General features: G+C 35.4%; 2 protein-coding genes and 3 pseudogenes across 5 annotated transcripts; 3 read left to right on the forward strand and 2 right to left on the reverse strand.

The window, feature by feature from the left end:
* Positions 1-10455: 10455 nt before the first annotated feature.
* Positions 10456-12264, reverse strand: LOC117928432 (annotated as a pseudogene).
* Positions 12265-15277: 3013 nt separating this feature from the next.
* Positions 15278-17499, forward strand: LOC117928433 (annotated as a pseudogene).
* An 8421-nt stretch (positions 17500-25920) lies between these two features.
* Positions 25921-90515, reverse strand: LOC117927831 (SNARE-interacting protein KEULE-like). 3 transcript variants are annotated; one of them, XR_004653409.1, is made up of 22 exons: positions 90179-90515; positions 84452-84510; positions 65775-65856; positions 55639-55717; positions 53629-53679; positions 53419-53515; positions 53207-53239; positions 52589-52714; positions 52318-52509; positions 52145-52228; positions 51958-52056; positions 51778-51854; positions 47491-47587; positions 42228-42353; positions 42047-42142; positions 33843-33968; positions 33674-33751; positions 31629-31822; positions 31086-31176; positions 30918-31007; positions 26224-26333; positions 25921-26123 (listed from the first exon to the last, which is right to left on the reverse strand). XR_004653409.1 is itself a non-coding variant. In XM_034847521.1 (21 exons), the coding sequence occupies exons 1-21, from the start codon at positions 90249-90251 to the stop codon at positions 26280-26282; spliced, it is 2004 nt and encodes a 667-aa protein (XP_034703412.1). In that variant the 5' UTR covers positions 90252-90515; the 3' UTR covers positions 25921-26279. The 3 variants fall into 3 exon arrangements, 2 of the variants coding, with proteins under 2 accessions (XP_034703412.1, XP_034703413.1); XM_034847521.1 differs by having other exon boundaries at positions 25921-26333; XM_034847522.1 differs by having other exon boundaries at positions 25921-26333; positions 33849-33968; positions 90179-90513.
* Positions 90516-105378: 14863 nt separating this feature from the next.
* LOC117929066 lies at positions 105379-108380 on the forward strand. 2 transcript variants are annotated; one of them, XM_034849255.1, is made up of 2 exons: positions 105379-105858; positions 106401-108380. In XM_034849255.1, the coding sequence occupies exon 2, from the start codon at positions 106405-106407 to the stop codon at positions 108166-108168; it is 1764 nt and encodes a 587-aa protein (XP_034705146.1). In that variant the 5' UTR covers positions 105379-105858; positions 106401-106404; the 3' UTR covers positions 108169-108380. The 2 variants fall into 2 exon arrangements, with proteins under 2 accessions (XP_034705146.1, XP_034705148.1); XM_034849257.1 differs by having other exon boundaries at positions 105380-105858; positions 106427-108380.
* An 8273-nt stretch (positions 108381-116653) lies between these two features.
* LOC117928434 lies at positions 116654-118420 on the forward strand (annotated as a pseudogene).
* The last annotated feature ends 3788 nt before the right edge of the window (positions 118421-122208 follow it).

Raw genomic sequence — 122208 nt, forward strand, 5'->3', positions numbered from 1 at the left:
GGGCAATTTTGAAGTTATGGGTGGTGTGGTCTAGGTAAGTCTAGTTTGATTTGTATGACATTTGGAGAGTCCATTACCTGATCTTAACCAGCTTTCTTCCTTTTTGGCACAAAATTTGATGCTTGATTCTGAATACATGTTGCGTGGCTGACTCACCCTCTGCTGTAGCACATGGCTAGGGACCACAAGTATGCATCGTTGGTTTTGATTTTTGAATCATATGCATGCATGGTGCTTAATCCTGAATGTTTGTTACATGTTTATCTGTGTTTAGCTGACCTTTTATGCAGCGCATGGCTGGGGACCACAGGTACGCACCATTGTTTGGGTTGGTTGAATTCATATGCATGCCAAATACCAATTAGGATTATGTGATTCATGACATCTATTTAGCCTAGGGTTTCATCTGTGACCCATATGCTCCCACATACCCAATTCATTTATAGAGACCGAGTTCCGGGCCTAGAGGGGTGCTACCTCGCATGAGGTACCTTCCCAATGGGTAACCTGATCCCCAGACCCAGAATCTAGTTTTGCAGACCGTTTTTTCCATACTGGGGTCATTAGGGTTTTTGTTCTTACTTAATTTTCCCCATTTTTAAAAATAAAAATAAAAAGTAAGTGGCGACTCCATACAACACCATTCCTCACCGGGGCGGGTTTTTCAAAACTGGAAAACTCAACTTTTTCATTCCTTCTTTTCTTTTAATAGCGAGTCGCGTCGGTCCGGTGGATCGATCGGTGAGGGTCACAAGATCTTATTTTGTTTTCACTTATTTGAGATTGTCTAGGATCTAATGCACCTGTTTTTTTGTACATGTTCGGCATGTCTTTAAGGTGACCTATGCCACCACTAGCTTGCAACTATATGTTTTTTTTTTTTTACAATACTTACATTCTGCTACATTTTCTACCTCTCCTATTGTATTTTGTCTATTATTATAGTGAAATGATTCCATACTACAAATGTGCGTCTACTAGCTCTAGGTCTTTTGCCTATGAGATTAGGTTGAGAAAGGTCAGAGGAAGGGACACTAGAGGAGGTGGGAATCTCGTCATCTTCAAATGGATTAAATTCATTACATGCATCAATACCAAAATCAAGGTTTTCTACATCTAGGTGATGATGATCCATTTTTAATTTTGGAGGAAAAAAATAAGATAAAAGAAAAAAACAATAAATTAAATATATAGAATCAAAATAAATAAATGAAATAACTAAATATAAATACCTCAACCTTATGGATAATGACCACTTGTGAGTTGGTAGATATCTTTAACACTTGTTGAGTTAATAGATATCTTTACCACTTGAGAGAATTTCAATGTAGAGAATTGTGAAAGAGAAAGTAGAGAGAATTGTAAACAAAATAAAGAGAGAGAATAGAGAATTGTGTGAGAAAAAATAAAATGAAGGGTATTTATAGAGAAGTATTGGTGAGTCATTTACTTATTTACCCCTAAAACTAGTCGTTATATAGTTGTTGAGAGGGGTGTTATAGATAATTAAATACTTAAACCAGTGATGTAATTGGCGGTCAAATCGTGGTTGAACCAGTGATGTAATAAATAATTAAATATATAATTTATATATTATATAAATTAAAAATAATCATAAAAATTAAAATATATAAAATTACAAATTTTAATAATGTGTTGATTTTTATATTTGGTATATTAAATTAAATGATAAAGTTTAATATTTTAAATTTTATTAAATAAAAATATGTAATATTTAAGAATGAAGATATATTTAAGATGAAAAAATTATAACATTTAATTTATCTTTTTGTCTTTGCATTTTATTGTTTTAAAATTATTTAATTAATTAATTTATATTATTATTTTTATAATTATTATTATAAAATAAACAAGAATTTAAATATTTACATTTCTTTAAAGATTTTATATGATAAAAATTTGAAATAAACATTAATCTTAGATTCTTATTTTATATATATATATATATATTAACATCATTTAATAAATATGGTTCAATGCTCAATGGTTCAAAGTTAAAGACTTCAAAGTTCAAACTTTAATTTTTAAAAGATTCGTGCGTCCAGCCTCCAAGAGGCAATGTTTTACCTCTAATCAGTTCATTCCCAGTCTCACATCAGAAGCACATGAATTCTAGGTGCTCTAAGTACTCTATAAATACCTTGCAACATGCCTTGTAAGCCAAACATGCCAACGAATTGGCTTGGAGGCATGACCCAAATATAAGTTTATAAACTTTCTTGTCATTGGATTGAGCCTAGTGGCTTGGACCAAATATGGGCTTATAATTAGTTTCAATTTTAAAAGTATTGGGTGTGGAATGGGCCTGATGGATAGTGGGTCTCTTAATAGTAAACAAATATTTGTAGGATTAAGGTTTGACTGATTTGTAAAAAACCAGAGGTTTGTCCAGTTCAACGGTTCAACCATCAGTTTGAATGGTTCAATACCGGTTTGATCATGAAACGATTCATTGAGATGAACCAAAGTGGAAAGTTTACTGGTCGACGGTTCGACCGGTCGAACCATTTGGTCCGGCCCGATTTTTAAAACAATTATGGAAACAAAAGTGCATTTACTTCCTATACCATTATAAAGGAAAGAGAGAAACAAGTGTTCATGGGTGATTCTAGATCTACTCCAGTGATTGGCAAAAGAAAGTTTTCCTTAAAGCTAACCTCTGGAAAAATGCTTGCCCTCAATGATGTTCTTCATGTGCCAGATATCCACTGGAACTTGGTGTTAGTATCTCTGCTTGGGAAAGCAGGAGTGAAGGTCTTGTTTGACTTTGATAAAATCGTTTTAACTAAGAATGATGCATTTGTGGGAAAGGGTTATTGTAACAAAGGTTTATTTATGTTGAATGTTTATGATATTATCAATAATAATGCATCTTCTTCTTTTGCTTACATAGTATATTCTTGTGATATTTTCCATGGTAACCTAGGACATGTGAACTTTTCATATATGAAGAAAATGGTTGAATTGAGTTCAATCCCTAAATGTCCTTAGAAAACCATGGAAAATGTGAATCTTGTGTATAATCTAAAACCACAAAGAAATCTTGCAAATAAGTTGAAAGAGAATTAAATCTACTAAGTTTAATACACAGTGACTTAGGAGATCTAAAAAAATACAATGACTAGAGGTGGTAAACAATTCTACATAACTTTCATAGATGACTACTCAAGGTATACAAGGGTATATCTTTTGAGAAACAAAGATGAAGCAAGAGATGTTTTCATCAAGTACAAAAATGAAGTGAAAAAGCAACTAAATAAGAAATTAAAAGACTTAGAACTGATAGGGGATGAGAGTATGAGTCCAACCCCTTTAATTCTTTTTGTGAAGATCATGGATCATTCATGAACTACTCCTCCTTATTCCCCTAAGTCTAATGAGTAGCAGAAGGAAAAATATGACCTTAAAAGAAATGATGAATGCAACGTTGGTAAGTTCAGGAACACCCTTGAACATCTGTGGAAGGAAGCTATCCTATCCACATGTCATATTCAAATAGAATACCTTACAAGAAAACTGGTAAAACTCCTTATGAGTTGTGGAAGGGTTATGCACTTAATATAGCATACCTAAAAGTGTGGGGGTGTTTAGCAAAGTTCTTTTCCTTGCCTAAAAAACAAAACTAGGTCCTAAACCTTTGGTGCAATGTTCATTGGCTATACTGAGATAGTGCGACTTATAGGTTTCTTGTTACTAAGTTAGAAAACAGTCTTATAGATGTCAATACTATAATAGAAACAAAGGATGCATATTTCTTTGAAAAACATCTTCCTATGAAACTAAATGGTGAACAACAAGTTTAGAAAACAAGTAGAGACAAGTCTATTGAACCTTCTGAATTTGAGCCTAGAAGGAATAAAAGAGATAGGAAAGAAACAAACCTTGGAGATGGTTTTTACACCTTCCTAATAGATGAGGACCCTAGATCCTACAAAGAAGCTATATCTTCTCCTGATGCACCATTCTGGAAGGATGCCATTAACAGTGAAATCGAATCAATCACATATAACCATACATGAGAGTTGGTAGATTTACCTCATGGTGCAAAGACTATTGGTTGTAAGTGGATCTTTAAAGAAAGTTAAAACAAGATAGGTCCATAGAAAATATAAAACTCATTTAGTTGCCAAAGGCTTTAAACAAAGGAAGGATGTAGATTACTTTGACACCTTTGCCCCTATTACTAGAATAGCATCAATTAGAGTATTGATCGCTTTAGTTTCCATTCATAATTTGGTGATACACCAAATGGATGTCAAGACTACATTCTTGAATGGTGATTTGGAAGAGGAAATTTATATGGATTAACCTGAGGGTTGTGTAGTTCTAGGGAAGGAGAAAAAGGTGTGTAAGTTGGTTAAATCACTATATAGGTTAAAATAAGCTCCCAAACAGTGGCACAACAAGTTTGATCATATGTTAGTAACTAATGGATATTCCATTAATGATGCTGATAAGTGTATCTACAACAAGAATGAAGATAACACATATGTAGTCATTTGCCTTTATGTTGATGACATGTTGATCTTTGGAACTAGCCTAGAGGCTGTGTTTGAGAGCGAGAAATTCCTAGGTTCTAAGTTTGGTATGAAAGACCTAGGAGAGGCAGATGTGATTTTAGGAATTAAAATAACTAGAACACCTAATGGGCTTAAAACTTTCTCAAGAGCACTATGTTGAAAAGATCCTAAGGAAGTTTTGAACACTTTGATTGTAAACCAGTGTCAACTTCTTATGATCCCAGCTCACAACTGAAAAAAATAGAGAACATAATGTGCCCAAATAGAGTATGCTCAGATCGTAGGGAGTCTAATGTACTTAATGAACTATACCATACTTGACATTGCTTATGCAGTAGGTAGATTGAGTTGGTACACCAAAGTCCTAATCAGGACCATTGAACTGTTATTCGTAGAGTCCTTAAGTATTTGAGAGGCACCATTAACTATGGTTTGTGCTTTAGTGTGATTTCCAAGTGTCCTAAAAGGATTTAGTGATGCAAATTGGATCTCGGATTCAGATGAGATGAAATCCACTAGTGGATATGTTTTCATCCTTAGTGGAAGTGCAGTTTCTTGGAAGTCTGCCAAGAAAACTTGTATTACTCGGTTTCTATGGAAGCTAAGTTTATTGCTTATAAAAAACAAGTTTTGAGGCTGAGTGACTTAGAAACCTCTTAGCAGACATCCCTTTATGGACGAGACCAGTCTCGTCTGTGTCTATGGATTGTGATAGCCAAGCTGCAATTGCTATGGCTAAGAATAAAATATTTAATGGGAAGAACAAACATATACGCCTAAGGCACAATATTGTGCGGCAACTTCTTGAAACAAGGGTTATATCCCTAGAATTTGTGAGATCAGAGTTGAATTTGACTGATCCTTTGACCAAACCACTAAATAAAAAACTAGTAGAAGAAACATCGAGGGGAATAAGGCTTTTACAGAAGTTAAGAGTCAACCTATTAAAATGGAAATTCCATGAAGTAGGTTCATATGGGTAATAACAAATCACTTGTTGACTTGAGGTGCTCTATCAACTCTAATTGTATGAGAGTCTATCCTTATGGTGTAGATAGAACGTATTCTGCATTGATTAAGGTTGAGTGTTTACTCTTAATGAATACCATATTCCTTATGGATGGTATGTTTAAATACAGAACATACTTGATGGATTCACTTATATGAGAGTGGAGGTGAGACCACTTCCTATGAGAACTTAGGCAGGTTATTTAGAGGTCTCATAAATATCCAGGCAGGGCGTATGACCTATTTGTGCGAACCCGTTTTGTACACTCGTAGTGTAGTTGAGAAAACCAATGTGGATAAAAGTCCTTGAGTTACATCAAGAAACACTGGTTCATAGAAATTTATTTTCACCGTGTTTTGTGATTCAATACTTATTTGTCTGAAGATTGGTTCATAGCCTTTAGGCACCAGTACTGATGCATTGGATTCTTTTTTTCCTAAAAAAAAAAATTAAAAAAATTACCTTTACACTATGTGGAGGATTGTAGGAAGGTGAAAATAATTTTTATTTTATTAGTCTTATATTTTTGGGAAGAGTCCTATTGAGATTGTGCTAGTGGAGTCCCATTCCACTTATAAGTAGATTCCCCTTCCACTTTGAGTCATGTTCTGATTACAAGTAGAGTCTCATTAGGACTGTGTTAGTGACCTATAAAACAGGTCACCCCTCACTTTCTATATATGAATACCAATTTTATAATTTTTCAAAGAGTATTTTCATACATCTATCTGGAGGAATTTTTTCAAAACCCGAGTTATACACATCTCTCTTATAGAGTACACCCAAGGCGAGATTTGGTTGTTGAATCCTAGAGGTAAACCACTGGTCCCTAGTGCACCAAGTTCTTTTTCAAGAAGGGTGAATATATTTCATGGACAGTATTTGTCACGCTTCAACCGATAAGTTTTTTTTCTTATTAATTTTGTTTTTTGCTTGTATTTTTTGGGTTAATCATTTGTTTCCATACCCTCAAAACATTTAGTACATTGAATTCGATGCCTTCAAAATTATCAACCTAATATATTTGGATATTTTTCTCAATAGCATTTAAGTATAATTTTTTTTTATCTTTTAAAAAATTTAAAATTAAATTTATGTTTTTGAGTGGGCAAAATTTGCATCTTCTATTTTTTTTTTTCTTAAGACATCTAATTGTATCTATAATTTGATGCATTGTGTTTAAATAATCTAATTTGACAAGAGGATAAGAAATCTCTATGCAAAGAAGGATAAACCAATCCTTATTTAAATAAATAAATAAAAAATTATTTTTTGTAAATTAAAAATCTGATCTTAATTAATTAAACATGAAAATCGGGTTGTTATTTTTCTATTTTTGTATAAATGAAGGTTATATCTCCAAACCACACCGGAGTTTTGTATCTATTCCAGAAATAAAGAGACATTTTTGGCTAAGTAAAAAATGTCAATTCATGGAGTGTGATTGATTGAGAGACCCTTAAAGAGGATAGGATCTTAGTCTCTAATTGGAGGCAAATACTTTACAACCTATGCCTCGGATTTTTCTCAATAGTACGGTAAATTAAAAAAGTTATGCTTAAATTACTGTAGTAGAAGAAGTTATTACAAATATACGGTAGTTTTTGCCACATAGGAAAGAGGATTTGCCACTTAGGAGAGAGGAGAGAGGGTGAACGGATAAATTTTTTTTAAAACCAAAATCATCTTTTCAAATTTCAAAAGTCAAAAAGGGAAATCGTCTATTCAAAAGACGAGTTCCATGAAAAAAAAAATTTAGTATTTAAAAAAATTTTCCATTTACAAGGGAACTCGTCTCTTGAAGAGACGAGTTCCATGAAAAAAAATATATTTTTTTTAAAAAATTCCCAAATTATTATTTAAAAAAAAAAAAAACAATTCCTCAAGGGAACTCGTCTCTTCAAGAGACGAGTTCCCATGGGAAAAAAAAAAAATTTAAATATTTTTTTTTTATAAAAAAATTCCCAATATAAAAAAAAAAAAAAAAAAAAAATTCTCATGGGAACTCGTCTCTTCAAGAGACGAGTTCCCTTGAGGAATTGTTTTTTTTTTTTTTTTTAAATTTGGGTATTTTAAAAAAAAAAAAAATTCCCATGGGAACTCGTTTCTTCTTCAGGAATTGTTTTTTTTTTTTTAATTTGGGTATTTTTTTTTTTAAAAAAATTCCCATAGGAACTCGTCTCTTCAAGAGACGAGTTCCCTTGTGGAATTGTTTTTTTTTTTTTTTTTTTTTTTTAATTTGGGAATTTTTTTATAAAAAAAATATTAAAAAAAAAAAAAGAATTCCTTAAGGAACTCGTCTCTTGAAGAGACGAGTTCCCATGGGAAATTGTTTTTTTTTTTTTTTTTTAATTTGGGTATTTTTTAAAAAAAAGAAAAAAAAAAAAAAAAAAATTTCCCCATAGGAACTCGTCTCTTCAAGAGACGAGTTCCCTTGTGGAATAATTTTTTTTTTATTTTTTTTTATTTGGGAATTTTTTATAAAAAAAATATTTAAAAAAAAAAAATTTCCCATGGGAACTCCTTAAGGAATTGTTTTTTTTTTTTTTTTTAAATTTGGGTATTTAAAAAAAAAAAAAAAAAATTTCCCATAGGAACTCGTCTCAGAAGAGACGAGTTCCCTTGTGGAATAAATTTTTTTTTTCTTTTTTTTTTTGGGAATCTTTTTATAAAAAAAAATATTTAAAATTTTTTTTTCTTTTTTTCCCATGGGAACTCGTCTCTCATTGAGGAATTGGTTTTTTTTTTTTTTAATTTGGGAAAAAGAACTCGTCTCTTCAAGAGACGAGTTCCCTTGAGGAATTGTTTTTTTTTTTTTTATTTTTAAATTTGGGAATTTTTTATAAAAAAATATTTAAAAAAAAAAATTTCCCATGGGAACTCGTCTCTTCTTCAAGAATTTTTTTTTTTTTTTTTTTTTTTTTAATTTGGGTATTTAAAAAAAAAAAAAAAAATTTCCCATAGGAACTTGTCTCTTCAAGAGACGAGTTCCCTTGTGGAATTGTTTTTTTTTTTTTTTTTTTAATTTGGGAATTTTTTTATAAAAAAAATATTTTAAAAAAAAAAAAAATTTCCCATGGGAACTCGTCTCTTCAAGAGACGAGTTCCCTTAAGGAATTGTTTTTTTTTTTTTTTTTTTTTAATTTGGGTATTTAAAAAAAATTTAATTTTTTTTTTTTTCCCATAGAAACTCGTCTCTTGAAGAGACGAGTTCCCTTGTGGAATAATTTTTTTTTTTTAATTTGGGAATTTTTTTATAAAAACAAATATTAAAAAAAAAAAAAAAAATTTCCCATGGGAACTCGTCTCTTGAAAGAGACGAGTTCCCATTGAGGAATTGGTTTTTTTTTTATTTATTTTTATTTAATTGGGAAAAAGAACTCGTCTCTTCAAGAGACGAGTTCCCTTGTGGAATTGTTTTTTTTTTTTTTTTTTTTTTTTGTATTTTGGAAATTTTATTTTTTAAAAAAATATTTTTTAAAAAAAATACTTTTTTTTTCCCATGGGAACTCGTCTCTTCAAGAGACGAGTTCCTTGAGGAATTGTTTTTTTTTTTTTTTAAATAATAATTTGGGAATTTTTAAAAAAATATATATTTATTTTTTCATGGAACTCATCTCTTCAAGAGACGAGTTCCCTTGTAAATGAGGAATTTTTTTAAATACTAATTTTTTTTTTTCATGGAACTCGTCTTTTGAAAAGACGATTTTCCTTTTGACTTTTGAAAATATGATTTTGGTTTTAAAAAAAATTTATCCGTTAACCCTCTCTCCTCTCTCCTCTCTCCTAAGTGGCAAATCCTCTCTCCTATGTGGCAAAAACTACCGTATATTTGTAATAACTTCTTCTATTATAGTAATTTAAGCATAACTTTTTTAATTTACCGTACTATTGAGAAAAATCCCTATGAGTACACCATCTTGGAAGTTGGAAGTTGGAACCAAAACCCAAAAATAAAAAATATTACAAAAAAAAAAATTAGAGTTTCAAATATTTTTGAGGAAAAATGGAAAGTGAAAAAGGAAAAAACCAAATTGATACTACAATAATAGTAATTATCATGTTTGTTTTCAAATAAAATTTAATTATTAATGATTTTTTTTTCTTTAGTCTATCTACAAAAACAAACTAATTTTTATTAATTGGTACATAAAAACATATCACTAATAAGGTGTTGTCACATATATAATTTGAAATTTTATGATTTGTAACCTAATTTATTTATTTGTATTTATATACTTTAATCTTATTTATTTATATTATCATTCAATGACCTAAATTTCATCGTACATATTTCACAATCCATATTTTTGATTTAATGGATCTCATCTTATTGCCTTAACATTTTCCTTATTATCAATAAAGTTCAAATTTCATTTAACCGCTGATGCCCTCTATTTGACCAGAAGAAGCCCCCTCCGTCCGGCAGACAAATCCTAACCCAACTTGTCCCAAGTGACCAGTCAGTCGGAGCCTAAATGTGAGAAGTCGACCCTAACTCCTCTCCTCCATGCAAATTCCACTTTGTTAATTGTTCGAATTTGGTTTCACATAAGAAGTAAGAAGAAAAAGGAAACCATTCCCATAGATATGCATATGGAATTTGGAACTATATAAAGTTGGGGAAAAGAACATCTTAACTACTTTCAGCTCAAGCCCCACATGATACTAAATTTTGCATTAGTCATTTCCAAGTCTATCAACCATAATATCCATTTCACCCAATGTAAAGTTATCAAATTTCATCTTCTCAAATTCAATGACATATAAAATGCAAAATAAAGGCATCTGTAAGATTTTATCTGACGGGGAGGGTTTAACATTACAATCCAAGGTGCCATGTCCTGTATCTCTTCTTTTTTGCCTTATCTTCCTCTACTGTCATTCTATTTTTTCTGAGTCTTTTTAACTTAACCATAATTGCTGCTGCGACAGCCTAACCTTTTGCCAGCGATGGGGCAGCCTCATTCCCGGCCGGGCCATCTCAGTCTCGGCTGCTTTGGCTTGTTCCCGGAACTTCTTGTAAATGTCACCCTTGTAGAACTTTCTGGCCGAAGCACTAGTATGAGCGATACAAGTGAACCGAAAAGTGTGGCCGCTGTGATTATAATGAAGGACAATTTGAAGCACTCTACGCCTGTGCAGTCCAAGTCCTCACCAGGCTTCCTTTCAATCCCAGGGCTGCCATTTGTCTTTTTCCCTCTTTATCATAGAGATATGGCCACCATCACATGAATAAATAGGAACCGATTGGGCTAGCACTGCGCCAAAATTGTACAACGTGGAGTAGTATTTGAGGCCAAAAATTCAGATATGACTGCGTAAAGTATTGGCCATTGAGCACCGAAGCAAAACCCGATAATTATTGATGCAAGTAGAGACCATTCTTGATGTTGAAGGCGATGAGGAGATGACCAACACATGAGAGGAGGAGGATGTGAGCATCAAAGGGCGGGGGAATTTGTACTTGTCTAAGACGATCTCCGATCCAAAGCCTGCAGTTACTCTTCCAAGATAGTTCCATATGCTAACCAGCATATGAAAGTGTTCAAGCTTTTATGGGGTACCCAGTGAACTCCCAATCTGTCCCAAGTTGTCTATGGCTGTTAAAGTCCCTCCAACACCACAAATTGTAGTGAAGAATAGAACAAACATGTCTATGCTGAAAAGGGCTTGAAGTATGGTGTAGTCCTCCTCTGTCCGGTGGCCTGAACACGTTGGAGAAGCAAAACTTCCTTCTGTGAGCTTAGTTGTTCGGGGAGAGAACTTGTTGCAGCTGCTGATTCAGGCGGTAGTGAAGATGAAGAAGTCTCAGTGTTCAAATTCTCGGCGATGATTTTCAACAGTGGAGGCTCACTCAGGGCCTGTTGCCTGATCTTCCAGAGCTTGAATTCCTCTTGAATAACAACAGCGAGCGGAGAAAGAGCAAGAGAAGAACTAGAGCGGCGCTTCCCCAGTACCCACTCTGAGAAAAAGTCATCTGTTTCTCAACTATAATTATAATCATGAGAAACCCGGCGAGGCCAAGAGAGATGTAAAGAAACTTGTAGAAAACTTTGCGCTCGTTCTCCTGTCGAATCACCTTCATGATTCGAATGGTCCGAAGAAATGCAAAAGATATAGCAGCAGGCAGCCAACCTATGAGCAAAATAAGAGCCTTGGTGTCATTGCCATAGAAGGCATGGTAGAGCTGTGTGATGATTGCACCACTCAGCCCAACATACCCCTTCAGTATCCCCAACACCACGCCTCGGCTCTCCGGGAAGTTCTTAACGCAGGTCACCAGAGATCCGGTGTTAGCGAAGGCCTGGGAATTTGCACCGATGCATATGTAGAGACACATGTGCCACACCTGGGGCTTGGCTATTTTGTGAGAGACGGCAAGCCATATCATGAAGTAGCCAAAAAAATTCATTGCTGCTCCTATTGATAGGACAACCCATGGGGGCGTGACCTCGTTGATGAGGCCTGAAAGGACCCCAACGTTTGCTCCCAAGTCCTTGAAAAAGCTGAGCAAATTCAGGGTGGTTTGATCATATCCCAGAACGGATTTGAGTGTGCTTGAGTAGAGACCGAACATGTAGGTTGCACCGGCGGCCGACATGATCAGAATGATGCAAACACCATGAACCACCGACCGGTGATGACATGGACGGATAGGCTCCTCGTATCAGCCCAACCACCCCCTCCGGCAGCATTTCCGGCAACCACCATTTTCTCTGGTGGAATACTACACTTGTAACAAGTTTGTGTTAGAATATATTGTCAATTTATATACACGATTTTGTGAGTAAGAGAGAGAAGAAGCTGTCGTCTTGTAATAGAAAAATGGTTGCATTTTGAGGCACACATGGAAAGCTGGTGTATCACATACGCAATAACTGTAGGCATGTTTACCGGAGATCAGCTCTTAAAAATCTTATCCATTTCAAATAATTTTTAGTCTAAATTTAACCCAAAGAAAATGGATAGAAAATATAAAAGGAAAGGAGTAAAAACTTACAAAAACTTCTTATCCATTTCCAATGAAAAAGGAGAGTTTGCTTTAAAAGATGAGACCAGAATTTCATAATTCTTAAACAAAATTTTCAAACTTTGATTTACTAATTCTTATAAAACTTCAGCTTTTTAATTTAATTTATTTTTAGATTTACAAGATGATTTTTAATCAAAGATGAAAAATACTTTACATTTGAAACTTTCACGTACTCCCAAACAAAATGCATGAAAAAATTTGTCAATTAATTTTTTTGTTCTGGAATTTAAACAATCATGAGCAAATTATTCCTACATAGCTTATAAACTGTGATGCAAATTATTCTTTTGTTTGAATTCTATGAAAAAGCTAAAAAAGAAAACAACATTAAAAAAAGAAAAAAGAAAAATGTTAAGAGACTTTTTTCTAACCATTTTCCTTAAAAAAGACGTGGATAAAATTTGGGGGAAATTATTATTATTATTTTTTGCTAATTTAATAGTTTTGTCCTTCAAATTTCCAATTTTTTCTTTATTTTTTTAAAAAAAATTATTTTCTTAAATCTTCCAAAAAGAAAATATAAGGAAAATTTTACTTTCTAAAAATCAAATAAAGAAAAAAGAGGGAAGAAAATATTAAATATCATTTTCTCAAAAAAGAAAGGCACAGAAAGTTTAAGGAAAGAACATTTTTCAATAATTTGTTTTGATTTTTTTCCTTTTACCTTTTTTAATACGATTTTGTTTTTGGTAACTTTTTCTTTTATTTTTTTGATCCATTTTCATTGGTTTAGAATGTGCCTTATCTGAAATGGATACGACTCAAATGAGTTTATCTTCTCTGTAATTGCCAACAATTATTGCAGGACCCATTAAAATCCTAACCTTCCATGTGTGCCTCAAATTTCAACCATCTACCCTATCTCTCTGATCCCTTCAACCCATTTTCCCTTATATGAACAGCTAAGTCAACAACCCATAAGGGAGAAATACCTAATAGAGTCGGCTGGATGAAATAATTATAAGAAGATTCACTCATCTCAAAGATCTTTAGTGGATAATTTTACCTTAAATATATTTTTTATATTATTTATAAATAAATTTGAGATTATCAATGATGTGACCCATATATAATAATAAGTATAAATAATCAATAATACATTTCTCAAGTCCGAAAAAGTTTCTATTCACTTGTGAACAATTAAGTGACTGTTAAAAAATTTGAAATTTTTTTTAAAAAAATTGAGATTTTTTAAAGAACCTTGTAATAATAATAATTTTTAATATCTCATAAATAAAAATCATATCCTAATGTTATTATATCGTTTTCTATATGAAAAATACAATTAAAAACTTTGTTACCATAATAGAATGAATAATGATTTTTTATGAGCATTCATCAATTGAATAATATATAAATATTCAATTGACGTTAACACAACTATTAAATGGAATAACTCACAATTATTCACTGGGTAATATAGCAAGTGAAAAAATTAAACAAAAATAAATTAAATTATGTTGTAATATATTATAATGATAATATATTTGTATTATAAGTACAATGCATTTATGTTGTACCTATATTTCATTACAAAAGTAATAATTCTAAAAATGTTTATTCATACCCTATTAGTATTAACATATCGTATCAATATATTAACAACATTCATCCAATGCAATGAAATTTAATAATAATTTTTGTATATATATATATATATAACTATAAGTCTCGTGAATTCAAATTAATATTTCATTTGGTTTCAGATATTATTATATATAAGTATGTTATGAGATATGATATGATCATACAAAATTATCATTTTTATAAATAAATAAAAAATTCAAAATTTTCCTAATTATAACATATTTTTGTTGTACCTATATTTTATGATAAAAATAATAATCTTAAAGATCATTCTTTATACCTCATTAATATTCAACATATCAAATGTATTAATATCATCCCCTCGATGCATTTAGAGAAAACAAATTATATATGAAATTTTTTTAAAAAAACATTATGCAAAGGAAAAAAAATCATATAAATTTATAAAAATTATTTTATTTTAAAAAAATAAAAAAATGATTAAACATTCTCCATTATTTTCTTATTCTTTTTAGATAATTTGAATAAAAAATTAAACATTTTATTTTCCTTGAATTTAACACAAAAACATAATTTATCAATTTAAAATTAATATATATATATATATATATATATGAAAAAATCATCATTTTTATTATATAATTATAAAACTTTTTTTCTTAATAAAATTAAAAATTAGAATAAAAATGTAAAAAAAAAAACAATAAATGATATTTTGGAAATATTTTTTAGAAGTATTTTTGTTTTATATATATAATAATTGTAAAGGTTTAACCTAAAATTTTAATTTAAAATTTGAATATCAATAATTATAATAAATATAGTGCCTACACATAATAAATGTTTTAATAAATCAAGTGAGGTGTTTTAAATTATTTGAATTTTAAAAGTTTAAGTTTTAGTTGAAGTACAATTTTGGTATTTAAATTTATTATTTTCCTCCCCCAAGAATGATGATGAAGAGACCACCTTGTTAAGATATGGACTCACACATTCTTAATCAATGATTCATGATTAAGCTATTCGAATTATAGACATTTGATTTAATGTTCGTTTTAAGAGTATGGGTCACCTTATGTGTAGAGTCCAATGCAATCACGGGCTTTAGATGATGGGCCTAAGGCCCGTGAGGCCCAATAACTAATGGGTATGGTCCCTAAGGCAGGAAGGTATAAAAGGGTTTCGGCTTGTGTCTTTTGGGACATCACATCCTTTTGAAAGAACATAACCACTCTCTCTCCCGCTCCCATTGCCTGAGAGAATCAGAGAAAGGTGGTGCCCTCCATCAGCCTTAGAAGATCCATACCGTCTTCATCAAAAGCTTCAGGTTGGTTCCTATCTAAAGACTCCTTGATGAATATATTCTGTATGTGTGTTTTGGTGTTAATGGAGAAGACATGAATAACTTACACACCTTTCCCGTGATTATTCCGGTGTCCTTCCGAGAATGATAAGAAGAGGCCACCTTTGGAGTAATTATTCCAGCTCACCCTATTGCGTAATTCTACCAATCTTAATTTGTTCTCTCTTGAATCAGTGTATATAAATTTAGTGTACTACCCGCAGTACGTACAAAATATATTGACACAAACATGTCAGAAGTGTAGTATTCCACCAGAGGGTGGTTGCTGGAATTGCTGCCGGAGGGGGTGGTTGGGCTGACACGAGGAGCCTATCCCTCCAAGTAATCACTGGCCGGTGGTCAGTGGTATTAGCATCATTTCTGATAATGTCGGCCGCCGGTACAACCTGCATGTTCGGTCTCTACTCAAGCACACTCAAATCCGTTCTAGGATATGATCAAACCACCCTGAATTTACTCAGCTTTTTCAAGGACTTGGGAGCAAACGATGGGATCCTTCAGGGCTCATAAACGAGATTACGCTCCCATGGGTTGTGCTATCAGTTGGCGCAGTCCTGAATTTTTTTTTTACTACTTTATGATATGGCTTGGCGTGACTCAGAGAATAGCCAAGCCCCAAGTATGGCACATGTGTCTCTACATATGCATCGGTGCAAATTCCCAGGCTTTTACCAACACCGGATCGCTGGTGACCTGAGTTAAGAACTTCCCGGAGAGCCGAGGCGTGGTGTTGGGGATATTGAAGGGTTATGTTGGGCTGAGTGGTGCAATCATCACACAGCTATATCATGCCTTCTATAGAGATGACACAAAGGTTCTTATTTTGCTCATAGGTTGGCTACCTGCCGCAATATCTTTTGCATTTATTCGGACCATCCGAGTCATGAAGGTGACTCGACAGGAGAACGAGCTCAAGGTCTTCTACAAGTTTCTCTACATCTCTGTTGGCCTTGCTGGGTTTCTCATGATTATAATTATAGTTGAGAAGCAACCCACTTTTTCTCAGAGTGAGTACGGCGGAAGAGCCGCTGTAGTCATTCTCTTTCTCTTTCTCTTTCTACCATTTGCGGTTGTTATACAAGAGGAATTGAAGCTTTGGAAGATCAAGCAACAGTCCCTGAGTGAGACTTCAGAGTTGACAACCATCACTGATAAGTTGAACACTGAGACTTCTTCATCTTCACTACCGCCTGAATCAGCAGCCTCAACAAGTTCGCTCACCGAACAACCAAGTTCACAGAAGGAAGTTTCTTGCTTCTCCAACGTGTTCAGGCCACCGGACAAAGGAGAGGACTACACCATACTTCAAGCCCTTTTCACCATAGACATGTTTATTCTATTCTTTGCCACAATTTGAGGTATTGGAGGGTCTTTAAGGGTCGTAGACAACTTGGGACAGGTTGGAGCTTCACTGGGGTACCCCCAGAAAAGCATGAGTACTTTGATATCGCTGGTTAGCACATGGAACTATCTTGGAAGAGTTACTGCAGGCTTTGGATCGGAGATCGTCTTAGACAAGTACAAGTTCCCCGCCCTTTGATACTCACACTCGTCCTCCTCCTCCTCTCATGTGTTGGTCATCTCCTCATCGCCTTCAACATCAAGGATGGTCTCTACGTAGCATCAATAATTATCGGCTTTTGCTTCGGTGCTCAATGGCCAATACTTTACGGCAATCATTTCTGAAATTTTTGGCCTTAAATTCTACTCCACATTGTACAATTTTGGCGCAGTGGCTAGCCCAGTGGGTTCCTATTTACACACTGTGCTGGTGGCCGGATGTCTATAAGATAAAGAGGCAGAAAAGAAAATGGCAGCTCGGGGGATCTGAACTGCTCAGCGGTAGAGTGCTTCAAATTGGCCTTAATTATAATCACAGGGACCACATTTTTAGGTTCACTTGTATCGCTCATACTAGTGATTCGGACTAGAAAGTTCTACAAGGGGACATTTACAAGAAGTTCCGGGAAGAATCAAAGCAGCCGACACTGAGATGGTTTAAGTTAAAGAGACCGAAAAAAATAGAATGAGAATAGAGGAAGATAAGGAAAAAGAGATTAAGGTTACGCATGGCGGCACCATGGATTGTAACGTGTCATATAGGGATGGCAACGGGGCGGGTTCGGGGCGGGGCGCCCCCCTCCCAACCCCGCCCCGTTTATTTAAAGGAATTCCCATCCCCATCCCATTTAAAAAATTAAACGGGCCGGGGCGGGGCGGGCGGGTATGCTACATTCCCATACCCCGCCCGTTTAACTTTTTATTTAATTTTAATTTTAATTTTTTTTAAATTACTTTAAAATTTTTAATTATATTAAAATAAATATATTTTATAAATAATTAAATTATTATATTTTTATAACTTATTTTATTAAAAATAATTTATTATTATCTATATATTAAAAATAATAAAATAAAATTAAATTAAATTAATTTTAAATTTTAAATTAACTTTTAATTTAATTTTAATTTTATATATAATCGGGATGGGGCGGGGCGGGTACCCGAAATGACCCGCCCCATTGCCATCCCTAGTGTCATACCCTGTCCCATCGTACAGATGTTTTTATTTTTTGTCTTATCTGTCATCGTAATTGGAGATGAGGATGAAATTTGAAGACTTAGGTCGGGTGAAATGGTATGATGGTTGATAGACTTGGAAATGAATAATGCAAATTAAATAGATATTAGCATGTGGGGCTTGAGCTAAGAGTAGTTAATGTCCTTTTCCTAATTGCCTGTGCTTATTTGTGGGAATGATTTCCCTTTTGTTCTTATTTCTTAGGTGAAACCCAATTCATTGAGAAAGGACAATGAAGTGGAATTTCCGAATTTGTAAGTACCGACTTCTCAAAAGATAGGTTCGAATTGGACATGTCACATGGGACAGGTTGGCGGAGATCATAATACTTTATTTTATTCTTGAATGTCAATCTCCGAGATAAATATTTACATTTCTTTTATTTTACTATCAAATAGGTTTATTTTATTTTTCTTTCTCTTACTCCTTTTTTTTCCTAAAAATATTTAAAGTTATATTTAGTTCCTAAAAAATATTTTTTTAAAAAATAGTTTTCTCATATTTAATTTCACTATAATTTTTTTAAAAAAAATATTAAATATAATTTAAATTAATTAAAAATTTATACATTTAAAAATTATTTTGTCTTAATTAAGTGAAATAAATTTTTAAAAACATATAAAAATAATTTATTAATTTAATTTCAATTTATTTTTTATTTTTATTCATTTTTTCTTTCCCTCCACTTTTCATTTTTATTTTTTGTTTGCCCCACATTTTCCGAGGAGAACCAAACATAGGCTAAAATTCTGAAACTTTTATTTGGTTTCAGTTCCAACATCCAAGGCTGTGTGATCTTATGTTGTTGAGCTTTTGCTTCTCAAGTCCCATCTTATCCTCTTTTTAAGTCTCTCTCGAATGCACTCCATCGTAGTACTTGCCAAAAATATCTCTTTCTTTGTGAAAAAAAATTGAAAAAGTATACGGACAATTATGTTAAGGTGTAGATAGGGCTAATAATGGGGCTTTTTTAACTTTTGCGGCAATTTTAAAAAATTATAATTAAAAAATGATAGTTTTGAAAATATTGATAGATTTACGGCAGTTTTGGCCACGTGGAAGGTGTCTTTTGAAGAGACACCTTCCACAATTTTCAAAATCATGAAAGAATTGAATTTAAATTAAAGGTGTCTCTTGAAGAAACACCTTCTACAATTTCAGAAAATTTGATTTATATTAAAGGTGTCTCTTGAAAAAACACTTTCCACGTGGCAAAAAATCCAATATACATTAAAGGTGTCTCTTGCAGAGACACTTTCGACGTGGCAAAAAATCCAATATGCATTAAAGGTGTCTCTTGAAGAGACACTTTCCACAATTTGACAAATTTAAATGTCTTATGAATTTGATTTTAAAGCTAAAGATGTCTCTTAAAGAGACACCTTCTAGAATTCCAAAAAATTAGATTTATATTAAATGTGTCTCTTGGAAAGACACTTTACACAATTCCACAAAATCCAATATGTATTTTATTTGTGGAAATGATTTTAAAGCTAAAGATGTCTTTCTTTAATGTATGAAAATTGTGGAAAGTGTCTCAGTATAAACCCATTTTTAAAAAAATAATAGAAGGTGTCTCTTCAAGAGACACCTTCAATATAATTCCATTTTTTGGGAATTGTGAAATGTGTCTCTTGATACCTTCCACAATTTTAAAAATATTGAGTTTATACTGAAAGTGCTTGTTCAAAAGACACTTTCCACAATTTCCATTCAAACAGTGGAAAATTTTGAATTTATACTGAAGGTGTCTCTTGAAGAGACACCTTCCATAATTAAAAAAAAATGGAATTATATTCGGACGCCTTTCATAATTTTTTTAAAAATGGGTTTATACTGAAAGTGTCTCTTCAAGAGACACTTTCAACAAATTTTCAGTGAAAATTTCGAATTTTGAAAAGGGAATTTCTTCAACTGATGTATGTGGATTGCCTATTAAAGATCAACATACCTTCTTGCAATAGTTGAGAGCAATGAAACAAATAAAAATATTTCTTATTTGTTTTTAATTTTAACAAAAAAAAAGGATAGTATTTTTTATTTTTTATTTTAACAAATAAAAAGTGAAGAATCTCCTTGAATTTAAATTTAAATTTCAATTTCAATTTCAATTATTGCAGGTACTAATCTAATCAGGTTATTATTTTTTTATTTTGTTGCAACCCCCATTTGATTCCCAAGTTTTTGCAATCCCCGTTTGATTCCCAAGAAAATCCATCCCCCATTTGCTTTCCGGGAAAATTCATCCTCCTTTGATTTCCGAGAAAGTCCATGCAAAACCCCCTAAAAAAACAAACAAAAAAAGGCTTTTTTTTTTTTGCTCCGTTCTTTCTGGATCTGTCCAGGGGTCTCTTTGCTTTTGTGCCATTGGATTTAAATTTCACAAACCCTAAATCCACGATTTTTGAGCCACGCTGAAAAACACAACCTTTTCCCTCAAATCATGATCACCTTTCCCCTCAAATCATGATCAGATTACCAAATAGCTTATGTTTTTTTATAAAAAAAAATTGGGCAGATACCCTGTGCGTAGGCTGGACTGGTAGGAAATATTGGGAATTTTTTTTTTCAACTTTCCCACACTTTCTTGACAACCAAACAGAATCACAACAAGCCGAACCACAAAAAAAATTAAAACTTTCTCCATTATTTTTAGTCTACTCAGTTTCATTGTAAAAAAAAACAAAAACTTTATTTTTTTTACAACTTTCCCACACTTTCTCGGTGACCAAACACAACCACACCACCAAATATAACCACAAAACTTACAGAAAACACCGGGGGCAATGGTTTCTCAGATCTACACTTCACTTCCTTCCTATTGGTGTTGAGGCAAGGATCTCCACCCCATGATCAGCGTGCGGGATAATGGGTTTTCGGGCAGAGGAGTTTTGATGCAGAGAAGAAAACGGGAAGGGAAATGAAAAGGGGGAATGGGTTTTCATATCTCATCCTACGTGTTATCCTACGTGTTCAAAAGTGCCGTAGATTTGGAATTATTTTCCAAACTATGGTATTTTAAATATTATTTTTTTTAATAACATTATATTTATCAAGAATCCGTGTCTTCTTGAAGACAACCTGGCAGGCTCATTCGGAAATCATCCAACAACCCTCTTGAGTAGAGAATAATAAGTAACCCCAACTATCTTGGGGATTCTTGATAAATATACTGCTTTTAAAAAAAATAATATTTAAAATACCATAGTTTGGAAAATAATTCCAATTCTACGGCACTTTTGAACACGTAGGATAACACGTCGGATGAGATATAAAAACTCATTCCCCCTTTTCATTTCCCTTCCCGTTTTTCTTCTCTTCCCTTCCCATTTTTCTTCTCTGCATCAAACCTCTTCTGCCCGAAAACCCACTATCCCGCACGTTGATCATGTGGTGGAGATCCTTGCCTCAACACCAATAGGAGGGAAGTGAAGTGCAGATCTGAGAAACCATTGCCCCCGGTGTTTTCTGTAAGTTTTGTGGTTATATTTGGTGGTGTGGTTGTGTTTGGTCACCGAGAAAGTGTGGGAAAGTTGTAAAAAAAATAAAGTTTTTGTTTTTTTTTACAATGAAACCGAGTAGACTAAAAATAATGGAGAAAGTTTTAATTTTTTTGTGGTTCGGCTTGTTGTGATTCTGTTTGGTTGCCAAGAAAGTGTGGGAAAGTTGAAAAAAAAAAAATTTCCCAATATTTCCTACCAGTCCAGCCCGCGCACAGGGTATCTGTCCAATTTTTTCAGCGTAATCTGATCATGATTTGAGGGAAAAGCTTTGTGATCATGATTTGAGGGGAAAGGTTGTGTTTTTCAGCGTGGCTCAAAAATCGTGGAGGGTTTGTGAAATTTAAATCCAATGGCACAAAAGCAAAGAGACCCCTGGACAGATCCAAAAAGCATGGAGCAAAAAAAAAACATTTTTTTGTTTGTTTTTTTAAGGGGTTTTGCATGGACTTTCCCGGAAAGCAAATGGGGGATGGATTTTCTTAGGAATCAAACGGGGATTGCAAAAACTTGGGAATGAAACGGGGGTTGCAACAAAATAAAAAAATAATAACCTGATTAGATTAGTACCTGCAATAATTAAAATTGAAATTGAAATTCAAATTTAAATTCAAGGAGATTCTTCACTTTTTATTTGTTAAAATAAAAAATAAAAAATACTATCTTTTTTTTCACTGAAAAATTGTTGAAAGTGTCTCTTGAAGAGACACTTTCGGTATAAACCCAATTTTTTAAAAATGATGAAAGGCGTCCGAATATAATTTCAGTTTTTTGTGATTATGGAAGGTGTCAGCATAAATTCAAAATTTTCCACTGTTTGAATGGAAATTGTGGAAAGTGTCTTTTGAACAAGCACTTTCAGTATAAACTCAATATTTTTAAAATTGCGGAAGGTATCAAGAGACACATTTCACAATTCCCAAAAAATGGAATTATATTGAAGGTGTCTCTTCAAGAGACACCTTCTATTATTTTAAAAAAATTGGGTTTATACTGAAAGTGTCTCTTCAAGAGACACTTTCCACAATTTTCATACATTAAAGAGAGACATCTTTAGCTTTAAAATCATTTCCACAAATAAAATACATATTGGATTTTGTGGAATTGTGTAAAGTGTCTTTCCAAGAGACATATTTAGTATAAATATAATTTTTTGGAATTCTAGAAGGTGTCTCTTCAAGAGACACTTTTGGTATAAATTAAAATTTTTAGGAATTGTAGAAGGTGTCTCTTCAAGAGACATCTTTAGCTTTAAAATCAAATTTATAAGACATTCAAAATTTTCAAATTGTGGAAAGTGTCTCTTCAAGAGACACCTTTAATGAATATTGAATTTTTTGCCACGTGGAAAGTGTCTCTTCAAAAGACACCTTTAATGCATATTGGATTTTTTGCCACGTCGAAAGTGTTTTTTCAAAAGACACCTTTAATATAAATCAAATTTTCTGGAATTGTAGAAGGTGTCTCTTCAAGAGACACCTTTAGCTTAAATTCAATTCTTTCATGATTTTGAAAATTGTGGAAGGTGTCTCTTCAAAAGACACCTTCCACGTGGCCAAAACTGTCGTAAATCTGTCAATATTTTCAAAACTACCATTTTTTAATTATAATTTTTTAAAATTGCCGCAAAAGTTAAAAAAGCCCGCTAATAATGGCCCTAACGTCTGCAAAATTTGCATAATTGCTTTGAAGGAGGAGAAAAAGTTTTTAAATTGTCTTAAAGATATGAACCTATTTTGTTTCTGTCAGAGAACCCAAAAACTCCTATAAGAGAATGATGCTGTTTTCTTTCTCTCCGGATTACTCACCCTTGATTTCTTTGTCTTGCATAAGCTTTTATAGATGAGCCTTCCTCATTTGAATTTTGAATTTAAAGTAGGAGCCTGAGTGGTGGTTATGCAACCTGCCATAACCACCCAACTGAAGACACCCATTCCCAACCGTGGTGTTACTTCACACTTGCATGCAACCAGAGCTATTTGATGTTCATGCCAAGCCAGATCATGCCTCCTTGTGCGAACAAGTGCCTTTGCAACCGCCTCATGCAACTTAGTCATCCATACCCTTCTCTGATCAATCGACCCAAGGTCATGTCCAATCCGATGTTGCAAGCCAAGCCCATGTCAGTTTGGTCTTTGGCCTTTGTATGTGAGTCTAGCTCTCATTAAACACCATGTGTGCATGCCTCGTAGCCTATGTCAATCATCTTATCTTTGGTCATGCTTTGTGTGTTTAGTTATCTCTATCTGATGTCTCAGTGTGCACCGACGCATTGATGCCCATCCCATCTTTGTGTCATGTCTAGGCACTCATGACACCAAGGTGTTGCTGTCCACACCTAATGAACCAGACGTTTGCAAGGCCCTCCCATGCCTTACTTGATTAAGCCATGCACCACCATGTCTATATCAGTCTGATCATTGTTGTGGCTTCCCATGCCATCCCCAAGTTTCTCTTGTTTGTAGTGATAAGCTATGGCATTACGCCCATAGCTTGCATCCGTGTGCACAGGGCATTGTGCCCCAGTGCTAGCATGCGTAGGAGACCTTCCGTGTTGCTGCAATAACCCATGCTCATGTTCAAGATCCTTCTTGGTGTAGCATCATGCCATAGCATTGCGCCCATGTGCAATGCATTAGCCATCCGGGGTAAGTCAATAATGTATCTTGCTGCCCCATCGGGCACGGGGCCAGGTGTGCCTGGGCACGGGGGGTGCGAGGCTATGTGCCCACGCAGGCATGGGATGCTGCACGCAGGAGCGTCGGGCCGTATATGGTAGTGGGCACAAGATACTACATGCAGGGGCATGAGGTCATATGTGCACAAGCTCGCGGGCGTGCACAGGATGGTGCCCGCAAGCGTGCGCTGCATGGCTTGTGCCAACCCCTAGTGTTGCCTTTTCTCAACACTCGTACCTTTTTAGTAATGTCCACCAAACCTCCAACACCTTGCTACTCTTCCAAGTGCCCTCATGGGTGCAATGTCCATACCCATGAGACCTTTTTTTCTTGAAAAAATTAGGGTCAAGGGTCCAAAAGGCTAACACTAGCTCTGAAAACTGAGGTGACAATTACTAAATGGGAAGGAAACCAAAATAATCCCCAAATATGAGAAATTGAAAGTCCCTAAAATCGCATAAACTCCCTAAAACTCGAGAGTCCGTAGTTTGCAAGCATAGAAATGATAGAAAATCCTCAAATCTCCATCACCTACACTTGTCGATCTACCATTTTAAATCTCTGTCTTCTGAAAATCCGAGCGCTGGCAGTAGAGGAGTAGAAGGGAGAGTAGATTTCATAGTCATCTTTGATGATGCATCGTGTAACATGTTTTCTTGTGTCATTTTTTTTAAGAACGAGATTTTATATTTTATATTTTATATTTTTTAAAATCAGCTTAGATATGCGATTTTCTCAATTTTAAAAGAATTTTATTTGATAGAAAATTGAAAAGTTCCTAAATTATATGAAAAATGAAGCATAATCAACCTGATGAGGTTTTCTAACATCAAGAAGCTATCAATTTAGTTTGAGTTATAAAAAACCAGAAGCAATGTAAGAATAGAGAAATCAAAAAGAAAAATATAAAATTCTGCTTTATTTAACAATTTGGGTTTAGGGTTTTGAGGAATTTGTTTTTTTTTTTTTTGGTGTTGAAATTAGGATTTGGGGTTTTGTAGGTTTGTTCCAATGCTGAGTGCTGGAGGGAAAATATTTTCTGAGATCGATAATGCATTGTGTAGCAATTAACCACACATGATTAGACTTTAAAAGCAACAACAATGAAACTGGAAATGAAAATGAAAGCCTAAGCTTAGGCTGCATCTCTAACCTTAGGTAGACCCGGCACTCCTACACTAATGGCGGATGGACTGTACATATCTTCATTCCACATATTCCAACTAGCGCGTTTTGACTCAATACTTTTAAGCTGTGTTTGATTCGAAGAAAACATGATGGAAAATACAAGAACCCAACCCAATGTTAATAAATTATTTTTATATACTAATACAGATTCTATTTCACTTATTTTACATTAGGTTCTCACTACTGTAGTCATTCTATAAATGCAGAACCCACATCAACGAGCTTTCATGTTTCCTTTTCCTATAAACCCTTGATTCCTTGGTAATAATCATAGAAATTACAGTTTCCAAAGATTTTTCCTTGTTTTAGAAAATCAGAATCGCTTAATGCAGAACATTCCAAGGAATGGAAACAAAAAGAGAAATAATAAAGGAAAAGAAAATTCCCATTTTGGATTCATAGAAGAAATAGAACCCAACCCAATAAGCCTCACAAGGAAAGACACGGAATTTAGCATCCACACAAACACAAGCCAGGAGAAATTATGCAGGGCTTCCTTGTCAATGACTTCATTTGGTTTCTCGTATCAATTAATATTAATACTATACACACTGTTAATTTCTGGGGCGACAACACTTCAGCACATCAATTACAATATGAATCATCAATTACACTTCAGCACATCATCTATAGACAGAGCTGCTACTAAAGCCCCAACCCTGTCTTCTGCATAGTTGTTCTGAACAAAGCCCAATACAATTTATGGTATCTATAATGAACATTTTACATCAAATGTTAAAAAATGGAAACATTCTAAGGAAATGGGGACCTATGCTTACATGTTGGTATGCAAACTGGAGAATAAGCGGTTTCCAGCTTCCAGATCCATCCAAATTTAAATCTGAAGATCATCCAATGAAAATTCTTGTGAACTCAGCAGCTTCAGTTTCTGCATTTGACATCAACAAAGACACAATTAGACATGGCATTTGGCTGGCCACTGTAACTGGTACAATACTACTGTTCTTTTACTACACGGAACCGCTACATCACTGGCAACATTACAATGATTATGTATTTACTTATTTATTTGTTGATTAATTTAATGATATATATATTCAAGGAAATTCCAGTCCAGAGGAAGGAGAGGAAGCAGAGGGGGCGGGATTGGAGGTTGGGCAACTTAAGAAACTAAACAAAACCAGTTGGCAATAGGTTGAGGAAACAGGATCAGGATCGATCTCCAAGGCTCCTTACATATGCACCTGAAATCAGTAGATGGGAAACCAGCATTAAAGAAGCTTCCACTGATTGGGTAAATGTGGCTTAGTCAGTAGCATATCTTGCACATGTCCAAGCAGTCCAGTGATCTGGCATTTAAAGGTCTCAAATGAAAACTGAAATTAATATGCTTGCAGCATTGCCATCACAGGGATCCACCATCATCAATAGCCCTTATGTAGCAATTCGCATTTAGCTTCCATCACAGTCAAACAACTGAAGACCCGGTCATGCCCCTTCCAGCATGCGCCTCATAGTCTTTGAAAGTAATAGTATTTTTGCAGGCTTTTTTTTTTCATTTGTTTTTTTTTTTTTTTCCTCTTCTCTTGAATTTGGAACTCATGAATCATTCCCTAAGAAAATGTGGAAAACTTCAAGGTAATAGTACTATTGGCATAAGTTGAGTTGTAAAGATAATAACATTCCCAATTTCTGTCACACTGGCAGAGGTATTTGATAATACTTTAAGCTTTTCTCCTCTGGATTTTTACATATGGAAATTCAGAGAACTTTGAGCAGTGGAAAGGAATGAGAAGAGAGGACAAAGAAAGGAATAAAAAAATACTCTTGGAATAATAAAAAAACTTTATTGAATGAGTAATAAACGAAAAATTGTCTACAATCCTAGGAATTTATAGAGTCAATCCTAACCTAAATATAAGAGAAAAGCAATATTTCTGATAGCAAAACATAAACTAATAAAGCAGGAAATTTAATATAAGTAGAAAACTAAGGTTATGTTTGGTTCCCGGAAAGTACAAAGGAAAGAAAAAAAATGCTAAGGAAAATTATTTTCTCATGTTTGGTTGTCCTATAAAAAATATCAAAGGAAATCAAATATAATTAAATTAATTAAAAACTTATGTATTTTTAAATTATTTAATCTTTATATTGATGAGTTAAAATAAATAAAATGAGTTTGAAGTAACAAAAAAAAAATAATTTATTAACTTTTAATCTATTTTTTTATTTTCCTTCACTTTTTCTTTCCTTCTACTTTTCCTTTGTATTTTCTTTCCCTCGCATTTTCCCTCAAATTTTCCGGGAACCAAACATAGCCTAAAAGTCTAATCAGAATAAAGTAGAGAACTAATAAAAGACTAATCAAAATAGGCAAGTTATATATACAAGTATATTTTTATTTATCTAATCTAGGTTCAATTCCTAATGCAAAACAATTCTATATTTATAGCACTAGGGTGATTTGGCCTCAGCATTACCTTTTCCGTTTCTCGTGCATCAATTCCTCCCAATAAGGAAAAACCATGCCCTAAAATGAAAACTAGTCATTTCAGCACATATCACAGGACCAGTATTTCTCAATTCTACCTTGACAATCCAAGCTCTTTCATCTAGTATCTCCAATAAAATCTAATGGCCTTCTAGGAAGTTAATCTACTTGGACATTGTTGGAATGTCTTCTCCATCAAACCCTTTATATGAATATAAGTCAAAGACATTGAAGATTGGAGTGATTTGCAAATCTAGTGGCAAATCATGCGGCAACTCTTTCAAGTACACATTTTGGAACAACCTCCTATAGAACCTTGCATGGTCCAAACTTCTGTGACTTGAGCTTGTGATAAGTACTTCATCAAAACTCTTGCTTCAAATACACTAGTACCATGTCCCCATCTTTAAATTCTTAGGAAATTGCAGTAAATTCACCTACAATGCATATAATTCATTGCTAACCTTGATGGCAGCCCTAAATTCATGAATTGGTCTTATGTATTCAACAAAAGCCACCCCATCTTCATTTACACTGGCCTCTTGTGGTAGTGGTACTAAGACAAGCACAGGTGGAGGTTTAAGACCATAAGGCAGTTCAAATGGCATCTTCTTTGTAGACCTACCTATCAAATTATTATAGGCAAAGTCTGCTTGATGTATGATAGTCCCAAATCTTCATATGGTTTAGAACAAGACATCTTAATATGTTACCCAAGCTATGATTGACTACTTTAGTTCATCCATCAGTTTATCAACGACGTGCTAGAATATTTTAATTGAGTTCCAAGTTCTCCAAAATGTTTCATAAACTTTGCATCTCTATGAAAGAAACAATAGAAGTTGGAAGGTCATGTAACCCCACTTCTTCTCTAAAGAATAATTAAGCAATGTGTAGCATCTACAATTATAGAACAAGGAGTAAAATGCACCATTTTGGAGAAATCATCCACCGCAACAAAAATAGCCCCAAAACAAAATTCATGCTTACATGAAACAAGGAGCTTATGGAGTTGGTTATGGAGTACATAAACCAATAATATGTGAATTCCCTTTTCCAAGTTGGCAATCTATCCACATCTTTTGTACAATGTTGGCCATTAATAACAATCTGTCACCACTGCCATTGTTTTGCACTCACCAAAATGCCCACCTATATCATTACCAAGGAGCTCTAATTTATTTATTCAGACAAGGATCCCTCTGGAATGCATAACTGATTCCTTTTACATAACCATCATGTGCTACATATGACAGCCCTTTTGTGTGGATGCTCTATGAAATTCCATCATGATTCCACTGAAATATGGATCATTACCATATCGATTTTTCGGCTCTTCAAACCCTATAATTTAGCTGCTCATCACAGATAACAATAAAGCCTGTCTACTTGATGCATCCCCAACACAACACCTCTAAGACTGAAGCAGCTTGTTTAAAGAGCCTATCTACAATACATCAATATTATATCAAGGAGGAATGCATGTTTGTTTAATTGTAATACTTACACAGGTTTATTTTTTTTATAAGTTTATATTTCTTCCTCCCTATTTTCCTATTGATCATCCTACAAAATACTTTTGCCCTATTAACCATCTCAACCTCATTGTTCTGCTGTTCTTTACAAAATTGAACTTTAAAAGAAAATTTTTAAAACCTATTATCTAATACCCCATTGTATTTAGTTATTTCACTTCCCTTCTTTGTCAATTTCAGCTAAAATACCCATGACAACACAACAGGCCACGGGTGTGAGTATGAGATCCACGTCAAATACACTTATATTGATACAACAATGCTTTATCTTTGCTTTATCTCTTTCTTTCTTTTTTAAATTACATTTGTATTGCATCAAAGATGGCTATTCTGCTACTAAGCTCTTTATTTTTTTAATTATATCAGATAATAGTATAAAATTAATTATAATAACAAATAAGTAATTTGAACTAATTTCTAAATCTTGTAATTGAAGAGATACTTAATCTCTTTCTTAATTTTTTTTAATTATAATAGATAAAATGTAAAGATAAATGTAACAATTAATATCACATAGAATTCAAAGTTAAAAATAATTAAAAAAATATAAAGATAAATATCAAAATTAATATCTTAAAAAATCTAGACATAAATTAAAACAATTAACAGAAAAAATTCAAAATTTTCGCATGATAAGAAATTAAGTATGAATTGTATTTTATCAACATCTAGTGTATTAGAAGATTTTTATAACAAAATTAATCAATTTTAAATTTTTAAATCAATCAAAGCTAACTAATAATGTGGTATAATATTTTCTTAAGCACCTTATTAAAATAAACAACCTATTATAAGTAGATTCCTCATATGCGATTAGCAGTAACATCAAAGTAAAAATGATGCTGAGCATTTTATTAAAATAAAAAATATATAATAATATATTTTCTACCTACAATTAACCATGTAGTATTATAGATAACTTATGATATTGTGCTTATGTTTAGTGTTAATGTATTTTTCATTAATGTTGTATCCAACTGCTCAAACCTATAGTTGCGATCCTTTTCAGTCAAATCCCTACGTCCTCAGATTTTGGGAAGCAAAACATCTGACATGTACCCAAACCCCACTCCTGTACCCAAACTCAGGTAGCATAGTTCTTAGCCATAAGATCCTATTTTCCCTTCACCATTGAGGGATTGTTAATCATAAACCACAAGCTTCAACCTGTTCTAGTCAAATGAGTAAGCTACAGATTAGAATAATTCCATGTGATAATCATATGTTTAGTTACACAAAATAAAAATACAAAACAAGTATGGTTGAACTTAAATAGAAATCTCATCAACAACCCAAACCCCATCCCCCAAGCCAAAAAGAAAGAAAGAACCCAAAGGAGAAAAGAACGATTTCAGTTTCTTGACAGGATTATTATATATGAGGAAATCCACAGATAATAGATTAAACTATGCACTTCTAACATCTATGATAAAGTACACTTAAAGTTGAGCCGCCATAAAGATCACTCAAAACTAGAGTCTTTTACCGTAATGAACTGTGGAGGATCATCAAGACTAGTTGAGCCCAGAACAACCTCTCTCTTTAGTTTCTCTGTAAGCTTGTGGCATACCCGTAGCTGGGAATGAAAATTATTTTATGAGAACAATAGCCTAGGAGCAACCATCAATAAACAGATGAAAAAACTTTCCCATACCTCGGATCGAGTAGCTCCACCTACAATAAATACAAAAATGCGCTGGCCCATTTTCTTGAAATCACTGGATGCATGTCTCAGTATTGAATCACTAAAAAAAAAAAAAGCAGCAGGAAATGGGTAAGATCATAAAATAAGGCAATGGAATTTAAATAGTCACAGGAGGAAAACAAAACTAATTGTAGCTGTCAAAGTTAGCTGTCAATTCATATAGTTCAAATATACAGGGTATGGCCAACCATTTAGTAGGGTTTTACAAGCTCCTACAAGCAACAATGTACATCAACCAGGAGCTCAAATCCATGCAGAGCATGTTGTTGAAAAATAGGGAAAGGCCCCATCGAACTAGAGAAAGAACCATAATGAAAGGATTAAGTTCAAGTAGCAATTATGATGGTAGGCAGATACTATAGTTGGTTCCTCCAGCAGATCATCAAAAGCATTTTCACATGAGGCAGCATGTGGCTGGGAAGCTCAAATACATGCATAACCTCAATATGGTTGACTAAACATACCAATAAAAGAGAACAGCCACAAGAGTACCTTGAATAACCATCATCAGAGCCCCGAGGCCGAGCCCATGTGGACCGTCTTGCTCGCACTGAATGGGGTGCTTGACCTTGACTTCCTCGTACTGATGCAGCTTGCGAGGGCCCACCAAAAGATGCACTTGGGTCATTCATACATGGATAATCATTCTTTGGAAGTTCCCCTTTGCTAAGTTTTTCAATAAGTTCCTGAAAGATGACGTCGGTTTTGGTAATACACTCATCACATACAGGGTAGAAAAGATATGCAGAATAATAAGACAACTCATTCCATTATTATATAATTAGGCTTTTTTTTGGGATCTCGTGGCAGTACTAAAAATAGCTTGAGTGAGGAATCCAGTTTTAAATAATATCAAGCACTTTCTTTTCCCACACCCTTTATTCCCTACTCAGATCCACCGCTGCTGGTCAACTTGCTCCCAGTGTTCCAGCTTTAAGTAATCATTAAAAGATGAGCAAGATATGTTTTGAGAATCTAGTGTTCCAATTGTAAGAGATGCCAGAGATGAGCAAAACATGTTTAAGAACCATGAACTTCTCAAAGAAACTTTCTTTCCCCATATCTATATCATCAAAATAACGAGTTTTAACGTTATGCTCCCCTTCTCTAAGAAAAAGGAAAATAAACAATAATTTAGAATGCTGTGGAGAAGACAAACCTCAGACTGCTATGTGATTAGGGCTATGTTGCTTTTCTTTGAAAGCAAATACTAAGTATACTAAAGGACTAAGTACATAGGAAATATCCCCCAAACGAAGTGCCAAAGCAAATCAGGAAAAACAAAAGCCAATCAACCTGATTTATGGAATTCAAATGGAGCATCTCTACCCACTTCGTCTAGTGACCTCCAAGAGAGAGATTCTCAAGATAACAAAAGCTAAAGACACCATAAACTATATTTTTTTTTTGATAAGTAAAAGGATATGCATTAAAAGAGAGGCGGAACGCCACAGAGCATACATGGAGTATACAAGGCGGCTAGGGCCTCAAAAAACAAAGACAAAAAGAATCACCTCCCCTTAAGTGGATGCTACCCACTCCAGGAAGCCTATAAGGGAGAAACCCTCCTCACCTAAATACAATTTGGCCCAAATGTGAAAGTAATCTGCACTAGGGGTATGTTGAGGCACACTAGTGCAGAAAGATACTGAAACAAGCTGACTAGCAAACCATGGATTTAAAACTACAAACAGTGCCCTCAATGTTAGCAGTAATACAGACCTGTTTGGACACAACTATTTTCTTCACTCAGCAACGAGAAAGAAAACAAAAAGGAGTTTTCTGCTTCCTTAATAAAACAGCACAAACACGAGAATACAGCTTGGTGCTCTCGAATATTGAGAAAAGAAATAAACTAAAGAGCCAACAACACAAAAATCACAAAAGAAAAAAGAAAAAAAAATCTACAAACTTCAACAAAAAAAAGGCCACAAAAGTTCATCCAAAAGATATAAAAGAAAATTCCCTATCATCTGCCTTGCTTTCCATAGACAAGAAGCAGCAATCTGATTAAAAGTGCATCAAGCTTATGGCCTACTCAACGTATCAATATACACTAATCATTTCTGCCAATCTAAAATACTCATTAAAATGAAATTAAGCTTTTTTTAAAATAAAATAAAAAAAGAAAAAAAAAGGAAAGATGGCACAAATATTAGTAATTTGGAGTCCAAAATATCCATGGATACCAACACTAGAATACTGAATACATTACATTCAGGGAGCAATGTGCCCAATTTTGATGCTTTATGCATTTGTGCTTCCTGCATTTCTGTAATTAAATGATAAGCAAAAGACTAGGCAATTTAAGATACTGATAATGCATTTGATAAAAGTAGCTAAGGTGCACAACTCTATACGGAAGGGCTCTAAAAATGAGGAAGAAATCAACCGTGGGAAACTTTCACACATTAAATTACAGTGCACAAAGGAGGGCTAATAGAGAAAGAGACCCATTTCTTCTCAAATATGGACATTGGCGACAAATTTAAAAAGAAAGGAATATATCTTAGAGGTACAATATATCTTAAATTTACCTCTATCATTGGGTAAAATCGTGATAGCTGCCACGTTTCTTCTTCACCTTTACGCTCTTTTCTAGCTGCATGCTTCCTCTAATAATAGAAAAAGGGGGAAAAAGGAAGTGATTTTTCAAGACAGAAATTCATTAAACAGTCACTTTCAGCATTTCAATATAAGACGTACATTTACCTTAGGCACTTCAAATTTCAGAGAAAAGGCTCCGATTGTGCTTTTCTTGGCATCTGATGATCCCTCCAGCAATCTCATATTGTTGACAGCATTCATATCATCAGATAATAATCCTGCTAACTGAGATTTGGAGAAAAGAAATACACAGTGGAATTGGTGTACATAACTAAATGACATTCTTGGTAATTAAAGAGAACACATACATATACACACACAACAGAGGAGAAAAAGCAGATGCATCATAGACCAGGGGCCAGTTAAATTAAAAATGTTTGCTTCAGTAATCCAGAAAGGACCCTACAGGTTCAAGGGTTAAAAAGAATTGGCCATGGGAAAGGTGATGCTGGAATCTAAAAACGCCCGGGGGAGGGCAGACAGATTTTAGATGCTATTCTGATAGCAAGGCAATAGGTTCCACAGAGGAGCTCAAATGCAAGGTTGGTGTACAAATTAGATTTAAAAAAAGTGTGTGATCATGTGAGTTGGAAGTTTTTTCTTTTTGTTCTGGAACAAATGGGATTTGGGTAGAGCACTCTCTCTAGCCTGCAAATCTGTAATATCATTGTTTGTCATTCCAAAGACTGAAGCATCGACTGGAGAAACTTCAAAGAGACTTCCTTTGAGGTAAAAGTCCTTGGGCAATAAGATACATCTTGTGAAGTGGGGCATGGATAGTAAGGCAAAGAATCTGGGTCAGTTTGGTTTAAGAAGGCTTGAAACTCCCAACAAAGCCCTTCTTAGCAAATGGTTGTGGAGAAATGTTGTAAAGGTTGCATGTGGAAGAATATCATAGTTGTCAAACTTAGGGTGAGTGATGATGGGTGACGATCCAAAGAGAGGTTGGAGAGCCTTGTGGAGTAGGACTTTGGAATACTATACGGAGAGGATGGAGAGACTTTTGGCTTAGGACTGCCATCTCTATAGGTATTAGAATTGGTTCTAATATCAATGCCTGAGTAGGGGATTTTTGGTTAGAGCAAAGGAGAATGTGTGTGGCTTTGGGAAACCTATTTTCATAAGAGTTTTCATGATTTTTTATATTTTAACCTTCAGAGTGTGTTTTATATTTTAACCTTCAAAGAGTGTTTTATATTTTAACCAAAAGAAAAAGAAAAAAAAAAAAAAAAAAAGGAAATGTCTTGAGGCATTAGAAACTCCCACTATCACCACTCAATCTGAGGAAGTGATAACAAGTCACACCATAAGAGAATTGCAGAATATTCAAGCAACATGCCAAGTTAATGGGAAGAATTATTTGAAATGGTCACAACTTATTCATACCTTTCTAAAGGGAAAAGCGAAATTAAGTCATCTCCTGGGAACTTGACCAAAGAGAGGGGACCCTTAATTTGATGCTGGGACGAGCAAGACTCAATGATTATGGTATGGTTGTGGAACTTCATGATGCTTGAAATCGATGACATCTGTATGTTCCTAATCACTGCCAAAGACATCTAGGATGCAGTTCACTAGACATACTTAAAGGCACTAGATGCAAACCAAGTTTACAAAATAAAAGTCAAGACCGAAGCCGCAAAACAAGGAAATAAAATAGTCACAGAGTAGGCCAATATGCTGAAAAATCTATGGTAAGAACTCAATCACTTTCGATGCATTGAGACAAAATGTCCTAAGGATGCAGAAATCCTAAAGAATTGTATTGAAAAGGATCAAACCTATGATTTTTTTAGTTGGTCTCACTGTTGAGTTTGACTAAGTTAGAGTTCAAATACTTAGCAAAGAGCTTCTAACTTTAAATGAGACTATCTCCATTATTCGAGCAAAAGAAAGCAGGAGAAGATCATGCTCGAACCTCAGAATTTGAAAGGCTTAGATATTGTTGTTAACAAGGGAAATGATTAGAAGGCAGGCATTGTTGATCACAAGAGGGTTGATCGATCAAGGGTCACAAACCATCATAACAGGGATAGCTTATGGTGCACTTACAGTCAAAAGGCAACGCATACACAAGAGCAACGCTGGAAACTCCATGGTGAGCCATCAACATCTAACCATGATAAAGGGCAAGCACACTTGTATTTTATACAACCAATCAAAGAAAGATCCTTGGAACAAGGCGGATTTAACCAGGAGGCGATTGAAAAACTGCAAACTTTGTTGGGATCTTTTGAGAAACTTTTAGGTACCTATTCACTGGAACTTTTAGGTAAGTTTCTTACTTCCATTGAATTGAAAGTCTTAACTGAAACCTTTATCAATTCGTGGGTTATAGATTCAGATGGTACAGATCACATAACTCATTCCTCACACAAATTTAACAACTATAACCCTTGTCCAAATAATAGGAAAATAGTCATAGATGATGGTTCATTAACCACCATTATAGGTATAGGAGATGTCCAAATTAGTCTCCCACTCACACTTAGAAATGTGCTACATGTTCCAAAGTTGTTTACTAATCTTGTCTCTATACAAAAGCTTACACAAGATTTGGGTTGCAATGTGATTTTTTACCCTATTCACTGTATTTCAAGATCAAGATTTGAGGAAGATGATTGAATTTGCTAAGGAACAGAATAGGCTATACTACCTTGAGACACCAAGCAAGTCATCCTTATCTTTTCTTTCTGAGCACTATCACCTCAATAAAGAAAAATTTGGCTTCATCATCATAGACTTGGATATACATTGTTTAAAACTTTTAAGATCTTGAATCCTTCTCTATTTAGGATATTAGATGTTGAGAGTTTTCATTGTGATATATGTGAACTAGTCAAACACAAGTGTACAACCTTTCCACCCAGTAATAAAAGAAGTTTAGATCCTTTTCATCTAATTCATAGTGATATTTAGGGTTCTTTTACTATCCCTAATATATCTGGGGCACGCTGGTTTATGTCTTTTATTGATGATTGTACTAAAGTCTCTTGGATCTTCTTACTTAAACCAAAATTTTATGAGTTTTGTTTTCCTAAATTTCCATAACATGATCAAAAACCAATTTGGTGTCGAAATCAAGAGGTTTCGATTTGACAAGACCAGAGATTATTTCAATCAAGTCCTAACTATATACTTTCAACTTGAAGGAATAATTCATTAGTCATTGTATATAACCACCCCACAACAAAATGGAGTTACTAAGAGGAAAAATGGTCACCTACTTATGCAATATGAGTTTTTTTGTTCCAAAAACATGTGTCTAAATCTTATTGGAGGCGAAGTCGTTCTAACTACCATACATCTCATAAACCAATTACCTTTCAAAACCTTAGGTTTCAGAAGTCCCATGGAAATACTCTCAATGTTTTATCACATTATAAGAACCACCAACCATCTCATTCCTAAGATATTTGAGTGTGTGTCCTTTATTCATGTTCACAGTGATCAAAACAAGGGAAAATTGGATTCAAGAGCTGTCAAATATATTTTTGTGAGATATTCTTCAACTCAAAAGGGAAATATACCATCCACCCTCCAAAAAAACTTTTGTCTCAACTGATGTTACTTTTAACAAAACTGAGTCTTATTTTCCCATTCTTTATCTTCAAGGGAAGAATTCCATCAAGGAAGATAAGGATGAAGATAAGGATTTCGGTTCTTTTCTCATTGACCTTTCCAAAGTGACTGATCCAATATTCGTACCCTCTTTCTCTGAACCTGAGTCATTTGTATCATCCCTTAAATCCATTATTGAACAAACTGGTGAGACTATGGTTGCTCCTGAGGATCGAATAATAGGGACTAAAGGAGGAAAATTGCAGTCTCTAGACTTATACAAGTCCAAGAATTTGAATCAACTTCCAGAAATAAGGTAACGGTTTCTCATCCTCCCTTACAAACAGAGTCGGAACTTTAGTCTGGAAAAAACATAGATCAGAACCTCCTTATTGCTATCAAGAAGAGAATGAAGGAATGCACTAAATGTCCTTTGTATCCAATTTCCTATGTTGTGTAATTCAAAAGGTTGTCTTAGTCCTATAAAAGTTTTCATACAAGTTTGAACAATATTCACATTCCTACCACTCTATATGAGGCTTTATCTAATGAAAATTGAAAACAAGTCATGAATGTAGAAATGGAAGCCTTAGGGAAGAATAAAACTTGGGAGCTGTTAGATTTCATGCAGGAAAAAAGGCAATGGGATGTAAGTGGGTTTATACTATTAAATATAGAGTGGATGGGTCATTAGAGAGGTAAGATTGGTGGCTAAAAGGATATACTTAAGACATATTGATGGGGGAAAGCCTTTTAAAGTTTATTCAAGGAAGAAAGGGAAGACCTAAGTAAACTTTAAGTAGGATTAATATTAATTAGAATTGAATTGAGATTGGTATTTGTTGGAATCTAATTAGGATTAGCTAGTTGAGTTATAATATAATTAGAATTGGAGTCATGATAGGTTATTAGAGTCCTAATAAACTTTGGATGTTATAATTAAAATTAGAATCATAATAGGTTATTAAAGTCCTAGTAGACTTTGGATTTCTTAGAGAAGCCTATAAATAGGCTAATCAATGTAAATTAAAGAGATGAATTGATATGAATAATATTATATTTTCTTTCATTGCAAGGTTGCAACCCTCAATGGTGAGACTCCATTGATTTTCTTATAGGTGAGACTTCTAGAAGGCCTTAGTGAGACTCTAAGGTTTTCCATCTTTTCTTCATTGTTTCTTCTTTCTCTCTATTTCTTATCTTATAATTTTCTCTATCATAAAATTTATTCCTTGTTCCTCTCCTTACACCCTAAAAAATAAAACCCTAGTCCACCTACCCTTGAGTGTAGGCAACCATCCTAGGGTTGTCCTACATCACATATGGTGTCGATTATTTAGCGACATTTGCCCTAATTGCAAAAATGAACATCATTGGCAGCTCTTCTGGTATATGTAAACAACATCATCATGACGGGAAATGATGAAAAAGAGAGATAGACCTTAAGGTCTTGACCAAGGAATTTCAGATTAAAGAGTTAGGAAGGTTGGAGTACTTCCTAGGAATTGAGGTTGCACATTCTAAGCAAAAAAATTTTATTTCTCAACATAATATATAACAAACCTTCTCAAAGAAACAGAAAAGTTGTCATATAGGCCAGCAAGCACACCAATGGATCCTAATCATAAGCTTGGAAAGGTTGAGGAAGATGTTGTTATATATAGAAAGATGTATTAATGTCTAGTAAGGAGACTTATTTATCTCTCTCTCACAAGATCGGATATAACATATGTTGTGAGTGCAATTAGTCAGTTCATGCACATTCCAAAAGACGTTCATTTACAAGTTGTTAACCGAGTGCTACAATATCTTAAAGGGTCTCTAGGAAAGGACATCTTATTTAAATGAAGCTCAGGGCTAGTACTTGAAGCATACATGGATGCAGATTGATCTATACTCCTCATGTATCTACCGACCACTAATAGACAGATGTACTCACCAAAGGTTTAAGCAGTACAATATTTCAAGTAAATGTATCCAAGCTGGGAATGGAAAACATCTATTCACCAGCTTAAGAGGGAGTGTGGAAGAAGGAAAGTCATAGTTGTATAATTTGTATAATTCTGGAATTAAGGAGAGAATTAGAACAATCCCATAATCAAAGGGATTTGATATAATTAGGTTAGGAAGGTTCCTATTTTCAGTGCTAGGAATATTTGTATAAATATGTGGGCTTATACAGAATGACATCAAGGAAATTGTTATTCTCTTTGTTCCTTCCAATTCTTCAAATTCTTCAAAACAAAAGATGTTTCATAAATTTCATAGTTTTTCCTGCCTCATAGGAGCCAACAAAACAGTGGGATACGATATTTTCATAACATATTGCTTGGAATAAAATTTTAGGAAGTACTTTGACAAGCTTTGGTCTTTATAGAGAGATCACAACCTGCTAGCTTTAGATATAAGATAGATATAAAACGAAGTCCAATACCAGACACATCAAATGAAAATGCCATACATTTCCAAATCAATTCCACTATTGGAGGTGTGGAGATTCACAAAATGAGGATGTTTACAACCTATTACACCTGTTATTGAAAAAGACTACTAGGGGTATGATTGGAAAAATGAAAAAATGAGTTCGAGAGGCGGAAGGGTTGGTTTGTAGTAGATTCAAAGTCTTTTGATCTTTGTGTTGAGTTGGTGGAAGGGAAGATGAAGGGCATCATTGTGGAAAGAAGCAGAGGTTTCTCTTCTTGACTGGAAGGGGTGGAATCTTGTTGTAGAAATGAAGGAGCGGTGAGGTGGTGCAAAGTTTGGGAGGATGGAGGGAGGGATTTAGGTTGGAGCGCTGTGCGAATGGGGTGGGGAGATTCATTCTGTTATGTGCTTGCTGAGGAGGGTAAGAGGTTTTCCTTGGTCTTCCCTGATGGGAGAGGTTTCCTTAGGGGGTGGAATGTCTTGGTGGAGAAGCTTCACCTTCTAGAGGTCGTTCTTAAGGCAGAGACGAAGATTGTTGGCTCCACTACAGAGAAGTGGAGAAGTTCATTGGTGGATTCTAAGAAAGGCTCCTATGTGGAGGCAGTAAAAAAGGATCTGCGCATGGTGGGAGAGGCAGTTTGGGTGCAAATTGGGGAGTGGGAAGCAGACTGGACCAGTTGAATTGTTGTCCAGTTGGGAGGTTTGAAGAGGATCCTAAATCTAAGCCAGACTTGCTTTCGCTGAGAAATTGGGTGACTAACCTTTAGTCATTGAAAAAGGGTTTGAAGATTTCAGCACTAGGGGGTGGTCTGTTTCTTTTTGAGTTTGAGGATGGATCCGAGGCAGAGAGGGTTCTTGCAAGAGGGTCAAAGAGGCTTAAGGGGAAAATCGTGCACCTGGAAAGGTGGAACCCCAAAGTTGGGTGTTTTCTTAAGGGTGTGGTACCAAAGGAGTTGTGGGTGAGAGTCCTGGGACTCCCTCTGCATTTCTGGAGTCAGGAGGTGTTTAAGAAGCTCGGGGACTGTTGCGGAGGATTTCTAGCTGTGGACGAAGACACTGCTATGCTCTCACACTTGCAGTGGGCGAGGATTTTAGTTAAATCAGACGATAAAGGTTTGCCTGGTTCGTTACAGGTCCTAGTGGGGTTGTCCGGTTTCTCCATCCAACTATAGTGGGAAGCTACTCCTAGGTTTTCAGTTGTGGTCCCGAAGAGTAGTAGCAGTGGGGGCCTTGAGCTAAAGATTAGGGGAGATGAAGGGAGAGATCCACACGCTGCAATGGGAGTAAGGAAATAGTCGATATAGAGCAGTCTGCAGGTGGTAGCGTGTCGCTCTCTGGAGAGGGGAGGAAGAGGGTAGGTGTGGGTGCAGCCTTTGGCCCTGCTTTTCCTGCAGCTGAATTGTCAGAGAAATGTGGCGGTGATGGGGGTGCTGCAGAAGTTCAGAGGGGTTAGAAAAGACTGTGGGGATGGCAGCCTTTTAAGGGAGTTCCAAGTGTACTTTGTGCGCCTTTTTCTAGCGCTTTTAATATATTTGCTCTGTTTACCAATAAAAAAATAAAAAATAAAAAATAAAAAATCACCTGTAATTGACATAGTAACTTCCCTTAAATCTCAACATACAAAATTCCACTTTTGCAGCAATATAAATTTAAATAGGAAAGAGATTGGATGGATAAGGAGGCTCAGTTACAATTTATATCATGAAATTTGTACAGTGATTGATGATCTACTGAATGGTGAAAGAAGTTTCCAGTCATTAGCAACATGACAGCACATCTCTAGTACATGAATAATTCTCACCAAAATCATTGCCTCATGTATTAGACTATTGTATTCAAGTAGCTATTTTTGAAGTGCTACACATGTACACTTCAAATGGCTGGAGTAACTACATTGAATGCATATTTGTATCCAACACACGTGAATAATTATAAGATCTTTTCTCATTGACAATCATACAACAACAAATAGCTGTACCAGCGCCGAACTTTCTTAGAAATCTAAATAAGGACTAGTTTTTTGGGGCCTAGAACTGATAATTTATTCAATTTAAGGTTCATGGATTGAAATAATCTTATCATAAAAATATAATTCCACAAGACAACAATGCATGAACACTGTGACATTGGCAAGGAGAAAACTGAAAGGATGTGCATAGGCTGTTGGAAATGGAACTGTAAGCATATGTCCTCAGATAAATGGCTCCAGATTGAGCAAGTTGATGATTAAACATAAATTCACTGAAACTTCAAAACGGGGACAAGAGATTGCAATTATGTTGGAAAAAATAAAAAAGGAAATATTGACAGAAACATACCTTCATCAACTTGGAAGCTTTGTCACCCTCAAACTTCTCAGGATAAATGGCTGCATAAATCATCAATAAACGCAGCTTATTTTCACGGGTGGCATCCTGCATTTCAAAGGTATTTTTATTTAATAAGACAGAGTGGAAATGTGTAAGGTGCATCCACTTCTATTCACTATATGGTTCTCACCAGTTTTGTTCTCAGATAATTAATTACTTCTTTTGTTCCTGCATCTCCAAACACAAGGTCCTGCTCCAGTTGCCCAAGTTCTCGAAGCCCCATCTCCCCAATAATTCTGTTGATTTTTCCAGCAATCTGGATGAATACAACAATTTTAGCTTGAAGGCTTGTTCCTCCATATTATGTCACAACAAAATTGGGCTTCTTGGGAATTTTGCAATCACACACTACAGTGTGTTGATAACTTAGTCAAAATTATTATGTTTCATTCGTTGGCTAATGTAACATGCATAAGGAAAAGAAATTGAAACTTAAATATTGTCTTCATGTCTTTTCAGGGTCTATAAAAATGAAAATTCATCTCAACCAAACAAAACAGAATTGCCTCATCTGAGTGAAGATTTCTCAGATTGTGGCCAATTCCAACACCTTCTTTCTCTATTTATCCAATTCCTCACATGCCAATTCAACAGAAGATTTTTATTTGTCCCAAGAAGAACCTGCTGAAACCCAAAAATTGTGAGCAAAAGATTCCAACCCAGGTTTGCCACAATGAATAACAATATGGTAGGTTGTCTGCTCTAACATCTTTAGACTCCATCTGTTTCCCAAGGACCATCTTCTCCTCATAGTTGGTCTATAATAGGAATCTTCTCCAATGTGCCTGACTCCCACCATCACCAATACTTTCGGCATTATTGTATGCCTGACCATAGCAAGACTCTAAAGTGAAGGAAAAAGTTCTTCAAAGGAAAAACTTCACATTCAATAATTTCTTTTCTCTTCTCACAATTCCTAGAAGTAATCAAATGAAAGATTAGCAAAATCTAGCAATCTACTTGGCGAGAAATTTCAACAAGTTATATTTGTGCTTCTCATGGTTAAAGAAAATAAATGCAGTTTAACTTATTTGAAGTTTTGATTAACTGTTGAATGATATCTACATTTAGAGAACAAACCTAGAAGGGCTTCACACAAATAATAGAATTGCCACAATAATGTCTATCCCTAAAAAGTCCAGTTTTTAGCATATAAAAATATATTCCAATCCTAGTGGTAATCTTTAAAATAGATTTTGAAAAGGCCTATTATCATGTGGACGGGGGTTTTCTAGATCACATACTTGAGAGAAAAGCATTTAACACAAAATGGAGGTCTTAGATGAGAAGCTGCTTATCTTCAGCAAGTTTTGCAATACTAATAAATGGAAATACCAAAGGATAGGTTAAGGCAACCAAAGGTTTAAGACAAGGGGATCCTCTTTCCCTTTTTCTTTTCACCATTGCAGCTAATATCTTAAGTAGGATGATGCTCAAAGCAGAAGATAGTGATTTATTAAAGGGCTTTATAGTGGGCAAGGGTAAACTAGAGTATCTCTTTCGCAATTTGCAAATGACACCATTTTTTTTTTCTTCAGAGCCTTTATGGAAGACTTGCAAAACCTCAAGCTAATCCTATTGGTTTTTGGGCCAATTTCAAGACTTAGGATTACTATAGACAAGAGCACTATCTTTGGTATCAATACAAGTTGAGATTGGGTCTCTAGATGAGCTTCAATGCTTGACTATAAAGTTTCAAATTGACCTTTATCTTATCTAGGTCTTCCTTTAAGAGGGAATCTGTTCGCAAGCGGCTTCTAGGATCCAATGATGGATAAAATCTCAAGGAGACTAGATGGATGGACAAGAAAAAAGCTTTTTTGTCAATAGGGAGAAGAATGACTCTAATTCAATCTTGTCTGTCTCATACCCCAAGTTATTTCTTATCTTTGTTTAAGATTCCAACATTAGCTTCAAAGATTGAGAAATTGCAAAGGGATTTTCTTTGGATGGGGGCTAGGAAGGTAAAAAAAAATACATAGTGTGTAGGCTAAAGGAGTTTGGAAGATTGGGGTTTGGGAAGACTACTCTAAGGAATCGTGCTCTTTCAAAGAAGTGCCTACGGAGGTTCCCTAGGGAAAGTTACACCCTTTTTGCATAAGGTCATTTCAAGTATTTATGGGACACATCTTAATGGATAGAACGCCAACATTTTGGTTAGATGGTCACATCATTGTCCTTGGAAGGCCATTGTATAGGTTTTCCAAGATTTTTCTCCACATACCTGTTTTGTGTTGGGCGAAAGGGAAAGAATTTGTTCTTGGGAAGATTTGTGGTGTGGAAATCAACCCTTATGTTGACAATTTGCAGATCTTTATAGTGTTATCACTTTAAAAAATCTCCCCATTTCAGTGATCCTTAATAACTCTTCTTCTTCTTCTCTTTCTTGGAACCTAAACTCTTGTGCAACACGAATTTGGAAATTTAGAACCTTGAAAGACTTGTGTCTTCACTCACTCTAGAGCATTTGTCTCCTTCTATCCTAGACACAAGAGCTTGATCATTATCCACTTCAAGTTTATTCTTGATAAAATCTTTCTTTTTGGCCTTATCTAATTTATCAGTTCCAATTCCTTTGTTTCTAGTTAAATTTGTATGGAAATACAAAGTCCCATCTAAGGTTTAGATTTTTGCATGGTTAGTGGCAAACAAGAAGGTGAACACCAATGACATGCTACAATTGAGAAAAACTTGCAAATCCCTTAGTCCTAATTAGTGCATCTCATATATGGGGAGTGGAGAGTCAATTGACCATCTATTTCTGCATTGTCTGAGAAATCTGGGGCTATAGCACAAATTATTTAGTCTAGCCAAGATGGATTAGGTTCCGCCTAAGGGTACATGAGACATGATGACCATTTCTTTTAGAGGATTGGCATTAAAGGCAAGATTTTTTTGTATATCGCTTGCCTCACTTTGCCTTAGATCATGTGGCAAGAGAGAAATGCTATGATCTTTGAGGAAAAGTAGAGGATGGTAGAGACGTTGTGAGACTTACTTCACTTCTATTCCTCCTTATGGGCCTCTTGTACTAATATTTTTAAAGGCACTCCTCTTAATGTTATTCAACTTAATTGGTGTTTGGTCTATAATTCAAAAGGTTTAGACAACAATGAGAGGAGCTTTGTTCAGTATTAATATATAGCCATTAATTTTTGTATAGGTTTCCTTGTATGGCAAAGGAGCTTCAATCATATTATGATCAAATTCTTGTATTTTTTAGGGAGGATCCCTCATCCTTCTCTTGTATGTTAGATACATACATATATATATATATATATATATATATATATATATATATATATATCTTTGTCAATATCTATACTAGCAAAGTAATGGAATCGTTCAATTTTTGGAAGAATGATCAAGCTTCAATCAAACATGAAAATTTGACATGAAGATGAGGAATAGTTAGAACAAGCAATAATGCATCATTTGGAGTCAAAATATTATAAAAAGATTGCATATGTAACAAATTATGATATCTAGATTGAGAAGTGTATCCACCTTTAGTGGGCCCTATATAATTTAGTTTTGATGAGTGCTCCTCGGCTAATTAGGACAACTTGGGAATTGGAGGAGTGTTTAGAGACCATTATTGTATAGTACTTCCAAGCATTTCCTAAAGTAGTAGGAAAGGGTTTAGTTATTGAGGAAAAAGAGTCAAGCTCTTTTAGAGGGTATGATGCGGGCCAAAGCTTTGATTCTTTCATATTGTGGGTTGAGGATAATTCTAGTATTATCATCTCATAGATGTCCAAGAGAGAAAAGAGGCTAATGAAAGTATGATGCAGGAATCTATTTAATTACTAATGTTGCTACATACATAAGATGTTATTTTTCTTAGGTGCTAGGCATTGCCAACTACGAAGGGAGTATTTAGCCATGCAAGGGGCCAAATACTTGGTATCTTTTGTCAAGGACCATTAACCCCCTTGAGTTCTATAGCAGTCTTAGGTTGTTATTTGTTTTGATTTCCTTCAGTTGTGAAGTTTGTTTTGTGTCCCTTTAGTGTCAAATCAGCATACTTTTCCTTTTTCCCCCTAACAGGCATAAAAAATTATTATTGCTTTATGTACAAATGATTTACATCTAACACAAAAAAAAAGAAATTAAACCAAGCCAATGCATGTTAGTACCAGATAGAGGTTTATGGAGTTCAAACCATCATCTTTGCTTCCAAGAGGTGAGGAGTTACATTACTGCAATGACTTCCCACATGAGGTGAGAAAAAAATATCCAAGTAATTTCTAACATGCCACTCATATGTCTCCATATGTTATTGTTGTTAATATCCATATTTTATTTTATTATCATATCCATATGCGATGGGTTGCTCATATCCATGTGACATGTACTGCTCACACCCACTCTAGCTTTCTGGTAATTATTCACTCTGATTTTGAAATGGTGGGAGGCCACATTTCTGCGTGTAACCGCCTTGCATAGAGGACTTCCAAATTAAACTACTTCTTAGTCAAAGATAAAGTGTCTAGTCACTAGTGGAGCACCACCGTGGGACATTGTGCTCCCTCAGTTTGGTACCACCATGACTTTCACCTTACTAATCCTGGTTTCTCAGCAATATATAGCAATAATTTTTCCACTTTTTCCCAGAATTGCTATTGAGAATGACCTTACCAGAAAAAAGGGAGAAATATTCCCATGTATTTATTTAATTTTCTAATATAGGAAAAAACTAAATAGACTACATCAATTGAGCAGGGGCAGAACCAAGATGTGGGAGCTATTGAAGAACCGCCCTAGAACTGGGAAGAGGACTAGAAACACCATACACACATGCCCACACACTAACACATGCAGAAAGGGTTATGGAACACAAAATGCTTCTCTAACCAAGAGGATCCAAGAATTTTTAATATAGGAAAAATCTAAATAGATTACATCAATTGAGCAGGGGCAGAACCAAGACGTGGGAGGTACTGAAGAACCACCCTAGAACTGGTAAGAGAACTAAAAACACCGTACACACATGCCCACACTAACACATGCAGAAAGAGTTATGGAACACAAAATGCTTCTCTAACCAAGAGGATCCAAGTTGTTCAAAAAATCCAAGAAGGACCACTTCTAATGGCCTCAATGATCCACACATAAAGTGACCAGAAAAATTCCATCGATATTTCAGGAATTTCTCAAGATTGTTGTAGAAAAAGAAATGATAGTCTGCCACTGTGTCCCCCAACCCTTACCCCAATGTCAGATATTACCAGCAACACTTTGCCAACATTTATGGAATTTTGTCCTCGGTTCTGGTGACATTCTAAAACTAAAACCAAAATGTGGCATGCCAAGTCAAACGATTGAAACTAGAACTGTTTCAACACATTTAATTTGGAAAATACGATGCTAGTAAAAAAAAAGAAACTAACCTCAACATGGAGGGAAAGCTTCTCAATTTGCTCACTATATTGTGGCAAAGCTTGAACCATCTTTTGCAAGTCCCTTGTAGACAATTCACCACCACCTCTACATAACAGATAAATATTTAGGTTAACACATCCTGGATTACTGGTCTGAATACACTGGCATCAAGTAGAAAGATTAACCAGATATCACAAAGATACATGGCTAAAAGGGCCCAAATTCAAAATTGCCAGAAAAAGTATAACATTCAATGAAGTAAGCAATCTTATACAATCCTAGAAGAGATTCTAGACTTCTAAAAAGTAAACAAAAAGAGGACAGGCAAAATTTAAAAACCAATTATGAACAGATGTAGAAATTTTAAGTTATAGGCAAACATGAATTAAATCAACTCATGTAATTGGAAGAGATTTCTATATAAGGATAGTTTAGCCAAGTACAAAGAAGGTAGGTAGCATTAGACATGGTTAGAAACCAAGCAAGATGATAAACTATTGAGTTAATAAACTTACAGAAAAGAAGGAAAGGGGATAAATTGTGAAAGCTTCATATTATTTGTTACTTGAAAAGGCCTACGACAGCATCAACTGGAATTTCCTTATGAAGGTCTTAAAAAAGATGGGATTTGGGACTCGGTGGATGGAGTGGATTTGGTGGTGCATCTCCACTGCCAAATTTTCTATCCATGTTAATGTGGTACCAGCAGGTTTTTTCTCGAGTTCCAAGGGGTTGCGTCAGGGTGATCCCCTTTCTCCCTATCTCTTTGTCCTAGGTATGGAGGTGTTAAGTGCACTTTTAAGAAGGGTTGTTGGGGGGGGGGGGGGGGGGGGTTCGTCTCAGGGTGCAGCCTTAGGGGTAGAGGGAGGCTGGAGATGGAGGTCTCCCATTTACTCTTTGCGGATGACACAATCATATTTTGTGAAGCTAAGAAAGAGTACCTAACCTCTTTAAGCTGGATCTTGGCTTGGTTTGAGGCGGCGTCTGGGCTAAGAATAAACCTAGCCAAAAGCGAACTTATCCCTATTGGGGAGGTTGAAGAAATTGAGGAAATGGCGGTGGAGCTTAGGTGTAAAGTGGGAGCTCTTCCCTCAGTTTATTTGGGGCTGCCCCTTGGAGCCCATCACAAGGCTATATCTATGTGGGATGGGGTGGAAGAAAGAATGAGGAGAAGATTAGCTCTTTGGAAAAGACAATACATTTCTAAGGGCGGGAGAATCACCCTCATCAAGAGCACTTTGGCCAGCATTCCTATTTATCAATTGTCCCTTTTCCGAATGCCCAAGTCAGTAGCGAAAAGGCTTGAAAAATTGCAAAGAGACTTTCTTTGGGGAGGGGGGAGAATGGAAAGGAAAATACACCTAATCAATTGGGAGGTGGTGTGTACTCAAAAGGAGAATGGAGGGCTTGGTTTACGGAAGATTGATCTCCTCAACAAAGCCTTATTGAGTAAGTGGATTTGGAGGTTTGCCTTTGAAGAGGATGTTCTTTGGAAGAAAGTGATTGGGGTGAAATATGGTCAAGAGGGCCTTGGTTGGCGGACAAATGAAGCTCGCGGGGCGTTTGGGGTCGGGGTTTGGAAGGAGATTTTGAAGGAGGCAAATTGGTGTTGGGATAACATAAGTTTTAAGGTGGGCAAGGGGACTAAGGTAAAATTTTGGACTGATCACCGGTGTGGTGATGAGGTGCTGTCCAGAATTTTCCCTCAGTTATTTGCTTTGGCGGTGCATAAAAATGCAACAATCAACGAGGTTTGGGACTCTAGCCTTGGTCAAGGGGGTTGGAACATCAGATTTGCTAGGGACTCAAATGATTGGGAGCTGGATTTAATAGGTGCTTTGTTTAACATGCTGAGGGACGTCAAGATCTCCCAAGAAGAGGATTCGGTGGTTTGGAGAGGCGGAGGTAAAGGTATTTTTGGAGTCAGACATGCTTACAATCTGCTGGCTGCTCCTAATACCCTCGCCTTCCCGGTTAAATGCATTTGGGTGGACAAGGTCCCTACTAAAGCTGCCTTTTTTGCTTGGGAAGCTACTTGGGGGAAGATCCTCACTTTGGATAGGCTCCAAAGACGAGGGTGGCAGCTTCCTAATTGCTGTTTTTTGTGTGGTTGTGAAGAGGAAAATGTAAATCACATTCTTTTACATTGTATAGTGGCTAGGGTTCTTTGGGATATCATCCTTGCTTTGTTTGGGGTTCATTAGGTGTTCCCAGAGACGGTCTTAGAGGTATTACTTAGTTGGAGGGGCTCCTTTGTGGGGAAAAAGAGGAAAAAAATCTGGAATTCCATACCGGTGTGTATTTTTTGGACGGTTTGGAAGGAGAGAAATAGATTAGCCTTTAGGGAGGGCTCGTTAGACATACAAAAACTCAAAAATTATTTTGTTTGTAACTTGTGGAGTTGGGCTAGAGTGTACATGGGAGAGGAGTCCTCTTCGCTTTTAGTCTTTTTGGAGTGGCTAGCGGCCACTTAAGGGCCGGTTTGAGGCTGCTTGTTTCTTTTGTTTTTTGGGGTGTGGCTGCGTTTGTATACTCCCTGTATGCTTTATGGCGGTTTGCCCTTTAATACAATCTATGCTTACTTATCAAAAAAAAAAATTATTTGTTACTGGAATTGATAACTGCAATTATTGGTAGCTCATTTTTTATATTTTGTAATTTAAAAGCACTCAGCCATGCATTAGTCAATGTGATTGAACATAAAGTTGATATATAAATTATATAACACTACCTGTATATTAGAGAAAACTTAGCTTTCTTTTCTTTCAAACAGAATGATTCCATGTAATGCTATTGCACAGCAGATACCAACCATACGAAACAAAACCCCATAGATCTTTTTTTATATATAAGAAAAAGAATAATCTATTAAAAATGCCCCTCAAATAAGAGCAGAACCAAAGTACACAGAAAGCATATAAAAGTTTCCAAAGGGTGAGAAAAAGGAAATTACACGAGTGTGACCCTACCTAATCCACAAAATTATACACGGATGAGCATTCCACCTTGACACAAAATCTAAACCAAGAAAAAAATGTTCAAATAAAGAATCCTTTAACAGATGAATGGATTTCTCCAAATCTTCAAAAGTTCTTCAAGAACAAACATAATAGGGCTAGCCTCCAAGCTTTTCTGTGTTATTTCGCCAGAAAGTCCCCATGCCCTCCTAGCCAGACATCTTTCACCATGTAAGGCAACATCCATAACACATTAAAGAGCAAGAATAATAGGTTCCAAAGACCAAACAAGCTGCACCACAATGTATAAGTATACAATTAGTCGATTCCCCATCACTCTTTTACCTAAACAGTAGTTAGCTACAGCCCTTCTTCTCCTCCTTCATTGATATAATGCCATAATTGTTTTTCCCCAAACCACCTCCCAAACAAAGAAAGCCACCTTTGAAGGAGCCTGAGAACCCTAAACTTCTTTGACAGGCAAAGGATCTCCAAAGAAGTATGGTAGGATTTTACAGAGATGTTCCCTCCCTTATTTAATTTCCAAACCAGCTTGTTCAAACTCTCTTTAAACCACTGTGTCTTGGATCTACATGAGAAAAGCTTCAACCATATCATCCTCCCAATCTTGGAAATTTCTGAAAATCAAGGGCTTCAATGTCCAACACCTCCCACCTCCCAAACTTCTGCTACCCAAGCATCCTTAGAATTGGCAATGGTGTACAAAGCAGGAAACAAGGCGTAAACCACAGATCCTGTTAAAACCTAATCCTCCTACCATCCCCCTAAACTGAGACATCTCTTCTTTTATATTTTTTTGTCAACTATAAAAAGGAATCTCTAGCCATGTTACTGCAAAGATTAGTTTGTTTCCAGTCAAGAAATTAATTTGTTTCTGAACAAAAAATATTATTGCAAAGATTATGACACGTAGTTCCATAATCTCCATTTTAGCATTACAACACCCCACTGGACTGAACCTATCAGGAAAGAAAAAACTTTTTAGTTACTCTTTCTCAAATTCCCAAAAGCTATTATCCACTTAGGGCAGAAACTCAATCAAAGTAAAATAGTTGCTGCAGAGATTTTTTAGCTATAAGTTTTCATAAACATTGTCCTGTGTCTTGTCATATTTTCAATGGCTTAGGCATCAAGGAATTGACTAGAATGATATTCCAAAAGAGTAATGCAAATAAGGAAGGCCCGGAGCATTTCTTTAAAATTGGTGGACAATCAAAATGAACTAAATAACTTCAATGAGATATACAGCATTTCAAATGCCATCAAATCACTTGAATTGGATAATAACAGATCCTCAAAGAGCAAAGTTACACTGACCTTGAACCATGTTGGATTTGTGCAGCTTTATTTTTTGATATGAAGTTGGTCATCTTCTCATGCAACCTCTCACTAGCCTGACAAGGTGGTCAATGGCCAAAGAAAATTTACATGATTTATGTACAAATTGAACATGCATGTGCATTTACATGTATGGATGTCTAAAAACATAAGGCATACATCTGCTATATGTGCATGGCGGAGCTCAAGCCAGACAGGATCATGATCCTCCAAAAGGACTTCTTTTTTCTCTGGTGGACCACCTGTTTTACTTGGAACCTAAAAAAGAATAATTCCTCAACACACACAGCTAAAGGAAAAACAATATCAAATCCAAAAGCATAAATAAAATTTGGAAAAGACTTACTTCATGGACATATTTATTTCCTTCCATATTTAGTAAATCATGGCACATGGCATCATAGGTCCATTCATGTATGATAGGTGCAATCTAAAAATGTAAGTTGGTCATTGTCAGCCCATATAAAATAGACAATCCGTGAACCAAATCATAATCAGTGAATGTGAGAGAGGGAAAACCTGATCTACAGATCTGTCCAAAATGAGCAACTCGCATGTTTCGGTAGTAGGCAAGTTAGGAAAGGTTTCTTTATATTTTAAAAGACAGTTCCATACTGCAGCAGCAAGCTTTGTAGGAATTAGATCACGAAATGTTGTTGCTGTGGTTGGATCAAGGAACTTGGCGGCACGGTAGCGCACAAAAGGAAGCTCCTGAAATTCGAACACACATATGCTTCAGAAATATCTTAATACAATGTGAATCAACAATTAGAAATCTTGAAATACATACCCGCAATGAGGCAAAAACTGTAGCAATACGGGTGGCCATCACATTCAAACATGCATCACCTCTGCGAGAATTCTCCTCATCCCCAAAAAGTTCCTCTAAAGCCCTCTCATCATCAGTGACAAAACCCTTATGGAAAAGAAATTTAAAGATAAGATAAACTAAAGGAATTTTAGATATTTCCAGTTTACCACATGACTAATGTTCAATAGCCTTTTAAACCAAATACCGTTCTCATGTTAGAAAACAAACAGGAAATAAGCTCTTAAAAAGATTCATAATTGCCATGACTTTGCATCCAGTTGCAGAAGATGGAAAAGATTCCAATTATGAAACTGTGGAAGTTGATGAATGTTATTATTGATCATGTTGTGTGTGTCAAAGAACTCACTCCAAATTTCACTACTAGAACAAAAATCATTTTTAGCCATTAGCAACAAAGATATAGTGTTAAAGAAAATCCAATGTTTAAAGACCATCGTCATTTCTGTTTCCTTTTTCCTTTTTTTTAATGGAAACAAGAAAAAAAGACAAAAAATATGAAACCATAACCGGACTTATAGAGCACATTCCAAAAGAGTTGTGCATAGAATTCAACAAGTTCATGGAAGTAGCATGTACCTGGCTATCTATAGCGAAATACTCTAAATTCATCTGCAAGTTATCCAAATGAGAAAGTTATCAGTCTGTACTCATAAGTTTTCAACCAGCAAAAGAAGTAAGCTAATTTTAACCATATGCAATTTTTATCCTGGTAAAAATGACCATATGTAAACTACTCAACACAATTATCAATCCCAAAACAAGCCATAAGAAAACAAAAGAATTATAACCTCTCTAAGTGCACCTATGCGAGGTAACACAAGTGCATCCCTCTTGATGAGATTAACCAATTCTCTCGAAATTGGTGAACTGAAGAAAACAAAGGCTCTGAAATGAAAAATACAAAAAAAAAAAAAAACATAAGAAAATTAGTTGAAACTTCTAGGAGATGAAATCATAGGAATACCAAATTGGGGAAAAAATATGGATACTTAACATACTTCTTGTATAAGGGCGTCCTTCCAGACATGTCAGACAAGAACATGATAACACTGCAAATGAATGAAAAAGAGAAAAAGGAAAAAGAAAACAGCAGAGAGAAAGAGATACAGCATTAGTCAGAAAAAAAGGTCCTCATCACCGTGCACAAGCTCAAAAGAATACAAAACATATTTAACTTTCATAATAGCAATTCTATAAAATTATACTATATTACAATTACAAAGTTGGTGAAGAAGCATTTGAAAAATGAAACAAAAATGAACAATTCAGTGAAAAACAAAAATCAAATTCATGCAAAATCATAAACATCGTGTAAAGACATCAAAAAGTCAATCATCTTCATAGGCTGCAAATTGAAAACCTACTGGAAGATTTAGTGGAATTACATTAAAGTATGAGATTTGAGGGTCATGCAGAAAAGGGAAGTGAATATAATATTCTTTATAAGAAATTAATAATACCACATGAGTTCAGAATATAGGATCTTGTATATTGCACCAATTATAAAATTTGCACCATTTTATTTCTAAATTATAAGGTTTGATTTTCATATCAGTTAAATTCACTATTGGCAGGAAACAAAATGATTACAAGTATGGTCCATGGTTTGTAAACAAGACAGTCAACAAAAGAAAAATTGATTCATGGCTTACCAACAAAGAATTCCATGCAATTGAAGGAACAGAAGTAACCAAGACCTGGATATGAAATTTCAGTATCTACTAGACTTCATCTTTTATTTCTCATTGACCTAGGTGATTATATTGCACACAGTATGATATGAATACACCTCCTGTATCGAATATAATCAACCTTGAAATTAGGCATAAGGCCTTAGTGGTAAAGAGACTGGAGAATTCCTCTGGAACCTGACACTTGATCATCTAGCAAATATATACAACATCCAAACGTTCAGCAAGGTAAAAATCTCAACACTGTCCATGGAATTTAATTATGTTAAAAGAGTTCTCTTTGTACAACATCAGCTATGATGTGGGTCAATGAACATATGTCAAATTCTGGTATGGCCCATGGTGGGGGGATGATCCTCCATTTTTCCACATGTGTTTCTCTTTGTAGAAAATTCCTGTGTTGCAAACATGATAATGTCATATTATATGGGGAAACATTTTGGTTTCAGAAGGGACCTTCATGCTAAGAGGAAGACACATTAATTGACATTCTCCATTACTGAGCTACCTCTCCCATCCTTCTGTTATTCCAGAATCTGTAAGGTCCGACTGAAAGGCTAGTATTCAAAGAAAAATATATTTGAATTAAGAATGCTTGTTTTTACAGCCCTCACTCATTTCATTTTCCCCTTCAAATGTGTGTTACTTACAGAGGAAAACAATTGATCTGCACATCCATGCATAAGCATCAAGTGCAAGAGCTAACAGATGTTGGATTCCCTTTTCCTTTAACACGCCTTTGCTTATTCACTGTGGTCATATTTCCTCAGTACAATTCTGATAAAAAAGACTACTTCTTCAATATATTAGGGATTAGTTAAGTTGTCCATTTTATGGTGACAACATTCCTAAATAAATTAGCAATAGGCTTGGTAAAAGTTGTCAAGGCTCAAATAGTAGGAAAATATCTCATTCAAAAATTCGGGGAACTTCAGGAATCCACCTATTCTAGTATTTGTGACTTCTGTGAAGCAACTAGTCAAGGAACAAGTTGTAACTTATGTGCAAACATAATTCGCACTCTCTCAACTTGCTTCCAAATTTTATCACCAGAAACTATAAGTGATCTCAGGAGCTCCAGTTCTCTATGAGGTAAAGATCAAACAGAAGAACAAGGGGAAACTTTCAGAAGTTCAAATTTATGACAGAACCACAATCTGCTATAATGTAAAATAACTCAGAAAAGAATGAACTTTAGAAAAAATAAGACTCTTCACCAACAAAAAACACAGAGAGAGAAAGAGAGAGAGAGTTTTACTGAATTTGTATTAGAACTAAGAAAGTCGCTATTAACAGTGACAAAGAACACTATATTACTTCTCTTTGGTTGGCTGTATGAAGTATATTGCGTCCATTGAGGGCAATGGCTGCCTTCGCTTGTATATATCTTCCACCACTGCACAGAGAAATAGAAATTTGATACATTTGAAGATGAGAAAAGAAAAGCGAAAAAAGGTCTATATATATTAAAAAAAAAAACACACACACACACACTATTTAGAATTAAATATAATTTGATTATAATGATGTGCAAGGAATCCACATCTCAACACTCTCTCAATAAGCTTAGGCCACTAGAACTTCATCTTACAGCTTGCTACTATTGTGCTAATTTTTTAAGGAGTTATGTGAGACAGTGAGAGTCATGATATTTAAGGAGAAATGGTTAGGATTGTGAGACATTAGGAATAATCCATTGTTAAAATACTTGGGTTGCTGTTGCTCTTCCAATAATACCTTTTGATAATGAGCAGTTATTAGTTCTTTAGGAAACTATTTGAAACTCAGTTATTCACAGGTTTTTTAAAACTATATTGCTCTTCCAATATATGCCTTGTCAAGAGTTTCAAGTCCTTTAATGTTCCTTCCGACCAAGTTTTTATGGAGCTCAAAAGTCCCTTCAAAGGTTAAGGCTCTCGCTTGGTTAGTAGCTCATGGGAAGGTAAACACTAATGACAAGTTGCAATTGAGAAGACCCTACAAAGCCCTTTGTCCTCAATGGTGCATTCTTTGCAAAGGAAATGGAGAGTCGGTTGATCACCTTTTCCTTCATTGTCCCGTTACCATTGGACTTTGGCACAGGTTGTTCAATCTAGTAGGTATGATTTGGGTCCCTCCAAGGAGCCTTGAAGACATGTTGGTTATTTCTTTTAAAGGCTTGGGGAAATCATTAAGAGGCAAGACGCTTTGGCAAATTGCTTGCCTTACTTTGATTTGGATGGTGTGGCAAGAAAGAAACAACAGGATTTTTGAGGATAAAGGGAGAACGGAAGAGACGGTTTGGGATTTGATCCGGTTTTATTCTTCTCTTTGGGCTTCTTGTACTGAAGCTTTTAGAGGAGTTCCTCTAAGCATTCTACAACTCAATTGGATTGGGGTTTGCGTTTCAAGAGTTTGAAGATTGTTGGGGTTTCTTTTGTTTTAGAGTTCTATTGTTGGGTGTTTCTTTGGTATTTGTGTAGGAAGGACCTCTCATCCTTCCCTTGGTTTTTTTCTTTCTTTTGTCTCTTTTTCTCTCATGTATTTGTTCTTTTATTAATATAATCTTCTTTGTTTCTGATCAAAAAAAAAAAAATATAATAATTCCTAGCTTCAAAGACATCGCAATATACCAAGCTTCAAATATACACAGTAGACAACAAATCCGGTTGTTCTCCTTCCCCACACCAAAACACTCCCCCAACCCACACAAAAAAAAAAAAAAAAACTCTCTTTCTCAAACCTGTAATGTCCTGAGACATTCTTAATATTGAAAAATCTCTCTTTTCATACTGAAATCTACACATTGAAGAAGCTTTATCCAACTCTTTATGTTAACCCCCCCTCCCCCACACCATAAAAAAAACAAAGGACTTTCTTTCTCAGACTTCAATTCCCCTAAGGCACTCTTCATATTAAAAAAATATCTTTTCTATACTGAAATTACTTTCAAGAAAGCTTTGTTTTTTTTTTTTTTTGATAGGTAAAAGCAATTGTATTAAAAAGTAAAAAGTATACACACGTATACAAGTCAACCAATAAGCAAAACGGCGTGAGTGCGCATAAACTAGCAACCACACCCTATAAAGAACCTAACCAATCCACAAAATCTAGCATCAATAGAGAACCATCCCTTATGTACAATCTAACCCAATCCCAAAATAGACACAAGAAGGAGCACTTATTAGTTTGGTCTAAACTTTCACAATTTTCAAAGGTTCTCCTATTTCTTTCCCTCTAAATGGTCAAAAAAGGGCATAAAAGGGCATAAAAGGGCAACTTTCCAAGCCTTTTTTCTTTTTCTACCAACAAAAGAGTCTCCCCAACTCAAAAGCACTCTCACTGAAGAGTGCATCACCCACTATACATCAAATAAGCAAAAATCAGTTGCCACAAAATACAAGCTTTCAGACAATAAAGTAGAATATGATCACTCATTTTTTCTTCTTCTTTACACATGTAGAATCTATTAGGCATCTTCCAACCCCTCTTTTTGAGTTGATCTTGAGTCAAAATCTTTACCCAAGTTGCCTCCCTAGAAAAGAAGCTAACTCTAATAGGAGCCCAAGAATTTCAAACTGTACCATGAGGGAAAGGTTCTGCTCCCCTACTAGCCAAGGAGGAGTAGGACTTAACTGAAAAAACACCATTTTTTGTATCCACCCACACCAATATGTCCACAAAATCCAAAGAGAGAGATTGATCATGCAACATTCCAAAGAAGTTATCTACTTCCTCCAACTCCCAATCATTCAACTGTCCAAAAAACCTAGGATTCCAACTACAACCATCTCAAACATCAACCACCCAAGCATTTTTAGAGGAAGCTATAAAAAAAAAAGATCCAAGAAAGCATCCCTCAAAGATGAATTCCGACACCATCTATCCTTCTATAACTTCACCCTATTCCCAAAACCAACCTTGAAACGTGTTTTAACTTTGAAAGCCTCCCAACCATTTCCAATTGCCTTCCATACCCCCACTCCATACCTCTTTCTCACCCTTTTCGTGCACCAACCCCCATCTTCTTACCCATACTTGCCAACAATTACCCATTTCCAAAGAGGATCTATTTCAGTCGCAAATCCCCAAGACCACTTTCCCAAAAGGGCCTTATGGAAGGTCAAAAGGTTTCTAAAACTCAATCCCCCTTTCACTTTTTCCAAGCAAACAACCGACTAACTCAATAGATTGGGCTTATTAACCAAAACTCCCCCACCCTAAAGGAAATCCCTTTGTATCTTTTCCAGTCTAACCACTACCCTCTTAGGGATGACAAAAAGAGACATAGTAAATCGGTAAGCTAGATAAGGTGCTCTTAATCAGAGTATGTCTTCCACCTTTTGAGAGACACTATCGCTTCCACAAAGCAAGCCTTTTCTGAAACCTCTCCTCCACTCCTTCCCAAACCTTGGAAGACTTGTAAGGAAGCTTTATTACAAGACTAATTCTTTATGATACTTAAATACAGGATTTAATATTTATCAATATAAACTTTTTTTCATTAGTCACTTTTTTTTTTTTTTTAATCCTTGAGACTCAAGTTTTCCCCTCCCACATCACCAACCAAAACCATGCTACTTAAGCCAAGCCTCAAGTGCCTCATTTGTCAATATAACTTTAGAAATTGATGTGTTATTTCTCATAATATTATTAATGAGATTGTGTTATACAATCACTCTTGTTTACATGTCTTGTCCATCTTCTATCTTTGATACCATTACATTGTAAATTGATGTTTTATTTCTCATAATATTATTAATGAAATTGTGCTATACAATCACTCTTGTTTACATATTTTTTCCATCTTCTATATTCAATACCATTGCACCTGTTAATATAACTATGGAAATTGATGTGTTATTTCTCATTATATTATTAATGAAATTGTGTTATATAGCCAATCTTGTCTACATATTTTGTTTAACTTCCACATTTGATACTATTTCATCTTAACCCATCATATTACCAATGAAATTGTATTATACAATTACTCTTGCTTACTTATTTTAGTTATCTTTTGAAATTGATATTGATGAACAATAAGTTTTGTCTTTGTTGTAAGGTTATTTCCCTAAACCAATAGCTATTTCATTGAATTGCATGATTAGAATGTGACATAAGTTTGTGACCACTAAAGGAAATCTTTAGAATTAAAAAAGTTGATGCAAAGATAACCGAACATATATAGGTGAATTTGTTGTCTCCTTCAAGGCAACTTCCATCAGAGAAAAAAAAAGCCCATCAATAAGTTATTTTCCATTTTTTATTTCCATCCTCAATTTAATGCTTTTTTGGTCTCTCTAAAATAATCCTTTCCTTGTTTTTAATTTTTTTTTTTTCTTTCTTTCTTTTTGGATCAAAAACAAAAGATGCATTAATTATGTATAAAAAGTTCATGAGAAGGATGAAGAATCTTCTCCACAATTATACAAACTTGATCTAAACACTAAAAACCTTCGCTATACAAGGAGATATGTACAAAAAAGATATATCACAAAAGAATGTACAAGGAATTCATGTCGTGAAAAAATGGCTAGGCTCCTCTCATTGTTGACCCTACCCTAGTGGTGTACAAGGAATTTTTTCTTCTTCTTAATATGTTTAGGACGTGCCTAATACATTTGATGATAATATGGATTAATTCGACAATTCAATTATATCAATGTTTCTTTCATTCTTAGGATTTGTAAAAAGGAAATCAATAAATATAATTCAGGCACAAATTGCCCAAGGCTTCCATCTTTCCACTGTGAATCTTTATTGTTTGAAGGGAAAAATAAAAGACTTAGGGTTTTCATCTAGGTTAAGTAAGTTTCTTTTGTATTCTATGACAAAATATCATACTATATTAAAATGTAAACATTAATATATCCTTTTTGGAAAAAGATAGTTAAATATTAGTAACATCCCATGCATTCCACAGATTCACTTGTAGTTTAACCTATGAAAGGTATGCTTTTTTTATTATCTTGTAACCCATTCCTATCCAATTGTCATCTAAGTCATTTTTTTTTATTTGATCAAAAACAAACAATTGTATTAAAAGAGAAAAACATGAGAAGGATGAGAAGTCCTCCCCATGATTTACAAACCTGACCAAAAATCAAGTAAACCTCCACTAAACAAGGAGGACTATACAAAAAGGACAAAAGGCCTATACATGAATCTTCCTATTTGCAATTGTCATCTAAGTCATGAATCTTCCTATTTGCTAATTTCATGCTAAACTTCTCACAAACAAATAATTGCAAGGAAGATAATGGCACGGAACCAATGTGATAGTTAGGAGTAACTAAGATTGTCACTTTACCCAGCTGGACCACTCACTACCTGCTCTAGACCATAGGAAGGTGCCTCTTCCAGGAGAATTTGTGAGGATAGACAACATCTGGATATGATCTTAGTGGCTAATGAAGTGTTTAATGAGAAGAGACGCTCAAGAAAAGAAGGGCTTGTCATGTTTGTTGCTCAGACTTACAGGACTGACTGGGTCAAACTTCGAAGGGTGGACAAGATGTTGATCGATCCTTTAAGTGTCTAGGGAGACTTCCTCTAGGTAGGACTCTTTGGCACATCTCACTTTGATTTGAACTATTTGGCGGGAAAGGAATGCCAAGATTTCTTAGGATGGGTGGAGATCATTGGATGAAATTTGGGATGTTTTACCTCTTTTTTTTCTTTCCTTTGGACTTTTGCTAGTGAAACTTTTGCAAACACTGCCCTAGAAACCTTGTTTTTCTAGATTGGAACCTAGTGTGCAGAACCACAAGATTGACTAATGACACTTCTTGAACAATTACCACCTTTCATGAGTTTTGTTAAACTAAATATTGATAGGTGTTCTTGGGGTAACCCTATGTAACTAAAAATTGGATGATAACTTAGGACTACTTTGATATTATGATAACAACATATTCTAAATAAGCAGACCTGGGGGTTCAATAAAAGCTTTAGGCCCCTCCAATCTCCTAGTACAAGAAGATTTGCTATTGTTGTATCATGGGTGAATAGGAAAGGATAAGGGTTGTGGAAGTTTGATTGGTGGTTGTGCCAAAATATTGATATTTCTTGTTAGGATGTTCCTTATGTTGTTAGATTCCTCACTTAGACAATCATGCAGCAATTGCATTAGCAAAGTGTGGAGTAAGACATTGGGTTTCTTTCATTGGACATTTTTTAACTCCATGAATTATAGTGAGTGGTGTCCTAAATAGTTTGAACTATACAAATAGATTTTCCCTTTTGGACTAGCATCACCTATTTTCCATTTCTATGAGACTTTGTCAGTAAGTGTTTGTACTTGTCAAAAGGATTTCTCATCCTTATTTGTATTTAGCATTTCAATACAATGAAATGGTTGTTTTTATCCAAAAACCAAGAACAAAAAAAGATTGTTTTTTAGATTCATTTCAAAAACCTTCTGATGATGTAGAGTGAACTTTTATGTTGCATGATCTAGAACAAAAGGATCTCAGGAGAAGATGGATGTCTTGCATCTATGGGTACGTAACCTCAGTTTTGTTGTGCTAATGAACAGAGTGCACCAAAGGATCATTTAAGGCCTTTAGGGACCTAAAATTAGGTGATCCACTTTCTCCTTTTCTTTTTAGGATTGCAGTTAATATTCTGAGTATAATAACAGAGAGAAGAGGAGCTCAATATCCTGAAAGTACTGGCAGTTTGGGTGTATGTAGGATATCTCTGAAGAATAGAGCCCTCTTAAGGAAGCAACTATGGAGGTTTTCTATGGAGAGCAATGCTGATCATTTTGAATTTCTACAGTCACATCTAAGTGAATCAGGATGCAAATGTATTTTTGGGTAATTGCACCATTGTCCTTGCCATTGGAAGGCTATTCTTTTAATGTTTCTTTAATGTCTCTTGTTTTGCATGTTGTTTTGTGAGCAATGGAACAAAAGTCTGTTTTTAAGAAGATACATGGCATCATGATCCACTCTTTCATCTTCGATACCCAAATCTCTTTGAGGCAGTGAGGACAAGAGATTCCCCTGTTTTTGCAATTTTATTTTTCCTCTTCCTCGTACCCTTACTAGAAATTTCATTTATCACCACAACATTTTTTTTTATAGGAAACAACAATGAATTATATTGAATTAGAAAATAGGAAATACAAAAGAAGGATGAGGAATCCTCCCACAAATGAAAGCTAAACAAATTGAATACCAAAAGCAAAAAGCTATGTAGTAATTACAAAAAGCAACCTCTCCTTACTAACCCACACCCTTGGAGCTACACACCACTAGCCAATCTAGTTGAACCAAATTAAGAGGAATGCCCTTAAAAGTTGTGGTGCAAGAAGCCCAAAAAGAAGCAAGGAAGTGAATAGTGTCCCATAGAGCCTCTGAATTCCTTGCCTTGTCCTCGAATATCCTAGCATTTCTTTCTCGTCACACAACCCAAATTAAAGCAATACAGGCAGATTGCCACAATACTATTCCTCTCTTAGATCTTCCCAATCCCTTAAAATTAATGGTCATCATGTCAAAAATACTCCTTGGGGGGGACCCAATCCATCTTGGCTATACGAAATAACCTGTGCCACAACCCCATCGTCAAAGGACAATCTAAGAAGAGATTATTTGCTAATTCTCCATGCTCCATACACAACTTACAGATATCAGGACTGAGAGCTTTGTAGGGTCTTCTCAACTGTAGCAAGTCATTAGTATTTACCTTCTTGTGTGCCAATAACCAGACAAAGGACTTGACCTTAAAAGGGACTTGAGACTTCCAAACAAAATTTGCAGGGAAAGTTGGAGATGAATCAAAAATGTAGGATAAGACTAGAAAGAAAGATTTGACTGTAAATTATCACCACAACATTTTCAAACAAGAAATTTGGAAATCTAAAGTCCTTCCTAAAAAGTAAAGCATTTGTATGGCTTGTGGTGAAAAAAGTGTTGATTCCAGTGATATGATTCAATGAAAAGGATTTACAAAGCCCTCAATTAGAATGATGTGTTGTGTATGAGGACAGGAGAAACTATGGCTCACTCTTTCTGCATTGTCCACTAGCCTCATTTTGGGTCATAGATTGTTTGGACCCGTTATCTCACAAAGGTTAATTGGATTCCTCCCAAAAGTGTGGAGAAGATGTTTGATATTACATGAAGTTTTCTACAAAACATTTCTAGCCTTATTTTGATTTGGGACATCTCATGAGAATGGAATGCAAGGATTTTTTATAATAAGTGAAGAACAAAGAGGAAGTCTAGGATTTGTTTTATTTATCCTCTTCTCTACAAGCTTCAGGTAGTGAGGCCCATGTTAGGACTCTTTTAAGCCTTCTTTTGCTAGATTAAAACCTAGTGGCCAAGTTTAAGAGAATGGATAAGGAAATATTTCCTACTCTATTACCACCTCATGAGGGTTGTATCAAGCTAAATTTGACAAATGCTCTTTGGGGAACCTAGGGCAATTAAGGACTGGTGGATGCTCAGGGATCATCTTGGTGCAGTGCTAAAAGCCTTTTCAAAACCTACAAACAAGGGTCATGCTATTGAAACTAGGATTCTAGCTCTTATAGAGGCCTCTTGAGTCCTAACCTTGCACTGGAGAGAGATTCTTCGTCATTTCATTGGTATCCAAGAAGGAAAGAGGCTTGAAGAGTGGCTTCACCAAACTTTTTATACCTAAATAGAATTGGGATGTTCCTTTTCCTAGACTCCTTGCTTAGCTCATCAAGCAGTAGACTTATAACCAAATAAGGAGCAAAGCTTTTAGTATCTTTTGTAGAATTTTGTTTTTTTTTTTTTTTCAATTTCTTTAAGCTATTCTCAACTGTTCTTTTAGAAATCTCCCTCATAGTTGTGCACCTTATTTTGGTTTTCTTGTTTAGAGGTTTTCTTCATTTTTATATCATGGAAAGATGCCTCATCCTTCTTTGAAATGAAATGGTTGTTTGTGATTTTAAAAATAAAAAATAAAATAAAATAAAATAAAAATTAAAAAAAAAAACCGTATTGCATAAATGTGTTATTTTGATAGGATGAAAAAGTTATATGAAAGATAAATTTAAACCATCTATTTTGTCAAGCTTCTAAATTATTTCTTTCAAGCTTATTATTTATGTTTACTAATTTTCTTTTTAGTCTTGTCCAAGTCATCAAATCCAATCCTTTTCTTTCCAACTAATTTTGTTTGGAAATTAAAAGCCCCTTCAAAGGTCACGGCCTTTGTTTAGTTAGTGGTGCACAAGAAGGTAAATACCAATGACTTAGTACAAGTGAAAAGACCCTACAAATCCCTTAATCCACATTGGTACATTTTATGCAAAGAAAGTGGGCAATCAATCAACCATCTTTTTCTACATTGTCTATTAGCTTAGGGGGCTTTGGCATAAGCTCTTCAGTTTAGCCAATATGGTTTGGGTGTTGCTTAGGAGTATCGGAGATATGATGATCATCTCTTTAGAGGATCGGGGAATTCATTGAGAGGCAAGACTCTTTGGCAAATCGCTTGCCTCACTATTCTTCGGATTGTCTGGTAAGAGAGAAATACTAGGATTTTTAAGGAAAGATGGAGATCAGAAAAGACATTGTGGGATCTACTTCATTTCTACTCTTCCCTCTAGGTCTCTTGTTCCGTCACTTTAAAAGGAGTTCCATTTAATGTTATTCAACTAAGTTGGCTTTCGATTTGTAATTCATAGAGGGTGGATAACATTGAGAGGAGTTTTTAGTTTCTATGTTATTTTGTGTATGCCTATGTTTTAGTTTCTCCTTGTATAGTGGAGTATATTCGTACTTCAATCAGGTTTTGTATTTTGTGAGAAGGACCCCTCATCCTTCTCTCTTTCTTCTATCAATACTATTTATCCTTGTTTCTACATTATTTATGTTTACTTAAAATTTGGCACAACCTAGAATTTTTTTAATTCCTGTTTCTTTATAGTCATTTCATGTCCTACTTTCCATTTGAGTGGGTAAATTTAGATATACCCCAAGCACCTTGCTATTGGAATACCTTAGTCTCTTTAGCTCATAATCTTTTATAAGTATCAATTACTTGACTTTCAGTAAGTACAATGACCATGACCAGAAAACCAAGACCATAAGTTCAAAGCAACAAATGGCTTCCATTATGAAGCAGATGATCCCGATTCCAGGATTTTTTTTAATAAATAAATAAATAAATCACTTCAGAGATGTCTTAATGAATCCAAAAGTATTGACGATGTGTTGCTCATTGACAGAAATTAGTGAAAACAATATGATGCAACAGTTTATGCTAAAGATAGCTAGAATCATTATTTAAAAGAACAAAAAAAAAAAGCACATTTGAAAACAGGTGGCCATGAGAATATTGATCTATTGATGCACTGTTTGTTATATTGTACTGTTTCATCACAATGAACAAAGTGGAATTGTTCGGGCAAGAACACCAAACCCGCATTTATGGAGAAAAAGTGGAAATTTAAGCTTTTAGAGAATGGCCTTTGGTTTTCTTACATGAGACTCCTTCCTCTGTGATATCTGCCATCTTGCATGAGTAAGACATTACTTTAATCGTACGTTTGTCCATGATGAGAACCTACAGGTAAGAATGACGACAAGTGACTGAATAGAAAAAAATTAAATTTCAGAAAATAAATCAGCAATATAGAATCCTACTCAAGGAGATTTTAAGAGACAACACATGAGAATGTTAGAAGTCGAAGATTGTAACTGAAGTATATGCTTCAAACAGATTATGAGATTTCTATGTCCATATGGCTGACTAGGGTTGTGCATATCTACAAACATCTGTATTCGAATATATATATATATATATATCCACATTAAGTGCATATTTTTCTATGGAAAAGCCCACCAAATTCTTCAGGTCTTCTCCCTCCAATTTTTTGCTCTTCGGATCTGAACTCCAAACCATACACATCCTTCCAAAATAAAAGAAGATTGACTATTTGGGGTTCTGTTTGAAAAATGTAGTGTGAAAAATACTGAACACAACCCAAGGCTCCAACTTCATAGGCATATTCATCAAGCCTTTTTCTTTCTTGTTATGTCCCAAGATTTGTGAGGAAAAATTAAATAAAAAAATAAAAATAAACAACAGAAAATCAGTACACACTGTGGATAGGTTTATGTCAAAATGAATCATTAGCCAAGATTTGAGGGCAAATGATTCTGCTTGGGAACCCAGTCCTGAAAAAGAAAAGAAGAGGAACTTGTGTGAAATCCATAAAATATTATTGTTCTTACTCATCCATGCATAATGAGCAAATTTATGGTTTATAAGATCTATGGAAAAGGTTAGTCTTAGGAAAACAAGGATGTTGTAATAAAATACAAATAAAATGTACATAATCAAATTGTTAAACAACCAATTTTCTTAAAGTTTAAGTTTGCAGGATTTAGATTCACAATATATATCATGCACTCCAACACCCTTCCTTACATGCAACTTCATACTTGCACATGGAGAGACACATAAGCACACACCGCAAAATATACAAACCACAAACAGCCTCCTTTGGGCTTAATAAAGTGAGGAAATAAACATCCAGTGAGGTTCAAACATATAAACTCCTACCAAACAAGACTTTGATACCATATTAAACAACCAATTTTTCAAAAAGCTTAAGTTTGTAGGATTTGGGTTACCAATACAAATAATTCCAGAAAATAATTAGTTTGTATTGACATTATTATATAAATATATTTATATTGTCTATATTTCTTATTTTAAGTATAAGATCTTCATTTTTCTCAAATAAAAATGTTATCATAATTATTAAAAACTTGTGAGACGCAATATAATACTTTTTTTAATGTAAAATGATAGGCATGACCTGCATCTTAGATCTTAACATATCTTGAGACATATATATATATATATATATATATACACACACACACACATTATATAATTAGTGCCATTCATGATACAATAAGTTTTTTAATGAAAAACAAACATTTTATTATCATAGATTAAGTAAATATATAGAAAGATGAGAAATCTTTCCCCTAATCCCAACCACTACATAACTCTAATCAAAAGCAAGAAAAAACTATCTACTATAGATATTAATGGAAATACAAGTCCATAAGTGGTTACAAATACGAACTTAAAAGCTTAAGAGGATAAAAATCCCTTGAAAAAGAAATCAATTGATTGGCTCTTTGTATCACTAACATGTTAGCCACATGGTTAGCTGCTCGAGGAATCCAACTGAAAAAACACCCCAACTCTACAATAATATCAAAAAATTTGTGTCACGATCCATCAAACCTCCACATGCTTCTCTCCTTCCTATTTACCTAGGACTATTGTAGAATTCCACTCTACTAGAAAGCAGGATAAACCATTAATTTTTGCAAGCTTTAGGCTTTCCAGCATTCTTAGACCCACTCCAATATTCTTAGAGAGTGCTCTTACTAATGTTTCATGATCATCCATAAGTGTTCCTCCAATTTTAAGTTGTCCTAGGTTATGCAAGGTGCATCTATCAAATTCAACTTGATACTACCTGTTAGAGGAAGCATCCATGTAGGGAGTATCTCCTCAACTAACCTTAGTAGATCTACTTACTAGATTCTAGTCTAGAAGTATAATGCTGAAGAGGGTGTCCACAAATAGTGCACTAGAAAATGCTCAAAGAGCATAAATATATCAAATACCAAACTGTCTCCTGAGAACATTCATCCTAAAAAATCATCACATTCCTTTCCCTCCACATAGTCCAATCAGTGTTATCAAAAGCAAAAGGCGATGTCAAGGCGATAAGACTTTTTAGCCTAAAGCGAAAGACGAAAAACAAGGCGATAGCCTGATTATAATAAGGCAATAAAAAATATACATATATTTACCTCTTTGATACTTAACCAATATAAGCGTTGTCTTCAATAATTAATACTATTTATTTTTCATCCATCATGATGTCTTATAAAATTAATAAAATAGTAATAATTATTCAAAGTATTAAATATTATATCCCACATCATAAGAAACATCATATTGTTTAGAGATATTCATCCTGTCTAAATGGATATTCTAATTTTTCAGACATCTAAAAAGCAAATAAGAGAATGAACATTCTAGAAAAGCTTTGGGCATCATCATCATAGTCATCATTGAAATTAAAATTATCATCACTTCCATCAATACTAAATCGATAGTCCTCCATCTCATTATCTCTATGATCCATAATATAATATTTCATCTTATACTTTGTTTAATCCAATGTTAGATTGAATGAAATTATAATCTAAGTATGTTTAATCGTAACTCATGGTCAAAAGCAACCGCTTCTATGCCTTACACCTTATCCTAAGGCGATTGCCTAGGCGTTGCCTCTTTAAAGCTGCCTTGCCCAAGTCCTCAAGAGGCAACTTTTATCTGTCTCGCTTGGTCTGATGACCTAGGCAACCTAGACGATCGCCTCTAATAACACTGAGTCCAGTGTTGTCAAAAGCAAAAGGTAATGTCAAGGATATAGCACTCCTTTTAGCCTAAGGCAAATGGCGAAAAACAAGGCGATAGCTTGACTATAGAAAGACAATAAAACCTATACATGTATTTACCTATTCAATACTTAACCAATATAAGCGTCGTCTTCAACAATCAACATTTTTTATTGTTCACCCCTCATGGTATCTTATAAAATTAATAAAATAGTAAGAATTATTCAAAGTGTTAAATATTAGACCCCACGTTATAAGAAACATCAAATTGTTTAAAGAAATTCATCCAATCAAAATGCATATTCTAATTTTCTAGACATCGAAAAATCAAAATAAAAAACAAAATATGAGAATAAATGTCCTAAAGAAGCTTTGGACATTATCATAGTCATCACTGAAATTAAAATTGTCATCAATTCCATCAAAACTAGATTGATAGCCCTCCATCTCATTATCACTATGATTGATGATATAATATTTCATCTTATACTTTGTTTAATCTAATGTTAGATTGAATTAAATTACAATCTAAGTATGTTTAATCTTAACCAATGGTCAAAGGCAATCACCTCTACGCCTTACATCTTATCCCAGGGCGACCGCCACATGTCACTTCTTTGAAGTCATCTTGCCTAAGTCTTCAGGAGGCGACTTTCATCAGTCCCGTTTAGCCTGGTGGCCTAAGTGATCCAAGTGATCGCCTTTGATAACACTAATATAGTCTAACAATTAATGTGAGAGAAGCAATACCCCAAAGTTACTTCCCTCATGGAAGACCTCTAAAACCTTAGTGAGCAACAATCAATATCTCCACCACACCCCTAGTTGGAAACCAGTCAATCCCAACAAGTCCAAACAACCTAAGTCATAATGTCAGTACTACTTAAGTAATATAATTATGTACATACATACATACATACATACATATATATATATATATAGGTTTTGTGATATCTCCTCTTCTACAGCAAATCATTAGTATTAACCTTCATTTTTGCCAACAATCATGGGAAGGCCTTGACTTTGAGTGGGACTTCAAACTCCCAAATAAAATTTGTAGGAGGAAAGGATTTCAAATTGACAGAAACAAAGTGCACTTTAAAGAATGAATTGTTTAGAATAGACTAAAGATTTTTTTTCCTTAATAGGTAAATATTTATTGTATTAATAGTGCCTAACAAAAGAGCGCACTAAAGTATATACGATGTATAGAAAGGCAACACATAACCAAGTGGAGGGGTACACAAAAAACAACCCCCAACCACTACATTTTTTTTTTTTTTTCCTTTTAATCAGAAACAAGAAATGCATTAATCATGTATAAAGAGTTCATAATAAGGATGAGGAATCTTTCCCACAAATACACCCCTAATCACTACATAGAGCTTAGCCACTCAACAAAGTCTGACATAGACAAGGAATCAACTCCTATGAACACTCTAGCCTATTCCCAAAAATTATACAAAAATGATTGTTTGAGTGTTTTATCTACTTTTTCTCAAAATTCTCAAGCACTCACCTATTTTTCTCCTTCCATATGGTCCAAAAAAAGACATAAGGGGAGAGTCCATGAGGCTTTCTTCCCCTTACTCCCCACAAAAGTTCCATGCCAACTTAGAAGGGCCTTCCTTACTAAGGAGTGTAATACCCACTCTATTCCAAATAAAGCGAAAAGCAACTACCACAAGATTACTGCTTTTAAGCAATGAAAGAAGATACAACCCACTATTTCTTCTTCTTTTTCTTTTTTGCACATATAGAAACTATTCAAAATCATACGCCCCCTCCTTTTAAGGTGGTTCAAAGTCAATATCCTACCCAAGCAGCTTCCCAATGAAGAAACCGACTCTCTCCAAAGCCCAAGAAATCCAAACAATGTTGGAAGGGAAGGTCTTGATGTTTTGGATGGACAAAGAGGAATAAAGAAATTTAACTAGGAAAAAAAGCCTACCCTTCCAAATCCCTCGTACAATTTTATCCTAAATGTTCATGTCAATATATAATGATACAATTGTTTAAAAAAACCTCCACTTCCTAAAACTCCCCCACACATAGAGTTGCCTTGAGAATCGAGAGTTCCAACATCTTTCCCCTTCCTGATCCCACACCTCAACTACCCAGTCATCTTTTGCAATGACTGTAAAAATAAAAGGGAAAAGTCTCCCCAAGGGTCAAATCCCCATACCACTTATCCTTCAAAATTTTCACCCTCCACCCATTGCCTACCTTAAACACGATCCTACTCCTAAAGGTCTCTCACCCACTTCTAATTGTCTTCCACACTCCCATTCCATACCTTTCCCTCACAACTCTAGAGCATTATCCTCCCACTTCTTCACCAAATTTCCTTGTTATCACCTTCTTCCAAAAAAAATCCCTCTTTGTGGTGAACCTCTAATACTATTTACCTAGGAGCCCTTTATTGAGGATTGACAACCTTCTAATTCCCAATCCCCTCTTCCTCGTGTCCATGTCAATTGTCAACCACTTTACTAGATGAGGCTTTTTCTCTAAAGCACTACCCCCTACAAGATATCTCTTTGGATCTTTTCCAACCTTAAGTTAACCTTTCTCGGAATAGCAAAAGTGACAAAATAAATAGGAAGGTTAGATAAGATGCTTTTTGTCATTGAGACATGATGAAGTGCAAAGTTGAAGAGTTTGAAGTGGAAAAAAAGTCTTTTCAGGTAAAGTTTGAAGGATCGAATGGTGGAACTTGGGTATCAGTAACAGAAAGGAGCCGTGGTTTTGTTGTATCAGTAGGATTTGGAAGGGAGGAGATGGATTGGTTAACGGAGCATTTGAAGAAAGCTGTGGAGTTGGAGAATACCAGGGGATTTACACGAAAGTTCAGGGGCGAGAATAAGTTTCATTTGATGGAGATTTGCTTCAACAATAGAGGGCGATTCATGAAAATCACAGAGATTGCTACAAGAAGGAAACCTCTTCTTCTTGTCATCCCCGAGGGTGTTAAAGGTAATGGATGGGAAGTCCTTAGGAGGGCGATTCTTTCAGTGCAAGATTATTCAGATCAAGTCGGAGTAGAGTTGAAGAAGACGTTTGGCAATACTCAGATGAATAAAAGCATATATAGAGGTGGTCGGTCATACGCAGAGGTGGTTGCAGAGGATGGAAGTAGGAGTGGAGTTCCATTATCAGCTGGAAAATGGGCCAGAGCCGTAATATGTGAATGCAAAGAAAAAGTCCAAGACTGGACTCATGAAGGCAAGGCCATTGCGAGGATGATGGGTGTGAAAGGTATGGTGTCTATAAATCCCATTTCCGCCTTCAAGGGGTGTTTCTTTGTGAGTACAGCAGGAAGAGCAATATGGTTCCAGGAGCAGGAGAGACTTTTAGTGAAAGGAAGGCCTGTTCTCCTAAGAAGATGGGCGCCAAGTGAAAATATGATTATTCCTGGAAAATTCAGACGGGGCTGGTTAGAGTTGAAAGGTCTTCCTTTTCATTTGTGGGAGGAAGATCAGCTGAAATTCATCTTGAAGAAGTGGGGGAGGGTGACGGAGGTAGCTAGGGAAACCGTGAAGCTGGTGGACTTGACGAAGGTGAAGCTGTGGGTGGAGATGCATCCTAATGTCGTGCTTCCAGCGTTGCTTGAGGTGGAAGACGGGGCCTGGAAACATACAGTGGCAGTTTCAGTCATCGGAGAAGAGGGTGAAGACGACACGGTCAAGTCCGAGACATCCCACTGCAAGTACGAGTGGTTGAAAGAAGGGGGTTGCGTCTCTCAGACGACAAAATTTGCAGAGGGGCTACTAGGTAGCATCAGGGGTAATGAGTGCTACAGTAGGGAGCGTCTTCACTGGGCACACTATCGGTGCTCAAGTAAAAGCATGGCGGCCAAAAGGGAGAAAGGAAGGGAAGGGAGCAGATTGGGCTTAGTAGAAAAGAATTTTCTTGGGCCCATAGTGCCTGAGACTTCAATTAAAGCCCATCCAGCAAGGGCCCAAAGAGGGAGAAGGAGTCGTGGGCTGCAAGCTGGCCCAGACGCCCCTCAAGCCCATGACGCAGCGGCATCATCTTCTTCTCTCCAGCGAGTGGGATCCTCTGCAAAAGCGACCACGCAGCTATGTTCAGGCGATGAGAGGGCCGACGTCGAGGTAATACTTGGAGAGGATGGTCGGGCCGATGAGTTACAGGCCCAGACGTTATCCAACCCTAGCCCACCTTCAGAAACAGAAGACGATTGTTACGGGCGTCGGACTGTGGGCTATAAGTCAATAGGCCCGTCGGGGTTGGGCCAATTTCTAGGAGGACCGAAGTCCTCTGGCATGAAAGGTAGACCTCGAGAGGAAGAAAGCGCAGCGAGGAAGGGGAAAGCTCCACTGGTTCAGATGGAAGTCTTCACGCAAGGGGAAAAGACGACGGATTCAAGGAAGATGTGGTCCAAAACCTTCCTTCCAAGCGCGTCTCGCCGTCTTGGACAACGGAGTAGCAGCGAGCCTCTTCCCCTACGGAACGCAGCGCCTCGTCGCGAAGCTCGCAATCTGGGAGTGGACGGCGGGTTGGGATCTCAAGGTATCAGAGACAGTCCCATCTTCCGTTGTCTTCTGCCAAGGAAATGCAACAGCTGGTCAAAGGAAGAGAGCTCGACGTCAAGTGGAGAGATGGACCCGCGAAAATCCCAAATCGAAGACGACAAAGGAGGATTTACGGGCCGAGCGGGGTACGATCCTTGTGGTTCTTCAGTCACGGTATCACCTTCTATTCCAAGAACCAGAGGTAAGGAAATCATTTTGGGAGAAAATTGTGAAATTCCGGGAGTGGAAAACTTGGAGGAAAGTCTGCCTTTTTCTTCTCAGCCACCCGAGCCTTATTCATCTTCTTTCTGTAATCTGGAAAAGACTCTACCGGGTCCCTCTGGTCCTCATCTCCCAAATTCAGAATTTTTTTCCCAGTCTCCTTCGGTAAATCAAGGTAAATTTAAAATTTTTCCTGAAATAGGTGATGTTGGCCCTTTAAATTTTGATGGCATCCCTGTCCATGTTGAGGAGGAGAATCAGAGAGCTGTTTTTGACCAGATGTCCGAGAGATCTACCCCTGGGAAGTCTTCTAACCTGATGTCAGGCAGTCCGGGGGTTAATGTGGCATCCCCACCGGAAGACTTTCTTATCGATGGCCTGTCCCCTAGGAAAATGGCTAAAGTGCGAGAGGTTCTATGCTCTCTGGACATTAAGGTGTACTCTAGGAGGAAGAATAGAGGCCCATAGGCGTTTGAATCCAGGTGGATTTGGTTTGGAGGGTTAGGGCCTGAGTGTTTTTCCATGAAAATTATCAGTTGGAATGTTAGGGGTTTGGGTTCGAGTATTAAGCGTAGGGTGATTAAAGATTTCCTTAGGTCAGAGAATCCGGATGTTGTGATGATTCAGGAAACAAAAAAGGAGAAGTGTGACAGAAGGCTAGTGGGCAGTGTCTGGACGGTCAGAAATAAGGATTGGGTTATTCTCCCAGCGTGTGGGGCATCAGGAGGGATTTTGTTCATTTGGGACTCAAAAAAGTTGTGCAAGGAGGAAGTGGTTTTAGGCTCTTTCTCAATATCGGTCAAGTTTGCCTCGGAGGGCTGTGGATCTCTTTGGATTTCTGCAGTTTATGGTCCAAATAGTCCCTCACTTAGGAAGGATTTTTGGGTGGAACTTCATGACATTTATGGTCTAACTTTTCCGTTGTGGTGTGTGGGCGGTGATTTTAATGTCATAAGGAGAAGTACAGAAAAATTGGGGGGCTCTAGACTAACTTCAAGCATGAGGGACTTTGATAGTTTTATTAGAGAATGTGAAATGCTAGATCCACCTCTTCGAAACGCATCATTCACTTGGTCAAATATGCAAGAGTCTCCCGTGTGTAAGAGATTAGACCGTTTTCTTTACTCAAACGAGTGGGGGAAGCTCTTTCCCCAAGGCATTCAAGAAACCCTTATCAGAAGGACCTCGGATCATTGGCCAATTGCTTTGGATACCAACCCGTTCATGTGGGGCCCAACACCTTTTAGATTTGAGAACATGTGGTTGCAACATCCTAGTTTCAAGGAGAATTTTAGAATCTGGTGGAGGGGTTATCAAGGAAACGGATGGGAAGGCCACAAGTTCATGAGGAGATTACAATTTGTTAAAGCCAAATTGAAGGAATGGAATAAGAATTCTTTTGGAGAGCTTAATGAAAAGAAAAAAAGTATCCTCAAGGATTTAGCTAACTTTGACGCCATTGAGCAGGATGGGGGTCTCACCTCTGAATTGTTAGATCAAAGAGCCTTAAGAAAAGGGGAGCTAGAGGAATTAATTTTGAGGGAGGAAATCCATTGGAGACAAAAAGCTAGGGTGAAATGGGTTAAGGAAGGGGATTGCAACTCTAAGTTTTTTCATAAAGTGGCTAATGGCAGGCGAAATAGGAAATATATCAAGACTTTGGAAAATGAAAGGGGCTTAGTGTTGAATAATGCCGAGACAATCACAGAGGAGATCTTACTTTACTTTGAAAATCTCTACGCGAGTCCTATAGAAGAGTCTTGGAGTATTGAAGGATTAGATTGGTCCCCTATTTCGGAAGAGAGCGCGATAAGTTTGGATGCCCCTTTCACTGAAGAAGAGATTTCTAAAGCCATTTTTCAGATGGATAGGGACAAGGCTCCGGGGCCTGATGGCTTTACTATTGCAGTATTCCAAGACTGTTGGGATGTGATTAAGGAGGATTTAGTGAGAGTGTTTGCAGAATTTCATAGGAGCGGAGTTATCAATCAAAGCACTAATGCCTCTTTCATTGTTCTTTTGCCCAAAAAGAGTACGACAAAGAAAATCTCAGATTTTAGACCCATTAGTTTGATCACTAGTCTCTATAAGATAATAGCCAAAGTGCTCTCAGGGCGTCTTAGAGGGTTTTACATGAAACCATCCATTCTACTCAAGGCGCTTTTGTTCAAGGGAGACAAATAATGGATGCGGTTCTCATAGCAAATGAGATAGTAGATGAGAGAAGACGATCAGGGGAGGAAGGTGTCGTCTTTAAAATTGACTTTGAAAAGGCTTACGATCACGTAAGGTGGGATTTTTTAGATCAAGTGTTGGAGAAGAAGGGGTTCAGTCCTAAATGGAGAAAATGGATGAGTGGATGTTTGTCATCGGTATCTTATGCAGTATTGGTGAATGGTAGCGCTAAAGGTTGGGTTAAGGCATCGAGAGGATTAAGACAAGGCGACCCTTTATCCCCCTTTTTGTTTACTTTAGTAGCAGATGCATTGAGTAGGATGCTTTTGAGAGCAGAGGAGAGAAATATGTTGGAGGGTTTCAGGGTGGGTAGAAACAGAACTAGGGTTTCTCATTTGCAATTTGCCGATGACACCATCTTTTTTTTAACACTAGGGAGGAAGACTTGCAGACTCTTAAGAGTCTTTTGTTAGCATTTGGGCATATTTCTGGGCTTAAGGTCAATCTAGACAAGAGTAATATTTATGGTATCAATTTGGATCAAGCTCATATTTCAAGATTGGCTGAGACACTTGAATGCAAGGCTTCAGGCTGGCCTATACTCTATCTGGGTCTTCCTTTGGGAGGGAACCCCAGGGCAGGGGGATTTTGGGATCCTGTGATTGAGAGAATTTCAAGAAGATTAGATGGATGGCAAAAGGCATACCTATCATTCGGAGGGAGGATAACTCTCATCCAATCTTGCCTTACCCATATGCCATGTTACTTTCTATCTTTATTTAAGTTACCCGCTTCAGTCGCTGCAAAAATCGAGAGGTTGCAGAGGGATTTTTTATGGTCAGGGATTGGGGAAGGCAAAAAGGATCATTTAGTCAGGTGGGATGTCGTGTGTAAACCGAAGGAAATAGGGGGTTTGGGTTTTGGGAATATTTCTATGAGGAATCTCGCTCTTTTAGGGAAATGGCTGTGGAGGTACCCTAGAGAGGGTTCAGCTCTATGGCATCAGGTCATACTTAGCATTTATGGTTCACACTCCAATGGTTGGGATGCTAACACATTAGTCAGATGGTCACATCGCTGTCCTTGGAAGGCTATTACTCAAGTCTTTCAGGAGTTTTCCTCGTTTACTCGGTTTGTGGTAGGAAATGGGGAAAGAATTCGGTTTTGGGAAGATTTGTGGTGGGGGACCAACCTTTGGGTTCTCAATATCCAAGTCTATTTAGAGTAGTCTTGGATAAAAACATACCTATTTCTTCAGTTCTCGGTCCTACTCGTCCTTTCTCTTGGAATTTAAATTTCCGTCGTAACCTGTCAGATTCTGAGATAGAGGACTTAGAAGGCCTCATGCGATCTCTCGATGGATTGCATTTATCTCCTTTGGTTCCAGATGCCAGATTTTGGCCCTTATCTTCTTCAGGGCTTTTTCAGTTAAATCTTTCTTTCTAGCTTTATCCCAATTTTCTGGATCTCCTCAGGTTTTTCCTTCTAAGTTCGTTTGGAATTCTCAAGTTCCTTTCAAAGTGCAGTCCTTCATCTGGTTAGTGGCACACAAGAAGGTGAATACTAATGACATGCTATAAGTGAGAAGACCCTACAAAGCCCTTAGTCCGGGTATTTGTATTCTGTGCATGAAGCATGGGGAATCAGTTGATCATATTTTTCTTCATTGCTCCTTGACGATTGGGTTGTGGCACAGGCTATTTCAGTTAGCTAAGATGGATTGGGTCCCCCCGAGGAGCATCCTTGACATGATGCACATCAAATTTAATGGATTTGGTTCGTCTAAGAGGGGGATAGCCTTGTGGCAAGCGGCAAGCACCGCTCTTATTCGGATTGTGTGGTGGGAAAGAAATGCGAGGATTTTTGAGGATAAAGCAAGGAATTCAGAGTTTCTTTGGGACTCTATTGTTTTCCTTGCTTCTCTTTGGGCTTATTGTTCCAAGGTTTTTAAGGGGACCCCCCTTAATGTGATACAACTTGATTGGATAGCAGTGTGTACTCCTTAGGGAGAGGAATTTTTAGAGTGTTTGCTTGTGTTTCAGTGTATTTTTCTTTAGTTTAGCTTTCTTTGGCAGGAGGATTCCTCATCCTTCTTTTGTACTTATTTTTATCTATCAATAAATATTTGTGTCGTTTCCAATCAAAAAAAATAAAAATAAAAATAAAAAAATAAGATGCTTTTTGTCAGTGTTAGTCTTGCCCTTTTTGATAAGTATTGTCTCTTCCACAAAGCAAGATGCTTTTGAAATCTTTTTTCTACCGCATCCCACACTTATCTAAAAGGCACCTAAAGGCATTCAGAGATAACTTGTGGGAAGGGTGCCCACTTTACATCCTAGGACCTTAGCAAGGTTCTCTACATCGATGGTTAATTGCACTAGAATCAATTCACTCTCCTCTTCGTTGATTTTTAGTCCAAAGCTTACCTTAAACCACATAAGATTCAAACTCAAATGCTCCATTTTTAGTCCTACGATTACCTTAACTTCTACCTACTAAAAAACTGCTAAAAAGCTTCCTTCCTTAGCCCTATCCAGAATACAAGAAAGAGTCACTATGGCAATAATGAAAAGATATGGAAACAGTGGGTATCCCTATCACAAACCTCTATAACTCTTGAAAAAAACTGATGAAATCCTGTACTCTTAACATTGAGAAGCGAGCCATAGTTAAGCATCATTTAATTCACTTTATCAATTTTAGGTCAAAACCCATTTTCTCTAAAACTGCCAACATCAAGTCCTAATTAACATGATCGAAATCCTTCTTGATAGCCAACTTGAAAATGACCCCACTTATGGGACTCTTCAACCTCGAATCAAACTTCATTTGCTATGAAGACCACATCTAAAATTTGTCTACCTTCTACAAAAGCATGTTGAGGATATCAAAGACAAATCCTCATATCCAGTAAAATGGATGATACATATGTAAAGGCTAAAGTCGACATAATGAGAGTAAATTCCTCAAAGTCATGGTCAAAAAGGTTGCATCAAAAATTGAAATTTCAAGACAAAGGAGAAAAGATAAAATTGAAGACAGAAATGAATTTCTCAACCTCACCACTCCATAAAGATTTGGAAATTGAACACAAAAAGATTGGTCACTCCACCAAATATCTCCCAAACTGGATTTTTTTACCATCACTCATAAAATAACAAGTAAAACACGAGAAGACAAGGAAAAGTTATGTAATGGCCTTCCAAAGACACTGACATCTAACAATAATAATGGCATACCATGTGGTCAATCGATACTCAAAATGATAGGAAAAGTGGGTTTTGACTCATTAATTTGAAAAAATATAGAAAAAAAAACCTGAACTTTTATAAATCAATTTTATCTTCATCAATTTAAAAATATTTTAAAATATATGCATTTTTTCCTAAGTTAGATAATTATTTCCTGAAATACCCTTTACTTGATAATATTAAATAAAATTATCAACAAATTAATCTATCATTTTAATTTGATAAAAGTATCTGACAAATAAATATAATATACATTTTTTATTACATAATATGAGATACAAATCATTGTGGAAATTTTTCTCTAAGATGATAAACAAAATTTTTCTAATTCTCCAATCAATAATGATTTTATATTCTGTATTATATAAATTCACTATCTTCTCATCTTTTTTTAATAAATTTGAATAAAAATTCTGTTAGCTGACATCAACAATAAAATAAGAAATTTTAAAAATTAAAAATATAATTTTTTTTTGGATAAATGAGCGCATATATATAAAATTAGGCAAAAAGCCACAAAGCATACAGGAAGTATACATAGTAGCCTACGCAAAAACAAAAGCAACACTCACCATCCCTTAGGGAGTGGCAAGCCATTCCAAAAAACCTAAAAGCGAAGAGGACTCCTCTCCCATATACACCCTAGCCCAACTCCACAAATTACAAACAAACGAATTTTTTAGCTTCTGAATAGCTAGAGATCCCCCCCTAAAGGCTAATCTATTTCTCTCCTTCCAAACCGTCCAAAAAATACACAAAGGAATGGAAGTCCAAATCCTTTTCCTCTTTTTCCCCACAAAAGGGCCCCTCCAACTTTCTAACATCTCTTTGACTTTCTCTGGGAACACCCAATTAGCCCCAAACAAGGCCAAGACAATCTCCCAAAGAGCCTTTACAACTGTACAATGTAAAAGAATATGATTTACAGTTTCCTCTTCACAACCACACAAAAAACACCGGTTTGGAAGCTGCCAGCCCCGTCTTTGAAGATTATCCAAAGTTAGGACCTTCTCCCAAGAAGCCTCCCAAGCAAAAAAAACAACTTTGGTTGGGACCTTGTCCACCCAAATGCTCTTTTTCGGGAAGGTAATGGCATTAGACCCTGTCAACAACTTGTAAGCATCTCTAATCCGAAAGCGACTGTGTCCCTCTCCTTTCCATATCACTGCGTCCTCTTCAATAGAGATCCTCAAGTCCCTCAACATATGCAACAGCTCTCCCAAGGCGTCCAACTCCCAATCATTGGAGTTTCTAGAGAGTCTTACGTTCCAACCTCCTTGACCGAGGCTCGAGTCCCACATCTCATTTACCGATGCATACCTGTGAACCACCAAAGCAAACAACTGGGGAAAAGCTTAGGACAACGCCTCATTTCCGCACCACAGATCAGTCTAGAACCTTACCTTAGTCCCCTTGCCCACTTTGAATTCTATATTCTCCCAACACCAAGACGACTCCTTCAAAATATCCCTCTAAACCCCCACCCCAAACGTTCCGCGGGCCTCCTTAGTTCTCCACCCAAAACCCAACTGACCATACTTCACCCCAATCACCTTCCTCCAGAAGATATCTTCCTCAAAGGCAAACCGCCAAATCCATTTCCCCAACAGGGCCTTATTCAAGAGATCAATTCTCCGAATGCCTAGACCCCCACTCTCCTTTTGGGTGCACACCACCTCCCAATTGATTAGATGGATTTTTCTTTCCGTACTTCCCCCTCCCCAAAGAAAATCCCTCTGAATTTTTTCGAGTCTTTTTACAACTAGCTTAGGCATGCGAAAAAGAGACAATTGGTAAATAGGCATGCTAGCCAAAGTGCTTTTGATAAGGGTAATCCTCCCACCCTTTGACAAATATTGTCTTTTTCACAAGGCAAGCCTTCTTCTCATTCTTGCTTCAACCCCATCCCACATAGCCCTGGCCTTGTACTTGGCTCCCAAAGGCAGCCCCAAATAGACAGAAGGGAGGGTCCCCACTTTGCACCCTAACTCCACCGCCAACATCTCAACATCTTCCACCTCCCCAACCGGGATTACTTCACTTTTGGCAAGGTTTATTCTAAGACCAGAGGCTGCCTCAAACCACATCAAAATCCAGCTTAGGTGGGTCATGTGATTTTGTCTTGCTTCACAAAAAATGATCGTGTCATCAGCAAATAATAGATGGGATACATTTATCTCCATTCCCCCCCTCCCTTGAATGTTACAACCTGAAATGAAGCCCCCATCAACAGCCCTTCTTAACATAGCGCTTAGTACTTCCATTCCCAACACAAAGAGGTAGGGGGAGAGTGGATCTCCTTGGCGTAACCCCCTAGAATTGGGGAAATAACCAGCTGGAACCCCGTTCACCAAAATAGAGAAGCTTGCCGATGAAATGCACCACCAAATCCATTTCATCCAACGATCCCCAAAGCCCATCTTTCGCATGACCTTCATGAGGAAGCTCCAATTCATACTATCATAGGCTTTTTCAATATCCAGCTTACATATCAGCCCTTTCTCTTTGCGTTTAAGCCAATAGTCAATCACCTCATATAATTAAAACTAAAATATTTAAAAATTAAAAAAATAAAATATTGACTCTCATTATATTTCCAATTCTTTGTCCAAAACTATATTTTCTACTAGTGTGCTTTAGCGAAATGAAAATTAATGTTTTATTTTTATGTTTTTAGCTTTAAAGTTTTTTCAGTTTTAATTGTATTTTTAATTTTTAAAATTTCTTATTTTATTGATCTCAAATCAATTCTTATGGTCAATTAGTATTATTAATGTAGTAAGTAAAAAGGTCATTTTAGGAAATAATTATTTGACTTATGAAAAAATGCATGCATTTTAAAATATTTTTAAATGGATGAAGATAAATCTAATTATAAAATTAGTGAGTCCAAACCCACTTTTCCCTAAAATAATCTTATATCATAAAGTGTTGCTCTCCCTAAGGAACCTCTACAACCACTTACCTAAAAGGGCCATATTCCTAAAGACTATCTTCCCTATACCCCAAACCCCCCTCACTCTTTGGCTTACACACTTGATCCCAACCCAAAAAATGTTATCTTCCCTACCCTAAAGCTTGACCACAAAAGGTCTCTCAGTGATCTCTCAATCCAATTAGCCACTTTAGCTTGAGTTTTAAAAATAGATAAAAAATAAAAATAAAAGGCAATACAAAACAAGCATGAATGGACTAGGGTTATTCTTGACCTTTGATCTTTAGTATTGGCTAGCAAAGCAGTAGTGGCAGAGGTTGAGTTGGTAAGCTAGCTCATAGGGTTGGTAGTTGGATGTGCTAAGGCTGCTTTTTTTTTTTAAATGGATGAAGATAAATCTAATTATAAAATTAGTGAGTCCAAACCCACTTTTCCCTAAAATAATCTTATATCATAAAGTGTTGCTCTCCCTAAGGAACCTCTACAACCACTTACCTAAAAGGGCCATATTCCTAAAGACTATCTTCCCTATACCCCAAACCCCCCTCACTCTTTGGCTTACACACTTGATCCCAACCAAAAAATCTTATCTTCCCTACCCTAAAGCTTGACCACAAAAGGTCTCTCAGTAATCTCTCAATCCAATTAGCCACTTTAGCTTGAGTTTTAAAAATAGATAAAAAATAAAAATAAAAGGCAATACAAAACAAGCATGAATGGACAGGGTTATTCTTGATCTTTGATCTTAAGTATTGGCTAGCAAAGCAGTAGTGGCAGAGGTTGAGTTGGTAAGCTAGCTCATAGGGTTGGTAGTTGGATGTGCTAAGGCCGCTTATTATTTCGCGTTAGGAGCAATATGCAGCTAGGAATAAAAACCTAGGTGTTTTAATAAGCAGCATAAAAGGGATCACTTTACAAAAAAGTCCTAAGGGGCCACCAATGGTGAGATAGACAAATGGTAGTATCATGTCTCCCTCCACTCCACTTAGGGCAATTCCTGTTCTTCTCTTTCTTCCCAGGCAAGCACCACCTAAGGGCAAGTGAGCTTCCAACCATCTAACCACCAAGAAATTTTATCCATAACTAGATCCCAAAAAGAGATAGCTTTAAGGCTCCCCACCCCACCCCACCCAAAGGAAGGCCAAGATAAGATAAAGGCTAAGATAAGATAAAGGCTAATAAAAAACCGTACATTCTAAAGTGGCAACCAAATTAAGACATGGGCCTTAACTTACATTGATGCCTAATAAGGTACTCTTACCTAGATTTATCTTTAATCCTAAAATTTACCCAAACACCAACAAAATGGTCTTAAGACTTTGCAACTCGTTTGAACAAACTCTTAAGAAGAATATGGTGTCATTAGCAAACTCTAGATGAGTCACCCCCGTCTTACTTTCTACCTACTAAGAATCCCTCAAAGATATACCACATTGCTCTACTTTCAACATTAGTATACACAACACAACTACCACAATGATAAAGAGAAATAGAGAAAGCGGATCACCATGCCTTAAACCCCTACTACCATACACAATACAATACACCTTAGACAATTTGGAATCTTAAAACTAAACCCATGAGGCTACCACAAGGCTACAATTTGCAGACCTCCATAAGTGCTAGTTCCTCTATTACAAGTGCCATCAATGATACACCTAAATGAAAAAATGAAGTTGCAAACTACAAAAATATAGGGATTTATGCCTCTTATAAATTTAACCAATTTTGTATAAGTTGTAGCCACCGGATAGATATATAAAATAAGTTACCATCGTAAGACATGAAGTGCAAGGGTTGGGGATCACCAATGTCCATTCAATGTTCACCTCAAATCAACTTCAATTGAGCAAATCCATATACTTGATCACATTCATTTTTCACATGGTTTCTAAGAATGGGCAAAACCTAATATTAGCAATAGAACTATTCCATTCTCACAAATTTTTAGGAATTTAGCCACAACAAATAATCAATAGCCCTTACTTGTGTTCTATATAGCAGTGCCTGAAGTAGTTTGATTCAACAAACTTAGATTAAAAGGGTGAGTAAACCTAAGATTAGCATTCATTTCTTTAGCATTCACTTGTAGCATACCAATAATCAAGGGATTCACATAATTTTTTTATCTCCTGCACATTCGCATAATTTCCTTTTTTTTTTATTAGTGACAATACATTCATAGAATTGGAATGGTATATACAAAGATGGATAAGCGTGGAGACTTCTAAGAGAAACTGTCACTATATTCAATTCCCACAATGATGATGTTTTTGCAAAGTCAAACATGGATGTAGAAGATACATCATGGTGGAGATTCATTGTAGTGATCATTACCATTTTTTCCATGAGATAGTGATAATTATCATTAGTGAAAGGGACCACGTATAATTAGTGTTTTATCCTCTCATGCTAAAGCTTATGAAGCACTAATGAATAAATAAATTGCATGTACTAGAATCTGACTTCCAGGACAATTTAAAATTTTCTAAAAGTAAAGGAAAAAAAAGCGTAGGTTTTAAAATATTCAAGATAGGTATCAAGCAGCAAAGTACAATGGTAATCAAAACATCACAAACAACATTGCAATCAAGTTGTAGATACCTTCCAAGTTGATTTTGAATCCCCTGTTTTTGCTGATCGAAGCATTTCATGCAATAAGCCTGACCATATACATCCAAATCCAAAATAATGAAAAATATTAGGCACTGTCAAAAATCAATCAGTTTGCTATAGTGAAATGAAGTTGAAGCATCAGCAGTTCATTAAATAAAGAAATAAAAATAAAATGAAATGAAAAATATGCAGGAAACAAGACTGATGATCAATAATAAAGCATCCAAAGGAAAATTCACAAAGGAACCTGTTTTCCATCAAGGAAAGAAGGAAGAGATGTATCAACATAAATCTCAAATCACCTAAATTTCAAAGTACTCAAAAGATTTCAGATAAGCAAGCAACTCCATCAAAAAAGTAAATGCAGGATTTAAAGAAATTTTTTCCTTTCACGTGTCGTAAGGTGCTATTTGTATACTCCATGTGTACTTTGATGCACCTTTTTCAAGTTCTTTTAATAAAAACTCTTTTTACATATCAAAAAAAAAATATTTAAAGAAAATTTCAATAGGGGAGAGGGTCACATAGTTTGGACAGATAGGATGTGGCATGTTGAGGAGACTAGAGGAGGATTGGATGCTAGAAACCTTTTGGTACAAAATAAGGTGTTGCTCAACAAATGATCTTGGAGATTCATTCACTTGCAAGTGGAAGAGCATGGGAAGGACGGTTATTTCAAAAAAGTATGGAGAAATGTCGAAGGATTGATGTTCTAGGGTTGATAGGGGGTTTTTGACAGTTGCTCAATTTTTGCATCCTTGAGAAGGATTGAAGCAAGTTTTAAAATGAGAATTAAGTCATTAAATTGAGCATGAAATTGATTTAATAGCCTAAGTAGGCAAAAGCATTTTGTAAACGCATTCCCACTAACGTTGATTAGAAGTACGTTATCTAGCATGCAATGTACTTTATGTCTCCATTCCAGATATTGAGGATTGTGCATTTAAGGTTGGAAAAAATTCAAAAGAACTTTCTTTGGGGAGGTGGAACCTTAGAAAGTAAGCCTCATTTGGTGAAGTGGGCTACCATATGCTCTAACAGAAGGAAGGGGGGTCTAGGTGTTAGGCACCTTCATTCACTTAACAAGGCCATCCTTTGTAAGTGGAATTGGTGTTATGTTTCAAAAAGGAAGGCCTTTTGGAGACAAATTATTTGCAGTAAATATGGGGATATGGAAAGGGTTGGTGCTCTAAGGAAGCGAGAGGCAACTATAGCATTGGGTTATGGAAGGCCATAAGGAAGTTGTGGGATTTAGTTAGTTGTAGATTGTCCTTTTCGGTGAGCAATGGGAAAAGGATTAAGTTTTGAAAAGATAAATAGTATGGAGATAAGTCGTTAAATGTTTATTTTTCCCTCCTTATTTGCCTTAACTAGCTCCAAAGAGGCTTGGGTGGTGGACTTGTGGCAACATTCTAATGAAAGGGGTGTTTGGAATCCTAACTTCTTGAGGCCTCAACAATTGGGAGATTATTATTGTGGAGAGCTTTTTGGCAAGACTACAAGATAAGGTGATAGTTGAGGGTAGAGAGGATAAGGTATTGGGTGGAATCGAAGAGTGTAACGTTCTTTGTTAAATCCCTTTATGCTCGCCTTGAGATAGGAAGTTTTGTGCAGTTCCCAATTGGTGTTGTGTGAAACACATGGGTTCCACCTAAGGTGAGCTTTTTTGCGTGGGAGGCAACTTGGGGGAAAGCTTTGACTCTCAACCAGCTTCAAAGGAGGGGTTGGTCTTTGGCCTATCGATGCTTCCTATGTCAAGGTCATGAGGAGTCAATTGACCACATCCTTTTGCATTGTGGCAAGACAAAGGTGTTGTGGGAGCTATTGTTCTCTCTTTTCACGGTTTATTGGGTGATGCAGTCCACTGTTAGAGAGACTTTGTTAGGTTGGCATGACTCCTTTATTGGAAGAAAGCAAAAAAAGTTTGGATGGCAATATCTTTATGCCTTTTTTAGAAATATTTGGAAAGAGAGAAATAGAAGATCTTTTGAGAATATGGAGCTTTCTACCCAAAAGCTGAAATTTTTGTTTTTATGTAACTTGTTAAGCTAAACCAAACTACTTATAAGTAAAAGATCGATGTTCATAGTTGATTTGATTGATTAGTTGGGGTCAGTCTGAGGAATGGAGTAGTTTTTTGTTTTCTCTTCCTTTTTTTGGTGATCGTTGTATACATTGTGTGTACTTTGGTGCGCCTCTTTTTAGCGCTTTTCAATACTATTTTCATTTACTGATCAAAAAGAAAAAAGAAAATTGGTTTGGAGACATAGAAGGCTAGAAGCACATCAGTGGAGAATGAACAGGAAAAAACCAAATCCACTCCAACAGATTCCATTTTCACATGTGTGCATCATAACTGCAAAGACTGAGTGTAGGCATAGTTGCACACAATTCTGCTAGAGCAGACCCCACTTCTGCATGAGCAGAAAATCCACTGACCTGACTAAGCATATGAGAAACAAATTTGCTTAACAATATTTTCAAGTTGCACAAGCTTCTGTAGAATAATCAACAGGAGCAAAAATTATAAGTACACATTTGGATTCTCACCTGGGTGTAGCATCTCTCATGACCATTGATGATCTTGAAGCCTAATTTGGATCAAGCTCTATGCCATCCAAGTGTCCTAGTCTCAAGTTTTTAGATTTTTGAAAATAACAAATCAGGTGTGAAAAGAGAGGGAAATTTCATTTTTGCTTTTTCTTCTTCATCTTCTTCTCTATTTTCTTTGCTCTGATTTGCAGATTTCTTGGGTTAATTGTTCCCCTGAAGAATTAAACCTTCATAGCTAGGGCTTAGGGTGAGGTTATAGACCTTTAAGACAAGTGAGATTGTACTTGATTTTAAATAAAGAAAATCAAGGTTTCTATAATTATTCTCAATTAATTCTGGCGTAGTTGTGTGAGGCATCCTTTGTTTCAGTATTTTCTACATTGTTGATATATCGAATTCTTTGGTCATTGATATGAAGGATCAATTAAGCTAAAATTGAGATAGACTTGGAGAGTGGTTAGCTCCTAATTTGATTAAATGAGAGCCTCACCAAATTTGACTAGGCAAGTGGTTGTAGAGGCTTGATAGGAAAAGCAACACTTTATAGTATAGGATCATAATAAGCATCTATGGGTTTCACTCTAATGGTTGATATGCAAACATAACTAATGCCCTTGGAAAGCTATTGCTTAGGTTTTCTTTATTCTTCTAATTTTATTCGTTTCTTTGTGGGGGATGATACAAAAATTCATTTTTGAGAGGATTTATGATTAGGTGATCAACATCTCAAGCTTTAGTTTTCAAATCCTTTCAAGTTTTCAAGGACTAGGGACCTTTCTATTTCTTCTATTCCAGCTCCTTCCTCTACCTCTCCTCCTTGAAATGTCAATTTCCATTAAAATCATTCTCATCCAGAACTTAACAAGTTAACAATTCTCCTTTCCTCCTCATGACATTTGTACCTTTTACCTTCCTTTCTACATGTGAGGGTTTGGTCATGAGCATCTTTAGGCTTTTCTCAGTGAGCTTATTGTTTTTAAAATCTCTTTTGACTCTTCCATATCTACTCCTTTCACTCTTGCCTTGTCTAGGAAGTCAAAAGATCTACATAAGACTAAGACTTTTACTTAAATTGTGATTGATAAGAAGGTTAATACCAATGATATGTTTTATTATTCAGTGGTGAAACTATTTTGTTTACAACAAATAAATATATAAATATATATAAGTACACACACACGCGCGCATATATATATATATATATCCTCTAATTCAGCTCATTCATTAGCAGGACCTGAATCTTCTCCCTATTAATTTGTCATTAATAGTCCTAAAACCCTAGTTTTTCCCAATTGTTGATTTTCCCTTATTTTAGTTTAAATTTTATTTGCTTTCAATTGTTGCTTTCTTGTTTCTTATAGTCTTTGCCTTCTCCATCCCTTGTCCATATTCTTCTCTTCTTCATCCTAATTGTATTCTTCTTCCCAATCAAATCCCTATGAAGACGACATCCGGCTCATTAGAGTATTTCTAGAACACTCTTACACTTGGGAGTACAATTAGGGTTTGTGTTAGTTTTAGTTGTAACTTTTGGAAATTCATAAGCCAATAGTGGGAGAATTTTGCATGAGAACTAGCATTTCCATCATAATTGCTTGTGGAAAAAATTTTGGAGAAGTGTGTAGGGAAGATGCCTTTAAGGGATTATTTTCTGACCTTGTTCAATCTAATATGCCACGAAGATGCTCAAGTGGTGGACCATTGAGATATAAATGCTAGGACAAGGGCTTGTTAGAACCTTGGGTTCAAATAGAGTTTCTTCCATTAAGAGATGGGGATGATCGAGGAGTTTTTACAACTTTTGAATTCAATGACCTTCCATGTCAACTATAAATGATATGTTGGTGTGGAACACATGCAAGAAAAGTATTGTTTGGCTAAGGTCCTACTACAAGTCATGCACAAACATTGCCTAGATTTGGGCTTCTGAATCGTAGCCCAAGGGTAATTTGCTTGCTTTGGAGATGGTTATGAGGAAAATGTTTATAGTTGATCATCTGATGAGAAGAGGTTGGACTATGGTAAATAAGTTTTGTAAATAAAAGTAGAAGAGTTGGTCAACCATATTCCCATTTATTGCAAGTGGTCATCCAATTTATGGTCTCTGGTGTCCCTCATAAGGTCAAGATGTTCACATGGATGCATGACAATTTTGTGGGTCAAGGTAGAAAATGTTTAGGAAAGATTACATTTGTATGTTTATTCTAGAAAATTTAGAAAAAGATTAGTAGAGAATTTTTTAAGGTTCCACTGCTCAAGTCATACAGTTGGGAAAGAAAATTTAGAAAGAGATGAATCAAAGAACTTTTTAAGGTTCAAATCATACATTGTTGGCAATGAAAGACTTATTCTTGAAGTCCCTGCTTGCCTAGCCAAACAGCCCTAAGGGGAGCATTAACCGTCATTGCTAAGTTCAGTTGATAGTTTATATACAGAATAGCAAGGGATGAGTGTTTTCCTTTTGGCCTTGGTGCATGTTGTATGTTTCTTGTGTACCAGGGTTGTGCCACCCTTCTTATTAGGCATTTAGGAACTTTACTTGATGCATGCTAATCCAATTTGCCAATTGGGAAAAAGAATGGGAAAGAAAAATAAAGGCACAGCTTTAGAAGCAGTATTGTTCAGTCTGATGCATGGTGTCCTTCCTACTATTTCTTGTTCGACCATCAGTGATTTACTAATTTATTGAGGAAACGTCCCCCACCACATGAGTTTGGAAATATCACCGGTGTCTCATCTACGGTTTTAAAAAGCATTAGCATTACAGAAAATGACTCGGCCAAAATTCAGAATACTACCATCCAATTAGAACATGAAAACCAACCCTAGTGCGTCAAATTGTCAAAATGGGGTTAGAATTGGCCCGGTTCCTTTTTTCCTCGACCTTTTTTCTAACTCTTTTTAGGCTAAAGGTAGAAGTTCCAAGTAAAGCATCATCAGACAATCTCAAATTGCAGCAATCCGCCTAAACGCTCCAATACATCAAATTCATAACCCACATAAACTACCTAAATGCATCAAATTCAGCCATGCATAACAGAGAAAATGAGAATACTCCACGACTTAAATTCAGAAGAATTCACACAGAGCTTATTTGCTGAACTGAAAACATCAATCAAAACAAAACTGATCCGGCAATTCAAAGGAGGAGAGAGAACTCACGTTCACGGCTGATTTGCCTGAAGTTCCTGTAATCACCGCCCATAGACGACGAGTCGGAATCGGACAAAGACATGGTTGGAGGCTCCGATTCGAGCCCGAAAATGAAAATCTGGCGGATCGCAGTGGCCGAATACGAGTAAAGAGGGGAAATGGGGTTTCTCTCGAGAAAGCTAAATTGCAAGTAGAAAAAAAAAATGAAAATGAAAAAGGTGATGACGTGTTGACTGGCGAAGCTTCAACCGGTGCCGAACCGGGACCTGGGGGGCGAAACCGATCGGACGGTTCTGGGACCTTCTAAGAGCGTTTTGACGCCGCCGTCGATGGATTTGAAGTTACTGTCTTGGCCTTCGCCTTCGTCCACCTTTCAGCATTATACGCGTGGAGCCCACCGGATGTTGGCTGGGCTTAAGTGGAAAGGAAACTTCGTTTCTTGGTTGATTTAATAGAAATAATGCCACGTATGCAAAAGTTTGTGTTTGGAGTTGTGCATTTGACAAATACAAGGTCAAATTCCCACAATTTTTGGATTAGATGCTTTCGCTGCTGAATTTTTTTAATTTTTTTGTTGCGTCAAGAAACTCATTCTTTATCTGTCGGCTAATAATTTTATTCCAATATAAAATATAATATTCATGATGGGTGATTGAATAAGAAATAGTTGAAAATATCAGGAAAAATAAAATTATTTTAAATATATTTTTATTTATTTATTTATTGTAAAATTCATATACTCAATTATTATTATTTTATTTTTTATCATTCAATTTTTAATAGATTATAAATAAATGTTTAGTAAATCAACTTAATAACTTAAAGTGATTTAATAATTTAATTTAAATAATTAAATAAATCATATATATTTGATAAAATAATTTAATTGTATGATTTAAAGTAAAAGCAACTCTAAGTAATAAGTACAAATAATTAACTTATTTTTAAGTCCATATATTCATTTTATATTTTTACCCTCATGTATTTTAATTACTTCAATAATCTTTTTTTCTACTCCACTGGCTTTATTGTTATTCGATCTTTTTTGTGTTAATTATAATTTATGATAATAAATATGTAATTTAATGGTTTAGAATAAATTTTAGATTGATTTTATAAAACAACTACAATACTTAAAAGCAAGAATTAGGGTGCTATTTGTTTTTTATTTAATTCTAAATATAACTTAAAACTAAATAGTGTTCAAAAGTGTTAAATATAAAGTTGTTAGTTTTGGTAATATTTTATTTTTATTAAGTATTAAAAACTACGAAAATAATTAACATACTATTTTTTCTATTTAGAAAAATTCAAATAGGTTTTTTTTATTCAACTAAAAATTCATAATAAATCATAAAAAATAAGTAAAAAATAAGTAATTTAAAATCTGAAAATAAATTGTTCTTAGTAAAAAAACTAAAAGAACAAATATCTTTTAATTAAAAAATTGAAATATAATTTAATTAAAAGTGTCATTAAATAATATTATAAATTTGTAGATACGTGAAGGTAATGCGGCACTACATTGAGCCAAAATGCTTTGTTTCTGTTTCCAGTGCTGCATATATTCAAAAGCCAAATCATAAGAAGGAAACCAAGGAATGGAGTGGCAATTTGTCCGCAGTATGCACGATGGGTCGCCTCATGGAGTTCCCTGTATCATCCCTATGACTTGGAATCCACATCCCCACCACAAGCCTTCGCTGATGATGGAGTCCTGTGCATGAGTCTTCTCGAGCCAATTTCCCATGAATTGAAATTGATTCATTTTTGTCGATTTTAAGGCGAGGTCGTAGCGCCTTGCTCTCTACACAATGGATATTGTTGGTTTTAAACGTAATTACTTTTAAGGTTGACATGTGATTAACCAACATGTCGTATTATTTTTTATTTTTTATTTTTTTCTTTGTTATACCTAGAAAAAAATACACTTATTTTTTTAATTTAAATTTTGTTCATTCTTTCACTTTTTCATAATTATTGATTTTAATTATTTAAAAACACTTTAAACGTAAATGATGATAATAATTGTCTTCTTTACTTAAAAATATTAAATATTTTAGTCAAAAAAAAAATTATTTCCTAAATCTCAATTGTGATTTAGGTCGGTTAACTTCACAATAATAATTGTCTTCTTTAATTAAAAATATTAAACATTTTAACAAATCACAAAATTTATATCTTAAATCTCAATTTTGATTTATGTAAGTTAAATTCATAAGTAAAAAGTTAAAACTACATTCATCAATTGTGATTTTCACATGAAAATTTAAAATTTTAAAAATATAAACAATAAAATAATATGACAATATAATAAAATTTATAAAATAAATAAATGTTTTATTTAATAAGAATATAAAAAAATTATATTCTAAATCTCTAAATTTGTTCATCATATATTTATTTTTATATTAAATTTATTATCATTAATTATCTATTATGTATTATTATTTTATTTTTAAAAGTGTTCATAAATAATTAAAATCAATAAATATAAAAATATTAAATATTGAAAAATTAAAATTAAAAAGATTTCATCAAGCTAACATATTCTAATAAATAAATAAATAAAAGGCAAACCAAAAAGAAGATGTGGATATTATGGAGAAAGGGAAAAAGAAAAAAGAAAAGTCATGTGGCATGATGATTCCCACTCGTCAAAGATATTTTTTTATTATAAATAATAATAATAATGATGAGTTTATTTGTCTTGTCAAATTAAAACAAAAAATAAAAACCAAAAAAAAAGGAAAAATTTGTGACAGTTGGCTATAGGAGAGAGGAGGGTTTGAGTGTAAGTTTAGAATATTGATTATTTTTATTATTTGAATTCATATTTTGAGGGTTATTTTCCCCAAATACATAGCTTTTGAAAATCAAAAGTCAAAGTTTTAAAAAATATAATTTTTGTTAAATGAAACATGATTACATGGTTCTCCCTATATAATTTTAGTACCATTTATCCATTGATATTGGATGATACATTCACCATTCATTTACACATAATATTCTTTTGTATCTCACGAGATTGTGAGACCACTTAAATAAACAAATACAGTTTATAATTTTTTTTCTTAATTGTATAGATGTTTTAAAAAACTGTAAGAGCACATTAGATTCAAAAAGGACAATATATACATGGTAGGGAGAAGGTTATTCAATATATACATAAAATGGAATAGGTTGTTTTAAATGGTACCAAAGTTTATTGCTAACTTCAGTGTGGAGTTGTACTTGCCTAATCTCGCAAGATGTGTTTGTTTATCTGAGTAGTCTCATAATTTTGTATCAAAGATAAATACAATATCACACATCAAATAAGAAAAAATATTTACATTATCTATGCAGTGGGTTTATCTTAATTGTATAAATGCATTTTAAAGACATAAAGGGTTCATTGGGTCCAAAGCAAATAATTTTACATGAAAGAGAACAGACTATTACAATTTATATGAGTGTTAGGATAAAGCTTTAAATGTATGACATGATATAACAAATTTGGAATTCGTTATTTAATGATATTCTAATTTACTTTTATCTATCATTGTTCCATGTATTACATTTTATAAGCATTCTCTCATAACATCTTTTGCATTACACGTGACTTGGGTGCAATAAGAGTTGCACGAAAGATAAAAGTTATAGATTCCTTACAAGTAAACAAATTGTTCACAATCGGTCTGTAGACTTAAATAATCCATTTAAAACTATAGTGCATTACCTCTTAATTGAAGGGATGGTTGGTTTTCGGTCATCAAGATGAGTTTCTCATGGTGTGTATGCTAGTGTGTGTATGGTTACACATTAGACAAAACATATTGTGAGTCATGATATAAGACTATCAAATAGTCATGACTTCATCAAACTGTTTTATTATATTGTTTATTGTTAGCCCAAGTGTTTTCCTAATCATGTTTTGATGATAACAAATCATGGTTAAGTTACTAATTTGTTTGAATTATAAAGAATTTTAGGTATTAGTTTGGAAATTCATCAAATGACCTAATGGATGTAAAATCAAAACTTTTGGAAGACCTTTAATCATAGAAAACATATGTAAGATGAATGTATAGGTGCACTTAAGATTTACATATCATTTCATGCATATTTGAAAAACTCGGTTTATGCTTTAAAGTTACATTTTCATCAAAATCCGAGATCTATCAAATGAACCTTAGGCAAAACATTTTAAAATTGACATATAATTTTACTTAAAGACCTTGCCTAAGTACTAAAAGCAAAAAAAAAAAAAAAAAAACTAGAAAAAGATAAGTTTTCAGGTCAAAAATGGTGAACCGGTCGAGGCACTGGCCAAACCAACTCAATCAGCTAGGATACCGATCAATCGGTTGCCTCTTCTCGGTCAAGGTCTGATCGAGAGGTGAAAAAAATACTATCTCTCTTCCAGTAGCCTTTCTTTCCCAGTCGAGGTTCGATCGAGGGTAACGGTCACCTGTCAAGCATTAAATGCTCTAATGGCTAGTGAACCGGTCGACCCCCAACTCGATCGATTGAAGCTGCTTTTTGGTTTTTGGCTCCCGAGATTAGAAACCTATAAATAGAGAGCTCCACTTCATTTATAAGTAAGAGAACACCTGCATTTATTTGTTTACCTGCTTATTCTAGCCTTAAAAGCTCTCATTTTTTTCTTAGTGCATTAAATCTCTATTTGCATACTCTTTAGTGCACTTTTGTGATTCATCCTAGTCTTGAGTTGTATTTGGGTCATTGTTGAGCTAGGCTGAGAGACTTAAACATCTTATTTGAGTGATAAAGCCTTCAAGTGAGTTGAGACTTGGAGAGATTGTGTAAGAGCCCATTGGAGCTGGAATCCAAGTGTAAAGGTGATTAGAAGCTTGGTTGAAACTTTAAGTTAGTGAAACCCTCACTCGGTTAAGAACTTAAGGAGAGTAGACGTAGGCAAGGAAATGTCAAATCACTATAAAATCTGAGTTTGATCTCTCTCACCTTATCTTTTTATATTTGTTCATCTTGTACTTAAATTTGATATGTTTAAAAAAAAAATTTTAATCCCAATTCACCCCCTCCCCCTTTTGGGTGTTTTCTCTTTTAAGATTAGCCTTTTATTTTCTCATTTATCAATTTTGAGATGATATTGAGTTTGTGCTAAAGTTAGCAATGGTTTTGACCTATGGGTGAGATCATAAGTTGGTCATATATTTCATATGGATTTGGTCACTATTAATAGAAGTCGATAGAAATAGATATTCTCAATAAAAGCACTATGATATCTCATAGGATAGAAATAGAGTGTCCCCTTAAGTGATCTTAAGAAGGTGTGTTCATATAAGTTCTTTGTGAGTTAAGACATGTCAGTTAAATACACAATAAGATGATTTGTAACTTAAGGATGATAGAAATAGTCTTGAAAGGTTGATAGTTTTCGCCTTGTTAAACCATGAGTACTAATTCATGAGAAGATTGACCATAACAGATAGCAAATCACAAACTTGAGTACCTAGTGTCTCATTGTTATTTACATAGATACTGGATGACAATTGATTCTCTATAATAGGATGTTGAATTAACTTCAAAATTGAATTTTAAAGAAGCTAGTATTGTCTTATGGGTTCGATGGTCCTTGTTCAAACTCATTTACCTTGTTGGCATAATTTATGAGGGTTGGATTGACTTTAGGTTCACTTTTGTGCATAAGGATATTTTGGTAATTACTTAGGATTGCACAGAGGTAAATGAATAAGATATTTGGATTGGGCTAATTAATTAATTAATTAACTCTTTTAAATTAATTAATAAATTATGACTCATTTTAAGCTAAATTAAATAACTAAAACCCTTAGTAGGCTCAAGTCACTTAAATCAAATGAGAAACCCTATAAATACCCCTTTAGGGATTAAAGTTTCCATAGAGTTATCTTCCATTGCTAGAAAGAAAGAGAGTCATAGTTTTTATCCTCTTTTTTCCTCCACCAAAAGTGTACCAAGATCAAGGAAAAAAACATCAGATAGAAGATCATGGGTTTACGAAACTTCCAATGACATCGATTTGATTCTTCAACTTTTTGAATATAAGATTTAAAACATCCAAACCTAAAGGTTAGTGTTTTAACTATAAATATCAATTTTTTTTTATAAAAATGGTATTGTTTCTATTGCTTAAATTTAATATACCAATAACGAGTTGAATTATCTCATAATATAATGGGACAAAACAAGGACATTGTGTTTGATATGATATTCAAAACCAAATAAAAGAACAAGTTCTTAATATCATATACGTAGTAGACTCTTCTTAATAATGTAAATGACTTTTAAAGTCATGAAAATCAATTAAATCTAAAATAGAAAAGAAATACATGAGAGAGAGAAACAACCCATTAGAGAGGTTTTGGGTTTATTATCAACCTCTGAGTAATATGTTTAAAGATATCTATACGCATGAGCATCTATGGGGTCACTAGTGGTGCAATGTTCGATAAATACCTCACAAACCCATCAAATTCTGGATATGGAAGCATTTTGGGAATTAGCCCACCCATTTGTCGAGGATTGATTTAACTCTTTGGATTTAGTAATATGTCTAGTCCACCCACTAAGTTTTAGGTATGAACCACTTTGTGTAGGTATTGTAAGCCAAACAAACCTTCGAAACTTACCTATTGAAATGAGTTACCTACTTGACATCTACCCATCCCTTTTTAGGTACCTAACTCCACCCTTACCCATCTATTTTACGATAAGAGTCCAAGGTCTTAATAGATTTGGCCCATAGAGACCCATGATGGTTTGTAGTTCATAGACCAATTGCATTTCTTTCACCACAATGATACACTATAAGCTTGGATATCTAATTCTGAGGTCAACTCTAAGGTTACGTTTGGTTGGAAGGATAGATATGAATATCTTAGGGTATTATATACAAAAATATCATTTCGAATGAGATAGGATATATTCAATAGCATATGCTAAGTCCAACACGATATGATACCCTTGGATATATCATTTGACATTATATGTAATGAAATATGTTGTATCATGTTTATATTTAATTTATAAAATGAATAAAAAAATGAAATAAAATAAATATTATTTTTCAACATTATTTAAAATAAATTTTATATTGAATTCTAATATTTTCCATTCAAAAAATTTGAAATTTCTTTTACAAATGGTGCCATTTAGAAATTATTAAATAATTTAAAATTTAGTAATTATTTATTTATTTATTTATTAACAATATTCATGATTAAAATATTTAAAATTTATAAATAAAAATTTTTATATTATGTTTTTCAATATATAAATATAATTTTTATGCACATTAAATAATAAATATCATAGTATTATTTTATAAATATTTTTTAATTCTCTTTTAACTTAAAATTTAATTTTTTTAATCAAAATTTTTTATTTTGTAAAATAAGTAATATGAAAAAATTAATTTACAATACATGATGTATGTGTATTCAATATTATAGTTTAAAATTAACATATCTCCATGTACAAAAGATATTAAAAAAATTTTGGATAATATATTTTATTATTTATTTTATCTCGTGTTTATTTATTTATAGGATGTGAATATATGCTCACTCTTATTTTAACTCATATTATATTGTCATTCAAATATGGCAAAGTGATTATGACTAGGTTGGTTTAAATACCATGAACCAGTCTAAATTTTCTAGGTTGCTTATAGGGTGGAGGGATTTTAGTATCAACAACACTTCACCAAGTGCAGTAGATAGACTGATGGATTTTATACCAAAACAAACATAAGTTTTCATGGCACCTGTGTAGCTCAAAGTTGTTGGCAACCCTTGTGAGTTGTGTCTAGCAATTTGAAGTTATCAACCATCGCATGAATTCATTTTTCCTTTTTTTTTTTTAGGCAAACAGAACATTATTAACTGCACCATCTAGCAAAGAAGTGTACTCAAGCACAAAGAGCTTATTGTGCCCGTGAAAGTTTAAATATAAACATATTAATGTAAGGTAAAAAAATAAAATAAATTATATATAAAAGTATATTAGGTTTTAACATGATTCGATTAATTATGCCTATTAAGAAGTACGATATGTATATTGAGCTCAAATCTTGCAATTTTAAACTTATAGGAAAGTTAGTTGTTCAAGATATTAGAGCTTGATTTGACGAGAAATTGCATTAAAATAAATCTCATATATGCAATTTGCATTTAAAAAAATCTCATATTTTCTCACTCCTTATGATTATGTTTGGTTCCTGAAAAATACTAAGTAAAGAAAAAAAATATAAAAGAAAATAATTTTTACATGTTTGATTGTCTTATAAAAAATATGAAAAAAAATCTAATATAATTAAACTAGTTAAAAACTTATGTGTTTTTAAAATTATTTAATTTTTATATCAATAAGTTAAAATAAGTAAAATAAGTTTGAAATAGCAAATAATAATAATTTATCAATTTTTAATCTATTTTTTTATTTTTATTTACTTTTTCTTTCCTTCTATTTTTTCTTTATATTTTCTTTCTCTTACATTCTCCCTCAAATTTTTCGGGAACCAAAACCATATATCGATATATTGAACCACAAGCTTTCTTGCTCTATTGAATGTCCTCCAATCTTTCTTACCTTTCAATCTACATTTGTGATTTTTACAAGTTTATCCATATCTCATAATTTTTTCCCCTTTCCCACATAAATATTGATAAATATATAGGAAATTTATGTAACCAATAATCAAGGGGTAAAAAATTCTTTTTCCGGAATTTTACTTTTTACTTTTCAAGTTCAATGAAATATGAGAAAAATAAATGTTTTTCCATACACTGTAACAGCCATTTTGAAAGCCTTCCAAAAATATTGTCTCATATATATATATCACCATCCAAGTACACAATCCATATGGATTGGTTTTTTAAAAAATATTTGCCAAAAAATAAAAAAAATAGATTTTAAGATTTACCCCCAAATCCTTTTTCTCTCTTCAAACAAACCCTAATTCCGATAACTTATATTTTTTCTCATTTGTAACTCCGATAACTCATATTCTTTCTCATTTGTTCATATTCACAACCCATCAAAATCCCAAACGATCCACAAATGGGATATGTGTATGTGACTCTGTAATCCTTCACACCTATTTTGTTTACCCCTTATGGCCTCGTGGGTTTCACAATTATTATATAAAGAGTTATAATATTATAATGATATATCAATATAAAAATTTTATATGAATTAAAAATTTGAGACACTTCTCAATCTTAGTATATACAAAAGGCCTCGCCTCAAAAGGCAAAGCGAACAAAAACATCACAGTGTGTGACCGAATACAATGTATGAGTTAATATTGCGCACAATCTCTTTATAATGTCAAAAATTAGAAATAGGATCACGACATAATCACAAACTGAAAATTTTAGCCTACCATGCAGCTAAATGACTTTAAGACGCAATGATGCCCGCTTGTTTGGCTGCTTCGAACTTCAATGGTGGCCTAGGATGGTTCCGGGTCTAGAAAATCCTTGTTTAGATGTCTGCTTCATATTATGCAGCAAGCCAAGTTTGAAAATTCAAATAAAATCTTTTTTCTTTTTGAAAAAAAAAAAAAAAAATCTCACGTTTTGGACCACTTTTAGGATGAATTCCCATCACGGAAATCTAATCCGCCTTTAAGAGAGGTGTCAAGAAGTCAATAAATATGACTTCTAGTAGGTGCAAGTTTTTCAACACCCACTTTCAAAGCCATCATAAATATTATATATTCACACGTTAATTCTTTTTCGAAAATGGTTTTAAAAAATAGTTTTTGTAAATAATTTTTATATATAATATTTTATTTTTAATCATTTTACATATTTATATTATTATTTTTTAAAACAATAAAATAAAAATAATATAAAATAACTAAAAAATGTTTTATGAAAATACTTTATTTTCTTTTCTTAAAACTATAAAATAGGAAATAATTTTTATTTGTTAAGCATATTTTTTTGTTTTTTTTTGTTTTAAATAATAAAAAACTTTTCTTGAAAATAGTTATTAAATGGCCACTAAATTCCATCCCATTTTTTCCTCATAATAGGAACATAGGAAATGACCCACAAGAGTAACTTCTTCTATAACAAACAATGAAAAATAGGAAACTGAACCAGATCAAATCCAGAATTAAGGATATATCATATTTAGAGGCATGCTAGATATCCCATGTTGAATAGGAGTTCCACTGCAACCAAATTGACAATTGAGGCATTGCAGGTACAGTTCCAAAAGGATTTGCTATTAAACCAGAACCTCTCGTTTATATGCTATTGGGTCATTAGAATGAGTATTTATTTTTGAGATGTTAAATTCAAAATTAATGTTTTTTCTTCATAATTTAATTAAAATTATAATGGAAAAAATTTCAATTTGTTCCTCATTTCTATTATTAAATCAAATAAGAGTCAAATGATCTACTCTTAACCATGCAGATACTGTCCATTTTGAGACCAAAGGGTTTTCACAGTAACACCTCATACAAAAACAATGTCTTGATAGGATTACGGGGTCAAACTGACAAATACCCCTTATGGAACCAAACAAGCCCTTACACTGAGATCAGATATCAACTTTGATACCATTTTGTAATGACACATTCCCAACTATGTAGATACTATTATTCACTTTAGGTCAAATGACTTTCACAACTTTAAAACGTGTCTACATTATTAAGTAGAGTTCATATTCATACTCATATAGTGTCAGGAAATCTCTCATCCATTCGATAAGGAATATTACAAAAAACATATACTATTAATAATTTAATTTGTCCCTTATTTCTCCTATCCAATAGAATAACACAAAAATGATTTAGGGAAAAGTGAGTTATAAAAAAAAATCTCAATTTTTTAAAATTAATATTATCTTCGTCTATTTAAAAATAATTTGAAATACAAGTACTTTTGTGGACCCCGCATTTCGGCTCATGCGTTTCCCACTCGATGGCGTGCTCGATTTTTATTTTGAAAAATGATTTTATTGATTAAAAAAATGACTCGGAGTCGCCACTTATTTTTGTATTATTTTTAAAAGGGTAAACAAAATAAGAAAAAAAAAACCCAAGTGTGACTCCTTATTTTGGAAAAGGCGGTTTGCGAAAAACCGGAACGGGTTCGGGGGTCAGGTTACTTATCGGGAAGGTACGGTAAAGACCGTAGCACTCTTTTAAGTCCCTAAAGTCAGGTCTCTACTAATAAAATGAAGCAATCATGACAATTGATGAGGGAATCAATGAATACTCAGAGTGATCATGCACACGTGAGAATCTAAACATGCATACCGAAAATGACCAGAGCGAATGTGGATGCGTACCTGGGCAGTGATCCATGAAGTGCTATCGAAAAGTGATGTTAGTGCACAATTAAGGAATAATTTCGAGCATGTCATAGAGTAGGATAAATCAATCATGTATCATAATCAAATCGATTTATCTGTCAATCAATCGATCAATCACATATGTGGGGCCCCCATCAAAACCCATTTATTTTGCATGAATTAATATCACAGATTCTATTATTCCAGAATTATGAAAAGTTCAAGAGACTTAGTCGTCAGTATTATCGGAGTTTGCTTTTTGATTGTGGGCGGAAATGGATTTGGCGAATTGCGAGTGTCTAACGAGCCAAGCTATTTGGGGAATCTGAATTGTCGGCTGCGGATGCTCTCCGGGTAAGCGCTATCAGAGGATCCGGACATGTCTGACTGGGGAAGTTGAATTGCTCTCCTCTCCCATCCGGCGTCAGGCGCCGGATGTGAAATATCCGGAGAAGGTGGAACGTCGGCCGGACAGAATTCCGGATGTAAGATATCCAGAGGAGGTGGAACGTCGGCCGGACAGAATTCCGGATGTGAGATATCCGGAGAAGGTTGAACGTCGGTCGGACAGAATTCCGGATGTGAGATACCCGGAGAAGGTTGAACGTCGGCCGGACAGAATTCCGGATGTGAGGTATCCGGAGAAGGTTGAACGTCGGCCGGACAGAATTCTTCCCCGGGTGGAATGAGCTATGTCGCGCGTAGCAAGGGGGACCGTCTGCATGTACAAGGGAGAGAGAGCCACATGGCATTTTTTTAGGAGGATCCCACAGGTAGGTGAAGGTTTAGAGAGAGAAACGGGTTTGGTGGTATGGTTAAATTGGTGTACACATGGGTATGGTAGGACATGGTTATGAGTAGCATGAAGGATGGGTATGGGTTGTATGGATATGGAGGCTTAGGTGAGTGGTTTTAATAGGTATGTGAAAGAGTGAAGGATAGCATGCACCCGTGAGACTCCATGTAAGTGAGGGGGCGGGATGGGGAATGAATGAGAGGAAAATGGGCGTGGTGAAGGATGCTTGATTCCTGCAAGCTTGAGTGAGGAAATGGGTATGGCTGACGCGAACAGTGAAGAAGGTGTAGGCATGCAGTAACCGTGTTATTCATCATGAAACATGAAGCCTTTGCTTGGACAAGTTAAAACTTTTCTCCATGCACATGGGCCATTTACAAGGGAAAAAAAAAACGAGAGCATCAAAGAGGACCAAAACAGAGCATATATGGGCAGATAATCACATTCAACCAAAACCATCTTGTGGCTCTGGATCGAACTAACAAGCTCTTTCCCTACTCTCCGCGACTCCGCCTGGGCCTCTCCTCACAGTTTCAGCTTGCTTCTTCAAACCTCCAATGTCTCCACCATTTTCTCTGTAGCATTGCCGTCCAAGAAATGATCTCCTCTTTTCAAATATCTCCAGCCAAACACCAGGAAAACTGGAATGCTCTCCTCCTCTCACTCTGCAAAATATACCCAGGCAGTTTGCTACTTTGCTTCACCCTCAAGCTAACGAATCTCCTCTCCAGAAAATGCCAAGAATAGAGGGGAAAAGTGAAGAAAAGGAAAAGAACAAAAAAAAAAAAAAAAAGAACAGAGCAATGTATAAGGGGAGATAATACCACTAAAACCAAGCTCTGCATCACGAAGACCAAAAGAGCTTTCCAAAGAGCCTGGTGGGAGGATCTCAATGAACTTAACACACAAACACAAAATATATCCAACATACAGCTCATATGGGAGAAAACAAAGATCAAATAAACAAAAGTCAGAAACAGGTTTGCCTCCTTAGGTAATCAAAGCAATCATCTGAATATCAGCAAGAAACGTAAGGTGATCCTAAAAAATAAGATAAGATAAAGTAAGAGATAATCAAACCTGACTGATTCTTCTCCTACTTCTCTAAAAAAAATGCTTCCCCCTTACTCCTTCTGTCATCCTCTCCAGCCGTTCCTCCTCCCTTTCTTTTCTTTGGTGCCCTCCTCTCCAACCGTTCTTCTCTTCCTTTTCACCGGTCAGCAAGCATGGCTTGCCCAACCACTCTCCCTGCTGCTGCACGCCTGCTACAGCCGGCATCGAGCCCTCAGCTTCATGGCTGCCTGTCCCATCTGGCCGAGATTCATGGTAAGAGAGGGGGGGTCCCCCTCACACTTCAAAAGAATAACCAAACTCCACTCTCCCCAGGTCTTGAGGTGCCTTCTCTTTTTTTTTTTTCTTTTTTTTTTAAAGTTATGAAAACCAATGTTAATAGAATAGTCCCAGCATGGCTTGAAAAGAGGGGTCTACAACTTCATTTTAAATATTATTATTATTATATTTTAATTTTTTTTCTTTTCAAAATTTCTTGGCTATAGATTATCACATCGATAATTTTACATAAAAAAAACAATAATATATTACTTTTTTTTATCTGTATCTCTATCTCTTAAATTGAAGACATAGACAAAAACAAAAAAAGGCCTAAAAAGTCAAAAGTCCTTGAAATTAAATTTGTCATAACAAAAAAAATCCTAAAGAGATAATGAAAAAAATCATAAGCCTTATTCCCAACAAACTCAAACTCATTTATAGTTCGTTATGGTGTCAGGGTTTCATCTATTTCTAATATCCACACTCTTTAATCTACTTTTAATGTCCACACTCTTCAAATTATCTCACTTTTGTTTACAGGATGTTTGCTTATGAAAAAAAAGAAAAAAGTTTCAACTTTTTCAATGTTTAGTTGGAATAATAATTAATCATTAATTTAATCATAACTTAGTTTTTGACCCTCACAACTTTAAAATACGTTTACGTTATTAAGTGGAGTTCATATTAATACAATGTTAGGAAATCTCTCCTCCATTCAATAAGGAATATTAAAAAAAAAACATATATTATTAATAATTTAATTTGTCCCTTATTTCTCCTATCCAATAGAATAACACAAAAATGATTTAGGGAAAAGTGAGTTTTGATTCACCAATACAAAAATATATAAAAAAAATCTCAATTTTTTAAAATCAATATTATCTTCATCTATTTAAAAATAATTTGAAATACATATACTTTTAATAAGTCATATAATTATTCCCTAAAATATTGTCATGTCATCTGCATCAATTGACAACTAAATTGCTTCACATAAATATTTTCATTCCTTTTAAATATTATTATTATTATTATTATTATATTTTAATTTTTTTTCTTTTCAAATTTTCTTGGCTACAAATTATCACATCAAGAATTTTACATAAAAAAATTAAAAACAATAATATATAACTTTTTTTTTGTCCGTATCTCTATCTCTTAAATTGAAGACATAGACAAAAAAAAAAAAAAAAGTCTAAAAAGTCAAAGTCCTTGGAATTAAAATTGTCATAACATAAAAATCCTAGATAATGAAAAAAATCATAAACCTTATTCCCAACAAACTCAAACCCATCTACATCTACGGTTCGTTATGGTGTTAGGGTTTCACCCATTTCTAATATTTCTAATATCCACGCTCTTTAATCTATTTTTATTGTCTACACTTTTCAAACTATCTCACTTTTATTACAAGATGTTTGCTTATGAAAAAAATAAAATAAAAATTTCAACTTTTTCGATGTTTGTTTTGGAAGAAAAAAAAAAAAAACCTAAATATAATAATAATAATAATAATAATAATAAATAACTAAAAAAGGGGAAATAATTTGGACGAATCTAGTTGTTTGATGATATAACAAGGGAATAATTTACATAATAATTAGATAACTTATTAATAAAAGTTTGTATTTCAAATTATTTTTAAATAAATAAATAAATATTAATTAAAAAAATGTGATTTTTTTTTTCGTCAGAAGTGAATCAAAACTCACTTTTACCCGTTATTTATTTAATTTCTTCTTCAATGATTTGGCCTCAAGTCTCAACTGCCAGTCGGGATTTTAGGTTTTATTTTTCCTGGCTCATCGTTTCGATTTCTCTCTTCCTTCGTCATTTTCTTCGTTTTCTGGGTTTTTCCACTGAAAAAAGAGAGCTGAAGTAGAGCCACCATGCGATCGCCGCAGGGGGTGAGCGCCGGCCACCGCCATTAATCACCACCAGCTTCCCCTCAATCGCGGCCAGAACCCACCATCACCGTTGCAGCTTCTCCACATCTCCAGTTCCGGTGACTTCCAACTCTAAAGCCATCTCCGTCTTCACTACACCAAATTCCAATCCTTCAACACCTATTCGCCGCTGATCCACCTCCATCTTAACAATAGCAGCTGAAGGAAATGAAAAATCCAGAGGTGCCAAGGTCATTGCCGCCGCAGCTCCACATCAGTCCATCGCCGCGGCCACCACTGTAGCTAAACCCAACTTCTTACAGTTCACTTCTACCTATTGATAAGGCTGATCGGTAATCTCTGATCCTCAAATCTTGCAACTGGATGATAAGGCTGAGTTGGCTCGTTCAAATTTGTGTTAGTGACCGAGTCAACTCCGTCGCAGCTCAGTGAATGGATAGGGTGTTTTTACCATTTAGGCAATAGGCACAAGTTATCCGACTCTAGTAATGTTTGGTTTTTTCTTTTTTAGAAAAAAGAAAGATATCAGAGAATTGTCAAAAAAAAAAGGAAAGGGATATTTTTCCTTAAATTTCCTTATGGGCAATTTATATCATACTTAGCTACAATAAATATTTAATATTGAAATTAGGGAAAATTTATATTAAATAGAATATTGATTAAATTTTTATATTAAATTAAATTAGGGTTTTATTTTTTTTTTTTAAAGTCAAACCTTCTTTTTGTTTAAGCAATAATTTTCTATATCAGTAATAGATTTATTTGGAAAAAAATATTTATCTTTTATATTATATAGTATTTTGATTATATTATATTTTTGAGAAATAAATTTGAACCTTGAAATTCTATACAATTATCTGATAGAGACTCACAGGCTGATGGAGGAAATGGCGGTTGCAGGAAGTGTTGCCAGTACTGATTTTAATCGGGCTGACATGAGGAGTCTAGCCTTCCAAATCCTCACCGGCCGGTGGTTGATGGTGTTTGCAGCAATTCTTGTCATGTTTGCGGCTGCTTCTGCGACTTCCATGTTCGGCCTCTACTCAAGCGCAATCAAAGCCGCTCTGGGATATGATCAAACTACCCTCAATTTGCTCGGCTTTTTCAAGGACTTGGGAGCAAATGTTGGGGTTCTTTCTGGCCTTATCAATGAGGTCACACCACCATGGGTTGTGCTATCAATGGGTGCGGCTATGAATCTTTTCGGCTACTTAATGATATGGCTTGCAGTGTCGGGAAAAATAGCCAAACCCCGGGTCTGGCACATGTGTCTCTACATATGCATTGGCTCGAATTCTCAGGCTTTTGCCACCACTGGAGCACTTGTCACCTGCGTGAAGAACTTCCCTGAGAACCGAGGTGCGGTTTTGGGGATATTGAAGGGGTATCAGGGGGCACTAACTGGTGCAATTATCACACAGATGTACCGTGCTTTCTATGGCAACGATGCAACGGCTCTCATTTTGTTTGTAGCTTGGCTTCCTGCAGCTGTATCTTTGGGGTTTCTTCCTGCTATTCGAATCATGAAGGTGGATCAGCGGAGAAATGAGCTCAAGGTCTTTTATAATTTCCTCTATATTTCTCTGGGCCTCGCAGGATTTCTCATGATTATAATTATAGTAGAGAAACAGATGAAGTTCATTCAGAGTGAATATGGTGGAAGCGTGGCTGTTGTCCTTTTCTTGCTCTTTCTTCCACTTGCTCTTGTTATAAAAGAAGAATTCGATCTTTGGAAGATGAAGAAACAAGCCCTGAATGAGCCTTCTCGGTTGAAAATCATCACAGAGAAGTTGAATGCTGAGGATAAAGATGCCTCTTCACCTCCACCATCGCCACCACCCATGTCTGCAGCTGCAACTAGTTCACGCAACCAGTTACCCAGTCCACAGACACAAAATTCTTGTCTATCAAATGTTTTCCGACCACCCAAGAGAGGGGAGGACTACACCATACTTCAAGCCCTTTTCAGCTTCGACATGTTTCTTCTATTCTTAGCTACGATTTGCGGTGTTGGAGGGACTTTAACAGCAATAGACAACTTGGGACAGATTGGAACTTCACTGGGGTACCCGACTGACAGCCTAAGCACTTTCATATCGCTCATGAGCATATGGAACTATCTCGGAAGAGTGGTTGCTGGTTTTGTATCTGAAATCTTCTTAACCAAATACAAATTTCCTCGGCCTCTAATGCTGGCACTCGTCCAACTCTTGGCATGCGCTGGTCATCTGCTCATGGCCTTCAACGTCCACAATGCTCTCTACTTAGCATGGATGATCATCGGGTTTTGCTTTGGTGCCCAATGGCCATTACTTTTCGCCATCATTTCTGAAATTTTTGGGCTCAAATATTACTCCACGTTGTACAATTTTGGCTCTGTGGCTAGCCCAATTGGTTCTTATCTGCTGAACGTGAGGGTGGCCGGATATCTATATGATAAAGAAGCGGAAAGGCAAATGGCAGCCACGGGGAGCCATAGGAAGTCTGGTGAGGAGCTGACTTGCATTGGGGCAGAGTGCTTCAAATTGGCTTTCCTCATAATAGCAGGGGTTACATTTTTTGGTACCCTTGCGTCGTTCATTCTTGTGCTTAGGACTCGCAAGTTCTACCGGAGTGACATTTACAAGAAGTTCCGAGAATAGAATTGTTAATTGCAATTATTAGGCTCATGATCTGTTTATTTATGAAGGGATGAGGATGAGAAGCCTTGGAGTATTGTGACTAGGAATTGATATTAAAGAAATAAGAGGAAAGAGTAGAAAATTATTTGTATTGCAATGTATGATAATTAAAGTTAGGTCTTATGCAGGTGTATAAAATTGAACATATTCATTTGAGAATTCCTCTTTGCCCATGTTTATTTTTATTTTTGTATTTTTTTCACAGCCATAGATTTGATTATGCATATGGTTTAATGGATTTTTTTAAATAGGATCGTACTTGGACAGAAAATTATCTAAAGATTTGAAAGAGATAATGTAATTTGGATTTGTACGAGTACAAATGCAAGCTAATGACCAAATATCAGGGGGAATAAATGTATTAGAATGATTGTTACAAAATTTTGATAAGCATATTTAGTCAAGTTCTCCAAAATGGTTCAACAAGGCTACTATAGTCAACTTGAATATATCATATACTTACAGCCAATTCAAGATTTTTTAATTGTCTTTCCATACATTGTAATAGTGATTTTAAAAGTTTTTCAAAAATGCCCTCAACACACCCTCAAACACTTTCGATTGGTGATCTAACTTGGAAAAACCATGTGAGCAAGGTCCAAGTCAATTGTCCATTTAAGCTAATGACATGACTCATGTACATATCACCATTCAACTAGATAATCCACATGGATTGGTTTTTTTAAAAAATATTTTCCAAAAAAGAACAAAAGAGATATTGAGATTTACCTCAAATCCATCTTTTTTCTTCAACCAAACCTAACTCTAAAAAATCCATTTTCTTTCTCCATTTTGTTCTTTTTTGAAAAATATTTTTTTTTAAACGAACCAATCTTTGTGGATTGTGATTGGATGGTGACATGTACATGAGCCATGTCATCTACTTAAGTAGACAATGACTTTGACCTTGCTCACATGGCTTTTCTAAGTTGGTGATCCAATTGAAAGTGTTAAGAGGTGTGTTGAGAGCATTTTTAAAAGCTCTCAAAATCATTATTATAGTGTATGAACCCCCTCCCCCCCAAATGACACCAAACTTGAAAAGCAAAAAGTAAAATTCCCAAAAGGTAATTCCCCCCCCATATGGTGCATAAATTTCCCTAAAATTAACTAGCTAATCTAAATAATGTCACATAACACCAAGGGTGGAATGACTAAAAGAAGTCATGCTTATCATTTGCAAGAATGAATAGAGATGATTCAATTTAGGAACATCCAAATCGTAGGTATGACTTAAAGTTCCATGTTTATGCTTTACTATGGTTTTTGTTGTCATGTTTTTTCACTGCATTAGATTTAGAGTGTTAGGATAGAGCCTTTAAAAGCATGACATGATGTAAAAAAATTTGGAATTCATTATTTAATAATATTTCAGTTTGACTTTTATTTATCCTTATTTTATACATTACACTTTATGAGTATTCTTATTTGCACTTTTTGCATTGTACCTGATTTGAATGCATTATGAGTTACACATAAGATCCAAGTTATGGGTTTTTTTTTGCAAATAAATGACTTGTTCACAACCAGTTTGTGGGTCTAGGCATCCATTAGATCCTATAATGCATCACCACATAATTGGAGGGATGGTTAGTCTTGACTGTTGAGATGAATTTTTCATAATAAATGACACCAAACTTGAAAAGCAAAAAGTAAAATTCCCAAAAGGTAATTTTCCCCCCTATATGGTGCATAAATTTCCCTAAAATTAACTAGCTAATCTAAATAATGTCACATAACACCAAGGGTGGAATGACTAAAAGAAGTCATGCTTATCATTTGCAAGAATGAATAGAGATGATTCAATTTAGGAACATCCAGATCGTAGGTATGACTTAAAGTTCCATGTTTATGCTTTACTATGGTTTTTGTTGTCATGTTTTTTCACTGCATTAGATTTTAGATCCTATAATGCATCACCACATAATTGGAGGGATGGTTAGTCTTGACTATTGAGATGAATTTTTCATAATAAGTGCATTAGTGTGTGTGGTTGCATATTAAACAAAATTTATAGTAAATTATGACTTAAAACTATCAAGTAGTCATGACTTCATGAAGCTACTTCATTGTGTTGTTTCTAGACCTTGAAAGAATATTGAGCTTGTACTTAAAAATTACAATGACTTTAACCTACGAGTGAGATCGTAAGCTAATTATATATATCTTATGGATTAGATCATTGTTAATGAAAATTGATAGTAACAAATATTCTCAATAGAGACACCATGATATTTCATGGGATTGAGACAATATGTTTCCTTGGGTGATCTTAAGGTGGCATGTTCATAGAAACTATGGTTATAGTAGTTCTCTAAATGGAACTTGACATAGACTCTTTGAGAGTTAAGACATGTTAATTGAATACACAATAAAAAAATCTGTAACTTTAAGAATAGTAGAGATAGTTTTAAAAGATTAATAGCTTTTGTCTTGTTAGATTATAGACATTAGTTCATTGAAATACTATTTTATGTAAAAAAAAATTCTTAAAAAAACGAGTTTGCAACTTTATTAAAAAAAAAAAGAGTTTTCCAATTTTGCTTAGAAAAATAGTTTTACAATTTTGTTTAAGAAATATCACTTAGTTTTATTAAAAGAAAATAATTTTTTTACAAATTTATTTATAAAAAGAATATTCTTATTTTTATTTAAATAAGAGATTTTATGCTTTTATTTAAAAACAATTTTATGATTTTAATATACAAAATCAAGAAATCAAGAAAAAGACGAAAAAACCACAAGCAACAAACCAATATTTGCAAACAAGTATTTACAACCATCGTGCGTATAGTGAAGCCCATGTAAAACAAAAGCTTCATTTTCTATCTCAAAAGAATGTCCCTCAGTCAATAGTGAAGCCCATGTAAAACAATAGCCCAAATCCGATTAAAAATTAAGTCCAAACAAAACAAACACATGAAATCTGTATTAGCGTTCTAATTAAGCCAAATCCAAATTGATGCCCTCATGTAATAACTCAAAATAACCCGCTCAAATCAACAATCCAATTCATATGCAGGGCAATTCAAACAACCAAAACAAAGCCCAATAGCATAAACAACAACTACAGAAATCAAGGGGGAGAAAATACCTCATTTGTTAAGCCCAATAATGGAGAATGAAGGTAGCATGAAGTGTGTAGGGACGACTGTGAGTGTGTCGAAGATGCAAGTTGCTGCTGGTGATGGTAGCAGTGGGGACATGGCAGACAAGGGAGATGATACCGGTTGTGGCTGGTGGTGGAAATGATAGAGAGAAAAATAAAAGGAAAAAAAGAAAGAAAATGAAAGATGAAGAGGAGAAGAAGTGGGTGGTTGTAAGTGGGATGTGGTGAATATGAGAGAAGGGGTAAAGGTGGGAAGAGTAGGGCAGTGAGTGGGAAGAGAGACAAAAAGAAAAGAGGAAGCAAAGACATGGAAGGCTGATAGAGAGAAAAGAGAAAGAATCATTCTGAGGAACTCTACAATGGTTAAAAGTAATTTTTAATGGAATACCTGCCCACCATTAAACTTTACCTTTTAATTATAACGCCGCCTTCTATGAATAAAATCGAGATTCTAGTCCCAACATCAATCTATAATGCCTTTTTCCCCTCCTCTAAATCCATCAAAAAATTTTCTTAATTTTCTGCATGTGATCCAAGTTCAAGAGGTGTCTTTCCCCCAACCCTGATATAGAAGTAGTCACAATTTCTGGTCTATATCAACTCTAGCAGTTCCAACTGCAATTGTATTTTGAATGTAGTCCTCCAAATATCTTTATGTTAGTATTCCTTAAGAATAAGTCAGCTTGAATATTGCTGAAATATAGGATATAGTTATTGCTTTCTGTTTCGCTTCAATGTATTATTTATACGATTTGTTTCTTAATGAAAAGTCAGTTCACACAATTATCAAACTATTTATGGTATCAGAGCAACTTCTCGTTCACTGCTAATTTTTCTTTTCTCATTTTTCCCACTTCCCATACCGTCATGACTACTCCAAACGGTACACCAATTCTACCCACCACTAATGAATCTCAACTCCTCACAATCAACACAGCTGCACAAGCTCCTCTCAAACTTACCTCCTCCAACTATCTCTCATGGAAAATCCAATTTGAAACACTCTTCATTAGCTATGATCTTCTTGGATACATTGATGGATCCAAACCTTGTCCACCCAAAACTCTAACCACAAACAATGTTGACACACTAAATCCTGCCTACACCCTTTGGATCCGCCAAGATCAACTGATTTTGAATGCTCTCATTGGCTCTCTCTCACCCACAATCATTTCATTCATTGCTCATGCCGATACCTCCCGCAAAGCATGGACTATTCTAGCAAATACCTATGCCAAACCATCTCGTGGTCGCATCAAACAAGTAAAAAATCTTCTCAAAAATCCCAGCAAAGGCACTATGACAGTAACTGATTTTCTCCACTCTGTCAAAGCACGCACAGATGAACTTGCCATCTTAGGCGCCCCAATGGAGGAAAAAGATTTTACAGAGAAGATCTTGGATGGACTAGGTGATGAGTACAAAGAACTTGTCCGTGTTGTTCAAGCCCGTGACACTTCTATATCCTTTGATGAACTTCATGAGAAACTCTTATCCTTTGAAGCCTCTCTCTTAGCCAACACCAAATCTGAGGTAAATCTTCCTATTACCGCTAATCCCACAAATAGGAACAATCCCATGAACACCAATTCGCGGCCACACAAGACCAACACCAACTGGCGTCCCAACCACTCAAACTCTTCGGGTAACACAGGCTGGCGTCCACTTGCAACCTTCCCTACCCGTCCTCTTATGGCCACCCACTCAGGAACTCCATCTCGCACCAACCGCCCTCCACCCCGTCCATACCAGGGGTTCTGCCAAATCTGTGGCATTCAAGGTCACACTGCCAAGAGATGCCCATCTTTCCAACTTGTACCAGTCCAATCTTCCACTACAAGTGCTACACCACCATCTAACTTTGCCACACCTTGGTAGCCACGAACTCACTATGCTGCAAATACCACCACTAATAATCCATCATGGTTGCTGGACAGTGGCGCCTCTCATCATGTCACTACCAACTTGAACAACCTGTCTCTTCATGCACCATACACTAGATCAGATGATGTTATGATTGGTGATGGTATAGGTTTACTCATCTCTCACACTGGTTCTGCTTCTCTTCCATCATCAACCACCACCTTTACCTTGAATGATGTTCTCTATGTACCATCCATGAAAAAGAACTTAATTTCTATCTCTCAATTTTGCAACTCTAATAATGCTTCTGTTGAATTTTTACCCTCTTGTTTTCATGTGAAGGATCTTCATACGGGGGCAATACTCTTGACGGGCAACACTAAGGATGGAGTGTATGAGTGGCCAGCTGCACAACTTGCCTCTTCTCCAATTCTAGCCTTCTCTCATGTCAAAACCACATCATCAAATTGGCATCATCGCTTAGGTCATCCAGCTTTTCCCATTTTAAAACACATTATGTCTAGTTATCAGTTAGATTTTTCTGCACCTTTACCAAAAGAATTCTCTTGTAATGCTTGTCTTAGCAATAAAAGTCATAAGCTTCCTTTTTCCATTTCATCTCTTCACTTAACAAATCCTCTTGAAATAATTTTTTCTGATGTATGGACTTCTCTCATTTTATCACAAGATGGTTTCAACTATTATTTATTTTTGTTGATCACTTCACAAAATACATTTGGTTCTACCCCCTCAAAAAAAAATCTGAAGTTCAGGAAGTTTTCAAACGGTACAAGGCCATTGTGGAAAATTATTTTTCTAAAAAAATTATCACTCTCTACTCTGATAATGGAGGCGAATATATGGTCCTCAAAGATTATCTCTCTCTCCACGACATTTCCCACTTCACCACTCCACCACATACCCCTGAACACAATGGCTACTCTGAAAGAAGACACCGCCATATCGTTGAAACTGGTCTCACCTTACTCTCTCATGCTTCACTTCCAACCACCTTCTGGCCTCATGCCTTTGCTACTGCTGTTTACCTCATTAACAGACTTCCAACCACCACTCTTAATTTGTCCTCCCCCTTTGAATTAATTTTTCACCAAAGTCCCAATTACTCTAGACTAAAAGTTTTTGGTTGTTTGTGTTATCCTTGGCTTCGCCCATATACTTCCCACAAACTTACTCCTCGCTCCAAACCATGTGTGTTCCTTGGGTACTCTTTATCTCAGAGTGCTTATCTCTGCCTTGACCCCACCACCTCGAAAATTTATGTTTCTCGCCATGTGCAATTCCATACACCCCACTACACACCACTCTTCCACGTCCCAATTCCACTACTATATCTACTTGGATTCCTCCTGTCATTTCTATCTCTACCCCCACATCATCCCAGCAGGAAGCCATCACTCCATCTGTAGCTAGCTCTCAAGGACTGCCTCTGTTCGAGACTACTTCACCACCAACTGCCCCGTCCCCACCTCAGGCTTCCTCTGCTCCCCAACCATCTCCTCAACCTTCCCTTACAACCACCAAACCACAAATCCCAGCCCCACCTCCCACTCAACACCGCATGACTACCCGAGCCAAGAATAACATCACCAAACCAATTCAGAAACTCAACCTTCACACCCACAAACCAACATTCCAAACCACTACTCCTACATCTATCTCCCAAGCTCTTCAAGATCAGAATTGGCGTCAAGCTATGTCCGAAGAGTATGATGCATTTGTTTGTAATGGAACTTGGGAACTAGTTCCACCTGAAGACATTACTAATCTGGTTGGTTGCGAATGGATTTTCCATATTAAAAGAAACTCTTATGGTTCCATTGACAGGTACAAAGCTCGCCTTGTAGCCAAGGGCTTTCATCAAAGACCGGGTGTGGACTACCATGAAACTTTCAGTCCAGTTGTCAAGCCTACCACAGTGAGACTTGTGCTTAGTATAGCAGTAAGTAATGGTTGGTCTCTTCGCCAATTGGATGTCAATAATGCGTTTCTTCAAGGTAGGCTCTCTGAAAATGTATTTATGGCTCAACCATTAGGTTTTGTTGACTCTGATCATCCCTCATATGTTTGTAAACTTCATAAAGCCATTTATGGCCTCAAACAAGCTCCCCGAGCTTGGTATCACGAGTTACGTCAGTTTTTGCTCACTTCCGGATTCAAGAACTCACACTCAGATACATCTCTCTTTGTTCTTCGCAGCAGCAACCATGTCGTGTATCTTCTTGTATATGTTGATGACATTATCCTAACTGGCAGCAGTGATACTCTTGTTTCACAGTTTGTTGACTATCTGGCTCAACGGTTTTCTCTAAAAGATCTTGGTCCACTCTCTTACTTTCTTGGAGTTGAAGTTGTCCCTCACCGTCTTGGTATTCTGCTCTTCCAAAGAAGATACATTCAAGACCTACTCATACGAACCAATATGGCTGATGCAAAGCCTGTTCTCACCCCATTACCAACTAGCTCAACAGCCATCTCCTTAACCTCAGGCACCCCTCTCTCCAACCCCACACCATACCGTGCAGCAGTTGGTAGCTTGCAATATCTTTCCTTAACCCGTCCAGACATTTCCTTTGCAGTCAAAAGAATGGCCCAATTTATGCATCAACCTACCTTTGAGCATTGGGTCCTTGTTAAGCGTATTTTACGCTATTTATGTGGCACACTAGACAAGGGGCTCCTTCTCTATCGTGATTCTTCCATCACTCTTCATGGCTTCTCTGATTCTCTTCATGCCTTTTCAAATGCGGACTGGGCTGGTAATAAAGACGATTATTCTTCCACCAGTGCTTATCTTGTTTATCTTGGCCGGAACCTTGTCTCTTGGAGTTCGAAGAAGCAACAACTGTTGCTCGCTCATCCACAGAAGCAGAATATCGTTTTGTTGCTACTACTGCTGCTGAACTTCATTGGGTTGGTTCTCTTCTTTCAGATCTTGGTATTAACTTAACCACTTCTCCAGTTGTCTATTGTGATAATGTTGGTGCTACCCAATTAAGTTCCAATCCTATTTTTCACTCTCGCATGAAACATGTTGCTATTGATTATCATTTTATTAGAGATCAAGTTCAGTCTGGTCTCCTTCGAGTTGCTCATGTCTCCTCTGCTGATCAGCTTGCCGATCTTCTCACCAAGCCACTGCCTACTTCTCAATTTCTGCTGTTACGGGACAAGATTGGCCTCTCTACTCGTGGCCTATCTTGAGGGGGCATATAGAAGTAGTCACAATTTCTGGTCTATATCAACTCTAGCAGTTCCAACTGCAATTATATTTTGAATGTAGTCCTCCAAATATCTTTCTGTTAGTATTCCTTAAGAATAAGTCAGCTTGAATATTGCTGAAATATAGGATATAGTTATTGCTTTCTGTTTCGCTTCAATGTATTATTTATACAATTTGTTTCTTAATGAAAAGTCAGTTCACACAATTATCAAACTCTTTACCTGAAGCCAGCAATGAAGCTTTTGCCGGAGTTAACAACTAAATTTTGTGGTAAGCCAGGGGAAATGGTGGGTGAGGGTGGAGGCTGGGCTAATGACACGAGGAGTCTAACCCTGCAAATCCTGACAGGGCGGTGGTTCATGGTGTTTGCCTCATTTCTCATCTTGTCCGCTTCTGGTGCAACCTACATGTTCGGCCTCTACTCCAGCACAATCAAATCAGCTCTGGGCTATGATCAAACTACCCTCAATTTGATCAGCTTTTGCAAGGACTTGGGAGCCAACGATGGGATCCTTGCAGGCCTCATCAACGAGGTCACTCCACCATGGGTTGTGCTATCAATGGGTGCAGCCCTCAATTTTTTCGGCTACTTCATGATATGGCTTGCAGTGTCTGGAAAAATACCCAAACCCCATGTCTGGCACATGTGCCTCTACATATGTATCGGTGCCAATTCACAGTCTTTCCCCAACACCGGAGCCCTGGTCACCTGCGTTAAGAACTTCCCATAGAGCAGAGGCGTGGTGCTGGGGATCTTGAAGGGGTATCAAGGGCTGAGCAGTGCGATTATCACGCAGATATACCATGCCCTTTATGGCAATCGCATTAAGGCTCTCATTTTGCTCATAGCTTGGCTTCCTGCAGCTTTGTCTTTTGCGTTTCTCTGGACTATTCGAATCATGAAGGTCAATCTGCAGAAGGAGGAGCACAATGTCTTCTACCATTTCCTCTATATCTCTCTTGGCCTTGCTGGGTTTCTCATGATTATAATTATAGTTGAGAAACAGGTGAATTTTACGCAGATTGAGTTCCGTGGAAGCGGGGCTGCGGTCCTTTTCTTGCTCTTTCTCCAACTTGCTGTTGTTATAAAAGAGGAATTCAATCTTTGGAAGTTCAAGGAACAGGCCCTGAATCCAGACACCGAGATTTTTCGGTTGCCCCCACCATCGCTGCCCGAGTCCACAGCTGCAGAAAGCTCACAGAAGCAAGTTTCTTGCCTATCAAACGCGTTCCACCCACCGGAGAGAGGGGGAGACTACACCATACCTCAAGCCCTTTTCAGCATCGACTTGTAGATTCTGGTCTTAGCTTCAATCTGCGGTCTGGGAGGGAGTTTAACAGTAGTAGACAACTTGGGACAGATCGGAAGTTCTCTGGGGTACCCCACTCGAAGCCTAAGCACCTTCATATCACTCCTCAGCATATGGAACTATCTAGGAAGAGTAGCTGCTGGTTCCATATCAGAAACCCTCCTGACCATGTACAAATTACCTCGGCCTTTGATGCTCACTCTCATCCTACTCCTCTCATGTGTTGGCCATCTCCTCATCGCCTTCAACATCAAGAACTCTCTCTATGTAGCTTCCGTAATCATCGGCTTCTGTTTTGGTGCCCAATGGGCATTACTCTACGCCATCATATCTGAAATATTTGGCCTTAAACACTACTCCACATTCTTCAATTTTGCTGGGGTGGCCAGCCCAATTGGTTCTTATCTGTTCAATGTGAGGGTGGCAGGACATCTATATGATAAAGAGGTGAAAAGGCAAATGGCAGCTCTGGGGATCCAGAGGAAGCCTGGTGAGGAATTGAACTGCAGTGGTGTGGAGTGCTTCAAATTGGCTTTCATTATAATCACAGGGGTCACCGTTTTGGGTTCTCTGGTTTCATTCATGCTAGTGATTAGGACTAGGAGGTTTTACCAGACTGACATTTACAAGAAGTTCCGGGAGGAGGCCAAAGCCGATGAGGCCAAGACGGTGACAGTCGCTAATGGTTAGACTTGTTAGCCTAAGGAAGACAAAAATTGAATGATGGATGTAATGATTATGATATTGATTGCTATGCTTAGAAATGGGACACCATGGGCCAATCCAACATCAAAGTGGATTGAATTATTTTTGTTAGCTTCCTACGTGGATTCACTTTGGAAAATGTTGAGCACATCACCCAAAACTCTCTTTCAAGCAACCCCAATTTTCATTTATTTATTTTAAATTTTTTATTTTTTAAATAAATAAATAAATAATCAAAAGCACTCCCATGTTCTTTCTTTTGTTATACCCCTTACACTCATAGTAATATTTTATTTAATTCAACTCTCTATCAACATAATAATAAGCCTATCTTTACAATACATTGATCATATTTACCCTCTAAGTTTAATTTGTTATTAAACTAGAACTTTTAATTAACATAAGAAATCTCAAATTCTTAAAATTCTTTCGATTTGGCTTCAAGTCAAATTATTAATTTCACTCATCTCCCTTAAATTGAGCTTTAAAGTCAATTACATTAAGCATGATTTTTAATTGACATCTAGAACACATATCTTTTAATAGCTTTACAAAATACATGCAACTTGATCTTGTGATTTATAAAACTTAACCAGGATCTTATCATTTTTCAAAAGTTTCCTAATATAAAGAAGCCTCGTACTTATGTGTTTACTTCTATTATAAAAGATTGTGTTCTTTGTTAATGTAATAACGTATCTATTAATTATTACATAAAATCTTTGTAGGACATTTTTGTTCATGCCTCAACTTATTGACTATCCTATAAAGTTAAAGTATTTGACTTGTTGTGTAAGCACTACCATGTATCCAACTTTTACATTTGATAATACTATAACTTATTGTTTTTTTTTTATGATCATGAGAATGCTCTTGTTCCTATATATATTAAAATAAAAATAAAAATAGTAGCATTTTTTTTAATCTCTACATTACCTTTCCAATCTCTATGTAACGCTTTGAATTGAGGTATCTTAAGTAGCGTAAAAAATTCCTCAACTTAGTTATCTTGGAATCTATTTTAGAGACCGGGGTGTTGTACATTTATTATACAATAATGAAGAAAAAAAAACATACTCAACTCACCTCTTTTAATGCCCTCATTTACGCTATGACAACTAAACTTGAATGAAGAAGAGTTAAAAACTGAAGTGTTGATTTGAACTTGAAACCTGAAGGACTAAAATACTTTGATTGAAATTGAAAAGAACATTCATTGAAATGGTAAGGGAATTAAAAAAACAAAAACAAAAACAAAAACAAAACAAAACAAAAAGCAAAAAACAAAAATCACAAAAAGTAAAGCCTTTACATAAAAACACCTAAGTGGCTCATCTTAGAGGTATGGTTGAGATGGTGTTGCCTTGTTGCTACTAAAAACTAAAAAAACTTCATACTAATATGCTTCTTGCTTGCTTCTTCTCATTATCCCACTTCCTTCATCCCAAGACTACTATTTATAAAAGGAGCTTGGAGAGCTATTGTAGAGGGTAATCAAAAGAAGATTTAGGATGTCCCCTCACTTTCAATCATTCAATAACAACAAGAATGGGATGGTCGACTAACCAAGTTGCAAGTGTGAGATGTCATGCATGTCATGAAAATTGGGACTCTAATAGCTTGATTATGCCTCTTTCCACGGTGTTGATGTTAAGGGTTGTGAAGATTAAGTAGAAAAGAGTAAGGATGAGAGTTGAAGTTGAACAAAGCTTGGATTCTCAATTTAAAGGGGTGAAATGAGAGAGAAATGAGAGAAATTAATGTGTCTTGAGGAGTTGTAGAGAGATTCAAGGGGGAAAAAGTAAAAATGAGCATGAGAAAATGCAAGAAAAATAGGTAGATGTTAAGTTTGTTTGGTCAAAGGGTAGCAAATTCAGTAGTCTATTGGGCTAGTTATTGGGGTCAAGGCACCTTATATTTATAAAACTTAATACATCGAGTGCCCTTGTTTATAAAATGATGAGAGTTTATATGATTTAGCCAAGATAGAATGAATTATTTTTGAGCCAATCAATGAGATAATATTTATTTATTCATTTGAAAAAAAATTCAAAATAAACTACATTTGAAACATTGCCTTGCTAAACTAAGATAAGACTTTATAGTCGAATATGAAATATATCCTTGATTTCGTGTAGATTGAACAATGTTGAATGTGAGATCTTAGATAGACACTTAATGAGTGACTATACTAAGAAACTAAGGTCAAGCACCTAGGGGAGGTAACTAGGTTAAGTTTCACACAACATAGTGCGACATCCATTCTAATAGAAGCTCTAGTATATATAGAATACAAATCATATTGTATGTGCTATCCACAACTATTTAAGGGAATGGTTGGATAAATCCTTACTCACCATATGGAATTATCTAGGAAGAGTAGAGCGTTCCATATTAGAAACCCTCTTGACCAAGTACAAATTCCCTCGACCTTTGATGTTCATGCTCATCTTACTCCTCTGATATGTTTGTCATCTCCTCATCACCTTCAACATCTAAAACTCTCTTTATGTAGCTTTCATAATCATTGACTTCTGTCTTGGAGCTTAATGAGCATTATTATATGTCATCATATCTGAAATATTTGGCCTTAATACCTTAGTATCTTAGTTACATATTTTGTACCTTAGTTGCATTTTTCATAACTTGATCACATCATCATATTTTGATCACATTTTTTTTTTTGTATCTTAATACCTTGATTACATTTTTTATACCTTAATATATTAGTCACATTTTATATAACTTGGTCACATTTTTTGTACTTTATTATCTTGATAAAAAAAACTTCATGTTGGGGTCACATTACTCAACCTAGGTCACATTTTCAAACCTTAGTAGCTGAGTCACATTCTTTATATCCTTATCTCATACTCACATTCTTTTTATCTTTATCTCATACTTTGTACTTGACCATATTTTTTTGACTCGCTTGTTACTTTTTTCAGGCTTGCTTATATTATAATTTTTGTACCTTAGTACATTGGTCATCTTTTTTTTTTTTTCACTTGTCATAATTTTTATACTTTTACCATATTAGTTGTATCTTGTCATATTTTCACTAATTCTAAACTATTTATAATAAAATGTAGTTGTTTATTTATTTATTTTTACTTATTTTTTTATTACTATCATTATTATTAAAAAAAAAAATATGACCCAAAAATCTAATGGTAAGAACTTGAATAATAGCACAAATTTACATAGAGCATATGAAAATGAAAAAGATAAAAATAAACAAAAAATATATCATTATCCCATAAATCTTTCTTCAAATAGGTGGTCACAACTTGTGCTATCAACTTGCCCAATAGCACAAATTTACATAATTCATCTACAGTTCAAAAAAAAAACACATGAAAGAAAATTACAAAATTCTTTCGACTAAAGTTCTTTAAATCACATCAAATTTCAATATATGCATATTTAAGTAGGATTAACTAACCCAGATGTAAAAATATGAAAAAAAAAAAAAACCCCGATGAAAGCTATAGATACTCTACACTTCTCAATGATAAAAAGTCAAAACCGAGACACAAGAGGCAAAGGCAATGGGAAGGGCAAGCTGAAACTCTTCATATATTTGTTAGAGTACATGATATATATTGTAACCCTAAATCTTATAAACCTAATCCTTTAGAAAAATTAATTATTTAACATATGGCTTTATTTACTCAATTCATTAAACTCATATATAAACTCAAAAATGGAAGCTACACATGAGGGAGGGTCTTAGAGTGCATTATTTACATTGATTCAATTTTTTGTTCAAC

Source organism: Vitis riparia, chromosome 13 (genome assembly GCF_004353265.1).
Source record: "Vitis riparia cultivar Riparia Gloire de Montpellier isolate 1030 chromosome 13, EGFV_Vit.rip_1.0, whole genome shotgun sequence".
In the NCBI taxonomy this organism is placed as follows: Eukaryota; Viridiplantae; Streptophyta; class Magnoliopsida; order Vitales; family Vitaceae; genus Vitis; species Vitis riparia.

Bases quoted from the DNA above. Each gene is read 5' to 3' on its own strand.
- LOC117927831 (XM_034847521.1), bottom strand. From the start codon at position 90,251: ATGTCTTTGTCCGATTCCGACTCGTCGTCTATGGGCGGTGATTACAGG. The intron at 65,857-84,451 runs GTATCTACAACT...TCTTACCTGTAG, and splicing joins ATTCAAAATCAACTTGGAAG to GTTCTCATCATGGACAAACG. The intron at 47,588-51,777 runs GTCAGTGTAACT...TCTGTTATGTAG, and splicing joins CAAATCCAACATGGTTCAAG to AGGTGGTGGTGAATTGTCTA.
- LOC117929066 (XM_034849255.1), top strand. From the start codon at position 106,405: ATGGAGGAAATGGCGGTTGCAGGAAGTGTTGCCAGTACTGATTTTAAT.